This window comes from Myotis nattereri, assembly GCF_964212035.1.
Source record: "Myotis nattereri genome assembly, chromosome: 14".
NCBI classification, from domain to species: Eukaryota; Metazoa; Chordata; class Mammalia; order Chiroptera; family Vespertilionidae; genus Myotis; species Myotis nattereri.
Window position 1 is genome coordinate 54,103,674 of NC_138089.1, and position 142,206 is coordinate 54,245,879.

At 46.4% G+C, this 142,206-nt stretch overlaps 4 protein-coding genes across 4 annotated transcripts; all 4 read left to right on the forward strand.

Moving 5' to 3' along the window:
- Positions 1 to 993: 993 nt before the first annotated feature.
- On the forward strand, positions 994 to 67,811 carry OXSR1 (oxidative stress responsive kinase 1). Its single transcript, XM_081105740.1, has 18 exons — positions 994 to 1,420; positions 14,765 to 14,877; positions 19,943 to 20,051; positions 29,633 to 29,774; positions 35,749 to 35,804; positions 43,180 to 43,289; positions 44,362 to 44,463; positions 46,978 to 47,111; positions 49,303 to 49,351; positions 50,240 to 50,305; positions 53,501 to 53,623; positions 56,621 to 56,653; positions 58,336 to 58,482; positions 59,180 to 59,244; positions 62,074 to 62,126; positions 63,865 to 63,933; positions 64,452 to 64,516; positions 65,140 to 67,811. Exons 1-18 carry the CDS (start codon positions 1,351 to 1,353, stop codon positions 65,212 to 65,214), a joined length of 1,581 nt encoding a protein of 526 aa, XP_080961866.1. The 5' UTR covers positions 994 to 1,350; the 3' UTR covers positions 65,215 to 67,811.
- Positions 67,812 to 70,531: 2,720 nt separating this feature from the next.
- On the forward strand, positions 70,532 to 77,449 carry SLC22A13 (solute carrier family 22 member 13; the record flags this gene model as incomplete). Its single annotated transcript, XM_081106525.1, has 10 exons — positions 70,532 to 70,909; positions 73,504 to 73,607; positions 74,420 to 74,574; positions 74,793 to 74,961; positions 75,185 to 75,305; positions 75,386 to 75,480; positions 75,849 to 76,063; positions 76,247 to 76,355; positions 76,907 to 77,122; positions 77,356 to 77,449. 10 exons carry the CDS (start codon positions 70,532 to 70,534, stop codon positions 77,447 to 77,449), a joined length of 1,656 nt encoding a protein of 551 aa, XP_080962651.1.
- Positions 77,450 to 84,129: 6,680 nt separating this feature from the next.
- Positions 84,130 to 92,869, forward strand: SLC22A14 (solute carrier family 22 member 14; the record flags this gene model as incomplete). The annotated part of the gene is made up of 9 exons (XM_081105579.1): positions 84,130 to 84,576; positions 85,239 to 85,342; positions 85,547 to 85,701; positions 85,993 to 86,161; positions 86,923 to 87,043; positions 87,308 to 87,405; positions 87,679 to 87,893; positions 90,078 to 90,186; positions 92,692 to 92,869. 9 exons carry the CDS (start codon positions 84,130 to 84,132, stop codon positions 92,867 to 92,869), a joined length of 1,596 nt encoding a protein of 531 aa, XP_080961705.1.
- Positions 92,870 to 101,898: 9,029 nt separating this feature from the next.
- On the forward strand, positions 101,899 to 137,098 carry XYLB (xylulokinase). The gene is made up of 19 exons (XM_081106482.1): positions 101,899 to 101,970; positions 103,208 to 103,290; positions 106,909 to 106,978; positions 108,802 to 108,882; positions 111,155 to 111,241; positions 111,815 to 111,943; positions 112,859 to 112,924; positions 114,086 to 114,158; positions 116,077 to 116,195; positions 117,097 to 117,178; positions 119,062 to 119,102; positions 119,657 to 119,772; positions 120,732 to 120,847; positions 121,482 to 121,555; positions 122,084 to 122,180; positions 125,370 to 125,428; positions 127,527 to 127,614; positions 130,951 to 131,045; positions 135,618 to 137,098. Exons 1-19 carry the CDS (start codon positions 101,914 to 101,916, stop codon positions 135,693 to 135,695), a joined length of 1,611 nt encoding a protein of 536 aa, XP_080962608.1. The 5' UTR covers positions 101,899 to 101,913; the 3' UTR covers positions 135,696 to 137,098.
- The last annotated feature ends 5,108 nt before the right edge of the window (positions 137,099 to 142,206 follow it).

The following is a 142,206-nucleotide window of genomic DNA, read 5'->3' on the forward strand; positions in this document are numbered from 1 at the left end:
GTTCATAGGTCCACGCCAGCCTGGGGTTGATACCTTCTTTTCCATTTTACCAAGCGTGTTTAATTTTCACCTTGTGAATTTCCCCAATGGCCTAAGGCTAAGCGGTCAACCCGAGAAAACAAGTTCAGTGAGGTCACACCAAAGGCAAAACCCTGGAAAAACGGGCCAAATCTCACTTGTTTCATGGCCTAGGATGCTTAAGGGGTGGGGGTGAACCCCAACTTTCAGAAAACCCCCCTAAGTCAGATGCTCTTTTGAACTCCAGACCCAAAGTTGAGAATGGAGAGAACTCGCTCCCGGCCCAATTAGGTGGCCGAGAGAACCGCGAGGGGTTAACGCGGCGAGAACTTCCTCCTGGAAAAAAGTGTCGTCATGGGACAAGCTTCCAGTTCCACTCCGTACGTGGCCCGGGCCTTTATCCTAGTTGGCGGTCTTCCAGCGCCCGAGGCCACCCCACCCTGCTGCGCCCTCGGGCTTCTCCACACCCAGCGGAGCCGTTTGCACGTCTCGAGGGTGTGACGGTGACGCCGTGACGTCGCTCGGAGACGGGCCGCGAGCGGAGTACGTCCTAGCGATCTCGAGGGACTGGGGCCCCTGGCGCAGAGAAGCGCGCTGAGGGCACGGGGGCGGGACTAGCGTATGACTGATGTCCACACACGCCTATCGCCTTTCTGATTCCTTCTCAAACAAACCAATGAATGCGACCACGGAGACGGCAACGTGCCCCCCGCCGCCAGAAGTGGCCCCGCCCCTCCCCTTGGCCGCCTTTGGCCGCCATGCTTAGTGTGGCCACCTCGTCTGTGCTACTTGAGGGCCTTCTCTGGCTCTCCGATGTCCTCGCTGGACCCCTTCCTAAGCAACCCTGCCATTTCACTGTCAACTTGCACCTTCTCGGGCTTCTTGCTTGCTCCCTGCTAATTCAGCCGCACTTGATATGGCGGAAGGGGGCGGGGCCGAGGCGGGGCGTGACCGGCGCGGTGACGTCAGCGCGCTGCGTGTCGGCAGGTGAAGGGAAAGTTTGGCCCGTGCGTGGGGCCGGAGTGGAGGGCGGGACAGAGGGGCCGGGCCCAGGCGAAGCTCCAGTCGCTGCTGCAGCTGAGGCCCAGGACGGGACTTGGACCGGGCCGGGGAGTGCCGGACGCAGAGGAGCAGGAGGCGAGATCCGCCGGAGCTTCGAGCCCCCGCCGCTTCGCCGCGCGGTGACCCCGCACCCAGGCGCCCCGCGGACCTGGTTGTTCTCGAGGAGATTGGTGGGGTCGCGGCGGCAGCGGTTGGGGGTGGGGAGAGGCGCGGCGAGGAAAGGAGAGAGGTCAGCGAGTTGGAGGGAGGACCGAGAGCTCAGCTGCCGTCATGTCCGAGGACTCGAGTGCCCTGCCCTGGTCCATCAACAGGGACGATTACGAGCTGCAGGAGGTGATCGGTGAGAGCTGGCGCCCCTGAGTGGGGAGGCACGCTCTGGGCAGCGGGTGACACGCGGGATCGTGGAGACCCGCGGGATCCTGGGCACTAGCGGGAGCTCGGCAGCGCAGGACGCACAGATATGAATGGGCGCTCGTGGGGCCCCCGGGTTGGTGGGGCGCGTGGGTGAGGCTCCGGGTTTGTGCCGCGCGGGAGGGGATATTGAGTGACGCGCCCGTGGGGCGGGGTTGGGTGGGTTGGAGGGGCTCCGCATAGACGGACGCAGTGATAGATGTTTGAACCTGAGCGACAGGCGTCTCCTGGGGAGGAAGAAAAGTGCAGGCTTGTCAAGGCTGCGCAAAGAAATGGGGTGTTGGAGTCGAGACACAGCCACCTACCTTCGTGGGGGATTGTGGGATCGGGTGCTTTACAGTTCATTCCCGCCTCGGGGGAAATGCCCCCGAAATGCCGGGCGCCGCTGGGGTGGAGCTGGGTGGGGATCCCCTCGAGAGGAAGCTGCAGGTACCGTTCTGAGCAACGTGGACACAACTTCCTACCGCTGGGGACCGACTCTCTGTCCGGGGAGACAGACGTGAAATGAGTAGACAAATGAAAACAATTACAGGCTTTTGGCAAGTGCTGGGAAATAAGATGTTCTGGATAAGGAGTGACCTGGAGACCTCCTGAGGGCGATTTCAAGGAAAAAAAGCCTTTTTCTGCGGCGTTGGAGCTGAGCAGGGAAGGATGAGGAGGAGGCTGAAGAGCCTAGGGAAGATGGTCCCTGCCGAGGGAGGAGGAACGGCAAAGGCTCCGAGGAGGAGGCCAGCTTGATGTGTGTCAGGAGCCGAGGGGCAGCAAGAAAGGAAAGGGAGAGGCGGGACCTCAGGGACCTTCGCCGCCCTGGTAAGGATTCTGGAATTTGAAGTGTTACCCGAGAGCTTCGGGCGGGGACATGCCATCGAGTGGGCCTGGCCGCGTGCTGTGTGTGGAGTGGATCTGAAAGGGGTCCAGGAATACCAGTTGGCAGGGCACAGAACTTGCGCGGAGACTGTCATTCTCCGAGAGGCACGTGTGATGGGGGACGATGAGGGAGGTGTTTGTTGGAAAACAATACTCCAGTGACTTTAGAAATGAAAAAAGGGGTGGGTGTCCTTAAACAGAAACCCCGTCCAGCGGACACGAGCAGACAGACCCCTGTTGATTGAAGGAAGGAGGTTGTCTCCTTTGCTACATCAGCGTCCTGTCCTAAAATTAGTTCCATCGCAGAGACGGGCTGGACGCTCACTGGCTGTCATGGGGGTGTGAGTGTTTATTGTACGGTGTCTGCGTTTTAGAGAAACTTGGTCATGTTTCTCTTTTCCACTTGCCTCGTGTTTCAGGACAAACCTGGGCTATGTTTTGTCTGAAAGACATCGCATCTTTTCCCTGAAGCCGCTTCATGGGCCTGCGTGCTCCTGACGTGCTGTGTCTTGACGTGTGCGGGTTGGTTCGCAGGACAGCTGCTAGCTAGGGCCCTGCCTGCAGAGATGGCTCCGCGCCCCTGAGAGTTTCATGCTGACGGAAGGGACTAAGGGGGAGATCCCAAAGCAGTGTCTGAAACTAAGAAAAGCGTCCCTGTGGTGGTTTTAGAAGAGGAGTTTTTGCTTTCCTTTGGGTGGACATCTTTTTAGGGGGAAGAGGATGCTTGTGGTCATTCTTAATGCCTTGCTATTAAGGTGGCATCAGAGTAGAAATTTGGGGACCAGTAGGGTGTCCGGGAGTGGAGGCAGGGGAGTCTCAGTCCTCTGGGGTAGAGTTAGTCTTGTTCTCATTCAGAGTGGTCCATGGATAAAAGGTTGAGAATGCCAATGTTAAGATTTGACCCCTTATTTTTTAAAATAACTTTACTGAGGTATAATTTAATACCATAAAATTCACCCATTTTTAAGCATAAAGTTCAGTGATTTTTAGTAAATTTACTGTGTTGTGTACCAATCAGCATAATCCAGTTTTAGAACATTTTCATCACCTCATTGAGATCCCTTGTGCCTGTTACAGTTCATCCCTGTTCCCACTCCCAGCCCCAGGCAACCACAAATCTACTTTCTGTCTCTATAGATTTGCCTTTTTTGGACGTTTCATGTAAATGGGATCATATAACATGCGGTCTTTTGTGTTTGGCTTCTTTCATTTAGCATAGTACTTTAATTGTTGAAAATAATTGTATGGAGGTATAAGTTATATACCATAAAATCCACCTGTTTTAACTGTATTGTTCTATAGGTTTTTAGTAAATTTACAGAGTTGTTCAATCATCACTACAATCCAATTTTAGAACATTTTCATCATTCCAAAGAGATGCCTCATGTCCATTTGTAGTCACTCCCTGTCCCTACCCCCTACTTCAGGCAACCACAAATCTACTTTCTGTCTCTCCATATTTGCCTTTTCTGGATTTCCATATAAAAATAATCATATAATATGTGATTCTTTGTGTTTGGTTTCTTTTATTTGACATAATTTATTTTTGAGGTTCATTCATGTTATAGCTTGCCTTATAGTATATATTATGCCTCTCCTCTCCCCCTTTTTTTTTGGCTACCACTTGCTGGACATTGGGCTTCTGTTTTTTGGCTGTGAGCACTTCATGTGAACATATTTCATTTTTCTTGAGTGGAATTGCTGCATCAGAAGGTAAAGTGACTGTACCATTTTACATTCCCATTAGTGATGTATGAAGGTTCCTATTTCTCTGTACCCTTGCCAGCATTTGTTGTCTGTCATTTTGGTTGTAGCCATTCTAATGGGTCTGAAGTAGAATCTCATTGTGGTTTTTTTGCATTTCCCTGATGACTGATGATGTTGAGCATCTTTTCATGTGCTTGTTTATTAGCTTTCCATATATCTTCTTTGCTGAAATATCTATTCAGATCTTTTGTCTTTTCGGGTTGTGCTTTGGGTTGTGTTTTTTTTGAGCTATAGGGGTTTGTCTGTGTATTCATTCTGGATTTGAGGACTTCGTAAACTGACACATGATTTCAAATATTTTCTCCCAGTCTGTAGCTTATCTTTTCAGTTTCTTTCTTTCTTTTTTTTAAGAGTACTTGATATTTGATTTTTATTTATTTTAAATTTTTTAAGTTTTATTGTTTAAAGCATTACATATGTGTCTTTTCAGTTTCTTTTTTTTAAAATAGTTGATGTTTTTTAAAAATATATTTTATTGATTTTTTTACAAAGAGGAAGGGAGAGAGATAGAGAGTTAGAAACATCGATGAGAGAGAAACATTGATCAGTTGCCTTCTGCACACCTCCTACTGGGGATGTGCCCGCAACCAAGGTACATGCCCTTGACCAGAATCGAACCTGGGACCTTTCCGTCTGCAGGCCGATGCGCTATCCACTGAGCCAAACTGGTTAGGGCTCTTTTCAGTTTCTTAATGGTGTCTTTTAAAATATAAAAGTTGCCCAGCCAGTATTGTTCAGTGGATGAGAGGACCTATGAACCAGGAGGTCACAGTTCATTCCTGGTTAGGTCACATGCCTGAGTTAGAGGTTCGGTACCCAGTCAGGGTATGTGTGGGAGGCAACCAATTGCTGTTTCTCTCTTACATCGATATTTATCTCTCTCTCTCTCTCCAATCAATAAAAACATTTATTTTTTTTATTTTTATTTTTTAAATATATTTTATTGATTTCTTTCACAGAGAGGAAGGGAGAGAGATAGAGAGTTAGAAACATCGATGAGAGAGAAACATCGATCAGCTGCCCCCTGCACACCCCCTACTGGGGATGTGCCCGCAACCCAGGTACATACCCTTGACCGGAATCGAACCCGGGACCTTTCAGTCCGCAGGCCGACGCTCCATCCACTGAGCCAAACCGGTTTCGGCAATAAAAACATTTAAAAAATACAAAAGTTTTGCATTTTGATACAAGTTTAATTTATCACTTTTTTCTTTTATCGATCGTGCTTTTTTGGTGTTGTAGCTAAGAAATCTTTACTTATCCAACATCAAAACATAAAAAACAGCCCTAACCGGTTTGGCTCAGTGGATAGAGCGTTGGCTGGCGGACTCAAGGGTCCCAGGTTCGATTCCGGTCAAGGGCATGTACCTTGGTTGCAGGCACATCCCCAATTGGGGATGTGCAGGAGGCAGCTGATCGACGTTTCTCTCTCATCCATGTTTCTAACTCTCTATCCTTCTCCTTTCCTCTCTGTAAAAAATCAATAAAATATATTTAAAAAAAACAAACAAAAAACCCCATAAAAAACAACAACAAAAAGCAGAATCCCGATGTTCATCAAGTGGTGTCTGAAAAAAAGGGAATATAATATATGCAACAGGATACAACATGAATGAACCTCAAAAAAACATGCCAAATAAACCAAACACAAAGAATCACATATGATATGATTTAGGACTCTGATACGTTTGAGTTAATTTTTCTGTGTGGTGTGAGGTAAGGTGAACCATTTTGTTTTACAGATGAAAACACTGAGACATAGAAAGGCAAAGTGACTTGTGTGGAGTCATAGAGCTAATTAATGGCAAAGGCAGTACTGGTGTCCAGCTCTCCTTTTCCTGTTTCAGGGTCCTTGTTCCTGCATCTGTATTTGATTCGTTTTTGGGTATAAACTGGAAGGTGATGGTCAGAGTCTGACAGATTAAAGGAATAGCCTTACAATGAAAACATCTGGCAGGAGCAGATATTTTGTTGATAACCCTTTCTGATGTAGTATATACTATTCTGATGTTGTATATACTATTCTGATGTTGTATATACTATTCTTATAATGTTCTCCCTCTCATTAGTAAGTCCCTGCCACTCCACTCCTCACACACTCTCACCTATCTTCCCAACAGAGAGGAAAAAAAAGATTTTCCTCCAACTACAGCCTAGTACTGGTACAAGTAGCAAGGCTCAATAAAGCAGTGTATTCTTATTCTAATGTTTCTTCTGTACTGAAATGTTTGGAATACAGGATTTTGTAATAAGCTGTGGTCTTCAAAATAAATTCTTTGTTGTTTTCAGATTGCACTCAGTTATTTTCGGGAAACAAATGCTTGGAGTCCAAAAAAGATAAAGCCCGGGGAGGGAGAGGTTAATTTGAATTTTTTATTTTCTTTTTTAATATATTTTATTGATTTTTTTACAGAGGAAGGGAGAGGGATAGAGAGTTAGAAACATCGATGAGAGAGAAACATCGATCAGCTGCCACCTGCACACCTCCTACTGGGGATGTGCCCGCAACCAAGGTACATGCCCTTGACCAGAATCGAACCTGGGACCTTTCAGTCTGCAGGCCGATGTTCTATCCACTGAGCCAAACCAGTTAGGGCTGAATTTTTTATTTTCAAGGGATTGTATTATAAGGACACTAGAGGCCCGGTGCATGAAATTTGTGTGCAGATAGGCTCTCTAGGCCTGGCCATGGGGCCTTCTGGCTGCCGGCCGGGGCCTCCCTTCATTCCGCACCTCCTCCTGGTGATCAGCACACATCATAGCGAGCGATGGAACTCCTGGTCCCCCAGTTGAACTCCTGTGAAGACACTTTACATATTAGCCTTTTATAGTTATAAATGGTACAATGATGTCTTTCTGACCAAAGCACATTATATTTATTTGAACTGTAATTTTTTTTCATGTATGCTGCTTAGTACTGTATTTGTGGGGTTAATATTTCTTAATATTTCTGTTTTGTTCTCTCCTTTTCTGGCAAAATCCTATAGAGAAAAGAAAATTTCTTAATTCAAACAAAATAAAAACATACAGATTCAGAATTCAAAGGACTTCCTTTTAAAGAATTTTATTATCTTAAACATTTTTTATAAGATTTGAATTTCTTTAAGTATATTTACTTGTAACAAATGTTAGTATTGGTCTCTCTATAAATCATCCATCTTTTCAGTGTTTTTGAGCTCCTTTCTAACCCCTATTATTGCGTTAGGATTCTGACCAGGTGTTCAGTAGCCACACATTTTGATGTCTAACATAGCGATTTCCAAATGCAGGTTTCAGGATCCCACTCTAGCCCCCTGCATAAGTGCGAAAGACATTTGCTCTCTCAACAGTGATGCTTAAGCAATGGCTAGTGTATTTTTTCCCATGATTGGGAGACTTAATTATGGCAACATTTTTAATAAGGCCAGCTTTGTGCCAACAGCCTCATAGGCTGGTATCAAACAGGGATTGCATTTGGCTACATGTAATGGAAAATAAATAATAGTAGCTTAATAAAATACTGTCCCCCCATTACACATAACAAGAAAACTGGAGTGGCAGCTAGGTGCCATCCGACACCCAGGCTCCTCGTTTTCACTCCACTCCACTTAGCACATGACTCTCATTCCCGAGATAATTGTTCCACCTATGTAGCCTGGAGCCTGTGTTCGGGCTGGAAGAGTATGGCAAAAGGACAAAGGCACGTGACAACTCGGTTGGCACCCTTTCATAGGACTTACTTTCCTGGAAGCTTTACTCGGAGGCTTCCATTTCTTTTATTGGCCAAAACTGTGTAATTGGGCCATTTGCAAGGGGGGCTGTGAAATGAAGCTTTTTAGCTGGGCACATTATTACTTCAAACAAATTTAGGTGAAAGTTTTGTTGTTGAAAAATAAGGGGAAATTGTTGGATAGGCAACTAAAAACGTGGGCCTCGGTTTTTTGAAAAAATTAAAACAGTTAAATAAGACATTTCAAGTAAATAATTTAACCTGACACATAGTATTCAGTTAATAAATGTTAGCTTTAACCTAAAGGGGCAGCTGCCTACCAGTTAAGAGCATGGTGTTGAGACATCATGTAGTTCTGGTTTCTAGGTCCTACCCTGCCTCTTACTAATTTATGACCTAAGTCTTACACTTGCTTACATTGCTGTTCTTACACTGCTTTGTAAGATCAATAATACCTAACTCATGAGATTATTCTGAGGATTAGATGAAAAACAGCAGCACAAGTGAAGAAAGGGCTCAGGATAGCACTCGGCACACTGAGCAAGTGTTCAATAATGTTAGTTCACGGTCATCGTGAGGAAAGGCCCGTCACACTGGGCTGCTTCTGTGTTTGTTCTGTCCCAAGCAGGTCATTATTTTTTTCTTGAAAACATATGCCACTACTTGATTGATTAATTTGTTCAACAGATAATGAACTCCTTATGGGTCAGGCACTGTTCTGGATGCTAGAGATAAGCAGTAAAACAGAGAGAAATCCCTGCGTTTTGGAGTTTATAATCTAGTGGTGAAGGACAGATAAAGCCGGGAAAGGGGTGGGGGCTGCCAGGGATAGAGGCAAATTTTAAATAGATCAGGACAACTTGGGCTGCTAGGTGGAGAATGGTTTTGTAAGGGTTCAAGGTGGAAGGAGAGGTTACCCAGGGGAGAGACGCAGTCGTAGCGGGGGTGAGAAGCAGTCAGATATGACATATTTCAAAATTGGAGATGTGTGGTTGGATGGGATGTGAGAAGATGTGAAGGTTTTTGGCTGGAGCATCTGGAAGAATGAGTTACCATCTATTGAGATAGGAGATCACAGGAGTGAACAGGAGAGAAAGGGATGATTCATTGCAAAACCATCCGGCTGATTGAGTACTTACTCAAAGCATATGGCAGTGTGTCTTTATTTCCATCACTGTATGGAGAGAATAGCATGCCTTTTATGATGACTGTTCTCACAGCTGTTTCTCCAGTTCTAGGAGCTTTAATTTTCAACATGACTCTGACAAGAGGCCTTTTTTAGAAAAGGGTTTACAAAATTGTAAATTCCTGTATTTTCCATGGTTCAGGTGACAGTGCTTTCGTCATCTTTCATAATGAACAGTCTAAGCTAGCTCTTTAGTAAATGTAAAACCTTACTAAAAAAATACTTAAAAACGAATCTTTAGAATGTGTATCTGATACAGTGATGGCTGGTTAACATTTTGGGAGAAAATATCTTCAAATGATTTTGGTTCATTTGATAGGAATAATATCCTTTTTTTTTTAACTTTCTCTTTTATTTTTTTAAAAATATATTTTTATTGATTCCAGAGAGGAAGGAAGAGAGAGAGATAGAAACATCAATGATGAGAATCATTGATCCGCTGCCTTCCTCACGCCTCCTACTGGTGATCGAGGCCCCAACCCCGGGCATGTGCCTTTGACCGGAATCGAACCCAGGACCCTTCAGTCCACAGGCTGGCGCTCCATCCACTGAGCCAAACCGGCTAGGGCTTTACTTTCTCTTTAAATACCTGGGTGTACTAAAGTGGAGGGAGACGCAAAGGTTTTTAGTCCCCATCATGCTTTTGGTCATCTCCTTTTCTGTCTCAAGAGATGAAGTTACCCAATTTGAAGGATTTCAGGAGAAAGTTCATTCATATTTTTGTGCATTAATCCACTCTGTTGTATAATGTACGCTAATCCTGCAGTTAACTAACTATCGAGGACAGAAGAGCGTAAGAAGTGGGGATGAAGGGAAATGGTGCATTGAGATGCACAACAGTGTAAAATGGTGAAAGTTTGAATAGGATGTTTATTAGAATTGTTTTATTTATACTTGCCATTATATAATCTTCACATCACACTGATACTTATTAGAAGGCATTGGCGCAGTAGCTTTCACACCTTGACTAAACCACTTTTAGGAGATACATTTTCTTTTACTGTGTTCAGTGCATACTGATGTGTTCTATTTGGTTCTATTTACTCTAAGAAAAATGATGGTTGAAACTAGTAAGTTGACTTGTAGTTTGAAAAATTCCACACAAAGGGACCTGCTTTAAAGAAGAGATGAAATATTTTGAAAATTCCTATCTCTAATCCTGTTCGGTGCAGCCACTGTGGAAAGCAGTGTGGAGTTATTAAAAAAATTAAAAATGGAACTGCCCATGACCCAGCGATTCCACTTCTGGGAATATATCCGAAGAAACCTGAAACATTAATTCGAAAGAATATATGCATCCCTATGTTCATTGCAATGTTATTTACAATAGCCAAGATCTGAAAGTAGCCCAAGCGCCCATCAGCAGATGAGTAGATAAAAAAGCTGTGGTACATTTACCTAATTGACTACTACTTGTCTGTAAATAAGAAGGAAATGTAGCCCTTGCGACAGCATGGATGGACTGGAGGGTAGTATGCTAACTGAAATAAGATAGTCAGGGAAAGACAAGTACCATATGATTTCACTTATATATGGAATCTAATGAACAAAATAACAAAAACAAAATAGAAATGGACTCATAGATAGAGAACAGAGTGACGGATGTCAGAGGGGAAAGGGGCTGTGGGACTGAGTGAAAAAGGTGAAGGTATTAAGTCAAAAACACAAACAAACGCATAGTAACCGACACCAGTAGATTCACATAGTTGTGCAATCATCACCGCTCTAATTCCAGAACATGTTCTTAGCTCCAGAAAGAAACTCCATACCCATTAGCAGCACTCCTCATTCCCCTTTTCCTCTGACCCTGGCAACCACTAACCTATTCTCCATGTCTGTTAGGTTTACTGTTTCAACAGTGTTATGTAAATGGCGTAATAAAATATGTAACTTTTGAGATTGGCTTTTTTTTTTTCACTCAACATAATGCCCTTGACATTCATTCAAGTAATTGTGCATTTCAGTGGTTTATTTTTATTGCTGAGTAGTATTCCTCTGTATGGATTAACCTGCATTTGTTTAACCATTCATCTGTTGAAGGTTTTTGGGTAGTTTACAGCTTTTGGTTATAAATAAAGCTGCTATGAACATTCATAAATAAGTTTCTGTGTAAACATACGTTTTTATTTCTCTGGGATAAATACCCAACATACAAATGCTGAGTTATATACAAGGCCATTTTTAGTTTTAAAAGAAATGGTGGAACAGTTTACCAGAGTGGCTGTACCAGTTTTTCTATTTCACCAATTAGTGTATGAGTGATCCAGTTTCACCATATCCTCACCAGCATTTGGTGTTCTCATTAAATTTCCCCCCCCCAGCCATTCTGATAGGTTATCTCATCTCCATTGAATTGCTTTTGCATCTTTGGCAAAATCAGTGGGACACATTGGTGTGAATGGGTTTTCTATTCTGCTGTGTGTGTGTGTGTGTGTGTGTGTGTGTGTTTAGTCTTCTGCCAATACTGCACGGTCTTGATTACTGTTAAATATGAGTCTTAAAATTGGGAAGTATAAATCCCTTTGTTCACATTTTTCACTATTGTGTTGGCTATTCTAGAGTCTTCCATTTATATATACACTAGAGGCCCGGTGCACGAAATTCGTGCACTGAGGCAGGGTGTGTGTGTTTCTCAGCCCGGCCTGTGCCCTCTTGCATTCCGGGAGCCCTCACTCTTTACCACCCACCTGCTCGCTGCTCCTTAGCACTGCTGCGGAGGCAGGAGAGGATCCTGCCACCACCGCTGCACTCGCCAGCTGTGAGCCCGGCTTCTGGCTGAGCAGCGCTCCCCCAGTGGGAGTGCACTGACCACCAGGAGGTAGTTCCTGCATTGAGCATCTGCCCCTTGGTGGTCAGTGTGCATCATAGCGACAGGTCATTCTGGTCATTCTGCCGTAATGGTCACTTAGGCTTTTATTATATAGATTTTAGAATAAGCTTTTCTATGTGTACAAAATACATTGCCAGGATTTTGATAGAATAGCATTAAACCTATATGTAGTTAATTTGGGAGTATTGACATCTTTATTGTGGTTGAGTTTTTTAAATTATTTAGTCCTTCTTTACTCTGTTTAATTGGAATTTTGTAATATCAAGCATATTTTTTCTGTTCAGATTTTTTTGAATTTGTACCTAAAGACTCATTTTTTTGGGATTACTTGTTAATGTCATTGTGTTTTAAAATTTTGGTTTTCACTTGTTTGTTGTTAGTTTATAGAAGTGGAATTGGTTTTTGTGTGTTAATCTTATGTCTTGCAACCTTACTAAACTCTCTTTTTAGTTCTGGATACTTTTCTTGTAGATTCCCTGGAATTTTCTTTTTTTTTTAAATATATTTTATTGATTTTTTTACAGAGAGGAAGGGAGAGAGAGAGTTAGAAACATCGATGAGAGAGAAACATCGACCAGCTGCCTCCTGCACATCCCCCACTGGGGATATGCCCGCAACCCAGGTACATGCCCCCGACCGGAATCGAACCCGGGACCCTTCAGTCCGCAGGCCGACGCTCTATCCACTGAGCCAAACCGGTCTCGGCTGGAATTTTCTTTATAAATAATCATGTCATGTACAAATAGGGATAGTTTTATTTTTTCTTTTCTGGCTGTCTTTTATTTATTTCTTGATTTATTGTGGTGGCTAGGACTTCCATTACTATGATAAATAAGAGTGATGAGAATGGACATCCTTGCCTTTCCCCTAGTCTTTTAGGGAGAGCATTTAATTTTTCATCATTAAGTATGTTGTTAGCTGTAAGGTTTTTTTGTTGTTGTTTGGTAAATGTTCTTTATGAAGTTGAAGAAGTTTTCCTCTATTCTTAGTTTGCTGAGAATTTTTTATCATGGCTAATGTTGGATTTTTTTTTTTAAAAATGTTTTTTTGTGTGTGTCAATTTATATGATCATATGATTTTCTTCCTGAACCTGTTGGTATAGTGTATTACATTGATTTTGATTTAAAAAAATATTGTACCAGCCTTGCATATCTGGAATACGTACCACTTGGTTGTGGTGTATTATCTATTGCTGAATTTGATTTGCTAATATTTTTTAAGAATTTTGCAGCTAAGTACACGAGAGATACTGGTTTGTGTATTCTTGTGATGTCTTTGTCTGGTTTTGGTCTTGGTAATGCTGGCTTCATAAAATAAATTGGGAAGTATCTTTGTTCCATTTCTGGGAAACATTGTGTAAAATGGCTATTAATTCTTCTTTCAGCGTTTGGTAAGATTCTCCATTGAAACCATCTGTTAAGATGTTTAATATCAGAATATTTTATCTTTTTTGTTTGTTTTAATTTATCTTTATTGTTGAAAGTATTACAGATGCCCCCCTTTATCCCCCATTGACCCCTTCTAGGCGGCACCTGCCCCTCGCCCCAATGTTGAAGCATTTTTATAACAGCTGCTCTAAAATTCTCCAACATGTGATTCATTTTGGTGTTGGCATCAGTGTGAATATCTTTTCTCATATAAGTGTGGGTTTTTTCCCCTTGGTATGACATGTTATTTTTTTTTTAAATATATTTTATTGATTTTTTACAGAGAGGAAGGGAGAGAGAGATAGAGAGTTAGAAACATCGATGGGAGAGAAACATCGATCAGCCGCCTCCCGCACATCTCCCACTGGGGATGTGCCCGCAACCCAGGTACACGCCCCTGACCGGAATCGAACCCGGGACCCTTCAGTCCGCAGGCCGACGCTCTATCCACTGAGCCAAACTGGTTTCGGCTGACATGTTATTTTTATGTTTTAATTGTATTCCGTACGTTCAGGATACTGTTAGGAGACTCTTGGTTCTCTTTAATCTTCTGTTTTAGTAGGCAGTACTCTATTTAGGTTTTGTGGTAGGCCCTGGCCTACTTTTGTGAGTTGTGTAATTCCTGTGATAATTAAGTTTTCAGAGCTCTTGTAATGCTAGTCTCTTCTGCTGTATGCTCGGGCACCTCAGGGACTCCTGTTTGATCTCTACACGTGTTACGTGGGCTGACTGGCGGGCGTGGGTCCCCAGTTCTGCTGCTGCTAAGGGCAGATTGGCTGGATGTTGCCCCAGGTGTGGGTCTGGGACCTAGCACCCCTGTGGTGGGTCTGGCTTACTGCTGTCTGGGTCCAGGTGGCCCCTGCTGCTGTGATGCTGTGGCCGGTTGGCTGCCTCACTGTCCTGGGGAGGGATGGGGATCTGTCTCCTCTGGGTCTCTGCCTAGCTTCCCTTTTCACAGCCTGTGGCCAGAAAGCAGGATTTTCTCGTTCGTCTGTCTGTCTGTCTGTCCCTATTGGTGGTTTCAGGTTGCAGGCTGTCCTGGAGCCCATTCATGGATATTTGGGCGATAAATGGAAAACCCAGTGAACTCACAGTGGTGCTTTTCCTCACACTCTGAGGTCCTTAGCCAGTTCACCTTCTTTCTACATTTCATAGGCACTTTTTGATTGTGGAGTTATTTCCAGGGCACTGAGTTGTATTTAGAGGCAAGGATCAGAGAAATGTGGGCCTATACCATCAAATTCTAGAACTGGAACCCTAGCAATTTTTTATTTTTATTTTTGGTACTGGTATTTACTGGCAATTCTATGAAATAGTTGAGGCTTTTGCTTTTATAGACACCTAGCTTTATAGAATGTTTCTTTGCATCTATTGAGTGTAGGAACAAGATAAGGGTTAACTTCTCATTTAAATTGTGTGGGAATTTGAAATGTCATGTTTTTATCTACCCATCTATTCATTTACTCTTTTATGTATTTATCTTTAGGAAGTGGAGCAACGGCTGTGGTCCAAGCAGCATATTGTGCCCCTAAAAAGGAGAAAGTGGCAATCAAACGGATAAACCTTGAGAAATGTCAAACTAGCATGGATGAGCTCCTGGTATGCACATTTCATATTTCTTCAGTGGAGAGGTGTACTCTTGTATATTCATGTTGGAATGGGAAATAACTTGAAGATTTTTATTCCTTTTTTAAAAGTATGTGATTTTTTTCATTAATAGTAATATTTATTATAAAACATATAAAAATTCAGGTAAGTAGAGAGAGAATATATAGTTACTAGAGGCCCGGTTGCACAAATTTATGCACCAGTGGGGTCCCTTGGCCTGGCCTGCGGGATCGGGCTGAAACCAGCTCTCCAATATCCCCCGAGGGGTCCCAAATTGTGAGAGGCGCAGGCCAGACTGAGGGACTGGGGAGGGATATGGGAGGTTGGCCAGCCGGGGAGGGACCGTGGAAGGGCTCCAGGGCATGCCTGGCACGTCTTGCTCAGTCCCGATAGGCCGGACCCCAGCAGCAAGCTAACCTACCGGTTGGAGCGTCTGCCCCCTGTTGGTCAGTGCATGTCATAGCAACTGGTCAACCAATCAACTGTCTGCCCCCTGGTGGTCAGTGCACATTATAGTGAGCATTTGAGTGGCCTTAGCATATCATTAGCATATTACGCTTTGATTGGTTTAATGGATGGCCGGACACAGCATATTAGGCTTTTTATTAATAGGATAATCCTCTCATTCTGAAATTAACACTGCTATATAATCTTTCAGACTGCACATTTAAACATCTCTTTATATTTATGATAATGTGAATCATATACTTGTTCTTTTTTATTGAAAAATTTATCACAATTTTTTGTGTCTAAATATGAATTAATATAATTTTCAATATGTGTAGTATCCCATTGAGTAAGTAGACCACACTTTACCCTATCCTCTGGTATTGGACCATTACCTTGCTTCTTCTTTTTTATTGTTATAAAGGATACTTGCTTATTTCTCTCTTTCCTAAAAATAGTATCTTGCAATTGTGATTCCTGGGTCAAATGGAATATCCATTGATGGGAGATGAGAGATAGAATGACCCAGGCAACACTGGCTTCCGTAAAGGCTAGGGAAAGGGAGAAGAAAGAGAGTCCCAAGGATCCATAGCCTTAAGAGATGTTCTCTGGCATTGAAAGCTAGCCACACAGGGATTGTTTTGTACTTTTATGCACCGTGACACCCAGAGTAGTTTTAAGTATGTAGTAAATGTAGTAGTTTTAAGTATTTCAGCAAGGGAAATAAGATAGCTTTTCAAATCATTCCTTTTTAAATTTTTGATTTCTTTGGCTTAAAATGGACTTTATGGGGTTTCTCCTGAAGATCAAGTGACATAGTACTTGAAAACTTTATAAACTGCCATACAATTATGAATTAATATTGTTATTTTATTAAGTAATTTCTCTGAGATCATATACAGCTAGTGATAGAGCAGGATTAGGACTAGGATGATCTGACAGAAGTTTTTTTCCAGTGTCTCAGATTAGATTTAACTTCTGGGGGAGTCAGTACAGAGTATTAGGGAATAATTGAAATAAAAGGAAGAGAGGGAATAGAATTCTATGTTGAACTTTTAGAAGATGAGACAAATGTGTTCCTTCAGGTGTTGGTAATGCATGACAGAAGCTCAGGAACTCGGTTGCTGGCATGATCTAGAGCTGTCTTTGGTGGGAGAACCCACACTTGGATGGAGATGCTGATTGAAACCCTATTTGATGAACTTGGGTTTACAGATGCCAGCAATACCTTAGAGCATCATTTGGACATTTGAACAACAGTGATCATAAAAGAAGTCTAAATTGTAAACTAATTCTGTTAAAGAAAAACAATATTTTTAATTTATATATTAAGCCTGGAATTTGAGAAGCCCAAAATGAATTTCTACCATTTGCCAGTTAATTTACATAATACATAATGTAAAGATGAATGAGAGTTTTATTCATTACTTCATGATTACAGAAACTGAGGCTCAAAGTTTGAATAACTTGACTAAGTTCATATGAAAGTAATAGCAAACATCTTTTCAGTGCAGGCACTGACGTGTACTTTAACCTCACAGACACCTCTGTGAGATAGGTAGTTGCTGCATTTTATTGCAAGGCAATAAATCATATGATAATGGCAGTCTGGATTAAAGTCTATTTTCTACTTCATATAATACAAAATGATTATAATCTTAGTTCAAAATTAGAAAGAGCATCTCTTTTCAAATATAATTTGACATTCTTAAAAGTAATATTTGTATTATTACAATAGGGCCTTACTTTTAGAAGAAAGGAAATTTGATATAACTTAATTAAAGGAAAAAACATCAGTTAGATCTCCATAAATTTTGGCCACAAATTCCAGTAAGCTTTATGTTACAAATGTAGTATTTATGTATGTGGCAAATAAGTAAAGGTTGGGGGAAGTGACTGTTAGTAAAGCAATTTTAAGATAATTGGCTTTTGTGGGGGAGGGGCACAAAGGTAAGCTCCCACTAAGCCCTGCAGACACATGAGAAGTATCAATAATGCCGGATTTATTTGTGGCGTTCATGGTGTCAGAGCCAGAGGTCTGAGTGCCAAGGCTCCATCTCTGAGGGAGATGAAGCCCTTCAGTTTACCTTATAAAAACCTAGTAGGTCAACACAGTAAACCTAAGATGTGGTGATTTTACAGTAACTTCATTATAATGCAGAAGGCGCTCTGGGCTCTCCAGCGAGTGCTGACTGCAGGGGTGCAGCGTATGTGACAGTTATTACTGAGGAGGCAATATGCTGCTCCTTTCTCTTGTCAAAATGTTTTCTTGTCTGACAACCTTTGCTAAGTGTGATGGGAAAATCAGCTACCAGATCTTACATTTATTTTCTCCAGACATTTTATCACAGGCTTTTCTCTAACTTTCTATTTTGAGATCATTTTAAATTTACAAAAGAGTTGCAAAAGTGGTACAGAAGTTTCCATATGTTATTCACTCAACATCTCCTAATAGTAGAATAACCACAGTACAATTATAAAAACTGAGGAATTAGCTTTTTATCGTATTTCAGACCACCACCGTCTCACCCAGATCATGGCAACAGCCTTAAACAGAGGCTATTCCTCTGGTTCTGCTTTTTCTCATTTATTTTTCACACGGTAGCCAGAGTGAGTGTTATGAAAAAAGAAATATAGTTAAACCTTTGGTTCCTTTACATTGCCCTAAGGATGAAATTTAAAATCTTGAATATAGTTATAAGATCCTTTTTTATATGATCCCAGGTAATTAAACAATCAAAACTGGTAAAAACCTACTTATCTTTCTTATTTCAGTGTCAGTGAAGTCAGACTTGTTATAGGAAGCCTTCCCTGATGATCACTCCTATTTTTTGATAATTTGCCTCTCGGATAAAGTCATGTAGTATCTTGTACCTCCCCTATCAAACTGTTCTTCGGTCTGTGCTGTAAATTAGTATTTGTCTTACTTCTTTACCAGACTGTACGTTTCCTGAGGGCTCACCATAGTGACCAGGCACCTAATATGCCTGACATACAGTTGGCACTTGGTAAATATCCGTTGAAAGCATGAAGTATTTACCCCAGACAAGTTTACTCATTGCGTCCTATAATCTTCGTTGCATATTTCATCTTTTTTAAAATAATTATATGTGCATTTCACCTGTACCGCTGTAAAATCTCAGCACATATATGTGCTGTCCTATGTATTCCCTCTCATATGTACTTATCGTTTCGAATCCTGTATAACTATGTTAGTGGGCAGGTGCTTAGTTTAGTTCCTTCTTCCTTGCCTTCATGTTTACTTAGCTTTTAGTACAGAAGATTGTGCTGGTGACTTGGGGGTTGCAGCAATACATGCTGCAGGTCCTTGCCACAAAGCAATTTCCATTCAAGTAGAGAAGATGAGGAAAGAAAAACTGGCAGTTATTGAGCACTTCTTATCAATCAGGGATTATGGGCAACTTTTACACAATTGATTTTACTAAACAAATACCAAGGTCACAGGGCAAATACATGAATCAGTAAAAAACTGTATGAAGTGCTGTAGGATTCATTCATTCAACAAATATTTATTGAAGGTGTGCCAGGCACAGTGATAAGTGCCAGAAATACAGAGTCTTAGCTCTCCTTGAGTTTCCAGTTTTATGAGGGACACAGAAACATAACTAGGGCAATTAGATATAGTGTGCCAAGTTCCACGATGCTTAGGAATCCACTTTTAAGTACTTGCCTTCTAGGAGCTCTCTGTCTCGCAAGGAGGGACAGACAACGAAGGCCCCGGGTACTATGATGTAAGGATACATACAGGGAGTGTAGAAGCCAAGAGAAGGGATACCTAACTCAGCCTGGGGATCTGGGAGTTCAGAAGGAAGCGTTGGCGGGTTTAGCTAGGCAGAAATAATGAGGGGACGGTATTTGAGGCAGAGGGAGCAATGGGGTTAAATGTCCACGGTTAGGAGAAGCATGGCTCACTTGAAGTGACTTGGCTGGATCTTGGGACGGGGCTATGTTGGGGTGTAAGGATGAGGGAGTAGGAATGAGACTAGAGAGGTAAGCAGGGCCCTGATCACACAGGGCTTTAGCAGGCATTTATCATACAAAACCTAATCTAAATTCACTAATGGAAATTGTGTAAGCTTAGACGTTTGGCTCAGACTTCTACTTTGGATTTAGCTTATGACCTTGCCCTGTTTCAGTATATTTCTCTTTAGAGTGAGAGTTGTTAATCATTTCACAAAAATGGGATGAAACAATATTTTGAAAGAAAACAGCAACCCACAAACAAACATAGTAATTATCCTTTCTGGCTGTAAAGCCAGATTTCCCAAGATGGTTCTCCAAGGGCACCTTGCAGTAAAAATATGTGCCCCCGGGGAGGCCTCTGTGGTCCTGTGCCAGGCCAGGGCGTGGTGCATAGTCCACGTTTCCGGTTTCACAGATTACTGATGCAGTGAGTCAAGGAGAAGAGTCAGAATGGACTGAGGGTAACTAAGTGGTTCTGGTTGTAACTGTTCACGAAGAGGTCAGGGCCATGGAGATCCCAGGAAGGTTGTGGCATAGACTTGGGATTCCCAGGCTGTATTCACTAACTTGTAGTGTTGTTTCAGGCCTGCATATAATGAGTTACCATATTTTCTCTTCTTTGTAGAAAGAAATTCAAGCCATGAGTCAGTGCCACCATCCTAATATTGTGTCTTACTACACGTCTTTTGTAGTAAAAGATGAGCTGTGGCTAGTCATGAAGCTGCTAAGTGGAGGTGAGTAAAATGCAATGAGGTGTTAATTTCCATAGGTTGGGAAGTTAATAAAAATGTTCTTCTTTTCTATTCTGGTTTGGTTTTCATGGCTATTTGCACGTGAGGAGATACTGAGCATATAGTGTCTGTTAACAGTGCTAGTGTATGAGCTGAGACAGGCCTCACGGATTGCATGCAGTTGTCATGCCTCTTTGTCTTAATCTAGGATGGTTCCCTCCTGCTTCCTCTCTTCCATGATATGAACTTATTGAAGGATCTGATCTAAAAGGTCTAATGGTAACTATTTGTAGAATGTTCCACATTCTGGATTTATCAAGTTGTTTCTGTATGGTGATGTTTAACTTGATTTATATTCCTCTAATCTGTGCAAATCGAAAGTTAGATCTAAAGCCTTGATTAGATTTAAGTTGAATATTTTTGACAGGTGTTTTGTAGGTGATGCGGTGTACTTCATAGTGCATCACGTCAGGAAGGATTTGTTATCTAGTGTATCTTTTTAAAAAAAACATTTTTATTGATTTCAAAGAAGAAGGTAGAGGGAGCAAGAGAGAGAGATGGAAACATCAGTGATGAGAGAGAATCATTTGATTGGCTGCCTCCTGCACACCCCCTACTAGGGATTGAGCCCACAACCTGGGCATGTGCCCTGACTGAGAATCAAACCATGACTTCCTGGTTCATAGGTCGACCCTCAAACCACTGAGCCACCCTGGCCGGGCACCTGGTGTATCTTTAATGGTGATGTTAATTTTGATTGCTTAAGATTATGATAACCAGGCTGCTCCATGGAAAGGTTAACTTTTTTTCCCTTTGTAGCTAGTAGGTAATTTGTGAGATAATACTTTGACACTCTGAGTATTTATTTCCCTGTAAGTCTTTTGTCTAATGATTTTAGCATTCAGTAACAGCCCTGTTTGAATCAGTTCATTTATCAGGGACAGCAGAATGGTGGTTTTTCCTTTATTGCATCCTTTCTTTTACATTTATAAACTGGCATTCTTCTGTGTAAAAGAACCTCACCTTATTAACTGGGGTTCTTTGATTAATTTGTATTGTAATCTCTATATTAAAGAGTTAATTTAATAATCAACACCAGTGGTGCCAGATGAGAGGATCCTCCCACCCCCCATTGGTTAAGGCTGTCATTTAAAAAAATATTAATAGGTCCATAGGCTCAAGGATTTTTGTATCGTCCGTGTATTTCAGTAAATGATGATCTATTCTTCTGATGCTCAGGTTGCCCAAAATTTTGTCAGTGGGAGTCCCCTCAGTCTTTCTCTTGTGTCCTTTTGACATGAATCCATCAGTTTTTGATAACTTCCTTGTTTTATGGTTCAAGATTTCCCAGGCTCAGGTTTCTATTGCTTTTCTCAGACCCAGAGCCAGCCAACATTCTAAGGATCTCCGATCTTTTCTATAGGGGAAGGTATTTAGAAAGCCACTGCATGCTTGGGATGCTCTTTGCTGCTACTTAGTCATTTCTTCTGGTTGAAAGACCTTGGAAATGTATAAATAAGTCATGATTTGACATTCATGCTTCCAATTCCATTTTAATATTATAGACCAGCAGTTCTCAACCTGTGGGTCTCGACCCCTTTGGGGGTCGAACAACCCTTTCACAGGGGTCGCCTAAGACCATCGGAAAACACATATATAATTACATATTGTTTTTGTGATGAATCACTATGCTTTAATTATGTTCAGTTTGTAACAATGAAATTGGGGGTCACCACAACATGAGGAACTGTATTAAAGGGTCGGGGCACTAGGAAGGTTGAGAACCACTGTTATAGACCTTCAAAACTTTCAAATTACACTTGAATCTCATTTCTATTATACAAAAAATCTTGGTCCCCAGCATTAATATGATTAATTATGTGCTTTATCCTGCAGTAAATATGCAGTCATTTCTGCTTTAGTCCTTAGAATATAATGTAAGTATTGTGATTATAAACAGTGGGCCCTTGGCATGTATAGATTGGACATTTTGTTACAGTTACCTGAAGGCCCATGCCATGTAGTAAAGCAGACATTTTGCTAAGGCATGGATTTGAATCCTATGGCGGGAGTGGGATGGAGCACCTGACTTTCCCATCACTAGCCTTCTTGGTTTTGTTTGCATATGTATTTTGTATGGGAGCATGATTTTCCATTTTAGAATGCACAGTTATAGCGGAGAGAGTCCATATTTGTTTGCAGTCTTAATATGTCACCTCATTAATCACTTTACTTCCCCAGAGACGTTATAAAGGAAAGGGCATAGGCTTTAGAATTAACTTTTAACTTTCCTACTAGCAGTCATATGTCATTGGGCAAACTATTTCAACTCTTTGAACCTATTTACTTGTTTAGGTTAACTGTCTGCATTTCAGGGTATTGGGGAAGAGTGAATGAGATGGTAAAGCCTCCATCACCATGCTGACATGTAGTAAGGCGCACAAGAATTAGTCATTAAGAAGAATAGTCCCTGCTACTTGATGCTTTTCAGTGTAGCCAGAATCACCTTTTTGTTTCAATCCCATTAGTGACACTCTGGAGGAACTGGATTGCTTTGTTAAGGGCCTTGTTCATACGATGGTTGGAAGCCTTGCTAACAGCAACCACCTTTCAAGATGGTGGTCAAGCATGGTTCTTTCAGTATGGACAGATATGGGAATATTAGGTAATTCTGTATCTTTTGTTATTGCTCACTTATTGCATTATTAATTTACAAAATTGTATTACACAAAGTTTTTAATGTTTGCTAAAAAGTCCTCTGATGAATAGGAATAAATTGTCTGCTTAATTTTTTCATCCCACACTTGTATGCCAGCCTGTTCTTTCTGCTAAACTCCTAAGCAGAATTATATATATAACTCCATGTTCTCTTAGTGAGTAAATGTCCTGAACACAGAAAGGGCAGGACATGTTTCTGGGTGGTACCTTTTATTATTTTTTAATTTTTATTGATTTCAGAGAGGGAGTGGGAGAGAGAGATAGAAACATCAATGATGAGAGAGAATCATCGATCGGCTGCCTCCTGCATGCCCCCTATTGGGGGTCAAATCTGCAACCCAGGCATGTGCACTGACCTGAATCGACCCCTGACCCCCTGGTTAATAGGTTGACACTCAACCTGAGCCACACTGACCATGTTGGGTGGTGTCTTTTAAATGTATGATCCTGTCCTTCCTGGTCCTAGTACAGTGCCCATTTTTTTAGCCTAGCACTTAGTAGATTTCCTGAAGGATAATTTTCAAACATTAACTCTTTTTTTTAAGGCATTAATTATTTTTTTTATAACTACTTATAGTTTTATGAGTCAGTGTAATCTTACATCTAAACATTTTAAAATAGTAATAATTTTGCATTTTTTTTTAAAGAAAATGAAATCTTGCTTTTGTAGTTATACAGTGAATACACATTTAACCTTTAGAGATACATTGTGCAATATTAGAATATAGTAGGTAGAACTAAGCACTACTTTAATTTTTTTTTAATAGGAAGAAACTGTATCAAGATAGCTCAATTAAAATTCCATTCATCAAATACTTATTGATCACCAATACGTTGGTGAATCAAACCATTGGTCCTTGCTCTTATGGATCTCATAGCTAGTAAGGAAAAATTACAGTTAAATAATTGTAAGTGTGTAGAGTGCCATGAAGAAGTATTCGGTGCGATGGGAATAAGTCAGGAGAACTTAACCTTATTGAGGGAGAATGGATGTGGTGGGGTTAACAAAGACTTCCCTCGGGAGGTGATATTCAGCTGAAACCAGTGGAGATGGTATCAGAGGAAGGATGGAGAAGGAATCCGGATAGAGGGAACACTGTACAGAGAATTGTCTGGAGGCAGGATGGAAGGGTGTGGTGTGTCTTGGGAACTGATGAGGGAATCACAGCTGCAGCAGGGAGAGTAACAGGAGACCTTTTGAAAATTAAAAAATATATATAACCAGAATTGACAGAAAAGTATATAGGCTACCTTCTTTCACATCAACCTTTTCAGCCAAAATATTAAAAACAAATGCATATTTTTGATTTGGCAATATTGTACTGTTGTAGAATTTAATAAGCTAATTAAATTGTAAAATGAATTGCAACTGTCACTCTCAAACCCATCAACCATGTGAACATCATAGTTAGAATAAGTTTCAGTGTGTCAGTATTATTATTTCATAATGTTTCCTTGTAACTGTAATATCCTTATCTTTTGCTAATTAAAACTCTGATATTGAATAATGAGATTTATTAGTATAGGACGTTATATTTAGAAATTAGGAGCACTTTTGATCCACATAGCTATTTCTACAATTTATTAGCACCAAACTGCAATGTAAGATTTTTAGAAATCAAAGCAATTAAGAAAGCTTGAGAAAGGAAAGAGAAAAGGTGCCTGTAGGCTTAGATGCTGCAACCTGCTGAGACCAAGAAGGGGAGACCTTTCAGGACCAAAATTTTTCAGTCAAGGGTGATGATCTTAGAGTGACATCAGAGGAATGGCGGTATGAGGACACATCTTTTTCTCTCCCCCTGACATTTCAACAAGTTAACCATCTATAATTCAACAAAGTCCCTGCTCAACACAGATGCACACCTGAGGGACCCGCACACTGATGCCTAAAGGAGGGCATCCGGGAATAAACGAGAGATGGGAAAGGAGGAAAGCACAGGCTCAGCCATGCAGCTGGGAGCTTGTGGCTCAGCTGGGAGCTCGCAGGCCAGCCAGGAGAGGGGAGAAAGCCTATGGTAGTAGGCACTTCCTTCTGCCAGGAGGAATAGAGAGTGTGTGTGTGCTTGCATGTGGGCGGGCAGCCCAGTAGGGCGAGCTGCTGTGAGTAGAGCAGCAGGGGTGAACAGTGACTAAGTCTGCAGATGCCTGACAGAGCATGGGGTTCTGCTGTGCTCCCCACTGCTGGGTCCGGCAGTGGTGTTTCAGACAAAGAAAGGAAACCACAGAGCCCTGCCACTGCTTAAACTTGCCCCCCCCCCCCCTCGTGCCCTTGGAGTTGGCTCCAGGAGCATATTATCTATAAACCAAGAGCTGTTGCAATAGAATCACTGCTTCCCCCTGTGACTGATCTCCAGGAGAGGTGCTTGGGTTGGGACCTTACGGAGGTCAGGGGTCGCCATCAATACCCACCCCCAAACAGTACTGCAGTACTGTCCTAAGGAAGCCAAGGAGGCTCAAATCTGGGAGACTTCAGAGGTAAAAATCTTGCGATTCAGCACCATCTACTGGAACATAGTAGAAGGACCTCTTCAGAGATAAATGCAAAAGCAAAGGAGGGCAGTAGATTGAGTGAATTGTTGAGCATAGGAAACAGAACAAACCAGTTAGAGGAAAGAACTAGTGATATTAAAGATAGGAATCAAGAAATGATGCAGAGGGAAGAAGAGAGACCCGAGAATAAAGAAAAATGAAAGAGCACTACAAGACTCTGTGACTCCATCAGAACCAGGCGTTGTGGAGGAGGAAGAGAGGGAGCATGCAATGGAGAGTCTATTAAACAAATGGTGGCTGAGAACGTTCCAAATCTATGGAAAGAACTAGATCCTGAATCCAAGAAGCAAACAGAACATTTAGTTACCTCAATCCAAAGAGGCCTTCTCCAAGGCACTTGGTAATGAAGCTGCCAAAAATTAATGAGAAAGAAAACAATCTCAAAGTAGCCAGGGAAAAGAAGGATGTGACTTACAAAGGCAAACCCATCAGAATTTCATCTGACTTCTCAGCAGAAACTACAAGCCAGAAGAAAGTGGACCAAATATTCAAATGTCTGAAAGAGAGAAATTACCAGCCATGAATGATACATCTGCAAAATTATCCTTTAAATATGAAGGAGAAAAAAATTACATTCCCAGGCATACAGAAACTGAAGGATTTTATCACCATAAAACTTTCATTGTAGGAAATATTCAAGGGAATTATTCTACCTGAAACAAAGAACATTAAGGTCACAACACTACAAGTAAGATCATCAAAAAGCATATAGCATAAACAGGAATAATTTGTGACAACAAAAACATACAAGGGAAAGGGGGAAGGTCCAAACTGGCAAAGAAATATGAAGATCAGATGTGCTCAAAAGGAAACTCAACACCAAACAAACAATCCAATCAAAAAGTGTGCAGAGGACCTGAAAATACACCTCTCCCAAGAAGACATACAAACAGCCAATTGATATAGGAAAAGATGTTCAACCGCCCTGGCAATCAGGGGCAGTGCAAATAAAAACTACAATGAGATCCCACCTAATGCTTGTAAAGAGTGGCCATTAACAACACGACAGACAATAACAAGTGTTGGAGAGGTCGTGGAAAAACGAACCCTCATTCACAGCTGGTGGGAATGTCAACTGGAATCATCACTATGGAAAGCAGTCTGGTGATTCCTCAAAAAATTAAGAATAGAGCTACCATATGACCCAGCAATCCCACTCCTGGGTATATACCTAGAAAACCCGAAATTGTGTATTTGGAAAGATATGTTTTGTATACCCCTATGTTCATTGTAGCATTATTCTCGTTGGCCAAGACATGGAAACAACCAAAGTCCCACAATAGAGGACTGGATAAAGAAGATGTGGTACACAATGGAATAATAGTCAGCCACAAGAAAGGATGAAATAGCTCCATTTGCAACAACATGGATGGACCTTGAGGACATTATGCTAAGTGAAATAAGTAAGAAAAAGCTAAAAACCATATGATTTCACTCATGTGGGATATAAAACTGAAATTTATGAACACAAACAGCAGAATGGTGGTTGGCAGAGGCAAGAGGGTCCTAATATAAGGTGACAGGAGAAGATTTGACTTTGGATGGTGGGCACATGGTGCAATATACAGATCTTACAACACAGAAACCTACACATGAAACCTATAGGTTCACATGTTGACCAATGTCACTCCAATCAATTTAATTAAAAAAAATAGATGATGATCTTAGTGGATTGATCATCCCTCCACTTATAAAAATTATATTGCTGGAGACTGAACTGGAAAAGACATTGTTATCCCAGGGGCTTCATATGAAGCCTTGTTCAGAGTATCTGTTCTGGATGTAGCCTGGGGATGTGCATTGCTTTAACCTCCCCATTGATCATTAGATGATGTGCAATTAATAAAAATCTAAGATTCTGAAAAGGAGTTCCTATTTCAAACTTCTTAAACTTTTTATGTGCCCTAGGGTTTCTGTTGATCTATTTCCCTGACCCATCAGCCTGAAATTCTAGAAAGTCAGCAGTCGTGCCATATATATCTCGGCATTTTCTGTGGCACCCAGTTCTAGATACTGCATGTAATATGTTTTAATTGTTGAATGAATAAATTGTGTTAACTTTTAATTCCTAGTAGAAATTTCTTCCTTTGTATTTCTAATTTAGATATTCCTTACGTTACAAATATGTAACTCAGTTGGCATTTATACAGCTATCTTCTTACTAAGCATTTCTTATGTGGTCTGGATTTCTCAGAATAATGAAGTATGTGGCCTGTTAGTGTAGTCACTTTGTTTTGGGGATTAATGTGTGCTTGCTTAAACTTAGCAGAACTAAAATTATCCCTTAGTCCTCCCCCTTTGCGGAGGTCTGGTGAAACCCAGCATTAAAGAGAGGACGTGAGGTAATGTATGGAGAAGTCACCGAGTATCTGGAGCCTCCCTGTTCTTTTTCTACAGAGAGTAAACTGCTTGCCTCCTGCTGGTGATGCAGACAGTGGCTGGCTTCCAGAGGCGGAAGGGCGGGTCTGGGGATCTTATTCTCCCTTAGATGAACTTTCAACCAGTTTTCCCGTTTTCAACCCTTTCCTTCAGTTCCCCCTCTCTTCCCCTTTTGTGGTCCTTCTACTCTGAGCCTTTCTGAAGCTCTAGGTGGACATCACTTTCTCCTAAGTGGCACACCTCCAGTGGGCACTGATGTCTCAGATCTCTCCCTCTGCCAGAGCAGCAGTCAGTTAGCTTTTCTTTTCCTGCTTCCTTCTTCCAAAAAAATTATTGTCTCTCTCCTGTTATCATTCTTCTTCTATTCTTTGTTCTGGGTTTATGCCTTTTTTATTTTTTTAAACATGAAAACTGTTTGTTTGTTTTTAAAATATATTTTTATTGATTTCAGAGAGGAAGGGAGAGGGAGAGAGAGATAGAAACATCAGTGATGAGAATCATTGACTGGCTGCCTCCTGCACGCCCCCAACTGGGGATCAAGCCCGCAACCCAGGCATGTGCCCTTGACCGGAATCGAACCCAGGACTCTTCAGTCCACAGGCTGGCACTCTATCCACGGAGCCAAACCAGCCAGGGCTTTATGCCCTTTTAAAAAAAATCAACTTTAGCCCTGCTAGTGTGGCTCAGGGGTTGAGTGTCAGCCCATGAATTGAGAGGTCACAGGTTCAGTTCCTGCTCAGAGCAGAGCCTGGGTTGTGGGCTCAGTCCCTGGGTGGCGGTGTACAGGAGACAGCCGATCGCTGTTTCTATCTCTCCCTCCCGCTCTCTTACTCTACGTAAAGTCAATAGAAACATTTTTTAAAAAATCAAGTTTATCAAGTTACTGGAAATTCAAGTGGGAGCTAAAGTGAACATGGGTTCACCCTCCCATGTTTTCATCTAGACTGCTTCTTTTCACCTATTTGGAAGGACATTTTTTCCTTTTAAGTGAAATGTAAATACCCACCAGGGCAAGTTGTCAACAAAAGTGACATTTGTTTTCATTTTAGTTTTGGTCATGAAGGTCTTATGCCAAGAAATGGGCATCCAGTCTTTTCAGTGCCGTTCGTGTTGTGTTTCAGAGTCTTGGTACAATTTCTAATATTGGAGATGGTTTTATTTGGTTCTGTGATCTTCCTGAGCCATGTGCTGCCAGAAGTCTTACAAATCTCTAGCAGACTGTTACAAATTATAATAGTTATGGTTGTCAGCATTCTATGATTTAATTACGATATGGACACCTTTCCCCTCCCCCTGAATTTTAGTAGGAGCATTATTCCCCACCTTGGGAAGAATGGGATTGATAATACATTAAAGAATGGGCTATTATTTAAAGAGAACTACCATTTTAACTTTTCTTTGCCTTTCCTATTGTATTTCTTTTTAAAAAAATTTATTTCTATTATTTATTAATCTGAAACATAATTTTAGCTCTTAAGTCAGTTTGAATACACATACGATTTTTTCTTTCCAAGTATTTATTCTGTAATTTGACTTGCATTTCAATTTTTTTTCTCTAGTCACATAATATTGTATATGCTAATCTGGTATTGGAACTTAAATTGGTTTGTGGTACCTTATGTTAAAGTGTTAATTGATGGGCGTGGTTAACCTAAGTATTCTTCAGAGGTGGTTAAAAGTTCTCTACTAATTCTCATAAGTCTGAAGATGATGCTTGTTTAACACTACTGTTTGGATATTAGCAGGCTACTTTGTGTTTTAGATTAGAATTGAGAATAAGTTATTAATCTTAAACTTTTGTATTTCTTTATATTTGCTGTTTTTTTCCTTTATTTCCCAGACAGTTTATCAAAAGGTTTACATATAATTTGATTTCAAAATGTCTCTGAATCATTGAATTAGTTAAAATTTTATGGAAAACTGTCTTTTGTTTTCAGGTTCTGTTCTGGACATTATTAAGCACATTGTGGCGAAGGGGGAACACAAAAGTGGAGTCCTAGACGAACCTGCCATTGCTACAATACTCAAAGAAGTGTTGGAAGGGCTGGAATACCTGCATAAAAACGGACAGATTCACAGGTACGTAAAAGGCAGTTCCCTTATCTTTTGGATAAGTGCAGTGGTAGTTGTGCTATATCATTTCATTGAGGCCACTTCCTATTCTTTTGTAGAATGAATCATAATCTGAGTGTTAACATGGTTCTTTGCATTACTAGTTTTAATACATTGTGGTTAGGGTTTTAATCACACAGCTAGTATTTTAAAATACAAAAACAGGAAAAATTCCCAATTTCTTATCAGGAGGCAGTCACTGCAATCACTGATAACATTTTTGACTATTCCTTTTTAGTCTCTTTCATGTGCTAAAAAATATTTAAAATAAACCTGTATATGTAATTTTGTTTCTTTTACATCTTGAATATTTTCTCAAATTATTAAAAGCTCTTTGTAAAATAATATTTTAATTAAAACTTTAAAATAACACTTAAATAGCTGTGTAACACAGTTATACAATAATAGTAGGGGATTTTAATATGCCACTCAGGTTAGTGGCTAGATCATCCAGACCACAGAAAATTAACATGGAAATAATGACCTTAAACGTCACATTAGACCAGATGGACTTGATAGATATTTATGTAACATTTCACCCAACAAACACAGAATACACATTTTACAAGTGCATACAGAACATCCTCCAAAATGGGTCATATATTAGGCAGAAAAACAAGCCTTCATACATTCAAGAAAATTGACATCATATCAAGCATCTTTTCCAACCACTATGGCATAAAACTAGAAATCAACTACAGGAAGAAAACTGGAAAAAACACACAAATACATGGAGACTAAATAGCATGCTATTAAACCAATGGATCAAACAGGAAATTAAAACAGGAAATAAACTATCTTGAAACAAATGAAAACACCAACTTTTCAAAACTTGCAGCAAAAACAGTTTAAGAGGGAAATTCATAGCTATCCAGGCTTACCCCAAGAAACAAGAAAAACTCCAAATAGCTCTAACTCTACACCTAAATGAACTAGAAAAAGAACAAATAAACTCAAAGTAAACAGAAGGGAAAAGAAATAGAAATAGTTATGATCAGAGCGGAAATAAATAAAATAGAAATATGTAAAAAAAAAAAAATCAATAAAACTAAAGTTTGTTTATTGGAAAGATAGATAAAATTGGCATATCTTTAACCAAACTCATCAAGAAAAAAAGAGTAAGAGCCCAAATAAGTAAAATTACAAATGAAAGGAACGTTACAACTGACATCTCTGAAATACAAAGAATCATTAGAGAGTAGTACAAACAATTATATGCCAACACATTTTTGACAGTGTAGAAGAAAGGGTAAATTTGTAGAAGTATATAACCTCAGATTCAATTATGAAGAAATAGAAAATCAGAACAGACAAGTTACTAGTAAGGAGACTTAATCAGTCAAAACCTCTCAGCAAAGAAAAGTCCAGGATCAGATGTCTTCCCTCGAGAAGTCTACCCAAATTTTTAAAAAACTAACAACAATCCTTCTCAAACTCTTCCAAAAAAAAGAAGAAGAGGGAACACTTCCAAACTCATTTTAAGGGCTGGCATTTCACTGATACCAAAGCTAGACAGGACACTACAAGAAAAAATTTACAGACCAATATCCCTGATGAATGTAGATGCAAAAATCCTCAACAGAATATTAGTAAACTGAATTGAACAATGCATTAGGATCATACCATGATCAACTGAGATTTATTTCAGGGATGCCAGGATGGTCCAACATTTGCAAATCAATCAATATGATATACCACATTAACAAAATGAATAATAAAAATCTTATGATTATCTCAATAGATTAAAAAAAAGCATTTGACAAAATTCAACATCCTTACGTGATAAAAACTCTCAACAAACTGGCTATAGTGGTAATGTACCTAACATAATAAAGACCATATATGACAAACCCACAGCTTATGTCATACCCAACAGTGAAAAGCTGAAAGCTTTTTCTCTAAGATCAGGAACAAGACAATAATGCCTACTCTCACCATTTTTACTTACTTATTTTTATTATTTTATAAACAGGTGTTAAATTCCTATAGCATCTCATCAACATTATAATGAAATGATGTTGAATGAAAGACATTAATACAGGACCTGCTGTAGTTGATAACAATACTAGTATATTGTATTATTGCAATTTGCTAAGAGAATAGAATTTAAATGTTCTCACCAAAAAAATGTAAATATGTAAGGTGATAGATGTGTTAAGTTACTCGATGGGGGTGGAATCCTTTCTCTGTATATACCTATATCAAACCATCACATTCTTATACTCTTAAAATATCTTACAGTTTTGTCAGTTATATCTGAATTTTTAAAAATCACCTACTAAATCCTAATCCCTCAACAAACAGACAAGCAAAAGCCCAGAAAACTAACTGATTGAAGATCATCTACCAAGTTGTAAAACTGAGGTTTTAAGGAGTAATTAGAATATGGCGGGAAAAAGCAAGTTTTTTTGTAGATAAGCAAGAAAGGTGCTAAGAGTTCCGAATTTCCAAAACCAATCTCAGAATTCTCCTTGTTTAGTAACATTGATTTAAAGTAGTTTTAATAATTAAATAAATATGTCAAAGTGAACTCCCCCCCCCCAGAAAAAAAGAAATGTTAAATATTTAGTTTAAGATGCCTAACTGTAGTGCGTTTGCCAGCTTCTGTTTTGATTTGTTTCTTCTCTTGCCCTTTTTCAAATTTTCCATAAACTATGCTGATTGATGAGTCATAAAAATGTCATGGGGAGAAACTTGTGTTGGGTATTAATGAGAAAGTCAAGCATGTCTATGATATTCCTTTTAATTTTAAAAGGAATTTGTAACTTTGGTGCAATAGTGACATGTGAGGAATGGCATGAAGCCGAGAAAAACAGAGCTCACCTTTCTTGCTATTTAAGGGTGGATGGAGGATTTCACTATCCGGGCTGCTGGGTTGCTCGCTATTCTTTGTGGCGAGTAACAACAGTCCTTTCATCAAGGACCATATTGACGCCAGATATTTAGTTACAAATCTTCTTCTTGAAAGGTCAGTTGTCCTGCTGTGTGTGAGTTGTCCAGGGAGCCCTTTCACTGCGTGGCATTCCTCTGCTTTCACTCCTGGAAGCTGTTCTACAGATTGCATTTGTGGTTTCAAAAGGGAACAGGAATTGATTATCTGGTGAATCACTCCGGAAAGGCGAAGGTTCTTCTGAAAATGCATGACTGTCTCTTCATTTATGAAAGACAAAAACTTAGAAAACATCATTTAAATAGGCAAAAGTTCACACTGCACAAAATGTATATGGTAAAAAACAAGTCTTCTCAATATCAACTGTGACTGAATTATGTTGATACCATGTACTCTTGACATGATGTGATGAAAATGGCACTTTGCTTCTGTGGTTTTTCTTCCAAGAACTTATAACACCAGTCTAATCACGAAGGAAACAAACAAATCCATGAGATGATCATCCTATGGAAAACTAGACCCTTATTCCTCAAAATTGTGAAGGCCATCAAAAACAAGGAAAGTCTTGCCGGGTTGGCGTGGCTCAGTGGTTGAATGTTGACCTATGAACCCGGAGGTCACAGTTCGATTCCCAGTCAGGGCACATGCCCGGGTTGTGGGCTCGATCCCTATGTGAGGCATGCAGGAGGCAGCCGATCAATGATTCTCTCTCATTATTGATGTTTCTATCTCTCTCTCCCTCTCCCTTCCCCTCTAAGATCAATAATAACAATATATTAATAAAAAAATAAAAAAAAAGGAAAGTCAAACTGTCACAGACAAGGGGAGCCTAAGGACAAATGGCAACTAAATGTAATATAGTATACTGGATGGGATCATGGGACAGAAAAAGGGTATTAGGTAAAAACTAAAAAAATCTGAATAAATGGTAGACTTTAGTTAATAGTAACACATCAATACTGGTTCATTAATGGTGGCAAAAATGTCATACTAATGTAACATGCTAATAATAAAGGAAATTGAGTATAAGATGTATGAGAACTCCTCTGTACTATCTTTTCTTCTCAGTTTCTATGTAAATTTAAAACTGTTCTGAAAAAAGTAAAATAGTCTTCTTCCTTCCCTGAACCTCTAGACCAGCGGTTCTCAACCTTGGGTCGTGACCCCTTTGGGGGTCGAACAACCCTTTCGCAGGGGTCGCCTAAGACCATCGGAAATCACATATATAATTACATATTGTTTTTGTGATTAATCACTATGCTTTAATTATGTTCAATTTGTAACAATGAAATTGGGGGTCACCACAACATGAAGAACTGTATTAAAGGGTCGCAGCATTAGGAAGGTTGAGAACCACTGCTCTAGACCAAGCATGTCCAACTCAAAGGCTAACACGGGCCAAATAAATGAGATTTAAGTTTATGTGGGCCACAAAAAAACAAAAGCCTCAATTTTCATAGAAATGTAAGTTTATTTCAATAGAGACATGCTGAATACAAAGGGCTGAAATAATTGAGTAATCGTTAACATAAGATAATAGAACATTTTAATAAAAATTAATTTTTTTCTTGGAAATTATCAGACAATGAATAACTGCACAAATTAATAAGCGCAATGCAAATCTATTTTTCTTGCTCTCGGAAAGCGAAATATTTTCTGTTGCGCACACCAAACAAGTCAGTACAAGACTAATGATGTGGCAATAGGCTGCTAAAATACTCGCTGCTAGTATTAGTGGAGAGAAATGGTACACCTGCGTGTAAAGCACATAAGGGAAATGAATGCAACACGATTATAGTAATCAGTCATTAGCGAATGTTGTAGTTTGTTATTAATAATTATGTATAACAGGATATTGTAAAAATTAAGTTGTGAAATTTTTATTAAAATGTTTCTTATATACTGTTATATTGGCTGGGCCGCAAAAATATTCGTTGTGGGGCGCATGCGGCCTGCAGGCTGTGAGTTTGACATGCATGCTCTAGACCAGCGGTTCTCAACCTGTGGGTCGAGACCCCTTTGGGGTTCAAACGACCCTTTCACAGGGGTCACCTAAGACCATCGGAAATCACATATATAATTACATATTGTTTTTGTGATTAATCACTATGCTTTAATTATGTTCAATTTGTAACAATGAAATTGGGGGTCACCACAACATGAGGAACTGTATTAAAGGGTCGCAGCATTAGGAAGGTTGAGAACCACTGTTCTAGCCCCTGGTCTTGCCATTTTCTTGCGACTCCTTTGAGAGAGATTTTAGGCCAATATAACATAATTTATATATCCTTCTTTCTGCTTAAAAAGCAAAAACAAACCCAGGCAAATGGCAACATACTACATATAATATTCTTCACTTAAGAATGTATTTGGAGCCTGGCTGGTGTAGTTCAGTGGTTGAGTCAACCTGTGAATCAGGAGGTCATGTTTTGATTCCTGGTCAAAGCACATGCCTGGGTTGCGGGCTCGATTCCTGGGGGCATTCAGGAGATAGCCAATCAATGATTATCTCTAATCATTGATGTTTCTATCTCTGTCTGAAATCAATCCTACATAATAAAAGCCTAATATACAAATTGACCAAACAGCAGAATGACTGGAGGAACAACTGGTTGCTATGACGCTCACTGACCACCAGGGGGGCAGAGGCTCAATATCTTTATGCTATAATCATAGAATAATCCCTATTTTCGACCACATACTGACCATTTAAAAATTTTGATCACATGTTAGGTTTTAGAAAAAAATCAATATATTTCACAAAGTAGAATTAGGTGAGGATCACATTCTTTGGTCACTATTATTACCCAATCAAACATTTAATCACCTCAGGCTTTAAAACTCTATGTAATTCTAGCTTTCTGTTTATAATGGTTGGATTCTAGTACAAGTGACTAAAATTTTTAAAAATTTACTATTGGCCTTAATACCCTTTAATGCAAAATAGAGCACTTCAGTGGCTATGCTGTATGAATATAGTGAACAGTTTCTTAAATTATGTGACTCCAAAGAATACATGTTATTTTAATATGTAATTTTTGTTTTTCTTAGAGATGTGAAAGCTGGAAATATTCTTCTTGGAGAAGATGGTTCAGTACAGATTGCAGGTAATGATTAATATTTTTTACTTTGACTTAATGCTCAGTAGAACCACATGACCCATCTTTACATTTTCCGGATCATTTCTCATCAAGCACCCTATATTGGCACATCCCTGCTGACTCTCAAGATATTCTTCACTTCTCAATATTCATTTTCAATCTTAGACGTTTTTCTGACTATTACTCATCACCTTCTAGTTATCGACTCCTTATCCCACATTAGGGTCTTTTTCTATGGTTTCTCATAGCATTCTGTACAGTTTTTTAAAGGAGAGGTAGTCAAGAAACTGCCTATGTTTAAGAATAAATATGCTATAGAGAGGTGATCTAGAGCTGCTTCTGTACTGGGGGACATGGGGTATTTGCCAATTAGGAAGAGTCAATTGAGAGGTGGAAGTGCGCTTTTGGGAGATTCAGAGCTGAAGAGTTGGAGTCCAGGGTCTGCCAAAGGTGGCTATCCTGGTGAAGTAACCCTTGCTTCAGGCCGAGACTCCAGAATGGTGGAACCACAGGCTTGTTGAGCAAGCAGATGATCTGAGAAAACCTCAGTGTAGTCCCATGTACACTGTTGCAACAGTCTGGTGTTTGGCAGGAGGAAGATAATCACTCAAAACTTAATTCTTTCTTCAGCATTAAAAGATAACTTAGGTACACATTTTCATGTCGTAAGGTAAGGGAATATTTTAACCAAGCCACATGATGTTCTAATATAAAGGAAAATATTGATAAATTTGATTCTTAAAATTAGCAACCTTTATTCATCAAAAGAGGAACCAACAGTGTATCACCTTGAATAAGTAAAAAGCAAACCACAGGGTGTAGAGAAGATATTTGCAGCATGAATACTGATAAAGGGCTCAAATTTAGAATAAATAAAGGACTCATTAAGAAAAAAATCTGATTAGGAAATAGACATAAGGCTTCTCAAATGAAGACATTAAAACATAAGTATAGCCCTAACCAGTTTGGCTCAGTGGATAGAGCGTCAGCCTGCGGACTGAAAGGTCCCAGGTTCGATTCCAGTCAAGGGCATGTACCTTGGTTGCAGTCACATCCCCAGTAGGGGGTGTGCAGGAGGCAGCTGATTGATGTTTCTCTCTCATCGATGTTTCTAACTCTCTATTCCTCTCCCTTCCTCTCAGTAAAAAATCAATAAAATATATTTTAAAAAAACAAAAAACATAAGTATAAAAGGTGTTCAGCCTCACTAGTAATCAGTTAAAAATGAAGTAGAGTGTCATTGGGATACCATGTCATACTGACTCAGTTGGCTTACAAATCTAATAATACCAGTTGTTAGTTTGGATGTAAAGCAAGGAAATAATCTCATACTCTGATCATGAGAGTGTAAATTAAGTTAAAGATATGCATACCCTAAAACTTTGGCTTTTAGATGGCATGGCCTAGAGAAACTCATGCTTACGTGTGCATGGTGCTCATAAGCATTGAGAAAGTTTAAAACATCCCCCAGCCCTTCATTAGTATACTGGATAAATAACTTGTGGTTAATTTATACATTAGAATACTATCTAGTTGAAATTGGGTAGAATTATAACTACATACAACAACATTAATAAATTATAAAGACATAGGATGAAATAAACCAGTCAAATTATATTACAGGGGTCCGCAAAAGTAGAGTTACAGTTTGTATATAGAATGTGACTCCATTATATAAGTTTAACATCAGGGACAATTGTCTATATTGCTTAGGGAAGCAAAACGAGGTGGAAGAAAAAAATAAAGGAGAGGACTGTGATAAAATAGTGAACAGAATTATTACCAGGAATCTGTCTTCCCACCTGGACAGCAATTGAACTGGCAGAATCTGATGCACAGTGGGGTTCTCGAAAACATTTTGTCCGTCATTTCATTATAATACTAGAGGCCCGATGCATGAAATTCATGCAAGGGGCTCGGCCCTCGCATCCCCAGCTTCGTCCAGAAGGTTGTTCGGCTGTCTGGTCTAATTAGCATATTACGCTTTTATTATTATAGATAGATAGATGAGATGCTGTAGGAACTTAACTCTTTCTATATCAATTAGCTTATGGTAAAATTGGCTTCGTTATACATTGTTTTACTTAAAGTCACAGAACCTGTTGATGTTAAGTGAGGACTTACTGTAACTGTTTTGGAATTCTGTGGACCATTAAAGGCTTGAAAATTCTAGGGAAGGTCTTAGATTGCAAATTGTGCTTAATTTGGTCAATTTCAGAGCCAAATTTCTCACCCATCAGCCACTGTATGCAGCTGTGCATTTTTTGGAATGGTTTGCACACAACTTGTGGGAATCATAGTGGGCAAAAATGATCTGTTCTCCAGATATCATGCATCTGTGTTCTGATCAGTGATTGCTGCTTCAGATCTCAAAGGTGCAGGCAAAGAGGCAAACAGCCATTATGGTTGTTATACACCCCCTCTCCCTCCCCACAGTGATTTCCAGGCAACTTAATAGGCCAGCACCCATTTTCCTTCCCTTCATTTTTCTCGTCTTTCCCCTTTTGGAGCCAGACATTAAAGACTAGGACATTAAAAAACACCTACATTTACAGGGAAAATTGGAAAATGACTGCACATGCAGAAAAGATCTGAGAAGACCTTTAAGTTTACATCTCAGGCTGATGCTTGACATAGACACAGTCTCCAACAAACAAAAACATTTACAAAAAAAACAGCAAACCCTGGAAATGGGGTAGAATCTGATCTCCACAGTTGCCATATTATCAGATTTAAATCTCCAGTTTTCAACAACAACAAACTTACAAGGCATTTAATGAAACTGCAAAGTATGATCTATTCAAAGGGAATACATAAGTCAACAGAAACTGTCAGTGAAAAAGACCTGAAGGCAGATCTGCTATACAAAGATTTTAAAAGAGCCGTCTTAAAGGTGCTCAGAGAAGTAATGGATGCTGTACAGAAACCAAAAAAACAATGTCTGAACAAAATGGAGCTATTAATAAAGAGAGAACACCTAAAAGAAACAAAAAAGAAATTATGGAGCAAAAAGTACAATAACTATACTGTGACATGAAAAATTCACTGGAAGACTCACTTGCAGATTTGAGTTGGCAGAAGAAAGAATTGGTGATCTTGGAGGTAGGGAAATGAAAATTAGCAATATGATGAATAGAAAGGAAAAGGGCTGAAGAAAAGTGAACAGAGCTGAGGGAGTAGTTAGACACCAGTAAGTGGACCAACATACACTTTGTGGGAAGTCCAGAAAGAGAAGAGAGAAAGGGGCAGAGAGAGTATTTGATGAAATAATGTCTGAAAACTCCCCAAATTGGATGAATATAAACATCAAAGAAGCTCATTGACCACCAAATATGAAAAACCCTAAAAGACACATTATAATCAAATTTATGAAAGCCAGGGACAAGAATCTTGAGAGCAGCAAGAAAGAAATGACTTGTCACAAGGGATACTGAATAATATGGTCAGCAGATTTCTTATGAGAAACTATGGAGGCCAGAAAGCAGTGGGCCGATATATTCAAGTGCTAAAAGAAAAGAATTCTCAACCAAGAATCCATTAGCTGATAAAACTTCATCAAAAGTGAGGGATAAATAAGACATTCTCAGATAAATAAAAGCTGAGGATTATGTTTCCACTTGGCCCTCCCTGCAAGAAATGCCCAAGGGAGACCTGCAAAGCGAAATGAGAAGATGCTAGACAATAACTCCAAGCAGGATGAGGAAATAAAGACCTCAATAAAGGTAAATACATGGGCAAGTATGAGAGCTGTTATTATAAGTATTACTGCAACAATGGTTTGTAGCTCTACTTTTTGTGTTTTCTACATGATTTAAGAAACTAATACACTATTGAAAACAGTAATTGGTCTAAAAGTTAGTATTACAGTAACATTAGTTTATAACTCCATCTTGTCTACATAATTTAAGAAACTAGTGCTTTTAAAAGAATTGTTCATTTATGGTTTTGAACACACAATGTATTAAGATGTGCTTTTGTAACATCAGTAATCAAAAAGGGTGGGAACAGGGCTATAAAGGAGAAGCGTTTTTCTGTCTTGAAGGTAAGTTGGTATAAATTCAAATTAGAGTGTTATAATTTTAGAATGGCAAGTCTAACCCCTGTGGTAGCCACAAAGAAAATAACTGTAGAATATAGACAAAAACCAACTAAACACAAAACACAAAAGTAACGTAGGAAATGAGGGACAAAACTATTAGATATCAGGAAAATAAATAGTACAATGACAGAAGTTTCTTCATATCAGTAATTGCTTTCAATGTAAATGGTTAGCTCTCCAGTCAAAAGACGGAGATTGACAGAGTGGATAAAAAAACACATGATCAAAAAACAAACAAACAAACAAAACACATGATCCAGTTATATACTGTTTATACAGGTTTTCCCACTACCTGATGTAGAGCACTTTTATGAAATCTTTCGTAAGCCAAAATGGCTTAAAGCAAAGAGAATCTCCTGCTTTCAGAATGTTAACTTTAGCCACTTGATCTCACAAAAAACCTACATTGGTATAGTAATGGCTTTTTTTTGGTAAACGTGAGAACCTTCTTCAGGTTTCTTTTAGTTAGTGAAAACAGGTACTCATGTAGTCTTTCGTATTATGCAAACTAGAAAGTGGGGATACCTTTATTGTTAAAATGTCAGTACTACTCAAAGTGATCTACAGATTTAGTACAATCACTATAAAAATCCCAATGATTTCTTTTTTTTTTTTTGTAGAAATAGAAAAACCTATCCTAAAATTCATATGGGATCTCAAGTAACCTCAAATAGGCAAAACAATCTTGAAAAAGAATGAACAAAGCTGGAAGAATGACATTCCCTGTTTTTAAGACTTATTGCAAAGCAACAGTAATAAAAGTAGTATGTTACGTATGCCCTGGCTGGTATGGCTCAGTGTTTGAGCCTTGACCTATGAATTAGGAGGTCACAGTTTGAATCCTGGTTAGGGCACGTGCCCAGGTTGCTGGCTTAATCTCCAGTAGGGGGAGTATAGGAGGCAACCGATCAAAGATTCTCTCTCATTATTGATGTTTCTATCACTTTCTCCCTTTTCCTTCCTTTATGAAATCATTTAAGATATATATATATTTTAAAAAATAGTACGTTATGGGCATAAAGATAGTCAGAGACAGATGAAATAGGAAAGAGAGCTCAGAAATAAACCCTCACATACAGAGTGTGGCAAGAAGAGGTTTATGGTTGTTTGTATGGAAAAATACAATGATCTATAATAATAAAAGGGTAATATGCTAATTAGACCAGACATCATTCCAGGCATCCTTCCAGACAAAACCAGGGCTGGAGCAACGCCTGGGTCCTGGGTGCCTGCTGGCGGCCGGAGGGAAGCCCCGGTTCCGGGTGCCAGAGGGAAGCCGGTGCTGGCAGCTGGGGGATGAGAGGCCTACTCTTGCACAGATTTTGTGCATCGGGCCTCTAGTTAATAAATAATAGTGCAAGAATAAATTGTAGTTCTCATACTCACAACTGTAAATCTACTTTTGCCCACCCTGTATATGGTTAAATTGTTTTGACAAAGATACCAAGTCTATTCAAGGACAAATGGTGATGAGAAAACTGCATACTTTCATGAAAAAAAATTAAGTTGGACCCTTATCTAACACCATATACAAAAATTAACTCAAAATGGATCTAAGATTGAAACATAAGACCTAAACAATAAAATTCTAAGAAGAAAACATAGAAAAATAGTTTTATGACATTGGATTTGGCAATGATTTCTTAGAAATGATGCCAAAGGCATAGCTTAACAGAAGAAAAAGTAGACAAATTGGCCTTTATGAAAATTAAAAATTTTGTGCGTAGATACTACCAAAAGAGTAAAAGGCAACCCATTTAATGGGAGAAAATATTTGCAAGTCATATACCTGATAAGAGGCTAATAATATCCAGAATTTACGGAGAACTCCTAAAACTTAACATCAAAAAGAGCAAGGTTTTAAAAAATGGATTTGAATAGACATTTCTCCAAAGAAGATAAACAAGGGGCCAGTAAGTACTTGAAAAGCTGCTCAACATCACTAATCATCAGGGAAATGCAAATCAAAACTACGAGGAAATTTCACCTCACATCCACCAGGATTGACTATCAAAAGAAAACCCCCAAACCCAGAAAATAACAAGGATATGGAGAAATTTGAATCCTTGTTCACTGTTGTTGGAAATGTAAAATGGTACAGCTGCTGTGGAAAACAGTATGGCAGTTCCTGAAACATTTAAAAATACTATATGATCCAGCAGTCCACTGAAAGCAGGGACTCAAACGGATATTTGTACACTCATTTTTATAGCAGCATATTCATAGTGGCTAAATCATGGAAGCAAACCAAGTGTTCCATCAATGAAATAATCAGTACCCAAAATGGTATATACATACAATGGAATATTATTTAATTTATAAAGGAAGAATATTCTGATATCCTACAATATGGATGAATCTTGAGGACATTATGCTAAGTGAAATAAGTCAGTTATAAACAGAGAAATGCTGTATTATTCCACCATATGAGGTACTTATAGTCGGAATCATAGAGACAGAAAGTAGAATGCTGATTGCCAGGGCTGTATGGAGAGGGCAGTGAGGAATTATTGTTTAACTAGAGGCCCAATGCATGAAATTCGTGCACGAGTAGGCCTTTCTTCCCCCCGCTGCCAGCACCGGCTTCCCTCTGGCACCTGGGACCCGGGCTTCCCTCCAGCCCTGACTTTGTCTGGAAGGACGTCTGGCATGACGTCCAGTATGACTCCAGTCTAATTAGCATATTGCCCTTTTATTATTATAGATAGACTAGGGGCCCGATGCATGAAATTCATGCAAGGGGCTCTGCCCTCACAGCCGTGGCGGCTTGCCTCAGCCCTCGCAGCCCAGCTTCGCCCGGAAGGAAGTCCAGGAGATGGTTTGGCTGTCCGGTCTAATTAGCATATTATGCTTTTATTATTGTAGATGAGTATGCAGTTTCAGTTTGTGAAGATAAAGTGAAGGGAATGGAGTGGAGCAAGGAGGAAAACCTAAGACTACGATGATGTGTCGGGTGGAGAGGAGTGGAATGAAGGACCTGTTCAGCTGTGTTTTAATTCGGTCCAGAAGCTCCGCGGAGGCTCAGCTTCTGCTCTAGGTGCCCAGGTCTGCGGGGACGTGTCCGTTTTGCTCCTGTGTGGCCGTGCCCGTGCCCCTGGCCTTTGTGTTTCTCTCCTTGAGTCGAATTTGCTTTGTTCTCACACGCACAGAAAAGTTTAGCGAGAAGAGCAGGAGAGGTCATGCTGTTTGCATGTAGAACTATAACTACATTATATTATTTTCCTATTTATTTATGTTATTTACTGTACTTTTAATGCCTTGCTGTTATTTTCTCTGTTTCAGACTTTGGTGTTAGTGCTTTTTTAGCAACTGGTGGTGATATTACCCGAAATAAAGTGAGAAAGACCTTTGTTGGAACCCCTTGCTGGATGGCACCTGAAGTGATGGAACAGGTACTGTGTGTTTTACTTGTTATTTATTTATTTATTTTAAAAATATATTTTACTGATTTTTTTACAGAGAAGAAGGGAGAGGGATAGAGAGTTAGAAACGTCAATGAGAGAGAAACATCGATCAGCTGCCTCCTGCACATCCCCTACTGGGGTTGTTCCTGCAACCAAGGTACATGCCCTTGACTGGAATCGAACCTGGGACCCTTCAGTCTGCAGGCCAACGCTCCATCCACTGTACCGAACCGACCAGGGTGGTACTGTGTGTTTTAAAATGGTTTAGGGTTTTGTTATGAAATTGAAAAACACTGAGTAATGTTTGCTTCTGTTGGTATACTAGGTTAGGTTTGGGAAATACACAAATTTGATCTTTGGTTAAGACTTTTGTCCTCCTTTAAAAGAGAACTAAAAAAAAACAAACACAAAAACTAGAACTTTACAAAGAACATATGCAACTAGGATTTATACTAAAGACAACCTAAGGAATCATATAATGAAGACTGGTTTAGTAATATTTTTCTTAGTACAAATTATATGATCTAATCTTTTTTAAAAAATATATTGATCTCAGAGAGGGAAAGAGAGATAGAAACATCAGTGATGAGAATCATCAATTGGCTGCCTCCTGCATGCCCCCTACTGAGAATAGAGGTCGCAACCTGGGCATGTGCCCTAACCAGGAATTGAACCCTGAATTGAATCCTGGTTCATAGATCAACACTCAACCACTGAGCCACACCGGCCAGGCAGTATGACCAATTTTGTATTTTTATCACAGGTATTTTTCATATTTTCATATGGAATTCATTAACCTTGCTTTTGTTTACCTATATAATATTTCTTTAAGTGAATGTACCATATTTAACGATTTCCCATTGTTGGTGAACATTCATTCAGTTTGGTTCCTTTTTTTTTTCTGTTCCCAGGTATATTTAGCTTTTGCCTACTTTAGGTTATATGATTGGTTTAAAACCTATGAACACTTCCATGGTTCTTGACACATATTGGAAGTTACTTTTTAAAAGTGCTTTTAGGGTGGTAAGGGTAATCCTGTTCATCTCTCTGTTTTCTACAGGTCCGAGGGTATGATTTCAAAGCTGATATCTGGAGTTTCGGGATCACGGCAATTGAATTGGCCACGGGGGCTGCTCCTTATCATAAGTATCCGCCAATGAAGGTGAGGCTTATACCCCAAGTACTACCCCAGCTCCTGTCCCAGTTCCATTTCAGAGCCTTTCTTCATTTGACATTTTTACTCATGGAATTCTGCCCTGCATTCCTTCTAACTCCTGGAGCAGTTAAAATCTGTAGTTGATATTTGGTATTTAGTATTGAATGACTGTACATTGTAGCGGCCCTCTTTATATGATGATGTCCATCTCCTGATACTAACTGGTTTGATATTAAGGTCTGATGCCTCTCATTTTAGTGTGTGTTCCTTACAGTCACCTTTAATAGGGATGAACAGCCTTACTGGGGATGGTGATCGTTTCTACTTGATAAGGTTGTTGGAAGGGTTATGAATTAATAGTAATTATAGCTGACATTCATTAAGCACTTATTTTTCCAGGTACTGCTTTAAGTGCTTTTTATATCTTAAATAAGATAACCCATGCAAAATGTTCATGTGCCATACATATGTATTATTTTTAATATTGGATAAAAGTTTGCTTAGGACACTAAGCAGCTTTTATTAAAAGCCTATTATTATTTCCTAATGTATAGTTACCCGAAATGTAGTCATTAATCCTGTCCCTAACATTAGTAACAGAATGAGTATTTTGTGTTTAAGATGGTGCTGCCAGTACTATTGGTAACCATTTTTATCTATGTGACCCTTTAGTTGTAATATGCACATGAATTCTGTTTTGTTTGCAGTTATTGTTTATAGTTCTTCTTGCCACTTTATAAGATATTCTATGACTGTTTGAAATGGCAGACCACCATTGTGAATTGTTATATTGATATTATTCACACCTGTATGATTTTGGTGTACTGTAGAACCTCTAAAACAGTGGTTCTCAACCTCCTGGCCCTTTAAATACAGTTCCTCATGTTGTGACCCAACCATAAAATTATTTTCATTGCTACTTCATAACTGTAATGTTGCTACTGTTATGAATCGTAATGTAAATATCTGATATGCAGGATGGTCTTAGGCGACCCCTGTGAAAGGGTCGTTCGACCACCCAAAGGGGTTGCGACCCACAGGTTGAGAACCGCTGCTCTAAAAAGATGTTATTTTGTTCCCTTTAAGGATCTAACAATGTGGAGAGTCAAAACCAGTAAAAGATTATTATGAAAAAACCTCTCTCTCTCTCCATATTCAAAACATATCCTATATAACAAAAGGGTAATATGCAAATTGACCAAATGTCGGAATGACCAATTGCTATGATGTGCACTGACTACCAGGGGGCAGATGCTCAATGCAGGAGCTGCCCCCTGGTGGTTGGTGTGCTCCCATGGGGAGCGCCGCTCAGCCAGAAGCCGGCTCACGGCTGGCGAATGCAGGGAGAGGCTCCCGCCTCCACTGGGGCTCCTGGACTGTGAGAGGGTGCAGGCCAGCCTGAGGGCCCCCCCCCCCCGAGTGCACGAATTTCGTGCGCTGGGCCTCTAGTACATATATATTGACCTACATGTTTGGTGGGTGCAATTTTGATTCTGTGAAAGGTAAGTGATGTTTAAGGTCATTTTATTCACAAAACTTTAAGAATATTTTTTTTTAATATATAACTGTAAGGTGGTAGGCTGATTTTAAGCAAAAATATATATATATATATATCTTATTTTTATTTATTTTTAAACTAGAGGCCCAGTTCACAAATTCATGCACAGGTAAGGGTCCCTAAGGCCTGGCCAGCGATAGGAGTGGATTGAGGCCTTCATTTTGTGCTGCCCCCTGGTGGTCAGCGCACTTCATAGCAAGCGATCGATCTCCTGGTCTCCTAGTGAACTCCCAAGGGGACACTTTGCATATTAGCCTTTTATTTTTTAGTGCTGACTTTATGTGTAGAAAAATGGCTTATGCTTTTATAAAAATAGTCAAACAGTATAGTAAAAGAACCACCCAAAGTCCCATCACATAAAAATGACTTTCATTACTTGCATCTCTGTGCATTAAGCTAGTATGTTGCCATGAAAGTCCAGGAAGGAGCAGATGGACAGGATAGTCAAGATTGTCAGTTGCTGTGGGAAAGGCAGGAAGAATAAGAACTAAATAAAGCTCCAGCTTTGTTATCTAGGACATCATTAGTGATTTTAATGATAGAACTATCTGAGGAGTTCTGGGAAGAGAAGGCCAGATAACAAGGCATCAAGTTGAAAGAAAGCCATGAATAGGTAAAGTCAGCAAGTTCACACTCTGAATTTTGCTATGGTTTTAATTTTTTTAAAGGTAGTTTGGCAGTAGAGGAGTAGGGACAGAAGACATGAAGAAAGGAGTCTAATTAAAGGATATATAGTATGGATACAGTTGAGCTCTAGTAGGCATAGCATCTGGGAACTTCCTGTAGGATATTGTTTATGTGGATAACTCTGGATTCTGAACAACTGGTCTAAATGTGAACTTTTGGAAAATAAAATCTGCTCATATGTTGGGGGTTGTCCATATTAAAATGTCTTGGCCACAGCATTTAATTTTACTTTACTGAGTCTTTAGAAGTTTTTATTATATTGAAAACTCTTACAGGTTTTGATGTTGACACTGCAAAATGATCCTCCTTGTTTGGAAACTGGTGTTCAAGATAAAGAAATGCTGAAAAAATATGGAAAATCATTTAGAAAAATGATTTCATTGTGCCTTCAAAAGGATCCAGAAAAAAGGTAAATATCAGATAAGGCTTACTTTTCTCTTCATCTAATATGTTACTAGGAATCACATACATACATGCACAGAGAATTATTTGTGCATATGAAAGAGATATGAACATATAGAGCAGCGGTTCTCAACCTGTGGGTTGCGACCCCTTTGGGGGTCGAACGACCCTTTCATAGGGGTCACCTAAGACCATCGGAAAACACATATATAATTACATATTGTTTTTGTGATTAATCACTATGCTTTAATTATGTTCAATTTGTAACAATGAAATTGGGGGTCATCACAACATGAGGAACTGTATTAAAGTGTCGCGGCATTAGGAAGGTTGAGAACCACTGATATAGAGGATAGAATGAGAAGGTTCAGAGTGTGTGTATGTAACAGACACACACATACACATATGTATACAAATCTACATATATGTACCTATGGACTTTATAGGAAGGATTAGAAAGAATGTGGGCCAAAACCGGTTTGGCTCAGTGGATAGAGCGTCGGCCTGTGGACTGAAAGGTCCCAGGTTCGATTCCGGTCAAGGGCATGTACCTGGGTTGCGGGCATATCCCCAGTAGGAGATGTGCAGGAGGCAGCTGATCGATGTTTTTCTCTCATCGATGTTTCTAACTATCTCTCTCCCTTCCTCCCTGTAAAAAATCAATTATATATATATATATATATATATAAAAAGAATGTGGAAGATAAAATATTCAAGAAAATAATAGCTGAGAATTTTCTAGAATTGATATACCTATATCCTCCGGTTAAAGACCATCTCCCAAAATTCCAAGCAGCATTCCCCTTTTCCACTTGGACACATGGTCATGAACTACAGGACAATGAGGCAAATAGAAACTCTTAAATGCACCCTGAGGGAACAGATTACCTCCTGAGGAATGGCAAGTAGACCATTAGCCACTTCCCCAGTAATAACAGTTGATGCCAGAATATACTGGCATAATGTTGAGAGAAAATAATTTAACCCAGAATTCTCCAACTAATCAAATTAACATTCAAGAATTAAGCATAGAATTAAGATATTTTTCAGACAAAGATTAAGTTTTTCAGTCATGTTTTAGCACTTAAAGAACTCTTATAAATTGTATTTAGAAAGAAGGAAACAATCCTAGGAGAAGGAATAAATTATAAGAAGCAATGTTGTGCAAACAAACTATCGAACCTATTGAAAACTTGACTGAATGAAAAAATAGGAATGGTAATGACTGTTGTCAGTGTGCATTTATTCTGTCTATTACCCTTTATAGAAATCCTAGTTCTCAAGCTTGAGTGCACATGGGAATCACCTGGAGAATTTGGTCAGCTAATGATCCCTGGTTCCACTCTAATTGGTGTGGGTGCAGCCTAGGCATCAGGATTTTTTTCAGCTCGCAGATATAATGCACGGCAACATTTAAGAACCACTGTTTTTAGGGAATTGACCAGGTGATCCTGAAGCTTAGAGAAGTGGTTTGCTTAGAATTGCATGGTAGGTGTGTGGTGTAATCAGGACCAGCCTCTTAAGTATAGAATTGCTTGTTCTTTATTCTCAGCCACACTCAGTTAAAAATTTGTAAAGTTGGTATGATGCCTTTACTAAAGGAAATAAGACTCTGCACAGTTGAGTAAAATTGAATTTAGATTAAATTTGGGGAATATCTATTAAGTATAGAGTATTTTTTAAGTGAAATCTATTTTTAATATGTTAATAAGTTGAAGGGTAGCAAGCAGCCACATAGCAAGAAGCAAAGGACTTTGTGAATTTAGATGTTTTTTTTTTCTTTTAAAAATATTAGTTTGATTGTTGACACTATTATAGATGTCACCATTTCTTCCTACTTTGCCTAGCTCCACCCAGCACCACCCGGCCCCCCAACCCCCTGGCTGTCACCACACTGCTGTTGGTGTCTAGATGTATTTTTATGCCTTGTTAAAGTAAACATTTTCTAGCCTACTGCTTGGGAAATAATATTAAATAGCAAATGTATTGGAAGCCACTGAGAAATCATGCTTCCAAAAAGAAATTTCACCTAATGACTTTGTCAAAGAACCTACAATAATTATTATCAGGACATTTCTACATGAGTTTTTATTCTACTTAATGTCTTATGCCAAGTTTATCATAGTTTTCTCAGCTTTGAAGATAAAAACCCATATTACATTTGAATTAATTATAAAAGCTTTTTTTTCTGGTTTTAGACCAACGGCAGCAGAATTGTTGAGGAACAAATTTTTCCAAAAAGCAAAGGTAGGAATTTCTAGCTTTTGATTTTTGTGTTCATTTTCTCTTCCTCAGCTACCTAAAGTAGGTTCACTGCTCAGAAGCTGTACTATGTTAATATGGTTGTGTTTAGAAGAATGGTAGTAGTAGATCAAATAATTGCAAAGGCTGCCATTTATACAGTCTTTGGTAATTTAGATACATGATTTAGAATAAGTAAATTTATTTTTCATATAAGTTAATTTAAATGTCAATAGATTAAACTTATAACAGGAACAATGAATGTTAAATTTTGCCATTATAAATATAATCTATGAAAAATACTGAACTCTCATTTCAGGGTTTACTACTAAATTACTAAACATCTCATTTCCTAAAGATTCCTGATATGTGGGAATTTACTATATTTGGAAGTATCGGACCATGATCCCAAAGGACGTATGGTATAAAGCAAACTTTTCATAGATAATGGTTCCTAACAGTACACTAACGCTCTGTGGCACCTTTTAAACCCGTGTTAGCAGTATCCGAAGGGAGCTTCAGAGTGAAAAAATGGAAGCGTTTCTTGAACTTCTTTATAAAACATTTAATTTGTCACATTTTAATTTGTGTCAATAAAAACTTCTTTGTCAATAAAAACTTGTTAGAAGAGCTGAAACCGGTTTGGCTCAGTGGATAGAGCGTCGGCCTGCGGACTGAAGCGTCCCAGGTTCGATTCCGGTCAAGGGCATGTACCTGGGTTGCGGGCACATCCCCAGTAGGAGATGTGCAGGAGGCAGCTGATTGATGTTTCTCTCTCATCGATGTTTCTAACTCTCTATCCCTCTCCCTTCCTCTCTGTAAAAAATCAATAAAATATATTTAAAAAAAAAAAAAAACTTGTTATAAGAAAAAATACTTATTTTTCCTCTCCAGAATAAAGAATTTCTTCAAGAAAAATTATTGCAGAGAGCACCAACCATTTCTGAAAGAGCTAAAAAGGTGGGTATTTAACTCGGTTTTCCTGGGAAATTGCTTTGAGTCGATTTACTTTTGCATTTTGAAGGTAATACTTTGTTGCCCTGGCTGGTGTGGCTCAGTTGGTTGAGCGTGGTCCCATGAACCAAAAGGTCACTGGTTCGTTTCCTGGTCAGGGCACTTGCCCAGGTTGCAGGTTCGGTTCCTGGTTAGGGTGCATATAAGAGGCAACCAATTGGTTTCTCTCCGTCTCTCTCTAAAGAAAAAAAAAATCAATAAAAAGTAATACTTTGTTAACAGTCTGAGTATTACTCATTTTCTTTCAGCCCTTTCTTTAGCATTCTTTGATACATTCATTCAGTAAATATCATTTATCTACTGAATGCCTACACATTACTCTGCTATCTGCTGTTGATGAATGAATTCTACACTGTGTTAAATCACTATTTGCAAACTAGAGTGAGTTGTGAGGTTGGGCTCTTTTCCTCACACCATACAAAAGTATTGAAGATACCACTTCATATCCACTAGGAGGACTAATAAAAAAGACAGGCAATAACAAATATTGATAAAGATGTGGAGAAATTGGAACCTCACACTTTAATGGAAGTGTAAAATGGTGCAGCTCCTTTAGAAAGTAGTTTGGCAGTTCTCCCAAAGGCTAAACAAAGCTGCCATATGACTCAACAGTTCCACTTCTTGGCATGTCTAAGAGAATTGAAAACATGTACACACAAAAATATGTACACAAATGTTCATAGCAGCATTATTCATAATAACTAAAAAGTGTAAAAAACCTGAATGTCCATCTACTGATGAATGGATATGTAACATGTCATGTATCTGTTTAATGCCATAAGAAAGAATGATGTATTGATACATGCCATAACAAGCATGAGCCTTTAAAAAATTATGCTAATTGAAAGAAATCAGTTACAGAAGGCCACATATTGTGAGATCCCACTTATGTGAAATGCCCAGACTGGCAAATTTATAGAGACAAAGTAAATTAGTGGTTGCTAGGACTGGAGGGATTTTAGAGAAATAGGCAGTGACTGATAATGAGTATGGGTTTTGGAGGGTGGGGTGGGAGGAAGTGTTGAAAATAATCTAAATTTCATTGTGGAGATGGGTTCACAACTCTGAATAAAATGATTAAATTATATGCCTTAAATGGGTTAACTGTATGGTATATGAATTATCTATAATAATAAAAGCATAATATGCTAATTAGACCAGATGTCCTTTCAGACGACCTTCCACATGAAGCTGGGGCTGTGAGTCGGGTCCTAGGTGCCAGAGGGAAGTTGGTGCCGGCAGCCGGGGGAAGGAAAGCCTACTCTTGCACAAATTTCGTGCATTGGGCCTCTAGTATCTCAATAAAGCTGTTACTGAAAAAAAGCATTTAGAGAATTGCAGCACCACCAACATAAAGCTCTTAGAAATTGGAAACATTATAGAATAAATGAAAAAATTCAGTACAAAAGCTGTAGAGTCAAGTTTAGGATGTTTCCCAGAAAACAGAGCTAAAAGGCCAAGAAATAGATAACAAGAGAGAAAAGACAAGAACAGTAAAAGGATCATTTAAAAAGATTCAACAGATGAGTAAAATGAATTCCAGAAAAAGAGAACTAAAAAGAAAAAAAAAAAACAAAAAAAAAAACAGCCGAAACTGGTTTGGCTCAGTGGATAGAGCGTCGGCCTGCAGACTGAAAGGTCCCAGGTTCGATTCCGGTCAAGGGCATGTACCTGGGTTGCGGGCACATCCCCAGTAGGAGATGTGCAGGAGGCAGCTGATCGATGTTCCTCTCTCATTGATGTTTCTAACTATCTCTCTCCCTTCCTCTCTGTAAAAAATCAATAAAATATATTGGAAAAAAAAAAAACAGAAGAAAGGAAATTATTGAATAAATAATTCTGGAAAAATTCTAAAACTAGTGGTCATGAATTTCCAGATTGAAAGAGCCCAAGTATCGGCACAATGAATGAAAATAGGCCACCACTGAGGCCCACCGCCATGGCCACTCAGAATACTGGAAGCAAAACGCTTGTCGGAGAAGGAGGAATGATCACAGACAGGAGCAGGAGTCAGAATCAGGGTCAGGAGTCAGACGACCTCAGGAGCGCTTCTGGCAACCGGATCACAGTGGAGCAGTTACGCTCAACATGTTCAAAGGAAATAATTTCTGATCCAGACTTTTTCTTAACAGGCAAACTGTCAGTGAGATGCAGAGATGGAATAAAGATATGTTTTAGAAATGCATGGCCTTAGTAAGTGAGCCAGGCTAATGGTGGGGAAAGTGCCTAAACTAAGAAGAGGGAAGTCACGTGATCCAGAAAGCATGGTCCTCTGGATGATGGTAGAGGGAGATCAGAAGTACTAGACCTGGTGTGAAACCTTCCTGGGGGAGCAGATGAGGAGGCTCTGGTGGGAGTCTTCCTGAAGAAGATGACGCTGATGCAGAATACCTACTGTGCATGAATGTGCTGGGAGGAGACGTACATAGCTGGGAGAGAATCGGGGGATAAATTTGACAAGTACACAGAGATAAGCAAATATTAACTCCAGGGAAAACAAAAATGTTATGCAGGAAAGAAAAGTAATTATAATGCACAGTAAGGCTCAGCCATATCAATTATGTAATCAGGTTATGTAAACACTGAATATAGATTTAACCAAAATAATATATCTTGAGAAAAGAGTAGAGGGGTGGTAATAGGGTTAAATTCTCAACTTCCAAAGTAGGAAGTCCAATAGATAATTCCTAAAATAAGAAAATGGGTAATAATGAAACCATGTTACATAGAGAGATGAAAATACAATCCAAAAGAATAAGCTAACATGAGTTGAAAATGGTTGCTTATGATAAATAGGATGAAAGATAGGAGATTGTTGTTTTTCTTAACAAAATTTACACAGCTATAGGGCTCTTAAAATTGTACAGGTATAATTGTGATTTTTAAATAAAATTATGACTTCACATAAGGACTTGGATGATGTTCGAGTTCAGAGCATAGAAGTATAGGGAAAGTAGTGGTTGTGAATAAAGAAAGAGTGGAGATTACGAGCAGAGCGGAGCCGGCGAGGGCTGGAGGATACTTACAGGAGAATGATTATCTCCTGGGTTGAAGTAGTATAAGGAGAGGAGACTATGATTGACTTTTCTATATAATCAATGTCAACATTAGCATAACTTAGGTCTCTCTTCCAATGAGCAGGTTCGGAGAGTACCAGGTTCCAGTGGCCGTCTCCATAAGACAGAAGACGGAGGCTGGGAGTGGAGTGACGATGAGTTTGATGAAGAAAGTGAGGAAGGGAAAGCAGCAATTTCACAACTCAGGGTAAGTTTTACGAAACTGTATGCTTCAGCCAGAGCTCTAGCTTTCTGTCTGAAGCCTTTGAGATAATACTGCATTCTATAATTCTGGTCACCCTACCCACCTAAAACATAAAAAATCCAAGTGACAGAATGTTCTTGAACAACTTATCAATATCAGGAGCCCAATTGATTTTACATGGAGAAGTGAACTGGCAGGTCTGTTTGAATATGATAATATTTAGGGCACATACAAATGACCCAGTCCAGAGATGAAAACTACAATGTCCAAGATGAACGTACACTGGGTGGGATTAATGGCTAATTAGGCATTGCAAAGAAAAGATTAGTGAACTTGAAAGACGAATAGTAATAGAAACTTTGACCCTGAGGTCTGCTAACCTCCTGTCTGAAGAGTAATAGTGCATCTCATCTCTTCTTATAACTATTTGATATAACCTTGTTGATGGTGATGATGTGTGTATGCTAGTTTTTGCTAGAAGCAGTGAAAATAGTCTTGTTTTCATTTGTTTTATCACTGTTGCCTAAATTTAATGCCTGAAATGATTTTAGGGCTCACCCCCAAGAATAGGAAACAAACACAAAATTAAATGTATAGACTATTGTGATGTCTGAGATGGAAAATAGATCGGATGGGAATAGCAGCAGATTAGACACTGTACAAGAAAAGATTAATGAACTTGAAGGCTAGCAATAGAAACTGCTAAATGAAACTGAGGAAAGAATTTATAAAAAATGAAGAGAATCAGTGAGCTAATACAAACATTAAGCAGCATAATATACATGTTATTGGAATCTCCAATGTGTGTAGAAAATATTAATGTTTGAGGTCATTACAGCCTTGACTGGTCAGAACCTTTTGTGGGATGAGCAGTGGCTAGTGGCATATCTTTGCCTGCTTTTAAGAACGAAGGTTTCTTGGGGAAACGGCTGATTACAGGGCTTTCACAGATAATATACAAGATGAATCTGGAATACCTTCTTTTGTCAGAAAGTAAATATTTTTTATTAAAACAAAAAAATCATAATAATAGATGAGCCTGGTTCACGGATCTCCCAGTGGCCAAATCAGCGAGAATTTAATCATTAAAACCATTAAGTGCAGTAATAAATTATAAATAATTTATTAAGTCCACAACAATAAATGGGGGAAAGGAATGGTTTTTTTCATTGTAGTGAACTGCCATGCCAGTGCTGACTGGTAAATGTTGAGGAGTGTTGTACAGGGAGAATTATCATTTTACAGCCACCATAAAGCAGTCATAAAGATTAGATCAGGCAAGGATCATCAACAGATGCTAAGTATAGGAGAATATTTTGATGAGCAAGATATTTACATGGTTTTAAAGTGTCTCTTCACAGAGTACCTTTTAGTTGCAAAATACAAAATAGTTCCTGCATACTGGAGAAATCAAAAATTGCCCTGAGTAGATGATTAACATCACTAATGAGGGGCAGACGAGCACGTGCTTCCCTAAGATATGAAACCCTAGGAAGGACACAACACTGTAGAATTCCAGCTGTGAGTTCATATAATTAGTCTAGATGAGGAGGAACCATCAGACAAACACAGATCAGGAGCATTCTATTCAAATAAAGTGTGTGGGGGGTATTCTTCAAAAATATTTATGTGTCAGATAGAAGCAACCTAAAGAGACATGACCGCTAACTGCAATACACGACCCTAGAGTTTATCCTGTACTGGAAGAAAAACAGGCTATAAAATGAGGTCTGTTGAAAAAAGTTGGATTATGGACTATAAATAAAAGTACTATTGTTAAAGTTACTGAAGTTGGTAACTTCAGTAGTGTTATGTAAGAGAATATCTCTATTGCCCTGACCGGTTTGGCTCAGTGGATGGAGCGTCGGCCTGCGGACTCAAGGGTCCCGGGTTCGATTCCAGTCGGGGGCATGTGCCTTGGTTTCGGGCACATCCCCAGTAGGGAGTGTGCAGGAGGCAGCTGATTGATGTTTCTCTCTCATCGATGTTTCTGGCTCTCTGTCCCTCTCCCTTCCTCTCTGTAAAAATCAATAAAATATTTTTAAAAAAAGAGAGAATATCCCTATTAAGAAATACAATAACTATTCAGTGGTAAACAGCTATTTATTAATAACTATTATTATCTATTAAAGAGAAAATGAGCATTGAAACAATAAAGCAGATGAGGAATAAATACTATTAATAGGTGAATCTGGGTAAAGGGTACACTGGTGTTCTTTGTATTGTTCTTTATGTAAGTTTGACATTTTTTCCAAATAATAAAGTTTTTTGTTTTTTTTAACAAGGTTTGAGGTTGGCCATATACTTGCTGTGATACATTAGCTATTTGCTAAACCTTGATTCTCCTTAATAAAATGGTGGTGAGAATTTTAAAACAAACCCAAACTTACGTTTTAATTAGTCTAAATCCATATTTGGTAATTTTCCATAAATTGGTATTTGTTTAGAGATAAAGTTTTTGGGTTTTTTTGTTCCCCAGTAGTATCCAGAATTACTACTAACTGTTTTGATTTATTAAATAACTTTAGCTTAGATTTTCATATGGTAGATTATAATTGGTTTTTCAATTTTGGCTCTAGAGTTTTCTTCATTAAAGCCCATAATCATAATTACCCTGTGTTGAGAATTATTAAATATTAGCTTGAAGATTGACATTTGGTCTGGTATATTACACACATAATATGTTCATAATTAGTAGAAAGTTGTGCTTTGAAAAATGTGACCTTCCTGCTGTCTGAGAACTCAGTCTCATTATGTTTGTTTATAAACTTCAAGTTGTGAGCTCTTCAGATACCATCAGTACAGGCCACCTGGACAAAGATTGTAATAGTCACAATAGTTTTCTTTTTCCTGAAAACTTTCGTGAGAGTTGCCGGTGAGTGAATGTGTGGATCAGAAGAAATGGAGTTCACTTGCGGTTCAGCTTTCTGTGCAGTTTGGAACTGACCAAGGAACCCGAGTTTTGAGTTAACAAGGCTTCTTTTTTTGTATTTCTTTTAGTCTCCCCGAGTGAAAGAATTATCAAATTCTGAGGTAAGTAGTTGTGATTATTGAATTGTTAAAGAATATGGGCTTTTGTTTGGGTTTGGTTTTAATGTTAAGCACATCCTATATAATAAAGAGCTAACATGCTAATGAGACCAAACAGCAGAACAACCGGGGCTGTGAGGGCCAAGGCAGCCAGCGCTGAGTGTTCATATATTAACATGTATCAGAATTTACTTCCTTCCTTTTAAAGGCTGAATAATATTCCATTGTATGTATATACCACATTTGTTTATCCATTCATCTGTTGGTGACACTTGGATTGCTTCCATCTTTTGACTGTCCTGTATAATAAAAGCCTAATATGCTAAGTGTCTGGTCATCCGGTCAGCCATTCAACCAATCAAAGTGTAATATGCTAATGATATGATAAGGCCGCTCAACTGCTCGCTATGACGTGCACTGACCACCAGGGGGCAGACAGTCAACTGGGTCACTAGGATGTGCCACCAGGGAGCAGATGCTCCAACCGGTAGGTTAACCTGCTGCTGGGGTCTGGCCTATCGGGATTGAGCGAGATGGGCCGGACACGCCCCAGAGCCCTCCCCAACTGGCCAACCTCCTGTGTCCCTCCTTGGCCCCAATCGGGCACTGGTGGGGTCCCTCGGCCTGGCCTGTGCCCTCTTGCAATCTGGGCTGAGGAGCTCCCTCCCCACCTCACCCCGAGTTCTTGGATTTCGTGCACCGGACTACTAGTTGTTAATAAAATTCCTATGAAAATGGCTGCACAAATACCTGTTGAAGTCCCTGCTTTCAATTCTTTCAGTTCTGTACCCAGAAGGGAATTGCTGAATCCTACGATAATTCTGTTATTAAGTTTTTGAGGAACCACCATACTGTTTTGCAATGCACAAACTTCCAGTTTCTCCACATCCTCTCATTACTCTGTTCCTGTGTTTATTTTTGGCAAACATATATGTGCATGCTTCATTTTAAAAAGTGTTAATAATTATATTAAGATTTTGAAAACTAATCTTAAAGTTCTGTTTTTCTATCAAAATCCAGAACCAGTGAGTAACGTTTGATTTCCTCTATATGAAACTAAATGAACACAAAATTTTACTTCCTGATCTCCTTGATTTTGCTTATATATTATGAGCTGTTAGACCTCTCTTCTTGTCCTTCTAATTTTTTCTCTTTTAACTCTAAATTTGATTTCTTTTCACTAACTTTTCTTCTCCAAGTTACATAATTAAAATGTAGAAATATTTCAAACATGCAAAATAACATATATAATGTCTATGTTAGTCATGAAGTTTCATATCCATTTTGAAAAGCATTTCAGCTATATTAAGGAATTACTGGCTGATTGTCTTTCTTTATAAGTAATGGAAAGTCTCTAGACATAGAAAAAGGTAGCTTGTATAATTTTGTATTGCATACTTAAATTTGTATTTTTTTTTTAATTTTTTTTTTTTTAAATTTGTATTTTGAACGTGCTATTTTGCTGGGCAAAGGGTGCAGAATAGATGTGGTTAAAAGTAAGTATGATACAATGAACTGCTATATTGAAGAAGAAAAAAGTGAACCACTAATATATGCTGCAGCATCACTGAACAAACTATGCTAAGAAGCCAGACACAAAAGAATGCATTGTTTTTTGAGGTCCAGCCAACCTTGCTCAATGGCAATGAATGAAACATTATTCAAGGATATTCATTCTGTTACAGCTGTTTCCAACAACGGATCCCGTGGGTACTTTACTTCAAGTTCCAGAAGAGATTTCTGCTCATCTACCTCAGCCAGCTGGGCAGACGCCTGCACAGCCAACTCAAGTCTCTCTCCCACCCCCCGCAGAGCCAGCAAAAACAGCTCAGGTAAAGCAGGGGCATGCGTTAGTGGTTAGCCTCTGGGAAGATGTAAAAAGCAGACAGGAATGTGCTCATATAATAAGGTGACCTTAGTATATTAGGTGGTAGATTTTGAAACAAGTTTGAATTCTTTTCCCCCATTTTTAAATGTATGCAGAGAAGAGAGTTTTATAAGGATCACAGAGATTTTTAAGCAAAAAAAAAAAAAAAAAATGTTAACAATGGAAACATTTCAAACATCAAAACTTGGGGGTTAATGTTGTCAGCCATTTATTAGATCCTTATTATGTTTAACTTCAGAATGCAGCTGACAGTTATCTTGACACTAGGAAAATTGTCGACTGTTCTCTTTTTGTTCACTTTTGTTTGTGTTATTTATTAATACTGTCTACAATCCTTGATTTTCCAGTATTCCTCTTTTTAAGCTACTTGTCAGTTGTATGGGGGTTGACTTTATTAAAATGAGGGAATGCCATCTGTAAATGCACACACTCCGGAGCACACAGACTTATGAAAGCAGCGGGGGAAGTTGCTGCCTTGGAGTGCGTGTCCTCCCACAGCAGGGAACGTCCTCGGGACCAGGGTGGCCTCACCTGGCGACGGAGAAGCTTGCTGCCAAGTGGACGGTTCCTCTGCAGATGAGCAGCAGTCCCCTCCATGCGTAGCAGTCCTGGCAGTGACTCTACCTTTCAATGCTTTTTAGGCTCTGTCTCCAGGAGCAGGTTCACAAGAAACCAAGATCCCCATCAGCCTAGTACTAAGATTAAGGTCAGTCGACGTTTTTGTTTTGTTTTGTCTTCTGAATACTCTGAACACGCTCTTTTCTCTTCGAAAGTTACTCCTTGTTCCAATGGTCTGTGCCCAAGAGTAAACAGATAGGCTTGCGTGTCCTCCTGGCATCGGGTGCATTTGCTTGCAGGTGTATTATTTCACTCTGAAATAATAGGAGCAGCGTGAGGCCTTGGATGTTGACAGTCAACTGGTACATACTCTTCATTGTTTCTCCACTAATTGTGCATTGCAATGTAGGTCGTTCAGATTAGGAATATGGCCTTTAACCGAGGAACAGTTTTTAGGGGAGTAGCACTAAGTGGGCTTCTCTGAAAATTAGTCTTGTAATTGTGACCGTATAAATAGCATGGACTCTGCGGTCAACTAACCCAAGAGTGGAGTGCTTTCTGATTGTGAGAGAGCAAATAACGGCCTTCTCCTTAAAAGTGGAGGGAAAACTCCTACGTGTGTAGTTTTGTCTGTTTCTCTATTTTACAGCAAGTGCTCTAATTGATGCTTCTTGGTGGGGCTGCAACAGATTGCTCGCAGGAAGTGCCATGGTGGCGATCTGTTCATTTTAACCCTCTCCCTTTGCAGGTAGTTGGATTAGGATTCCAGAGCATTCTTATCAGAATAGCTGTGAATGTTGTATTGCTATAAAGTCTCATTCTACTCATAAATGAACTTTAAATATTTATGCCCTAACTGGTTTGGCTCAGTGAATAGAGTGTCAGCCTATGGACTAAAGGGTCCCAGGTTAGATTCCGGTCAAGGGCATGTACCTTGGTTGAGGGCACATGCCCAGTGGGGAGTGTGCAGGAGGCAGCTGATCGATGATTCTCTCTCATCGATGTTTCTAACTCTCTATCCCTCTCCCTTCCTCTCTGTAAAAAAATCAATAAAATATATATTTTTTAAAAAATCAATAAAATATATTTTAAAAAAAATAAAAATTTATTTACTGATTTGGGGAGGGAGGGGAGAGAAGAGAAAGAGAGAGGTTTTTTGTTCCACTTATTTATGCATTCATTAGTTGATTCCTGTATGTACCCTGACTGGAGATTGAACCTGCAACCTGGTTTATCAGGATGACACTCTAACCCAGTGATGGCGAACCTATGACACACGTGTCAGAGGTGACACGCGAGTTCATTTTTTGGTTGATTTTTCTTTGTTAAATGGCATTTAAATATATAAAATAAATATCAAAAATATAAGTCTTTGTTTTACTATGGTTGCAAATATCAAAAAATTTCTATATGTGACACGGCACCAGAGTTAAGTTGGGGTTTTTCAAAATGCTGACACGCCAAGCTCAAAAGGTTCGCCATCACTGCTCTAACCAACTGAGCTACCTGGCCAGGGCAGAAAACAATTTAGTTTTAGAAGCATCACATGAGATTGTTCAGGCCTTCTTAAACTGTACTAACACTTTTAAAAGACTTTCACTAAATTATATTGACTCATTTCTCCTTCCACATATGAATTCCTAGTCATCCTCTTGATATGACCATAATTAGAGATAGAGGTAGCAAGAGCTGTTTGGAGAATGTTTTGATTTTACCACTAGGAGCAATGAAATTATGCCATAAATGTGAGGAAAGCAGATCTGGTTACCTTTTCTTTACAAAAGCCTCCTCAGTGTACCCTATCTCATCTCAAATAGTTCTGAATTAATAGAGTGTCTTAGTAATCTCATCCTATTTTAATTGTACTTAGAGAATACCACTTGTCTCTTTTTGAAAATTTGTTATGCTGCCTTCTAGCAGTCAGTAGACAGTACAAAACTTCTACTTGACGTGTGCTCCAGGAAGGTGGAGAAGGTACTTGGAAGGGATGCAGTTAGCTTTCTAGAGGGTGGTTTCTTAATGGACTGTGTTGCAATCCTGTTTATGGAGGAGGGGGCTAGATTCTTCTCGCTGATGAAAACTTTGAGGTTAAATGATGAGGTTAAAGACAATATTATTGTCTTTAAAGGTGTTGGTGCTTGACATGTCAGTTAAATCACTAGTGATGCTAAATGTTGGACCTACTTTTAATCAGCTTTCAGAAAGAATAGATTGAACAGTTATACAGTCAACAGATTATATATGTGTGTGTGTGTGTGTGTGTGTGTGTATATATATATATATCTCACTCTTAGCTACTAAGGAAGAATATGGAAAAAAGAGAAAATGAAATGCCTCACTTGATAATCAAGTCTGGGTTGGAAGTTGATTTGGATTATGTACTAATAGCTAAAATCAAATTTCAGGCAGTATACATGCAGAAGTACAAGTCTGGATGCAGGGCGCAGAGAAGGCGGTGCAAGGGTTGAATCATGTGGGGGCAGGTTGTGTTGGAGATGGGTAGCTGTATTTTAAGCACAATAACAGGAACCTCCTCAAGTATTTGCCAGTAGTCCTAAGCCCTCTGCATTGTTTAGATAAAATGGATTTGGGTTCTAAGTGATCAGACATATCTGCCGTTAGACATAATGTTCTAATTTCTCCACCTTTAACCGGAACCTCCAGGGAGCCTGGTTAATTTCAGTACGGTCTCTGTGGTATGTGTAACTTTTCCTTGCCCGTCACGTATGAGGACCTGTGGAGTCACATGTTAACTCTTTGCCGATATGGGCCCAGTTGTTTTCCCATCTCCTTGGACTGCCCAAGTCCTACCCATCCATTAAAACTTACTTCTGAGTTTTTTTCTCATCTCATTAGGACTAATGATATGATCTTTGGGAACAAGACAGTCTTGAGGCACAGCTTTCCTAATATATGTTGGCAGAGTCTGTGTGGGTAAATTCAGAAATTGATTTTATACATCCTCTTTTTTTCATAGGAATTCCAAAAAAGAACTAAATGATATTCGATTCGAATTTACTCCTGGGAGAGGTAAGTCATCAAAAAAACTGGAGCTAAAGTAACTGCTGCTTTGTTTAGTGAGAGGTGTTGTGAAGGTTTGTCCTTGAAATATGTTACGTAAAGGATGATAAAAATGTTCCAGATTGGGGGCATATGAATAAAATAATGCACTTTGTTACTACTAACCTCATTCAGAAAATCTAGTGCCGGTGACCTTGAATAGCATGGGTTTGAACTGCGTGGGTGCTTAGACACAGATTTCCCAATGAATACTGTAGATGTATTTTGTCTTCCTTGTAATGTTCTTAATAACATTTTCCTTTCTCTATTATTAGACTGCAGCATATAATACATGTAACATACAAAATATAGATTACTTCTCTGTTTATGTTATTGGTAAGGCTTCCAGTCAACAGTAGGCTATTAGTAGTTAAGTTGTGGGTATAGTCCAGAATTTCCCAATGCACTGCTGGTCAGAGCCCCTGCCTGCCCCTCATGTTGTTCAGTGGTCATCTGTATAATACAAACAGTAATTAATACAGTTCTAATTCACTGTTACTGTTGGCCAGGCTTGTGCTCTGATAATGTACATTATCTCATTAAATTCTCAAAACAACCCACTACGTAAAGATTACCCGCATTGTATGGATGATGAAATCAAGGGACAGGTGAAGTAACTTGGCTGGGAAGAGGCGTAGCTGGAATTCAAACCCATATCTGTCAGAGGCAAAGTTCTTGCTCTTATCACTGGACATGGTTACCCTCATGACAATAAAGAAGAAAAAAACGAGGCTTCCAGACTCGTCTCTCCCAAGGCTAAAACTGAGCCTGTCGTGCAGTTTCTGGCCATGCACTTCTCCCTGGAACATGGCTTATTGCCTTCGTACTCAGTGTTCAGATCTGGGGCGTGGCCAGCAGCAAACAGATACCTGTCCTCTGTGCCAAGCGTAATCTTCTTGCTGCCTTATATCATCAGCCACTGACTATGGAAGAGAGCAGGTGCAGATGTACAGAGGGGTAGTCGCTCTACTTTTTAAAAACCAGGCAGGGTCACATACTTAAGAACTAATTCAAATTGCTGGTTGTCTGCACAAGTGTGTGCATGTCCCCTCTGAGGGGCTCAGGGTTCAGCCCTTGTGGGGGAGCATCGCTGACTCAGCTGGGGGTGAGGGTAACTGGGGATACTCTGTCTTCATCTTTTTCGTTTCTCATTACAATTGCTCAGATTATAGCACCCAACATAATTAGCTATGAAGAAACGCCCATCATCACCATCATAAAAGATTTCAGCAAAAAGTTGGGAGTGTGATCCCAAAAACAATAGATTGCATTTTATTTTTTCAAGATTTAATTGAGAGAGAAAATAAATCACTGTTTTATTAGCCCTGGGGATGTGGCAGGTTTGCCATCATGTCTCAGAGCTCCTGAGGCACAGGCCAGGGCTGCCCTTGGACCAGGCGTCTCCTCACCAGCATCCCTGGCAGGTGCTCTCCCACTGAAATGACACCGTTATTGAGACAATTATCTTTACCTTGAGCTCACATTTGCTGTCTGGTTGTATTGCTTTTGCCCTCCAGCTAGACCTGTGAGAATTCCTCAGTTGAGATAATCCCAGTGCTTAAACCTACGTGTGTGGGAGGAAGACCTCCCCCTGCCTCCTTGGTTCTGTAGATTTAGTAGCTGAAGCCTGGCAGTGCCAACGCCTGCTCGGAGGGTTAGCAGTGACGTGCCGCACAAGAAATGAAACACCTCTGCTTTGTCCTTGCAGATACCGCAGAGGGCGTCTCTCAGGAACTCATCTCTGCCGGCCTGGTGGATGGAAGGGATTTAGTCATAGGTAACTCCACTCTGCTCTACCCTTCCCCCCGTCTCTGTCTGTGTACTTAGGACCAAGAAAACCAGGCTTTGATTCCACTGAGCGCATATCAGTGGTTCTTGGAATGGTCCTTGGCTTGGCTGAAATAACAAGTATTGGGCACAGTTCCTTACAAAAAAAGAAAATGTCACTCCTGAGTTTGCTTTGTGACCTTTGGTGATAGTGAAAAGCCCACCCAGATCGCTGGGAGACGGGTAGAAGTGATGACAAAAATTACAAGTTAAAGTAAGCGTGGCCATGTCCAATCCATTTTGGAGGATGAGCGCTACCCTTGTGGAGCTAAGAGGTAAACAGAAATCTTTAGAGTTAGTCCTAGAAAAAGCAGGCAGTGAGATAATGCACAGTCAGCTTTGGGGAGTGATGAAACTTTCTGCTTCCATTTTAATTGTACATAGAAGATTAAAAACTACCATTTAAATTCTTAAAATATGGCTGAAAATGGATCGACTAAGCTCATTACTTTTTCTGTTTGATTGCAGTGGCAGCTAATTTGCAGAAAATTGTAGAAGAACCTCAGTCGAATCGATCTGTCACTTTCAAACTGGTATTCGTCTCCTCCTCCTTATTAAACCATCTTCCTTTTTACACACCAGTAGCCCCTGCAGACCAGCTTCCATATTCTCTGGGTGATGAGAATTTTACTTTTATTTATTTATTTAAATATGTTTTTATTGATTTTAGAGAGAGGAAGGAGAGAGAGAGGAGAGAGAAACATCAATCAGCTGCCTCCTGCACACACCCTGACCGGGGATGGTGCCCTCAACCTGGGCATGTGCCCTGACTGGGAATTGAACCTGCGACCTTTCAATGCCCAGGATTCAATGCGACCTTTCTGAGCCACACTGTCCAGGGCTAGGTGATGGAAATTTAAAATATCGTGGATTGGGTTCACGTAGCCGCTCCCCAAGGTCCTGGGCTGAAGTCTCCCTTTGAGTGGCCCTCGCTTTCTCTGCCCTCCCAGGAAACCTCCTCCCCCAGGCCCTTGACTGTGCTCAGGAGAGATTGTGAGCTAATTTGACTCCAGCCCCATCCCTTCTGGAAGAGATCCCTTCATCTGCCTTCTGTTTCCCCTACTGCCTGCATTCCCACAATCCCCATATCAGTTTTAATTGCGACCTGTGATTTGTTTATAAATAGCCACAGCTTCTCATTTTGTTTGGTTCTTAGGCATCTGGTGTCGAAGGCTCAGATATTCCGGATGATGGTAAACTAATAGGATTTGCCCAGCTCAGCATCAGCTAAATCACAGCCCTGGACGAGGAGGCCTCAGAAGATTCCACACATGCGTATCTCTGTTACTTCTGTGGCCTAAACCCACTACTGCCAAAGAACCCAGCAACAAACTTCCCAGCTAGGAGTTTTAGAGGTCTTTCCTCATGTTCGTCTTGCCATCATCCCCCCGTTTCCCACAGTTGGATCACCAGTGGCCAGCATCCCCTTACAGAGTTCCGTTAGTCAACTTCCATGTCTCTATCTTCCTCCATCTGCGAAGTGGCCCGCGTGCCTCAGCCCAGGAGGAGATCTTTCAGCTCATCTTGCCTTACTCCACTGATGGCGCTGGGTGGAAAGTAGCAGCTGTGTCGGGCTTCCTCGTGCCGCCTCTTCTCCCACACCTGACAGGATGTGGGCACCTTGGGATGTCTCTTCACCCCACAGGAGTAGCAATTAAAAGTTGATTATCCAGCTGGAGCCCAGAGAATTTAATTTAGGGATTTTTTTTTAAATCTGATGTGAATTCTAGCAACCTTTGTTAGGAAAAAGCACAGCCTCAGATGGAGGCAGCCTAAACCGTCTTCGAGTTTTGTTCATGATGTTTCTAAGCGTTTTGCTGAAGCTGCTCTCAGGCACCCTCTTCATTATTCCCTCCAGAAAGGGTTGCTAGCCTTAACTTCAGCTGGTGCAAAACATCTGACTGTAGTCGAACTTCAGCCATCGGATCCTTCAAAGTGGAACTTGGAACTGTTTTTAGAGAAAATACCAAGTATCGGCTTGTTAAAGTGAATTTTCCCAGCAGTGGTTTTTGGACAGGAAAAAAAAAAAAATCATAACTCATATCATTGTGGAAGTTATTTATTTTCAGAATTTAAAAAATTAAATTGAAAAACTGCTCCTCAATCCTCCCCTGAAAATCAGTTTGCCTGGCCTCCAAGTCACGAGGAAATGCAAGGCTGAGATTTCTGCAGCAATAACGGAGACGCCACTGCGCTGGAGGGGCCTGCCTCCGCCCCTCGCCTGCACTGACCTTCGGAGGGGCCATCCTGCGGTGCACTGACCCTGGCCCGAGGCAGAGAGTGAAACCACATGTGCCGTGACTTAGGGTTTCTGACAGACAGTATTCATTTGATTTTCTACAGAAATAATGTAAATTATTCTTTAGGTTTTAAAAAAGAGCACTCATAATGCAATTTGTGAATAATCAATGGGGTTGATTTTTTTTTCCCTACTGTTTCACAGTCAGCCTTTGTCTAATTGCAAAGAGCCCTCACGCGTTTTGTATATGTAAGGGATCCTCAATCTGGCCTTACACCACACACAGAGGGGCTCTGGCCCCAGGAAGCGGGGAGAGCTGAGCTGCCTCTTAGGGAGTGGCTCCAGCACATCCAGCGTTGTTGGCCTGTGAATAGCAAGATTGCTTTACCTGGTTTTCTCGGAGTGTCTCAAGGCTCTCCCTACAGGTGACATGTCACAGCTCTTGTTCCATCCGGAGCTTGTAGTTTTAGTCACGGGCGTTCTTAGCCCACCCTGGATGCAAAGGCATGTTGGGAAAGGGGTGGATGTTGGGGAGTAGGAGAGAGGATGGGTTTGAGACGGAGGTTGGAAAGAAAGTAGATTACGGATCAGACACCAAAGCCCATGGTCCAAGCAGGATTGTTAATGGGAGAGAGCTTGCTGAGCCTAGGAAGAGGAAAGAAGGTTGATCAGCTTGCTGGGAAAATATTTACCTTTTCCTTTCTTTTTAAAAAAAATGTATTTATTTTTTTTAGAGGCAGGTAGAGGGAATAAAGATAGGGAGGTAGGAATAAGTTTGAAAAAGAGATAGTGTCCTCTTTGGCGCAAGACTAGTAGCTTACCTAGAGTCTGTGTTTTGGTGTCCAATAAACCCATCATCATCTACTTGTTTATGAGTCCAAAGGGTGTGGCATCACTGTTGTGGCTTTCTGTTTGTAGGCGATTAAAGCCCAGGCCGGGGGGAAGCAGCAGCCCATCCTCCTGCTCAGTGTCTCCAGCCAGCCATTACCTTTGGACGGCAGTGGGACAGGCACGGCAATGGAAGTGGCTGGGGCTTTCTCTTTGCTCCCAGTTCATTGTTTGCCTGCTGGGAACGAGGAGTCACCAGGCTGCAGGCCAGCGTTCGTTCTCGTGCATGCGGTATGGCGGGCTCCCGTTGCCGCCTCGCGCAGTGATGCTGAGAAAATAAGTGAACAGACACTTCCAGGTGGGACAGCACGGGACCTAGTGAGACCTCGCTCCTTTCCAGGAGTGGTGGGTGGTTCCGGGTGCACCCTTTTCCCACGGTCCCCAGGACCCCTGTGGCAGGGACTGACTTCAGCACAAGGTAACCTGTGCCAATGCTGTTTGTGAAATGTATGGTGTTTCTAAATGACTATTGGATTTGTTTGGTTTTTTTGCTTACGTTTTGAACCAAATCCTAGAGCCAGCTGATACTATTTAATAATCTGGAGGATAGAATAATAGTGTATCAATAAACGGAGGTTCCTCCTTACGACGTGTGCTAGATTATGGAAGATGTAAAATATTTGACTCACCCCCACCCCTTTTTTGACTTTGTATTTTGCTGCATGTTTCCTTCATTTTTAATCAATAAAGAGTAAATTGTCTGTGGTGGTGTAAGGAATCTTTACTTTAGTAGCGGTGAGTGGGGAGGAATGGGGAGTGGGTCAGAGAGTCTCTACTATAATTTTTCTTAAAAATGCGGAAAAGCGAAAGTGCACATAAACTTTAAACAATGTATATGACCTACAGAATCTTTGTACACATGGGAAAGCTGGAAGCCCAAAGGGGAAAGAGAGAGGATCCACCCAAAGAAGTTTGGCAGAATGGGATAGAGAACGCCGTACATTGATCTTTTCTGACTTGATCCTACTTGTGGATGTGGGCAGGGGAGGGATGCTTGAGTCAAGCTCGTGAGAGTTCCTTTAGGAAAGTTCAGAGCAGGGCTGAACTTGTCTCCATTTGGCTTTGAGATTGCAATGGTGGGGTTTCATAGAAGATTCTAGGCCCCTCTATTCCTCCACCTCCTGGAGAAGTAATCTCCCTGAGCATAATCCCTTCCAGGAAGGTGGCCTTTGACCAATGATAGGACTGCTTGTGGGTCTTGGTCATCCAGAGCTCAAGTCCTGGAATTGGCAGTATCAGAGCTGATTGAGTTTGCTTTTAAGATAAGCAGGTCATAAAAGTGGACTCTGACTATTGTGGGGAACAGAGAGGGGGTGCTGGTTATTCAAAAGTGACCCTGGTGTCTTGGGGACGGGCACAGCAGGAGCAGCACCCCTCCACTTGGCCATTCTCTCGAACACGGTCAGATCTTGTCGAGAGAGAGTGGTGATGCTCAGTGCAGCAGTTTACAGGTCCTTTCTTCGGGCCACCTCATCTACCCCTTTATTTTATAGAGAAGTTTTAGTTTCATAGCAAAATGGAACAGAAAGTATAGAGTTTCCATCTACTCCCTGAATCCATACGTGCACAAACTTCCCCGCTATCAACATCCTGCACCAGAGTAGTACATTTATTGCAGTCGATTAACCTACATTAATCAGTTACTATCACTCAAAGTCCAGATTCACTCTTTCTGTTGTGCATTCAATGGATTTGGACAAATATATAATGACATGTATCATCGTTACAGTATCGTACAGAATAGTTTCACTGCCCTGAAATCCTCTGTATTCTGCCTGTTCATTCTTCTCTCCCCTCTAGTTCCTGGCAACTGGTGATCTCTTTACTGTTTCCATACTTTTGCCTTTTCCAGAATGTCATATAGTTAAGATCATACAGTATTTAGCCTTTTCTGAATGACTTCCTTCACCTCGTCATATGCATTTAAGGTTTCTCCATGTCTTTTCATGGCTTGTTAGCCCATTTCTTTTTAGCACTAAATAATGTTCCCTGTCTGGATGTATCACAGTTTATTAATCCATTCACCTGCTGGTTGCTTCTAAGTCTGGGCAGTTATGGGTAAAACTGCAATGAACATTCATTTTGTGTGGATATAAATTTTCAACTCTTTTGGGTAAATATCAAGGAACCCAGTTGTGGACTGTATAATAAGAAAGAGTATGTCTAGTTTTATGAGAAGTCACCAGCTGTCTTCCCAAGTGGCTATACCATTTTATATTCTCACCAGTGAATATAGATTTGTCTGTACTCATATGTATGTGTAATGGTATCACTTTTTAATTTGCAATTCCCTAATGACAATCTTGAACATCTTTTCATTTGCTTATTTGCTATTTGGCAATATATATATATATATATTTGATTTCAGAGAGGGAAAGAGAGAGAAATGTCAATGATGAGAGAGAATCATCGATCGGCTGCCTCCTGCACGCCCCCTACTGGGGATCGGGCCCATGACTGAACTAGACTCCTTCCAAGACCTGGGTCTTTCATCTGGTAAGACTTCTCCCCGGGGTAAAAGATGGGAGGATGGACGCCTTTATCTTTGGAAGAGTCCTCTTTGAAGTCCTGCCTTTGTTCGTCTCACAGCTGAGGCCTGTGATAGAGAGACTTGGTCCTGTGCTCTTTGGTTGTCACTGAGCTTGCCTAGGGTCGCTGGGGCTACTCTGGGCAGCTGCATTTGTTTTTCATCTTGGCTTGTGTTTGTGATTGATTCCTTGATTAGAGATCAAAATATAGCTCTTGGCTCCTCTGTAATTGCTTTGTATTCTTGAATTGTCTTCATTGCTGAAAATGAAAAGCTTTTATGCCCTTGATGGGTCTCCTGTCCTCCGTGCTGCCTTGGGATTGACTGGTGTTACACACCACCAGTACCAGGACCCACAGGAGAAAGATGAGATGATCATGAGTCAAGAGGCTAGGTTGGTCCATGGACAGATGTAATAAATCTGCAGGCTGGGTCCTTGCAGCTCTCCTCCTGACTTACCCTGCTCTGCTAGCGTGGGCTGGTTGCTAGAGGGACTTCTGTGTCCCTTTGGGTATCGCAACTACTCTCAGAATGTGGATTCTATTGTGATGAGGGGTTTGAACTGGGTATGGGTTGTTTAGGATGTGGCTGTTGGCGGGGGTGTAGGGGGGCGCTGTATACTATATAATGTTTGGGTAAAGCTCTGTCCTGCGTGCTGGGCCTGGGAGGTTTCCAGTGTCTAATAAAACATCGTCTGATTCTGCAAGCCCGAGTGGACTAGTTTTTTCATCATCCTCCATCCTTGACAGGGAGCTGAGGTGTGAAGGTGCAGCTGAGTGCGGCTGGGTTAAACATTAATGCCGCCGTTATCACAGCCAAGAGGAGCAGGGAACCCTGGGCCAAGGTGCACAGCTCTCTGCCGGCCTCAGGCTGAGGACGTGGTGGCCAGTAGACATGGCTCAGTTTTCCGAGGTCTTGGCTGAAATAGGCGACTTCGGTCGCTTTCAGGTGCAGCTGCTGCTGCTGCTGAGTGTGCCCAACTTCCTGACCGCCTTCTATATGTTCGGCCAGGTCTTCATGGCCCTGGAGGAGCCCCACCACTGCTCAGTGGCCTGGGTCAAGAACCTCACCTTGAACCTGAGTGCTGCCGAGCAGCTGAACCTGAGCGTGCCCCTGGATGCTGCGGGCAATCCCGAGCCCTGCCGCATGTTCCGGCCGCCCCCCGACGGTGCCAGCCTGGAGGACATCCTCAGCCACCGTTTCAATGAGACACAGCCTTGCGAGGCGGGCTGGGAGTATCCCGAAGACAGGCCCCTGTCCCTAAAGAATGAGGTAGGCTGCCTTTGGGGCTGGCTGGCCACTTGTTTGGGGTCTGTCACTTCCTCTGCCATACGCCTTGCCCTTGCCCTCAGTCACTGGCGTTGCTGCCTTTGTCTTGCCCCTATGCCTGAATGGTTAACCACTGATATGCCTGTTTGTCTTTTTGCCAATTACCCTGTTTTTCTCTCTGTCCTCTGCCTCTAGGCCTGTCTACCTCTCCATCTGTTTCCTCTGTCTGGTCTCTTTGCCCATCCGTCTGTCCCTTTTTGCCTGTTCTTTTGTCTGTCCTGCCTGTCTGCCCAATCGCCTGCCTTTCTTCCTGTTCCCTCCTGCTTTTCTGTCTTTATCCCTTTCCCTCCCGTGTCCTCAGTCCGCGCCTGCGTGTACACCTGCGTGCCCATCTTCCTGTGTTTTCCCAGTGCTAATCTCTTTCCCTGTCCGCTCATCTGCCTTTCTGCTCACTTGCCTTGGCTTCCTACCTGTTAGCTTCTCTCTCCCGGTCTCCTCCTGCCGACCCCTTGGATGCTGGAGGACCCCTGTGACTCTAGGACTTGTCCTGTTGAGTACAGGTCATTGTTCTTGCTCAGTTCATTCTCCCGGAGGGACCCAGGCAGAAAACAGAAAGATCCCCACTCCATCCGCCTCCGATTAAGAGGACCCCTCGGCAAGCATCCTGGCCCACGCCGTTTCTTCCTAGATGGCGGGGTGGGTCTCAGAGCGGGGGTGGGACTTTGCCAGGGTGGCATCATGGACTGGCCATGGAGCTGGGACCCACGCGGCTCCTGCCATCCAGTGCCCTGCAGGAGTGGGACCGGGGGCGGAGGGGGCGGGCACGCCTGAGAGGATCAGCGCAGCTCTCACCTTCAGGTGGAGGACGCAATCTGGAATCCAGAGATTCAACATTTATTTTCCTCCAATGGGTAAAAAAGATTTCTTTCTTAGAAGCTCTCAGAGGCGAGTGTTTTACCCAAACTTCCCTTTAATATATGACCCTAAACCTGCCCAGAGCCCTGGCGCCCGAGGATGTGTTTTTCGGTCTTCGTTGGCCACCCCCTCACCCCGCCCAGAGGGAGAAGACAGCCCAGGCGCTCCCCCGCCTCTGGATCGCGTCCAGCTGGCTCTGTCCACCCCTCACTGGCCTCCCGTCTCCCCAGCATCACCCATCCCAGGTTCCGCCTTCACCGCCTCAGATGCTGGGGGGTGTGCCTGCCTCTCCACGTGCCCATGAACTCTGCCGGGCGGCCAAACAGCGCCATCCTAAATGCCCAGGCAAATATCCAGGTGGCTGGAAGCCCTGCTCGCCCTTGTCCACAGGCCGTGCAGGACTGTGCTTGGAGTTTTATTCAACCAAAGACCCCTGAGTATGCACCGTGGGGAACAGTCAGCCGGGGAGGCACCCTGCTCCCTTCTGCGGTTGCCCCGATGCTCAGGGGAAGACCTGGCTCCTCACTCAGAGAGAAAGGGCGCTGGGCCGGAGGCTAGAAGTTGCTTCCTCCGAATGAGGAAATGGGAGCTTCCGGAAGAGCTGCTGTGTGAGCTGGGCCCCCAGGCACCAGGAGGGTGAAGTGGAGTCAAGCTGTGTGCAGGGGGCACAGAACTCCCCGAGGGGCCCACACATCACTGGGATGAGGGGTGATCACATGGACTTCCTGGGTGGGCACGTGCAATAGACATGTGTTCAGAGTTACATGGACATGCATGTTATTCCTGGGGGTTCCAGTCTGTCTGTCTGTCTGTCTGTCGGGTTCCCTCTGTGTGTCTCCGGTGCATTGCCTCCACCTCCTCCCCCACCATGTCTGCGTGGACGGGCTCCCCTCCACCCTAACCTCCCCCCACTTAGTATTCTGACTGCCTGTGAGTGAGGACAGCTTCGGGGGGGGGGGGGGAGGGAGGGGGATTTTGCTTCTGGATGAGAGGACTTGGGAAGCCCGGGCAGGTCACAGGGGTTTCCTGGCTGTGAGGAAGAGGCCCGCTTTGTGGGGGAGCACCAATTAGTGCTTCTGTCAGAGGTCCCCAAACGCTGCATCCTTAGCGTGTTGGTAATTTTTCTTGGCATCTCTAGATACCAAGAAATACATAACTCTGCAAACAACTCAAGCATTTGTGTTCTAACAATTTAATAACTGTTCTTAAAAATTAAGACACAGATTAAAAGGACATATTTTTATTTCATTCTTAAAGAAACGCAATTACTTACTAATAGGATGTTTGGGCCTATTGGGAATGGCACACCTTCTCAATCCTTGAACGCTGCCACCCTCATTTTCGGATCCACATAGATTTTCTCACGGTGATTGCTTTTTCTCATAGCAATGGCCAAAAACACAACTTCCCATAGATATGAGCCACTGAGAGGAAAGTAGCGTGATCCCGTGTTGAAACAACCATCCTGAGCTAGTAGTTTATGTGATATCGGACAGATGTTACATATTGCTGTATTTTCCTTCACTAGTTTAAATATGCTACACTCATGTTCCCGGGGGTACCCTGACACATAGTTTGGGAACCGAGGGCACCTGCCGTGAGCCTCCGTAGTGGGTGGCCTAGATGATAAAGGACTTGTCCCCAGCTGCCCCTGGACTCATATCTGCCTGTGTCTGCCTCAGTTCAACTTGGTTTGTGATCAGAAGCACCTGAAGGAGACCTCGCAGTCAGTGTACATGGCCGGCCTCCTCATTGGCACTCTCATCTTTGGGCCCCTCTGTGACTGGTAAGAAACTTGATGAACCCATCCCTTCCCAAGCCTATCCCTTCCCTCGCTCACCCTTCCCTAGCCCACCCCTTCCCTAGCCCACCCCTTCCTTAGCTCATCTCTTCCCTAGCCCATCCCTTCCCTAGCTCACCCCTTCCCTAGCCCATTTCTTCCCTAGCTCACCCCTTCCCTAGCTCACCCCTTCCCTAGCCCACCCCCTTCCTAGCTCACCCCTTCCGTAGCTCACCCCTTCCCTAGCCCACCCCCTCCCTAGCTCACCCCTTCCCTAGCTCACCCCTTCCCTAGCTCACCCCTTCCCTAGCCCACCCCCTTCCTAGCTCACCCCTTCCCTAGCTCACCCCTTCCCTAGCCCATCCCTTCCCTAGCCCGTCCCTTCCCTAGCTCACCCCTTCCCTAGCTCACCCCTTCCCTAGCCCATCCCTTCCCTAGCCCATCCCTTCCCTAGCCCGTCCCTTCCCTAGCCCATCCCTTCCCTAGCCCGTCCCTTCCCTAGCTCACCCCTTCCCTAGCTCACCCCTTCCCTAGCCCACCCCTTCCCTAGCTCACCCCTTCCCTAGCTCACCCCTTCCCTAGCTCACCCCTTCCCTAGCTCACCCCTTCCCTAACCCACCCCTTCCTTAGCCCATCCCTTTCCTCACTCACCCCTTCCCTAGCTCACCCCTTCCCTAGAGAACCTTTGGCACCAGCACAAGGGCCTCAGGGTGGGACCGTGTACCCTCCACACACAGAGAGCCCAGGGCAGGGCTGAGTCTCCCTCTCTCCCCTCCCCTCCGAGATTCCCTCCCGGACCTGTCCCCTCTGTACCGCAGGATTGGTCGCAAAGCCTGCATCCTGATCCAGCTGCTGCTCTTCGCCATCATTGGCCTGGCCACGGCATTTGTGCCCACCTTTGAACTCTACATGGTCCTGCGCTTTGCTGTGGCTACAGCCGTCTCTGGCTACACCTTGACAAATGTCACCCTGCGTGAGTATCTGGCCTGCAGCCTGGGCCACAGGCGGAGTCCCTGGGGACAGGCCTCATCCCCACACTGCCTCAGGGGGCCTTGCCAGGGACTACACCTACAGGGTCACACCTGTGCTTCCTGGGCTGGGACTGAGGCCGCTATGCTGACAGGGTGGCTTCTGGGGAGATGGGGGGTGTGAGGGCAGGGCCTGGCCCAGTCTCCGCGTCTCCGTTCACAGTTGCAGAGTGGGTGGGGCCCTCGTGGAGGACCCAGGCCGTGGTCCTGGCCCAGTGCAGCTTCTCCGTGGGGCAGATGGCCCTGGCCGGGCTTGCCTATGGCGTCCGTAACTGGCGGCTCTTTCAGATCGCAGGCGCCGCGCCCGTCCTGCTGCTCTTCTTCTACTTCTGGTGAGGAGGTGCTTCCCAGAGCAAGCACCCTCAGTCAGCCGTGCTCCGCGGGCTTAGAGTGTAGACTCGCGTTCCTCCCATGGGCCGCTCAGGGACACGTCTGGGAGAGGGGCCTGCCCAGGGCATGGGGCTCAGTGTGCACTGGAACGGCCAGGGAGGCTCTCGGGTACTGGGGGGCTCTAGGACTTCGTGCCCCATACTCACACCTGTTCTTGACCTGCAGGGCTCTGCCAGAATCTGCCCGCTGGCTCCTGGCCCGGGGGAGGGTTGAGGAGGCTAAACAAGCCATCCAGAAGGCGGCCTCAGCCAACCGGCGGAAACTCTCCCCAGAGCTGCTGAACCAGGTACTCACGGCAGGGCGCTGCCTGCCCCTGATCTGACCCACAGACCGTTCTGCCTGCCTCACTCGGCGTCTTCCCCCCAGCTGGCCCCAGAGAAGACAGGCCCCTCGGGGAACGCCCTGGATCTGTTCAGACACCCCCAGCTCCGGAAGGTGACCCTGATTCTCTTTGCCGTCTGGTGAGGGCACTGGGGCCATGCCCCTCCCTGGTGTGTGACAGAGGGTGTGGGACAGTGGCTCTCTGGCTGGGATGGGCTGCTCGGGAATGACTGGGCCTCTCCCTGTCTGTCTAGCCCAGCGGTTCTCAACCTGTGGGTCGCGACCCCTTTGGCAGTCGAACGACCCTTTCACAGGGGTCGCCTAACACCGTCCTGCATATCAGATATTTACATTACAATTCATAACAGTAGCAACATCCCTGTCCAAGGCATAGCCGGCGACGGCAGAAGTCTACCTGACGGGGACTTCTGACCAAGTCAGGCCCCCTCTCTGAGTGTGATGGTGTCTCGTCACTGAGAAGTGAGAGGGACCCTTGGATACTTTGCAGGTTTGTGGACAGTCTGGGGTACTTCGGCCTGAGCCTCCAGGTGGGGGACTTTGGCCTGGACATCTACCTGACGCAGCTGATCTTCGGAGCCGTGGAGGTGCCCGCCCGCTACTCCAGCATCTTCATGATGCAGTACTTCGGCCGCAGGTGGAGCCAGATGGGGACTCTGGTTCTGGGGGGCCTCATGTGTATCAGCATCATCTTCGTCCCGGCAGGTACCTGCACTGGCTCTCCCCTGGCCCCACCCGCCCTCCCTCACCTGTGGCCAGAGGCCCATGGCTTCTCTTTCTGGAGCGAGGGCTTCCTTGGGGTTAAGTGTCTGGGTGCGTGGGGCAGGGAGCAGGGCCCAGGGGATGGGCTGTCTGCCCTCCGTGTGGCTGACCAGCCTCCTTCACCAGACCTGCCCGTAGTGGGCACCGTGCTGGCCATCGTGGGGAAGTTCGCCACAGCTGCTGGATTTACCATCTCCTACGTCTACTCCGCTGAGCTCTTCCCCACCATCATCAGGTAAGGCTGCTGGCACCGTTCCCCTCCTCCGCTCCCGAGACCCTGATGTTGGCCATCCCTCCTCCGCCCTCGCCGCCACCCACATATAGCTTTCTGGGTGGCTCTGGGCAGCCGTGCTGGGTGGGGGCCAGGGCATCTACAAATGTTGTCCAAATCCAAGTTGTCCCAGGCTGGTAGCAAAGTAAGCCACGCCCCGGCCACGTCAGGACTGTGCCATGGGATACATCTAAGAATGAATGGCTCCAAAGAAGGAACCGTCATGTGGGGGGAGGGGTACTCAGGAGGGGCAGCCTTCTCCCTGAAACTGGACAGCTGGGCAGGAGCGCAGTGGCTGACAGAGAGGCCTGGAGGTGGCAGCAGCCTTGGACTCTCAGTAGAGGAAGACGGGGGGTGGGGGAAGGGGGGGCGGAGGTGGGGGCCGGGTGCGCCTGGAGGCCCTGCAGGCCTGGGGGGCCATACAGAGATCTGGGCCCTCCCAAGGAAGTACGCTGAGCTGGAGCTGCAGCCTGGCGTTGAGGCCAGGTCCCCAGCTGGCACGGGCTTCCCCACAGGCAGACGGGCATGGGGCTGGTGGCCATCTTCTCGAGGATCGCGGGCATCCTCACGCCCCTGGTGATACTGCTGGGCGACTACCACGAGGCCCTCCCGATGGTCATCTACGGCAGCCTCCCCATCGGGGCGGGCTTGCTCTGTGCGCTGCTGCCCGAGACACGCGGCCAGACCATGAAGGACACCATCCAGGACCTGGACCAGGGCCCCCAGCCGCGGTGAGCAGCCCGCTTTCTCTGCAGCCCGGGACCCTGGCTTCCCATCAGTGCCCTACCTCAGCAGCCCACGCCTCTGCCTCACCACCCGTCCGTGGCCACTTACAGATCAATGAGGGGGTTTAGGAACCACAGACATCTGACTGGCCTTGGGGTTAGATCCCCCTACTTCGGGGAGGGACACTGCTATGGAGTCCCTTCCGGGTCAGCCAGTGACGGCTTTTCGCTCCCTCTAGGACTAAGAAGTTAGCGCCCGCAGAAAATGAAACGGGGGCCTCAGGAAGAACTCCCAGCCCAGGGGAGGCCTCTGTGAACAGCACGTCCTTCTGACCTCATTCCCTGGACACCGCAAGACCTGAGAGCAAGGCCGGCTTTGCTGATGGAGGCAACACACCAGGACCCGACTCCAGCACCAGCACCCACTGCCACGCCCACTCCCAGAAGCACCTGGGACGGGGCCTCTCCCCTTCTTATCCCTTGAGCCCCACCCCAACACCCTCTTCTGGGTCAGGGTCTTGGTTGTAACTTGCCCTCTGATAGTCTTGTGGGGGGCACAGCTCCCCTGACCCCTCCATCTCTATGGCGCCTAGAGGTGGTGGTAGGTGCTGGGCCCGTTGTCCTCTGTGTAAACCCAGCGTGGACGCGTCCAGCAATCCTCTCGGATACCTGGACAGTTGTCACTCGCGGTTCTCAGCTATGAAGCGACGGACAGTTCTGTTTTGCTTCCTACTTGGTTACCCTCATGGAGTCAGTCCCAAGCCAAAGCCTTCTCTTGGGGACACTGCACCGTCTTTCTTGGCACAGTGTGGCACCCGGGCTGAAACTGCCCTGGTGAGAAATAAACACCCGAGCAGAGCCGGGAAAGGGCCAGTTCAAAGCGGAAGGCGGTTTTCAGCTCTAAGATGCGGACCCTTGCATCCCTTTGAGGCGCACTGATCTTTCCTGAAAGAGACATAAATGGACCCTCTATTGGCACAAGCAAGATGCAAAATTCACCTGTTGCCTCCGGACAGGTCTTCGGAGACTCATTTCTGTAGGGACTGGGGGCCCCTGGGGAGAAAGGTTTTTTCCCTGGGAGTATTACAGCGTGCCCTGTGGCTTCCTCTGGCCCACGGGTAGATGCTCGTCTTTGGGCGCTTGCTGGTGTGAGATCAGCAGCTGAGACCCCCGAGAAGACATGCAGCCTGATGTGGACTCGACCCCAAGGAGCTGTGGGCGGCCTGGGCTGGGCTGGGCTGTTCTGCCTTGGTTGGGGAGCCCCAAACAGCCCAGATTCGGGGTGGTGCTAGCAGTGGGCCCACTGCTCATGCTATAGCCAGCTTTGTGGAAGATAGCGCAGAGCTCCCATCTCGGGCTTGGGTGCAGGAGCCCTCCTATGCTGGGCCTGGGGCTTCCCATTTTCAAATGGATGATTTTATAGGTCCCTTAACACTAGTCAGCAAGGACTCATCTTGGCGGCCCTGCCTGGCAGTGTCCTGGGTGTGAAAGGCAGAGGGCTTCACAGTCTGCCCCCAGGGTCCAAGGAGATAGGAAAGGAGGGCCACCCTCCACCCCCAGGACACTGCCAGGCACTGGGCTGGACTGAGTCCTCAAGTGTGGCCCTGACTCAGCCACCCTGGACATTGCCTCACTCGCTGCCCACTCACCCACTCCTCTGTCAGGGAGGGGTTAGCGTCTCGGTTTCCTTGGCTTCTGCCCAGGAGGAGCCCCCTGGCCACCAGGCTTAGTGCCCGCCCTCCTCAGAGAGACCCCTGAGATTGAGCCCTGTGCTGTGCATCTTGTGTTTCCTATGTCACTGTCAAAGGCTAAGGCACCCGCACTTCCCCTGCCACCTCCTCTACTTTGACACTGTCCTCACCAAGTCCAACCCACCGACCTGGCCTTAAGTTCACCCAGTGCCATAGGTGGGTGGCTTTCAACAGTAATTTATTTTCTCACAGTCCTGGAGGCTGGAAGTCCAAGATCAGGGTGCCAGCAGCGGCAGGTTCTGATGAGGGCCCTCTTCTTGGCTTGCAGGCAGCCACCTTCTTGTGCTGCCTTCACATGGTCTGTCCTCTGTGTGTGGATGGAGGGTGCGAGATCTCTCTCCTTCCTAGAAAGCCACTAATCTCATCAGGAAGGTCCGCCTTCATGACCTCATCTAACCCAAATTACCTCCCCAAGGCCCATCTTTTTTTTTTTTTTTTTAATATATTTTATTGATTTTTTTACAGAGAGGAAGGGAGAGGGATAGAGAGAAACATCAATGAGAGAGAAACACCGATCAGCTGCCTCCTGCACACTCCCTACTGGGGATGTGCCCGCAACCAAGGTACACGCCCTTGACCGGAATCGAACCTGGGACCCTTGAATCTGCAAGCCGATGCTCTGTCCACTGAGCCAAACCTGTTAGGGCCCCAAGGCCCATCTTTACCTATCACTGGGGGTTAGGGCTTCAACATGGAAACGTGGGGGACTGGGGGAGGACACATTGTCTGTAACACCGTCCACTGGGCCCTGTGGTCGGTAGACCTTGTTCTGCGTCCCCGCCTCTGTCCTCAGACTTGAGGATGTAAGCCATCGTTTTCATTTCTATGGAGAAATAGACATCATTTCTCTCTTGCCAGCATCCCGTACGTTATCCTTTTCACCCTTTAGTTGTGCCCCAATTTGCAAAACCACAGCAGCTAAAGAGCCCAAACATCTGCCTTTTCTCTCCCTGCACCCCAGACTGCTGGGCACTGCAGGGCACTGCCGCCACGTCTTTTCGGTGAATGAGCTGCTAGTCATCAGCCTCAACTGGGCCTTTTACTGCGCCCAGCTTTCCCACCAGCTTTTTCTAGTCAGCTTGTTTTCCAACTCTCACCAGTGGCTTTTTCTTTTCATATATATATATATATATATTTATATATATATATATATATATATACACACACACACACACACACACACTAGAGGCCCAATGCACGAAATTCGTCCCCCGGCTTCTGGCACCGGCTTCCCTCTGGCACCCAGGACCTGGGCTTCCCTCACAGAGGGAGACCCTACCCACCTGCCACAGCCCACTGGTCAGTGACCTGGGCCTCCCTCTTTGGGGCGATCATGGAGCCCCCCAATTGATTGCCCTGCCAGCCTGTGGCCTGGGCCTCTCTCTGTGGGGCGATGGCCGGACCCCCGACCAATCGCATCGCGCCCGCCTTGGCTGGCCTGGCACCAGTGGGTGTCATAGCATGGTCCCGGATGGTTGTCCAGATAGCCGTTCCACTGTTTGGCCATTTGGTCAATTTGCATATTACACTTTTATTTTATATATATATACTAGAGGCCTGTTGCATGAAGAGATTTGTGCAATAGGCCTTCCTTCCCCTGGCTGCCAGCACCTGTTTTCCTCTGGCACCCGGGACCCAGGCCTTTGCTCCAGCCGCAGTGGAGAAGCCACGACTCTTCAGTCTTCAGTTGTCTTCAGTCTTCGCTCCGTGCCTGCATATGCAAATTAACCGCCATCTTTGTTGGGTTAATTTGCATACTCATCTTGATTGGCGGGTGGGCATAGCGGAGTGACACCAATTTGCATGTTTCTCTTTTATTAGTGTAGATACTAGAGGCCTGATGCATGAAATTTGTGCATGGGTAGGGTCCCTAGTCCTGACCAGCAGATCAGGGCTGATCTGTGGAGCAATCTGTGTGGCAATCGGGGGGGGGGGAGCCCCACTGGCACCTGCCTTGGCTAGCCTGGCGCCACCTGCTTGCCAGCCAGCCCCGGCCCCACAATCTCCCTGCTGCCACCGCCTGTCACCTCCTTCTGCCAGGGCAACCAGAGGGGCAATTGGGGGCCCCACTGGCACCTGCCTTGGCTGGCCTGGGGCCAGCAGGCTGGGGGCAGCTCCTGCATTGAGCGCCTGCCCCCTCGTGGTCAGTGCGCCTCATTGCGACCAGTAGTTTCGCAGTTTGGTCAATTTGCATATTAAGCTTTTATTATTTATTGATTTTAGAGAGGAAAGAAAAGGGAGAGATAGAAACATCAATGATGAGAAACATTGATCAGCTGTCTCCTGCACACCCCCTACTGGGGATTGAGCCTGCAACCGGGGCATGTGCCCTGACCCGGAATTGAACCGTGACCTACTGGTTCATAGGTCAACGCTCAACCACTGAGCCGTGCCAGCCGGGCTCACCAATTGCTTTTTCTAACCTCCCATCTGCATCCCTTCATTCTGTCTCCTAACAGCCTCTCCTCCTTCCAGAGAAGGAGAAGCCATCCTATGGCAGCTCCCAGACTTCTCACCACCAGTCTTCCACTCCGCGCTCTCCCCTCCCTCCTGCGGCAGTGGAAGAACTGCCCTGCACAGAGCTGCTAGGGGGCCGGGCCCGAGGCTCGGCGCTCACCGCTGCCCCCAGATCTAGGAGCAGCTGAAGGGGGTCCTATCCCCCCTCTGCCTCTCCTCCCCCCCCCCATAGGCCTGGGGACTGAGGACAGGTGAGTTGTATCTGGACAGATGGAAGATCTTCCCTGAGTGGAGGTGGGGCCTTTAAGGGGAGGGCAGGGGCTCCAGGAGCCAGGAACAGTCTGCACAAAGGCCTGGAGCTGGCTCGTGTGGAGACTTTCCCACCTGCCTTGCCCCAGTCTCTCCCTGGAGTCTGTGGCCAGCTATGCCCCTGGAGTAGAATGCCGCTCCTCACCATGCCTACCCCGCCCCCTGCCCCATTGTGACACTACTTCCTGGCCACCATTGGAACCCAAAGGTTCTGCTGCCAACCACCTGGCTAGGCCTGGAGTATGCTGAGGTGGGTCCTGGCTTTGGTTTGTGGTTCCGTCTCCAGGGAGGCGGGACGGGGAGGGTGGCCGTTTTGATGACACCTGGCAAGTGTGGGGCCGTATTCTCAGCACAGATGTGGACAGGAGCCTGCCAGGACCGCTCCACTGTGTGGAGTCCGTGAAAGGAGCAGGCTGCCCTCACGGGAAGTGTGGGTTTGGGGTGGCATCTGGCCATTTCCTGCCTCAGACGGAGCATTGCTTCTGGCTATATGTTTATTTCCCAGGCCTCATTTCCTTTTTCTGTTGTTACTCCTCACCCAAGGATATTTTTTCTATTGATTTTTTTGTGTGTGTGTGTTTTTTTAGAGAGAGTGGGAGGGAAGGAGGGGAGAGGGCGGGGAAAGAGAGAGAGAGAGCATTGATGTGAGAGAGAGTCATAGATTGGTTGCTTCCTGCATGCACCCTGAATGGGACTGGGGATCAAACCTGCAACCCAAGTAGGTGCCCTTGACCGGGAATCGAACCTGAGACCCTTCGGTGTTTGGGCCGATCCTCTAACCACTGAGAACACTGGCCAGGGCTCACTTTCCTCTTTTTGTACATTGAGAACCAATTACCTTGGGCCTGTCCACCTGGCAGGAGACCTGTGGGGTCAGTAGAGGGAGCAAGTGCTCCAGGGCCTTGCTGACTGTCAAGAGCCCCATGGGCATTCAGGTGATGCTGGGAGACACTGAAGGGAACCCCGAGGGCAAGGTGGGGACAGCTGGCTCCTCAAAGCCAGAGATCTGTGGGCAAAGCAAAGTGCCCTCCCTGGGAAGCCTCCTCCATCCACCTCTGCCCCCCTCCAACCTTACACATGTATGCACCGTATTAGTTTCCTTATGCTGCTGTAACAAATGACCACAAATTTAGTGGCTCAAAACAACACACATTTATTACATCGCAGCTCTGGAAGGCGGAAGTCCAAAATGGGCCTCACTGGGCATGGGTCATGGCGTCAGTCGGCAGGACTGCGCTCTTTCCTGGAGGCTCCTGGGGAGCATTCGTTCTCCTGCCCTTTCCAGCTGCTAGAGCTGACTGCATTCCTTGGCTGCCCTTTTACATTCCCAGTGGCACTGTACAAGGGTTCCAATTTCTCCACTTCCTCAATAACACTTGCTGTTTTCTGGGTGTTTTTTTTTAAAGTATTAGCCACCCTAATGGGTATCTTTGCACATATTAAAATATATTTTTATTGATTTCAGAGAGGAAGGGAGAGGGAGATAGAAACATCCTATATAGTAAAAGGCTAATATGCAAATTGACCAAACAGGAGAACAACCAGTGGCTATGATATGCACTGACCACCAGGGGGCAGACACGCAATGCAGGAGCTGCCCCCTGGTGGTCAGTGCGCTCCCACAGGGGCAGCGCCGCTCAGTCAGAAGCTGGGCTCATGGCTGGCGAGCACAGCAGCGGTGGCTGCAGCGCTAAGGACCCCTCAGGGGATGTCTGACTGCTGGCTTAGGCCCACTCCCTGGGGTCCCAGACTGCTAGAGGGTGCAGGCTGGGCTGAGGGACACCCCCCAACCCCAGTACCCAAATGTTGTGCACTGGGCCTCTAGTTAATGATGAGAAAGAATCATTCATTGGCTGCCTTCTACACTCCTCGAACCCACAACCCAGGCATGTGCCCTGACTGGGAATTGAACCGTGACCTCCTGGTTCATAGGTCGACTCTCAACCACTGAGTCACGCTGGCTGGGCTCGCCCTGCTATTTTGGTGCCTCACGGCATCAGCTCCATCTCTGTGGCCTTAGTTCCTGGCCACTCCTGATCCAGATTTGGGGGGTGTTTTTGGTGCTGTTTTCTTGAAACAATGTTCCCTGGAGAACTCTACTTTTGCAAAACTGGTAGTGCCTTGGTGTGTGTGTGTGTGTGTGTGTGTGTGTGTGTGTGTGTGTGTGTAAACTAAGTTTCAGCAGCAAGGAAATTGTCGGAGAACTCAGCACTTAGCAGGACATTGTCTAAAACATTCAAGAAATAGGAATGGGCGGGCCAATGGGGGACAAATTAACTAAGAAACTTCAGAAGCAAAGTGGTGAGCTACAGAGAACATCAAGGTTGGAATCCAAATTGTCCTAAGACAGGCCAATTTCAAGTCAGTGGCTCCACGCCAGCCCCTGACTTCTGGTTGGTAGACACTGAGCTGCATCCTTTCTCTGAACAGATGACACATGAAGACAATTCAGTGGAGCTCCAACCCCGGTCCTCTTACAGGGACTTACCCCAGCATATGGCGGCAGAACAACCCCGTTCCTGGTCTCTGGACTTGTTGTTACGCAGGTTGAGGTCCATAGAGAGCAACCAGGGTGACAAGTTTGCCAGTATCATGGAAGCGATGGGGAAGTTCGGCCCCTTCCAGCGAAGGCTGGTGGCCCTGTCCTTCATCCCCAACCTCCTGGCGGTCGTGTTCATGTACGCTGACCTCCTCGTGGCCGCAGAGCAGAAGGCCTATTGCAACACCAGCTGGATTCTGGCCGTGGGCCCTAACCTGACAGAGGCTGAGCAGCTGAATCTGACCCTGCCCCGGGACATAAATGGCAGCTTCCTGACCTGCCGCATGTTCCTGCCTGTGAACTGGGATTTGGATTCCATCATCAAGTATGGCCTCAACTACACACAGTCGTGCAGCCAGGGGTGGGTCTATCCTGAGAGCAAGACGCGATCAGTGATCAATGAGGTGCGACTTGTCCTGAGTTGCCGGTAGCATGGGCCCAGAGATGTGCCCCACCCCTCCCCAAACAAGTGGAGAAACTGAGTCTCAGGGAGGGGAAGCAGTTGGCCCAAGGTCACCATGCAGAGGAAGGGCCGAGGCAGAAACTTTGAATTCTTGCTGCCCAGCTCTAGCCTCGCCCATCTTAGCCAGAAAGCTAGAGTGGATTTGGGGGTAGGGACGGAGGCAGGGTTTGCCATCTGTCCAAGGAGCTGCTTCTGCAGTTGTGGTTCTGCCCTCTGAACTCACAGAAGGTAGGGAACTGGAGAAAAAAGCAGTCTCAGATGCAACCTGGGCCCTTCAGAGCACAGACCTGCCAATCTGAACCTCTGGGCTGGAGCCCAGCCTCTGCCTTTGGGGAAGGGTCTGTAGTGATGTTGGCCTTTAAACAGGGACCTCTCCATCTACCCCCTATCTTGGCTCTGCCCCTGGTCCCTCTCTTCAGGCCTAACTCCCAGAGTGTGCCAGATGCAGGATGGACGGCAGGGGTGACAGCTGAGGCCCGCTGCCTGTCCCTGTCCCAGGCCCCTTCTGCCTAAACGCCCACCCTGGGAGGAGACTCTGTCTCGGGAACCAGACGGCTGGCCCTAGGCGGAGGCCTGTGGCCAACCCCTGCGTGTAATCCCCAGTTTGATCTGGTGTGTGGTGAGGAATTTTCCCCGGAAGCCGTGCAGTCCATGTTCCTGACAGGCCTCCTGACGGGGGCGCTCATCTTCGGGTTCATAAGCGACAAGTGAGTCTCCCAGAGTTTCTTCCGGTCGCTGGGGCGCCCCTGCCTCCTCCTCATGGGCACGCAGAGCTGAGTCTCAGACTGAGGGAGGCAAGGGGGGGGACACTCTGGAGGCCCATGGATGGTTCAGGACCTGGCCCGAGTGTTGGGCTGGGGCCAGACTCGGAGGTTCATGCGCTTGACACAGCCTTCCTTCGATGCCCGCAGGCTTGGCCGCTACCCCTCCATCCTGCTGTCGAACGTGGGGATCATCGTCTTTGGCTTTGGGACAGCTTTCGTCAACAGCTTTCACCAGTACCTGTTCTTCCGCTTCGGGGTGTCCCAGGCCCTGGTGGGCCACAGCATCACCAGCATGGCTTTAAGTGAGGCCAGGCTGCACGGACGGGGTGCATGGAGGGGAGTGTGCACCGGGAGGGCGGGATTTGAGACGATGTGGGGGCGGGGGGGGCCACGAGCCTGCAGGACCGAGTTGCCATCCAATGGCGCATGGAGCGCAGAAAGCAGCCTCCGCCTCAGGCTGCCTAGAGGGACAGAGAATGTGTGCTCAGTCTGAACTGTCCCACGTGGGGCTGGGCGTCTCAGAAGGCTGGCTGCAGGAGCCGCCCCAGGGGCCCCGAGCTAAGCCGGGTTTTGTCCTCTTGGCTTCTGCACAGCTGTCGAGTGGCTAGTGGGCGAACACCGGGCCCACGCCATCATCCTGAGCCAGTGCTTCTATTCTCTGGGGCTCATTTTCCTGAGTGCGTTTGCCTACAGCTTTTCCAACTGGCGGTTGCTGTTCCTGTTGGGCACGGCCCCCGTGTTATTCCTCGTCTCCTTTATCTGGTAAGCCGAAGGGCCCGGGGCATGCCCAGGGCTGGGTCCGACGGACTTGGAGATTGAGGGTTGGGAAGGATCCTCGAAGGGACGGAGTGAGTGGATGAGATGAGAGAGAGCCAGGGGCAGAGCCTCTGGAACCCCAGCATTAACCCTCCTCAGAAGAGACCCTTAAAGGGATGCCAGAGCCGGTCAGAAAACCAAAAGGCAAGATTCAAGGACAAGGAATGGTCAGGGTTGAGGGCAAACAAAAAAGAGTCTCGTCAAGTTGGTCTTGATAACCTTGAGCTGACTTCCCTGGAGCGGCAGGGAGTTGAGGAATGAGGAGGGACTGAAAAATGGAGCCACTCAGGGGACAACTTTTTCACAGTGTTGGGCTGAACTCCCAGCGATGTGGATGGGCTCTAATAAAGGGTGTGGGCATGGAAGACAGTGCCCTCCGTGTGCCTGGGCAGGTGAGGATGACCCTGGAGATAGAAAGTAGTTGAGCTCTTCAAGGTGGCTGAGAGGAAAGACACTGCCAGGCAGGAGAAATAATGGCCAGGGTGACGCCGAGCAGCTGCGGGACCTGTGTGTGGCTTAGGAAGGGGAAGGGACGAACGTCCAAGGAGGGACGGAGGGCATCTTGAGGTTGACGGTCACCTTCAAGGCCTCCGTTATCTGAATGGCCTCATGCTGGGACAGGATGGCCACCCCTGAGGCAGAGATGGGGCCCACTCAGGTGTCTGGGGCATCTTGGAGTGATGAATAAAGGAGGGTGTGCCATGCAGGATTCTCCCAGAGTCCCCTCGGTGGCTGTTGGTGAAGGGGAAGGTGGAGGAAGCCAAGCACGTACTGCGCTATGCAGCGGACATGAACAAGAGGACCATTCCTTTAAGTCTGTTGGACAAGGTAAGAGGCCTCGGGCCCAGTGTAGGGCAGGGCTGGGGGTTGTGGAAGGGCCTCTTCCCGCCTCATCCTTTCAGGTGGGGCCTTGGCCCAGAGGGTGTCTCTAGCCCACTGCTTGAAGGAAACAGTGACAGCAAAATCAAATCCCGTCAGGGGAAGACCAGAGACCAGGCTGGCACTGTGGGGGCAGGGCCTTGTGGGTCTTGTAGGGGTGGGAGCAAGCTGGGGTCCCCGCCCTGCCTCTGGCTGGTCCTGTTTGTCCTGTAGCTCCAGGTGCCTGGAAAGAATGTGACCAATGCCTCCATCCTGGACTTCTATAACAATAGTCAACTGCGCAAGGTGACCTTGGTGATGGGCTGTGTGTGGTGAGTCCCCAAGGCTGGCCAGCAGGGACTGCAAACAGAAGTGCATGCCAGGAGCTCTGGTGAAGGAATGGGCATGGCCTGGCTGCAAGGGAGCAAGGCCTAAGGACCGGGCGTGGCCGGTAGATTCCAGATCTGTGTGTATTTCTCCCTTCCATTCCCACTCTGCTCCCCCTCCTTCGCTTCTGTCTTCATTTTGCCCCGTCTGCATGAGGGTATCTGTGCGTGTGCTCTCTCTCGTTCTCTCTGAGTAGTTATCTTCCGGTCTCATTCCAGGTTTAGTGTTGGTCACAGCTATTCTACACTGACCTTGAAGATGAGGGATTTTGGTGTGAAGTACCAGATGAGCGCGATAATTCCTGGCATGATGGGGATGCCTGCCCGGCTGTGCAGCCTCTTTCTCTTTGAGCATTTTGGGAGGAAGTGGACTATGGCTGGGTCTCTCTTCCAAGGCAGCTTCCTGAACTTGCTCATTCTTTTCATCCCCTCAGGTACACCCCCTTCCCCCTCCCCATGCCTTCTGTCAAATCCCTCCCTCGTGCCTCTTGCCCTGTCTCTCCAACAAGACACCCTGGGAGTCAGCATCCTATACCTACAACCTACCTTCTCTGCAGGGGCCCAGGTACCTCCAGAGCAGGCACTAATCGCTAGAGCACTGCCCTCCCTGGGCAGTGGGGTCCCCAACACCAGGCACTCACAGCTCTCAGAGGCCTGGGAGAGGGTGAGCTGTCTGGAGTAATCGTCCCTGTGTGGGCAGGAGAGTGGACAGCCTTCTTCCACTTGATTTCAATCCACATTAGATCAGGTGATGCATCCCTGGGTGTGCACAGATGCATCAGTGCACCGGAAGGTTGCTGGTTCGATTCCTGGTCAGAATATGTGGGATCAATCCCCCATAGAGGGTGTGCAGGAAGCAGTTGATTGATGTTTTGTTCTCATATCATTGTTTCTCTCTCTCTCTCTCTCTCTCTCTCTCTCAAAAAATCTATTTTTTAAAAATCTTAAAAAAAACCCATGTGAACAGTTCTGGCCTGTTTGGCTCAGTGGATAGACTAAGTGTCAGCCCATAGGCTGGAGGGTCATGGGTTCATTTCTGGTCAAGGGCACATACCTTGGTTGCAGGCTCAATCCCCAGCCCCAATGGAGGCAACCAATCGATGTGTCTCTCACCTCGATATTTCTCTCTCTGTGTCTCTCCCCATCCCTTCCACTCTCTCTAAGAATCAGTGGGAAAATATCCTCAGGTGAGGATTAACAAGCAAACAAAGAAAAAAAAATGTGAACAGATGCAGCAAAAAAATCTTTCCACTGCTACCCAAGGCGTGGCCTCTCATCTGTAGCCTCTGATTGGAAAATGCCTGTTAGCTGTAAGTTTACCAGGAAAGCAGAACCTGCCCGCTGAACCCAGGGGCACAGCATCCTGGTGTCTCATAGGCTCAGAACTAAAGAAGGAAAGCCAAGGGTTTGGGAAGCTGGCAATATTTTCAAAATTTCAAAGAGCCCTACATCAGATGATTAACCCCCCCCCCCCCTCCACCACCACCTCCAGGTCAGCTCACAGGGCTAGAGAGTGACAGGGCTGAGGATGTGGACATTGAGATGTCAGTTTTCGCCCAATCAGAATTGCTGCCCACAAGGACCCCCTCAGCTGCTGGGGCCTGGACTAGGGCCACTGTGTCCAGGGTCTGCCTCAAGGGGGCTCCCTCTCTTTCTCTGAGGGTTGGAATTGTGAGCCTCTTGACTGGGTGGGACCTTCGTTCTCTGAGACGTTGGTAGTGTAGACTGGCTAAAACAAAATGGTGAGACAAATTACTTTTTCAGTTTCTATTGCTTGGTGTTGTTTTTGTTTTTGTTTTTTTAAGTGAGTCTATAATGCGTCCAGCAGAAATGTTTAAAATTCTCCAACCAGTGAGAGAAACCAGGACTAGAATCCCCGCTAGATATGTCTGCTCTCATCCCAGGGCCAAGAAAAGCTGAGCTCAGAGTGGGGAGTGGGGCCGACAGGACCAGGATCCAGCCGAGGCTGACGAGGAGGGGTAGTGAGCCCTCACCTCCAAGTGGCTTCCCCTGCCTGAGGCATGGCGTTTCCTGGTTCCTTTCTCCCTCCGCAAATGCACCTGTGGATGGGGGTGCTCTGGGGGAGGATGTGGAAGACAGGAGACTCCCTGGAGGCACAGGTGTGAGGGCTGAGCCCAGCAAAGTAGATGGTGTGACCTCCCATCCTACCGGCAACTCCCCCACTGCTGGCTTTGCCTCAGCAGACGGACCCTCTCCTCTGACCACACGCCTGAGTGGGCTGGCCAGGCGGCGGGGATGGACTGTTGAGATGCCTTCTTTTTTTTTTTTTTTTTTCAAATATATTTTTATTGATTTTTTACAGAGAGGAAGGGAGAGAGATAGAGAGTCAGAAACATCGATGAGAGAGAAACATCGACCAGCCGCCTCCTGCACATCCCCCACCGGGGATGTGCCCGCAACCCAGGTACATGCCCTTGACCGGAATCGAACCTGGGACCTTTCAGTCCGCAGGCCGACGCTCTATCCACTGAGCCAAACCGGTTTCGGCTGAGATGCCTTCTGAGAGGGGTTCAGGGAGAGCTGATGGGCAGGCCTCCCCTACCTGGCCTGATGGGAAGATTGCCCCAAACTCAGGTGGTCACATTATCTGGCTACAGAGTTGAAAACCACGCTGATGTTGTTGATCCTGGTGGGACAAATCAGCCTGAGCGCCTTGATCACCTTGTTCTTCGCCTACGGTGCCGAGCTCCTGCCGACCATCCTCAGGTACGGGCCTGGTGGGAGCAGGCCATGCGGGTGAGAAGGCGGGATGACGACAAGATGAACAGCAGTGGCTAAGCTTGGGCATTCACCCGGTGACAGGTAGCTTACATGGATTATTCCATCAAGCCCTCACAAAAACAGCTCCCAAACACCATCCTTAGCCTACGTAAGACAACAGAATCCAAGAGGTAAAGGCACTGGCTCAAGGTCAGACAGAGCGAGTGGCAGAACTAGCACTGGCCCCAGGCAGTCTGTCCCGGTGTCTGCCTCGCACGGACCGGCTGGGCTGTGGCTGAGTCTCAGGCCCTTCACCGCGGGAGAGCTCGCTGATGGCCCAGTGTCCTCCTACCCACGCTCTCCCCGCACACCCCCTCAGGGTTGCGTGGGTCTTACTTCTCCCACTCCTGACCCCACAAGGTAGGCCCAGAGGAATGACTACCTGCTTTGACCAGCAGAGAACTACACTCTCCCAGGTCACGCTGGGTGTGGGGACAGGGTGGAGACTGGAGGTTGTGGATTGGGGGGAGATGATTCTTCCAGCCTTTGGCCCTCCGAGGCCCCTTAGACAAGCTCTGATCTTTCCTTCCAGGACGACGGGTCTGGGACTGGTGACTCTGGCCTGGGCATCTGGATCCTTTGTGTCCCTGGCATTCATCACCTGGAGTCCCCCCAGCATCACCAATTATATTGGCTGCATCTCAGCCATTTTGTCCTTGTCCCTCTTCTATATGCTTCCAGAGACGCAAAATCTGCCCCATTCCGATACTCTGGATCACTTTCCCTTGTACAGAAGGAGGTAGGTGTGTGTGAGGGCTTTGGTCAACACAGGGCCTGGTTCTCAAGCTCTGAAAGTACGTCAAGTGCTGTCCATTCCTGCCCCTTTGCCCAAAGGGCCTGTGACGTAAGAGCCACCGTGTCCATAGCTTCTTCCCGCTCTTCTGATGCTGCCACCCAACTCTACCCATCCCAGCCCCTGCTCTCCCGTCCAGCCTCAGCCAGGTCCTTTCCTCTCTGTACCTCCTGGGAGCCTGCCTGGCCTTGAGCGCTACCTTATAGATGCCCTGGGCTCCCTGCCCTCCCAGGGCGAAGGGCACTGGCTGAGATCAGCTCTCTCGGCCTCAGCAGCTCAGGTCCCTGTTTAAGAACTAGGCTCTACTCCATCCCCTTCGTGGGCACCCTGGTCTCCTAAATGCCCGCTGGAGAAGACTTGTGATTGGCAGAACCATCATTTCTGGGATTTGGGCCAACAGAGTGCATCACTCTCTGCGAGCAATAGTGCGGGGTCCCCCACTCATACCACAGGGGTCACTGCCTCTCTCGTTCTCCTGTCTTCCTCCCCACCATTCTCCTCAGACGCTCATTGGCACCACCAGGGTTGGGCTGTCAGTGGTAAGAGCAAGAGATAGTTTATGGCAGTGGTCGGCAAACTCATGAGTCAACAGAGCCAAATATCAACAGTACAACGATTGAAATTTCTTTTGAGAGCCAAATGTTTTAAACTTAAACTATATAGGTAGGTACATTGTTATTAACTTAATTAGGGTACTCCTAAGGCTTAGGAAGAGCCACACTCAAGGGGCCAAAGAGCCGCATGTGGCTCGCGAGCTGCAGTTTGCCGACCACGGGTTTATGGGGAGATAGACATGCAAAGAGTTATCACGAATGGTCTCTGACAGAGGGATGTCAGGACCTCTAGGAGCCCCAGGAGAGAGGAACGTTCATGTGGGGAGTTGAGGCAGGCTCCCCAAGGAGGTGACATGTGAGTTGGGCTTTGAAGGATGAATAGGAGTTTGCCCCATTAGACAAGGGGAGTGCAGGGCAGCAGAGCGACGGCACAGTCGCTAAGAACACAGGCTTTGGAGCCAAGGGCCTGGATTGCTGTCTCTGCTACCACCTCCTGGATGTACCTAAGACCGCTGAGATTCTTCCTGTACCTTGAGCTTCTTCGTTTGCAAAATGCAATGATAACATAGTAATCACAATAGCTAACAGGCATTGAACATGTATCACGTGTCAGGTCCTGTCCTACACATGCCTTTGCACACTTTGTCCTAACCACCACTGCATGTACGGTAGGTCCTGTCACTATCCCCCGTTTTACAGGTGAGGAAACTGAGGCACAGACAGGTTAAAAACATATGTAGCCCAGCCTTCCTCTCTCTCAGGGTTTTAGGGAGGCTGAAACCCACATAGAGCTTGGCACTGTGTCTAGCATGCGGCAAGTGCTCAGCAAATGGTGGTGGTGAAGATGGTGGGTAGGACCCCAAAGGCACAGGAGAGGGAAGGGTCCGGCTAGAGTCAGGAGATGGAAGTGGCCCGATGCTAGAGGCTAGAGGCCAGGGTCCAGCACAGGCTCACGACCTGCAGGTGTGGGAAAGCCCCACCTCTCAGGAAGGCAGAGCCAGTCATCCCACTGCTGTGGGGAGGGGGGCCACCCCCGAGTTGCTGCTTTTTTTTTTTAGCTCCAAAGCGTATGACTCATGACTTGTTCTCCAATGGCTTGTTCAGGGGCATGAGCAGCAATTTGAACAAAGATGACTTGTTGGCTGAGGCTAAATTATATGGTGGAGTGAGTGAGGAAGTGGCAAAGAACACCCTTCTCAATGCCATGATGGACCCGGACCCAGCCTTGTTCAGCACACCTTCGAGAAGCAGAGAAGCGAGCACAAGCAGACAGGATGCCTGAGGGCCAGGCCCTCGGACGATCTCGGATGGAGTTGAGTGGCTGAGTGTGGGGCCGTGAATTTCAGGCCACAAATTCTGGGCCAAGTTCAGCCCGGGGACAGGGTCAGCCCTGCTCTGAGGTTAGCCCTCGAGACCCAAAAATAGCTCCTCTGGGGGGAGCAAAGGCGTGATTACTTCTAATAAAGGTACCATGTTAGACTTGAGATGGCTCGGCCCAGTTGGTGTTGGAGAACCTGGAGACCCAGGCCCAGAGGATGGCTCATCCAGAGTCCCTGTTGTCTTTAGTTACTCCTTGGGGACAGCAAGGAGCTCCATGGATGGAGGGTGCGGTGGGCTGAGTCTGTGCGGGCCAGGAGTAGGCAAGGGCAAGGCTGCACCTCCACATTGCCATGTCCTCTAGCCCAGGCATCTGCTGGTGTGGGTGCACTTGCCGCTCCAGTGCAGGCCGAGGACACATTTCAGTCCCACTGGTTGCACCTGTCAAGGCGGGGCCGGGAGGTGAAGGAATGAGAACTCCCATCTGTACTATTGCATTGGGCTTTCCCTCACTCACTCCCTTCATCCTTTCCTCCCTTCCTCCCTTCCTTCCTTCCTTCCTTCCTTCCTTCCTTCCTTCCTTCCTTCCTTCCTTCCTTCCTTTTTTGTAGAGCCAGATCCAAAGTCAGTCTGACTCCAGAGGCTGCTCTTTTTTTTATATATATTTTTACAAGAGGCCCGGTGCATGACATTCGTGCACTGGGGGGCGGGGGGGGGGGTCCCTCAGCCAGGCCTGCGCCCTCTCGCAGTCTGGGACCCCCAAGGGGTCCTTAGCGCTGCCGCGGAGGCGGGAGAGGCCCCTGCCCCTGGGCTCACCAGTCGTGAGGCCGGCTTCTGGCTGAGTGGTGCTCCCCCTGTGGGAGCACACTGACCACCAGGGGGCAGCTCCTGCATTGAGTGTGGGCCCCCTGGTGGTCAGTGTGCATCATAGCGATCAGTCTTTCTGTTGTTCGCATATTAGGGTTTTATTATATAGGATTGATTTCAGAGAGAAATATAGAAACATCAATGATGAGAAAGAATCATGGATCGGCTGCCTCCTGCATGCCCCCCACTGGGGTTTGAGCCCACTACCTAGGCATGTGCCCTGAACAGGAATGGAACTGTGACCTCCTGGTTCATAGGACAACACTCAATCACTGAGCCACACTGTCAATTTTTTTGTGTGTATTGATTTTTTACAGAGAGGAAGGGAGAGGGATAGAGAGTTAGAAACATCGATGAGAGAGAAACATCAATCAGCTGCCTTCTGCACACTCCCTACTGGGGATGTGCCGCAACCAAGGTACATGCCCTTGACTGGAATCGAACCTGGGACCTTTCAGTCCGCAGGCCGATGCTCTATGCACTGAGCCAAACTGGTTACGGCCAATTTTTCGTTTGATTTTCCCAAATAAGCATGGCCTTGGGGATTACCCATCTCAGCCTCCTTTAGGGGGTACCTTTCCTGATGGCACCAGCTTGGCTGACCTCTGACCTCCATCACCCTAGGAATAAATCCCAGACCCTAGCTCACAGTCCCCACTGCCCTGAGGGTGAGTCTGCCCTTCCCAGCGTGGGGACCCCCTAGGCAAAGCCCAGGAATCCTTACCATTAGCCAGATGGAAACCTTTGGGTCAGGTCCTAGGCTTTACCTCCTGTCTCCCTAGAAGGGGTGAGAGGGGTGGTTCCTGAGGACAAGGCCTGGCTCTCCCCCTCCTCTCTCTGCCAGTTTATTGGCAGATCAACTTGCAAGGGAGGAGCTAACTCCCAGGAGCTTCTGAGAGCACAGAGAAGGGAGTGGGCAGGGAGGCCTCGGGTCTCCTGGGTGGCTTCTGGCACCCAGTCCTAAGCTTGCTGCTTTGAGCCTGTGCTCCCAGACGTTGGAACAGCGAGAAGCGGTGCCCTTGCCTTCTCTTTCAGTGTCATTTTCTGGTCTCTCCATTGTTTCCCAAGTTTCCCAGGATTACCCAGACAAAGGGTCTCGTAAAGTGTCTGTTCAGAGGACGACAGGATGTTTTCAAGGCCCCTCCTTTCTTTTTCTGGGGGACTTCTCTGTGAGCTGTGAGGGCAAAAGATTAGCCACGTTAAGCACCTCACTTCAAATTACTTTGCTGGAAGGATTCAGCCAGCGCTGCAGGGAACAGGAGCAGGAGGTGGGCTAGGACGGAAAACTGACGGGCTGGGTTGGGGGCTGCAGGACGAGGCTGCTGGCCAGACCTCGCACCCCTGTGTGACTCAGATTTTCCGTATGAGCCAGGGTTGTCAATCATTTCCAGACAGGACCTACCTAGTTTATCCAATCCACAGCTAATAGGACCTGGAGTTTGACATTATAGATATTTTTTAATTAATTAAAATTTTGGTTTACAAACAACAGAAATTTATTTCTCATGGTTCTGGAGGCTAGTAGTCCAAGACCAGGGTGCCAATACAGTGGGTGGGAGCCCTCTTCCCGATTCACAGCCAGCGCCTTCTTGCTGTGTCCTCACATTACAGAAGGTGCAACATCATATATTTTAACAGGTTAGACCAGTGATGGCGAACCTTTTGAGCTCGGCGTGCCAGCATTTTGAAAAACCCCAACTTAACTCTGGTGCCGTGTCACATATAGAAATTTTTTGATCTTTGCAACCATAGTAAAACAAAGACTTATATTTTTGATATTTATTTTAGATATTTAAATGCCATTTAACAAAGAAAAATCAACCAAGAAAATGAGTTCGCGTGTCACCTCTGACACGCATGTCATAGGTTCGCCATCACTGCGCTAGACCCATGCTGTCCCATACAATAGCTCCTAGCGCAGTGGTTCTCAACCTTCCTAATGCCGCGACCCTTTAATACAGTTCCTCATGTTGTGGTGACCCCCAACCATAAAATTATTTTCGTTGCTACTTCGTAACTGTAATTTTGCTACTGTTATGAATCGTCATGTAAATATCTAATATGCAGGATGTATTTTCATTGTTACACATTGAGCATCATTAAAGCATAGTGATTAATCACAAAAACAATATGTAATTATATATGTGTTTTCCGATGGTCTTAAGCCACCCCTGTGAAAAGGTCGTTCGACCCCCAAAGGGATCACGACCCACAGGTTGAGAACCGCTGTCCTAGTCAGCTACAGCTACCGGGGCTTGAAAGGTGGAGAGTTGGAATTGTGTTGTACTATAAGTACAGAAAACACTGGGTTTCAGTGACAGTACAAAAACAAAACAGGAAATATAAGTATTTTTTTTTTATTGCTTATCCTATATAATAAAGAGCTAATATGCTAATTAGACCAGATGGCAGAATAACCTTCTGGAACGACCTTCCGGAATGACCAGTGGGTAGGGGGTGGGTGGGGCCACCCGGCCGCAAGGCAGTCCAGGCTGGGAAGGCCAGCTCTTGCATGAATTTCGTGCATTGGGCCTCTAGTCTCTATATATAAAAGGCTAATATTCAAAGTGTCCCTTTGGGAGTTTGATCAGGAGACTGGGAGTTTGATCGCTCGCTATGATGTGTGCTGTCCATGAGGGGGCAGTGCAGAACATGGTGGGCCACCGGTGTGGTGGGGCATTGAGGGAATGAGGGAAGGAGGGGGTGGGAAGGGAAGGAGGTGGGGAACCTGATCAGCCCTGATCACTGGCCAGGCCTAGGGGACCCTATCCATGCAAACATTTCAGGCACCGGGCCTCTAGTATGTAAGAATGATAACCTTTGGGATATATTGAGTTAATAAGATATTAACATTGATTGCACCTATAAAAAAAAAACTTTTAAAAATGGGACTGGCAGAAAATTTAAAACTACCCACATGATTTGCATTTTGGCCCACGTTCTATTTCTACTAGATAGTACTAGCCTAGAACCTTCCTTTTATTGGTCTCACACATCGTTCAAATCACACTGGTTTGTAGGTGTAATACTGAAAGGGAAATGTCAAAATTGCATGAAGTTTCACTGGTTGATAAAGTGTCCCACAGGCCCTGGCCGGGTAGCTCAGTTGGTTAGAGTATCATCCCCCAAACACCAGTGTTGAGGGTTCGAGCTCCAGTCAGGGCCCATACAAGATGCAACCAATGAATCCATAAATAAGTGGGACAACAAATCGATGCTTCCTTCTCTTTCCCTTCCTCTCTCTCTTTAGAGTCAAAAAGAATTTCTTTCAGTCTCTAATAAAAACATGTGAGAATGTGCACTTACCTCTGAGTACATCCCAAAGATTGTGATAAGGATGTTCTCATCCTCCTGCTTCCTATATAGTGTGTTGTTTTTGATTTCCCCTTGGACCCCTGATTCCTTAAGAGACTGGTTTAAAAGTCCTAAGCACCTTGTGATCCCCCCATTATTACTGCTTGGTTGGCTGGTTTTCTTTTTCTTTTAGCAGAAAAGTTAAAAGTTCATCAGTACAGAGTTAATTAAAATGCAGAAGTCCCCTCCTAACCACCAATTTCTAAACCCCTCCCACAGATAGTTGTTAATAACTTAGAGTACGACTTTCCAGAACTTTCTTTTGTGTATACAGGGCTACTGGATTTAATTATCTGCCTCACACACTCAAGTACTGGGGGAAAGACAGGTGCCAAGGGAGGAATGCTATAAAACCATAAAAATGGCCCTGGCTGGTATGGCTCAGTTGATTGGAGCATCATACCATACTCCAGAAGGTAGTGGGTTCGATTCCTGATCAGGCCACATGCCCAAGTTGTGGGTTTGATCTCCAATCTCTAGTCAGAGGCAACTGTCCACTCAATGTTTCTCTCACATCTATGTTTCTCTCTCTCCCTGTCTCTCTCCTCCCCCATTCCTCTCTCCCAGATTAATGAAAATAATAAATAAAATCAGAAAAATGGAAGATATCTACAACAATATTTAATTTTCCTAAAGTCAAATTAGCTTCTGAGGTGAGTACAAAGACATATACAACAGAAGTATTCACACTTGTTAGAAATAAGCACTCCCCACCCCACACACACAGAACTCTTTGGAATCTGTTTTCCTTAAACATCAAAGTCCATCAAATTTGTCTTCAGGTTTAAAAACAAATTCAGCTTTAAAAAAATCTTAACCTCAGTTGCATGAGTGATTTATTTAACTGGAGACAGGACCCAGCCCTCACCCTCCAACTTGGACAAACAACTCTGTGTGATGTTGGCCCTGGGGCTATAGTTCAAACATCTATTTTCAACTCATAACAGCTTCCCACTGTCCTGACGAAGATAGAATGGAAAGAAGATTTACTTATTTCTGACATATTCCAAGATGAAATCTTTTATAAAATTTCAGACAGATATGTATAATAAGTTAGTGGGCCTAAATTATAATTGTCTACTTTATTTCCTAATTTCTGATTATTTTTGACTTAGTGATTTCTATCTTAGAAGTGTAAGGGATAGAGATTAAAGCTACCAATATACTTCTAACTTTTCTCTCTTTAAAAAAAAAATACGTTTTTATTTATTTTAGAGAGAGGAAGGGAGAAGGATAGAGAGACAGAGACATCATGGATCCGCTGTCCCCTACCCCCTCTGTGGTTCCCCTACTGGGGATCAAGTTCACAACCTGGGCATGTGCCCTGACTGGGAATCGAACCCACAGCTTCTTGGTTCATGGGTTGACACTCAACCATTGAGCCACACTAGCTGGATGTAACTTTTCTCCCTTAAAACTACTCATTTAGAAAACTATATATAAGTCTGATGTCCACCCAAGTGTCACTCACAGAGAGCCTGCATAGTAAAATGTGGGGTGAACACACCATTGACTATGACAGAGCACTTAGATACATCCAACTAGATCCGGTTTCCCAAATGGCTGGACTTCATGACACTCTTAGAATCTCAACAATTATTTCACGTACTCCTAGGACAACAGAAATGCGAACGGTTGGTTCTGTTTATTAAGTAGTTAGGTGCAAACAGGTTAATATATCTAAATGCCCTAACAAGTTGGTAGCTGCTTGAAGAAAATAATACACGTAAGTTGGAGGAGAAAATATTTCATTTTTAATCAAAATCACTTCCCAAGGGGACGTGTGAGCCTGTGGGGCGCTATGCAGCGTCTCAGATATTGGGATCAGATGGGATACCCATCCTTGTTTTCTGTTTCACCTTGATTTCCCTGCAGTACTCGCGACCGCGGAAAGCGCAGTGTGGCCAAGACAGGGTGGGACAGCCCAGAGAGGCGTGCAGCGCAGTCTAATGCTGGGCTGGGAGCTGCCCCCCGTTAGCAGTGCCCGGGTGCCTGCCAGACGCTGAGTATCATTGTGTCTGCTTAGAAGAGTAAAAATATCCCGCAGCACCCTTATGGGTTCCCTGCAGCTTCTCAGGCACGCGGTTTGGGAACCACAGGATTAGATATACATATAACAACAGAAAGAAAGCCTAAAAACAGTGCTGCATAAAAAAGATCTTACAGCTGAAACCGGTTTGGCTCAGTGGATAGAGCGTCGGCCTGCGGACTTGAGGGTCCCAGGTTCGGTTCCGGTCAAGGGCATGTACCTGGGTTGCGGGCACATCCCCGGTGGGAGATGTGCAGGAGGCGGCCGATCGATGTTTCTCATCGATGTTTCTAACTATCTCTCTCCCTTCCTCTCTGTAAAAAATCAATAAAATATTTAAAAAAAAGAAAAAAAAGATCTTACAAACCATGGCCTCGGGGGCACCCCGAGTCTGCTCTTGCAAGGTTTCCATGGCCCACCTCCTCACTGCTGAACGGGGGACAGGCTTCCATGCAGCGCCTGACCCTGTTGCGTGTCAGCTCCCAGGAAGGCCCTTCCATGGGCTTCCGTCGGCCCCTTCCTCATGGTCTCTGCTTGCGCCTTGACGTGTCCTTTGCAGGTGCCTCTGGGGTCTCCAGCTGTCCCACCCTGCATCCTTTCTACACAGTCTAGGTCACTCCCTTCGGGACCTGCTGCTCATTTCCAACCCATTGTCTTCAGCCACACATCCAACGGCTTGTTCACCATCTCTACTCAGACATCCACAGGCATCACCAACCTTCCGGGTCCTGACTAAACTCACCTTCTTCCCTCCGGCCTGCTTCTACATCCATGTCTCCTAACTCCGAGAATAGAGCCACCCTCATCTGGGCGTGGCCTGTGGTTGATGGCATTGGTGGCCATGGTTCTCCCTCCTCCCCGTGTCCCACCTTTGCCAGGTCTCATTCCCACCACTTGCCCGTGGGGGTCAGAGAGGCAGAAGTGCGGATGCCATTTCCAAGCCTAGACCTGCAGAGGCCTCACATGCTTGCCCTCGCCCTCTTACGCTCTGCTGCTTTAGGAGAGGGGCATGCTGGGAGTACTCTGCTGGTCCCAGGAAGAGAAAGATGAGAGACACGCGCAGCAGAGCCACCCCAACTGGCCCTAGTCTAGGTCAGCTCACCCTCTGCTGACCCGCTGACGTGTGAGGAACAACAAAAGATTGTTGTTCTAGCCACCAAGTTTGAGGGTGTTTTTCTGCATCAACAGTTAACCAACCAGGTCACCTAGACCAGAAAATTGGGCGTTGTCCTTGACTTCTCTCCCTCTCTCAGTCCACAGAGTCCCGGAGCTCCCTAAATATCTCTTGAGTCCATCTACTTCTCTCCACCCATTAGCACCTCTGGCCTGGGTCAGGCCTCCTGCAACCACTTTGGAACCAACTTTCCCTTCCTTCCCTTGGCCCCCATTCTCCGAGTAGTATCTTCAGTGCTCTCCCTAGTATGCAAATGGATCACGTGACTCCTCTTCTGTGGCTGGGCTTTGCCCATTTAGAGCCTGGGTAAGGGACAGAGCCCTGCTGGAGACGAAGAAACGGTGATATAAGAAACGGACAAGCCAACGGCTTCCCAGAATCCCTCTACCACTGGCTGCCCCTTTTCAGGACATCAACAAAGAAGACAATAGGAGAGGCACTGACGATTTGGAATGAAGATATCTGTCTTCATTCCTTGCCAATGATCAGACCTTACGTAAGTAAATGGGCTTTCAGACCCCCAGTCTTCTCTGTGGCCACAGAGAAAGGGCTATTATATCAGGAGAAAGGACGAGTCACCAGAAAGGCAGAGGTGCCACAGCCCAAGAGGAAGGCACCCTGAGCAAGACAATGCCTCCCTGTGAGGCCTTGAGAAAGGAGCCTGAGAAAGCCTTCCTGAGACGTTTGTGTACTGCCACTGGCCTTCTCGCAAGGCTGCCCAGCAAACTGTCCTGTTGGTGGTTAAATGTGGATTCTGGAGTCCAACTCACTGGCTCTGGGCCCAGCTTTGCTGTGATCTTGGGACTTTGGGTCAAGAGGAGGATCTGGGCTCCAGGCAGTTCAGAAAGAGAGAGCTAGGTAACTATACCATTGCATCTGGGGGCTGGGAAGCTCCCGCGAGGACCGCCTCTTCTAGGTGGGTGTTGGCAGGACTTGGGAAGAAGGCAGTCCTAGGGACAGAAGGACATGGCCCCGTGGAATGAGGGGGAGGGAAGGTGTCCCAGCTCCAGGAGCAAAGGGAGTGCCTCTACTGTAATCTCGGCTCTCTCTCCCCCTTCACCCTGCTCTGGCGCCTCAGGAGTTCTGGTTTTGGATACAGAGGTGGAATGTGGCACATGGGGAGACACTCAGATTGGCTGGGTCAGGACAGGGCCTGCTGGAGCCCACTGCCTCCAGCCCAGGGCACCTTTCCCTGTGACCCCAGAGTCACCCCCGCGAGTGGGTATCTGTTCCAGTACCCAAGGTCTCCAGGCCGAGGGCCACCAGACATAGGCAGGGGCAAGCTGGCTTAAAGCTGGATGGGGAGGAGGGACAGGGTGGGGGCTTGGTGCGAGCGGATTGCGCAGAGCGCAGAGCGCGCCTGTCCCGTGCCCTGGTTCAAAGTCCCAGCGTCCCAGCCCGGGGCCGAGCGCGTCCGCGCCCCCGTCGCCCGGCAGGTGGAGCCAGAGCACAGCCGGCGGGTGACTCGGTCCAGGAGTCCGGCCGGGCGGGGCGAGGGGCGGCCCCTGCGTCTCTGGGCGTCGGAGCGCGGCGACAGTCACGCCGCGGGAAGGACGGACGGGCGCGCGCCGGAGCCTCCGTGGCCATGGCCGAGCCCGCCGCTCGCCTCTGCTGCCTGGGCTGGGACTTCAGCACGCAGCAGGTACTGTCGCGGGGCCGGGGCCGGGCCGGCGGGGCTGGGCCGCCGCCTCCGCTTTGGTGGGGACCCCGGTGCGGGGACACCCAGGCCAAGCCGTGGGCGCACCTCCCTCTCGGACTTCTCGGGGACCCGGCGCCCCTGCGCGACGACGCCTTGCCCGTGATACTCCTCCCACCCCCACTCCCGCTCGCAAGACGCGGCAGCGATCCGGCCCGTACCCCGCCCCTCCCGGAAACGGCGGCCCCCTCCTCCCCCCGCGGCGGGATCCTGGGGGCGCGCGGTGGGGAAGTGCCCAGGGGGGCCGGGAGGCGCGGCCACCGAGTGATGGGACCCCCGAAGCTACTCAGCCAGTGTAAGAGGGGGGGGGGGGGGGGACAGGCGGACGGGTAGGTGAGCACACAGGCATAACCGGTGGCCTGGAACCAGATTACCGCTTGAATTTTTTTTTGGTGAAATGGAACAACGTATCCTGAACTTTGTTCCATCCTGGGTTGGCACCAGCCCGCCCGGGTCAGCATGCCCAGCAGTGGTGACAGAGGACGGGCTGTGCAGTCCCCAGGACGCCATGGACAGGCAAGCAGTTAAAATTGGCCAAAGGCGCCCCTTCTTAACTTGGGGAATCAGCGCAGTTGTATTCAAACCTCTCTTCTCAGATGGGCTAGGGAGGCAGACCGGTCAGAGAGCAGAAAGTCTTATGGGACCCTGGGTACGGCTGGTTGCATTAAGACCTCAGTTTCCCCATATGTCTGGGAAAGGAATTGTACCCCTGGGTTTGGAGGTCTGCTGCTTTGTGACACAGTCTGTCTCCGGACCACGGCCATGCCCTGTGGGAACAGCCCAGGGGCCTTGCCTGGCTCTCAGATCCCTGCAGACATGGTCCCCCAGAGGCATCTCCAAACCCTAGCCTGCCATTCCTTCGCCTCTAGGGCGTTCTCAGGCCTCCTGGCCAGGAATCAGCTCATCTGTGAACATTTTTCTCTAAGAGGGTCTTGGCTTTGGGTGTTTGGTGGACAGAGATTCCTTGAGCTACAAAGGTGTTTCAATGCAGTCTCAGCTTCATTGTACTAAATCTTGGGGCATGTCCCCAGGTGAGGCTCGGTTGCCACGGTTACGACAATGCACCCCAGCCTTCCAGAAGGTCTCCAGGTTGAACCCCTCACTTCACCTGATGAAGTTTGTCCCTGGCCCTGCGTAGCAGCTGAGGGAAATTCTCTGCCCCATCTTCTCGAATGCTTTGCAGGTGAAAGTGGTTGCTGTTGATGCAGCGATGAATGTCTTCTATGAGGACAGCGTGCATTTTGACAGAGACCTTCCAGAATTTGGGTATGTACCTCGTGTGCATGTTTCTCTGTGTGTGGGGTATTGGTTTGTGGGGGCCCTCACTCAACCTTTAACATCCATAAACATACTGTTTTGGCTTCACCCAACTGCAGGAGTTGTGGTCTTCAGCACCCCTTTTTCTATGCCTGGAATGCTCCCTCCTCCATTCCTTTGCAGTTCCATTCATTCATGCATATAAGCAGTAGGTACCAATCAAGACTTTGCATCAGGTACTGTGCTGGGTCTGAGAATTTTATATAAAGGGAGTTATATACTCTTTTTTTTAATCTGACATTTTAATCTACACTAATGAAAGAGAAAGATGCAAATTGACCGTACCTTTGTGATGCCCACCAGCCAATCAGTCGTGAGTATGCAAATTAACCCAAACAAATATGGCGGGTTAATTTGCATACATAGGCCTGAGCGGCCGGGGTGGGAGGGGATGCAGGCATTCCACACCGTCCTAGCCGCTCCGGGCCTCTGGGCAGTGTGGGAAGGCGGAAAGGTGGCTCTGGGCCGGACCGAAGGCAGTGCCGGCAGCAAGGGGAAGGAAGGCCCAGTCTTGCATGAATCTTCATGCATCAGGCCTCTAGTTCAATACAATCATTTTGAGATTCATCCATGTTTATCAGTAGTTTGTTCTTTTTATTGCTCAGTAGTATTCATTGTATGAATGGATCACAACTAGTTTATCCATTCACCTGATGAGAGACATTTGGGTTGTTTCCAGTTTTTTATTATTATAAATAAGGAGGCTGTGAAATTCACATACAAGTCTTGGTGTTGACATAAGCTTTCATTTCTCTTGGAAATGAAATACCCAGAAACGGCTAAGTTGTATGGTAGGTATATGTCTAACTTTTTAAGAAATTGCCAGTTCTCTTCCAAAGCGGTTGTTTTAATAACAATGTTTTGTTAATAGGCATTGCATGTAGTTAGTACATCATTCAAAAGAAACAAAAGGCCTACATTGAAAAGTTTTAATCCCTCTATGATCTCATCTCTTCCCTCCTGGCCTCTTCTACTTCTTTCGTTAGTTTTTGGTGTATGCTTCCAGAGTTTCATATGGAAATATTAGCAGATAAGAATATTCTTATTTTCTTCCTTTCTTACACAGAAAAAAGCATACCATATATAGCATTTTGTACTTTGCTTTATTCATTTCACAGTCACTTGCCTGTGTTTTCCATGTCAGCACATAGAACTGCTTTGTTCTTTTTATAGATGCATTAGAGGCCCAGTGCAAGAAATTGTGCAAGACCCTACGCGAGCCGCGGGCCCCGCCTCTGCCATGCAAGCCGCGGGCCCCGCCTCCACCGCCCCAGCCCCACCAGCCCTGTGCGAGCCCGGCCCGCGAGAGGTGCTCCATGCACCTCCTGATGACCAGTTGTTTGCTTGTTCCGCGGTTACAGCGTGACGACCACAGGCATTTTATGATATAGATAATATTCCATTGGGTAAATTTACCATCTCCTATGTAAGGATATTGGGTTGTTAGCAATGAAAAATGATGTAGTGAATTACCTACAGATGCTATTACAGCTATGTACTAGTGTATCTGTAAGACAAAATTTCGGAAATAGGATTGCTGGATCAAAGAGCAAATAGATTTATACTTTCGGAAGATGTAGCCAAATTGCTTCCCGTAGGGATTGTATTGATTTGCAACCCATCAGCCAATACGTGAGAGTGTTTCCCACAGCACTGCCAATTCAAGGTGGTCGTGAAAGAGATTGTGAATGAAGCTGAACATCTTTTCATATGTTGAAGACCTACTTGAATTTCTTTTCTCCATGAAGTTATTTGTCATGTCCTTTGCCCATTTTTCTGTTGGATTGGTTATCTATTATCAATTTCTAGGAGCTCTTCACATATTAGAGGAATTATCTCTCTTGTTACATGAATCACAAATATGTTTCTCAGATTTTTGTTTGTTTTGACTTGTGTATGGGTTGTTGCTGTTGTTGCCATACATGGGTCTTTGTTTTCTATGCCATTGAATTTCTCCATCTCTTCCTATTCTAGATTTTGAGTCATACTTTAAAAAGCCTCCCTTACTCAAGATTATGAAGGAATTCACTTATGTTTGCATCTAGTTCTTATAAGATTTCAGTTTTCCAATATAAAAGTATTTGGGAGTTTCTTTAGGTACATGGCATGACATTTATACATACACTTAATTTTTCCCCAGATGACTCTTCAGTGGTTTAACATAATTTTTTTAGAAGCCCATCATTACCTTGCTGATTTGAGATACCAGCCTTATCATATGCTAAATTTCTCTGTGTGTTTAGGTCTATTTCTGGGCATTTTCTTTTCCTTGATTGGTTAGTGTGTCTGCTCATGAGCCAGTAACACATCGTTTTAATTATTCCAGCTTTAGAATAGGATTTAATATCTGGAATTGTTGGTCCTCTCTGATTGTTCTTCTTTTTCAGTTTCCATGGCTACTCTTTCTCGTCCTTAATTGATGCTTACTTTAGAATCAGCATTTAATGTTCCAGAAAGCAAAGTTATTAATATTTTTATTGAGATCACATTACATTTATAAATTAACTTGGAATTGACAAGAGGTCAAGTCTTCCTGCCTAAGCTCAGACTGTGTTTTCCCATTTGCTCAATTCTTCTTTTGAGCACTTCATGTATATCTTAATATGCTTAACATAGGGATTTTGCACATTGCAGTATATTGCAGAAATGACCATAATCCTCCATGCCTCCCTGTACCGTGCCCTTTGCTATGTGACTTTGCAGCTCCTTTCATTAAGAGATGGAGTCCTTTCTCCACCTGTTGATTTTAATCAGTAGAACATGGGGGAGGTAACATTGGGCCAATTCTAACCCCAGCCCTCGATTGGCTTTGCATGCATCTACTCTCATTCTTGGAATCCTGTACAGCCACCACATGAACAAGCTCAGGCTAGACTGCTGGAGATTGAGGGACCTGTGGCCTCATTGCCCCCATATCCCCAGCTAAGAGAAGCAGAATTCAGCCCCCAGAAGCAGAGCCCTCTAGCTACAGTTAACTGATGACAGATGCATGAGTGAGACCAGAAGAACCAACCAGCTGAGCTCAGCCCAGTGACTGACCAACAGAAGTGCAAAAAGTACCCAGTGCACATAGTTATTTTAAATCTTATTTCTAATTAGATTGTCATTTTGGATGAGGGTCTTGCAGGGGTGAGGAGGAGCGGGAGAGGGTTCCAGGTAACCTTCCACAGACTGTAATCCAAGGACTCGGTCTGATAGCCAAGAACTTTTCTCACAGGTGCAGCTCCTCCTGTAGCCACACCTTCCCCTCTCCAAATGCAATGGATTTGGGAGGGCTTCTCCTCCAACCCTGTGCTCCCCCAGTCCCTTCTTGATCATTGCACCAAGTGACACCAGTGCCTGCCTTCCAAGGCTTGCTTTTGCTGGTGCTTTCTGAGAATTGCCACTCTGGGCAATTTCCATGGTTTCTCTTTCCATCTCACTCAGCATTCATGCCTGTTCAATCTAGCGTCCCCTCTTAAGGTTGGAGGAAGGGGAGTTTCTGCCTCCACTGGAGTTACCCAGGATCTGCTGCCGCTGGGCCCCTGCCCCAGCTCTGTCCCTCATCCTCTCTTGTTCTCCTTGTAGGACTCAGGGTGGAGTTCATGTTCACCAGGATGGTCTGACAGTGACTTCTCCAGTCCTGATGTGGGTCCAGGTGAGCACAGGGATCCCTGTCCCTCTCCTGTCCCCCGCCTGCCTTACCAGCAGACCTGGTGACTTGCTAGGAAGCCCAAAGGTGAGAGCATCTGTTGAGGCCAAGCCCTCATGGGGAACTAGAGGCTGTGTGGTTCCTAGGGCCAGGCCCGGCCTCAGCTGGTGTCAGTACTGAGCTCCTGGGATCGGGAGCCATAGCAGCTGGAAAGTCTGGCCAGTCTCCACCTTCCAGATACCACAGAGCAGACCTTTCCCAAATACTCAGGCCTGTGACCACCCTAATGCCCTGAGATCACACACAGCCTTGGGTTCTTAATGCTCGGTCCCCAGACCCGTCTTCTTCCAGAATGGTGGTTGGTGACCTGCCCCATCAGGTTCAAGCAGGCCTGCCCACTCAAGACCAATGAGAAAGGAAGATGCCTGTTGCCAGATCCAGGTGACCCATGGGGCCATAGGACTGAGGGTGTGGACCGCACGGACAGGCAGGTCCGGGCTGGGAGCTGCCTGATATGCCCTATGGGACGCAAAGCCCTGAAACTGGAGGCCAGCCAAAGGCAGCACTGAATGTGTCTGCCCAAAGCTTTTTCAATCCTCCAATACCTGTCTAACCAAATTCCTGTAGGAAATTCTTTCTGTTGAGATAACTAGTCTGATTTCTTATTTATCAGCCTGACCCTGACTCACACTGGAGGACGGGGGTCAAGGATGACTTTCCACCAGGCAGGCTGGCCAGAATGTGCTTCAGAGGGCTGAGCCAGACCGAGGGGCAGTGGTGGAGGGGTTGGAGGTGACAGGCAAGAGTTGGTGTCTAAGAGGTCCCAGTGATGAGGTCCAGACCTTGATTTGGGGGTGAGCAGTGGGTAGAGAGCCAGGCTTGGGGTTGGGGATGGTTTGGGGGTGGTTTGTAATTACGAGCAGCCTCTAGGATTGGACAAGCTCTAGTTTTGCCCATCCTTGCCCCAGCTGCAGCACACTCCCTGCAGGGGGTTGGCAGGCAGAGTTAGAGTTGACAGCCGCAGCCAGGATTGTGAAAGGAGCCCTCCCTGCCCTGGGTGGGATGGCGGGGTCAGCTAGGAGCTCAGGTGGCTTCTCTGCCCACAAGGAAACCCCTGCCTGTGGTGACTCTCTGTGATTCTTGCTAGGAAATCTTAGGGGAAGTGTCGAGCTCTGCTGGGCACTGCCATCTGTGCCCCCCGGGGAGTTTTGCGAGGAAGAAAATGCCAACTGGATGGAGGATGGTGGAGGGGTTGGGATAAACTGCCACCCCCTGCCTACTGTCCCTCCCGCCTGGACATGGGGACTGTGGGCCTGGAGCCCCCTTCTGGTGGGAGCCCTCTGCTTTGCTTTTCACTTCTCCATGGCAGTGAAGTGACATCATCAGTATGGTGGGTCGAAAACACAAATCAACGAAACCAACATTTGAGCCGCCGTGCCTTCTCTCTTCCCGAGTGCTTGGACGTCACACATTGCAGAAGCAGAAGTTAAGGATTAGTGGTTAGCGCTTCCATTTTTTCAAAATAGCTTTGGCATAGCCCTGGCCAGATGGCTCAGTGGGTTGGAACATCATGCTGTACATCAGAAGGTTGCGGGTTTGATTCCAGGTCAAGGCACACACCTACCGAGGTTACAGGTTTGATCTCCGGTCGGGGTGCTTACCGGTCCCTGTGTCTCTCACATCCATGGTTCTCTCTCATTCATTGTGTCCGTTCCTTCTTCGTCACCTCCGCTGTCCTGGCAAGCCCTTCTGTGTCAGTTTTGAGGCTTGTGTGGTTGTCTGGTTCCATGGATCGCTACAGTCACGGTGAATTGTGTTTTTCTTCCCAGGCTTTGGATATCCTCTTGGAGAAGATGAGGGCTTCGGGCTTCGACTTCTCTCGAGTCCTCGCCTTGTCTGGGGCAGGCCAGGTCTGTCTGCAGCAGCCCACATGGACCACGCAGGGGCAGCTGTCTTGGGCAGGGGAGCCGGTGCCGAGGTGCTCGCTCCCCGAGAGGGAGGGTGCTCGTCCTTGAGACCCACTGACATTTCATTGCTGTAAAAGCCCCTATAGACCTTGGAGGGTATATGGCTTGGCTCCTTGCAGAAGGATCTGAGACAGTTCTTACGATTGCGCATGAAGTAGGACAGTGGGTGAGGAGGAACGAGGGGATGGAGGGATTGGCATGAATTTGTGATGACTGGGGCACTAACATGGCTTTTCTATTTCCTGGAGGTAAAACCAAAGGCAGAAATTATACTAACAGTGGTAGCAGGTTCAGTAGTAGAGGTGCTACTACTAACAATGAATGTGTGCTGGCCGCAGTGCTGAGCCTTTGATATAAGTTATCTGAGTCCTCATACCACTTCTACGAGGTGGGATCCCGGAGTGGTCAGCACACGGGTTCTGGTTTGGTCCCCAGCTCTGCCATTTCCGGCGGTGACCTGGGACACACCACCCAGCTCTCTGCTGCCTCCTCACCCTCACCTGTCATAGGCTCAATGTGAGTGTTAAATGCGTAAAATTTAACAGTGCCAAAGTATGTAAAATCCTAAGCTTTAGCTACTACTTTGATTGTCATTGCCATTGACATGGGGAGGAGTGGGGGAGTGGGCCACAGAGAGGCGACGTCACTTGTCTAAGGTCACTTCGCCCCCTGCTGGATTAGCCCTCGTTAGGGAGTGCTCACTAATTTTTCAGAAGACGCCTCTTCCCCCTGACGGGACAGGAATTGATTGCTCTTGTCCTTGTTAAACTAAGCAGATTCCCTGGGTGCTCTTGTCTGCTCCTCACCTGATCCCGGGCCTAGACACCCTCTCCCTGCTGGGCATCCCCTTCACCCCCATGGCCGGTGCCCTATGACCACCGCAGACGTACCACGACCCAGACTGAGCACCCATCTGTCCCCATACGTCTTCCTCGGGCTCCCTGCTTCAGGTGTCATCTTCCCACCCCCACATCCAAGGGTCCCCACGTTGCTTTGTACACGACTCCTGAATCTACCACCTCTTCTCCAACTCTGCTTCTGTTGCCCAGGCCTAGTGCCATCATTTTCCTCTGGGCTTCGGCTCCAGCCTCCCTACCTGCAGCCAACCTTCTCCAAGGTTCCCACAGGCCCGTTCATACATTCGGCCCTGCCACATCCCGCTAAGCCAGAGGCCCCACACCTCCAGGGCGAACCCCAACCTTTTGAGCATGGGCATCGAGGCCCTGATGCTGCCGCCTTCCCCTCCAGCCCCATCACCCACCTCCTGCCCCAGCTTCAGGCCCACTGCTTAGAATGCCACCCTTCCCTCCACCTGGCCCTCCTGTCTGTTCCCATAGCCCTGCCTGCACCACCAGGGTTTTCTGATTATACATGTGTATCTTCTTTCCTGACTCAACCTCAGTGTCCTGCAGAATAGGGACAGTACTGTCTGATGCATCTGTCCTATGCCTGGCATGATCTAGGTCAGCCGTGGGCAAACTACGGCCCGCGGGCCAGATCCGGCCCATTCGAAATGAATAAAACTAAAAAAAAAAAAAGACCCCTTTTATGTAATGATGTTTACTTTGAATTTATATTAGTTCACACAAACACTCCATCCATGCTTTTGTTCCGGCCCTCCGGTCCAGTTTAAGAACCCATTGTGGCCCTCGAGTCAAAAAGTTTGCCCACCCCTGATCTAGGTGCTCAGTGTTTGTGGAATGAATGGATGGGTAAGGAGGGGTGGGGAACGTCTGGCCCGCAGACCGTAGAAGGCCTGCAAAATCATTGGGTCGGGCCCTGCCAAGGCATTAGGGGCGAGCTAATTAAATGTTCGACCAAATAGAGCAGGCTCATTTTTAAGTTGATAATTTTTGTGTGTCCCGTGTTATAAATATCCAAGTGGCCCTTGGTGGGAAAAGGGTTCCCCACCCCTGGAAATGAATGGATGAGTGAATTTCAGGTAATACTATGAGCATATACTTAAATCCAGTTTTACAAAAGCACCAATATCCAGACTGACCGTTCCTTCTTGGAGTCTTCCTACAAGTTGTGAGGTGGACGGGGCAGAGTTCCTCCCCATTGTATAGACAGGAAACCCGCGGCTCCTGAAGGGGATGAGCTCTGTGGAGCCCAGTTCTTGCGTGTGGTCTGGGGTCTTTCTGTGCTTTCTGTGTCTCCTGAAGGCTGTGACACGTGTGGCCTAATGAGCGTGTACTTGGCTTTCCCTGGACAGCAACATGGAAGTATATACTGGAAAGCTGGGGCCAGTCGGGTGCTGACAAGCCTGTCACCAGACCTCCCGTTACACGAGCAGCTGCAGGTAACTGGCCAGGATCGGGGAGTCCAAGAAACTTCTCTAGAGGGGAAAGGAAGGCCCTGAGGTGTGAGGCTTTGAGCATTGTCGGGGTGTAGGAAGGTGGCTTGGCTGGTAGTCCTGTGAGTCGGGTCTGCCCTGCCCCCCTGCAGTGGGCATACCTGGTGTCTGGACAAAGGGTCAGGTGCTAGCAGCCCTCATCACACGGCCCCTCCTGCCCAGCCTGACTCCGGCTCATGGCCCCTTGGGAATCTCCTCATGGGGCCGGATGCCTCCTGATGCTGGAAGGCCGGCTCAGCCTTCTCCTCTCCTCCCAGGCTCCAGGTGCCCCGGCAGAGTGGCACGAATCCTTTCCCGCCCACATCTAGCATCGCCTGGGGCACTCGGGCATCCTCCCCAGAACCTTCCACCTTGAGCTGTCTGGGAGAGATCCCAGTGGGCCAGGCTGAGGTGTGGGCGTGGTGGGCTTGCCCTTGGGTCTCCCAAGGTCACATCCAGGGAAGAGGCTCCCACACCTGCTCAGAGGTGCCCACACCAGTGGGCAGAGCACAAGCCTGAGCCCTGGCCCCTTCTCTCCAGGCCTGTTTCTCCATCCACGACTGCCCGGTGTGGATGGACTCCAGCACCACAGCCCAGTGCCGCCAGCTGGAGGCCGCCGTGGGCGGGGCCCAGGCTCTCAGCTGCCTCACCGGCTCCCGTGCCTACGAGGTGAGCAGGGCTCGCCTTGGGCTGGGCTGGGCTGGGCTGGGGCTGGGCTGGGCTGGGCTGGGCTGGGCTGGGCTGGGCTGGGCTGGGGCTGGGCTGGGCTGGGCTGGGCTGGGCTGGGGCTGGGGCTGGGCTGGGCTGGGCTGGGCTGGGCTGGGCTGGGCTGGGGCTGGGACCGGGAGGAAGGTCTGGTAGTTGGCTCCAGTCCCTTTTCTCTGGGTGTCTGGGAGGACACAGCTGGTGGCCGGTCCCTGTGGGGATCACATGAGGCCGGGTGGGGTCCCAGAGGAGCCAGGACTAGGCGCTCTGGCCCCGGGTTCCGATCAAGGCCGTCCTGCCTCCTTGTGCTGCCCGACGAGCAAGGGCAGGCCTCCCCGTGTGTGCCCAGGTGTGAACACGGCTGTGCTTCTCGCGTCCGCCGGGGTGATGATGGCGCCTTGCTTTCAGCCTCTCTTACTCAGGTTTTGGGTAGTTTTGAAGCTGAAAGGACTCAGTGCTTGTAAGACAATACAGTTCCTGGCAAAGTGAAAAAATAAAAAGAGTGCCTGTTTCCTCCTGGCCTCGGCGAAGGCCCCACCCCACCCACGGGTGGCTGTCACCGGCCCAGCCCCAGTGGGGTCATGCGACCCTTGCTGGAGCACAGGTTTTGGGGACAGGGCCAACCCCACCGGGGCCACCTGAGGTCAGAAGGATGTGGGTGGGGAAGGGACCCCCGAGTCCCCTGCACGGGTGCCGTGATCAGAGCAGGCCTCCCTGCGCGTCAGTCCCGAGCGAGGCTTGGTCACTCAGGTGGCCAGCCGGTGCCAAGCACTGCTGAGGCCTTTTGAAAGTCTTCACGTACTAACGGATTTCCAGAGCATGGAGCTGCTCATTCCACGCAGGATTTGGGTTTTTAAGAGTTTGCCGTCTTTTTTTCAGCGATTTACAGGAAACCAAATTGCAAAGATTTACCAGCAGAACCCGGAGGCCTACTCACACACCGAGGTTGGTTAAACGTTCCCACTTGATTGAAAGTCACAGTTGAATTCCTTTTCTAATACTTATCTTTACCAGAAATGCATCTCCTGTGCATTGATGGGAAAAAACACAGACATTGATTAGCTGACATTAAAAATGATACATTCACTTTGCTTCTTTTTCTCATTTGGAAAACAATTTGCTTGTTTCTGTGGCTGGGCCCAATGGGCCTTTTTAATCTTGGAAGTTAACATCCAATTTACATTATAATGATTCAGGATTACTTTGCAGCATTAGCCATGTGGGCTGTGGGCAGGGGTGGAAAGCCCGCTCTGAATTCTGTGGGAAACACAGGACCGAGGTGGCTGATGGGGGCAGGAGGTGTCGGCGTTCTCTGCCCTGGTCCAGGGGCCCGTGATTCCCTTGTGGAAGCAAAGACCCCCCAGCTGACATCTAAAATCTGTTATCCGTTCCTGCAGCTCCTGTCTGGGCCAATCGAAAGCTTCCTAGGGGCCGGCTTTCACTGATTCTTGCTCTGAACCCTCAAGCGTCTTTTTTGGGTCTGAGTCCTGCGGTCACACATCCCATTTCCCTTGTGACTAGATACAGCAGTGGTTCTCAACCTCCTGGCCCTTTAAATACAGTTCCTCATGTTGTGGCCCAACCATAAAATTATTGTCGTTGCTACTTCATCACTGTCATGTTGCTACTGTTATGAATTGTCGTGTAAATATCTGAAATGCAGGATGGTCTTAGGCGACCCCTGTGAAAGGGTCGTTCGACCGCCAAAGGGGTCGCGACCCACAGGTTGAGAACCGCTGAGATATAGAGACCACAGAAGAGGAGGCAGGAAGTCGGCACCACACTCCCTGGATGCCGGGTGGGAAACCCGCTCCCCTGAGTGTGCCTTTCTCTGTTCAACTTGACAGTTGTATGGACTGTCAGAACCTGCGGGGTGAGATGCCACAGCCGTTACTGGGGCATCTTGCTCACAATATAAAGCTCTTCGTGTGTGTGTGTGTGTGTGTGTGTGTGTGTGTGTGTGTGTGAAGTATTCAGTTGCTTAGAGCAGTGGTCGCCAGCCGGTGGTCCGCAGATCCACTGGCGGTCTGTGAGGTCCGAAAGGTTGGCGACCGCTAGCTTAGAATATATGGAAGTGAGTCATCTCTCAGTGTCCTTCTCTTACAGAGAATTTCCTTGGTCAGCAGTTTCGCCGCTTCCCTGTTCCTGGGGTCCTACTGCCCTATTGACTACAGTGACGGTGAGTGGGCCTGCGGAGTCCTGGGCGTGTGCCCGTGCAGGGGGCGCGCAGGCAGCGGGAGCCTCGTCCACCTGGCCGATGCCAGTCTTTCAGGCCTCTTATCTGCTGCCAGGCAGGGAGGGTGTTAGTTACCTTGCTGTTGGCAGACGACCTGAGCACTTTGCAGGTCACAAATGTTTCTTTGCCCAGGGTCTCTGAAGGTCAGGAATGTGGGAGCAGCTTAGCCGGGTGGTTCTGGCTCAGGAGCTCTCGTGAGGGGGCGTCCAGCTGGCGTGATGGGCTGGAGGATCCAGGTTCACACACAGGCCTGTTGGTCAGAGGCCTCGGTTCCTGGGGGGCTGTTAATGACAACACGGCTGGATTCCCCCAGGAAGGACTGACACCCTAATCTGGGAATTGAGGTGCCAACACTTCTGCCCCAGCCTACGGTCGCACAGACCCACCCAGGGGTGGGGAGGCCAGGACCTCCCAGGCGTGAACACCAGGACTCGGGGGTGAGCCGGGGCCAATCTTGACGTTTTTGTTCACATTTGGGAAACTCCTGGGAGTTGTGAGCTTCTGGAATGAAAACCTGAACAAAACCCAGACAGCATGGCTCAGGTGGTTGAGAGTCATCCCGTGCACCAGGAGGTCGCTGGTTCAATTCCCAGTCAGGGCACATGCCCAGGTTGCAGGCTCGACCCTCAGTGGGGGGTGTGCAGGAGGTAGCGGATCTACGTTTCTCTTTCATCGATGTTTCTATCCCTCTTTCCCTCTCCCTTCCTCTCTCTGAAATCAGTAAAAGCATATTTTAGAAAAAGAAAATAAAAAGCCTGAACAAAAATAAATGGAAATGGTAGCGGGGAGGGAGGGAGTCTGGGAGGAGATGCGGAAGGAACTCTTGGGTGGGCCTAGGCTGCAGGAGTGACCAGAGCAGGAGGAGGATGTAGAGCAGGAGCCCAGACCTGGGAAAGTGGCTTCAGAACAGAGTGAGTGCTCTCAGCCCCCGGGAATCCAGCTGAAGTTTTCGAGTGCTGTCGTGTTCCAGACGTTATTCGAGTTTTCAGGGGGGGAAAAATGGGGCGGCTAAGGAGTGCCCCCCACCCCCCAGCTTCACTCACAGTCCGGAGAAGTAAAGGTCCCTGCAGCTAATGGCGTAGAACTCAGATCAGCAGAACTTACACGTGGAGGAGCGGGGTGTGCACTGTGCTCCCCACCTCTCCCTGAGGCAGAGTGCCTCTGGGGCAGGTCACAGGCTGCTCCCTGCTCCCGTAGGCACGTAGGCACACCGGAGGGCCGCGATCTTCAGCCTCCGCTGGGCCTTCCGCTCCCTCACCCGAGGAGTCACCGCCTAACTCACCAGCTGCCTCTCATGGGCAGGTGACTCCATCCCTGCCCCAGCCCCCTGTCTGCCTCCACCTGTGCTCCCGGTTCCATCCCCTTCCCCATCCCGAGGAAAGCCTTGGGAGAAATAGATCGTGGTAGCCAAGACGAGGTGAGCTCAGTGAGGAGCAGGAGGAAGGGGAGGGGCGTCTGAGCGCTCTCCCCGAAGTTCGATGTGGTTGGGAAGTCCCTGAGGGCTGGCCCACATCAGCAATGGGCTACCTCTGAGGAGACAGCTTGAACTTCAGGGGACACAGAGCAGTTCCTTGTCAACATATTCCCCTCCCCTGGCCAGGCCGCAGCCAGGTCTGGGAGCAGCAGCTTTCCAGGTAGCCGTGGTGTCTGCGCTGTTGGGGAAGTATTTGGAAGAAGCAGTGGTGGGGCGGGGCCTGTGTTTCCCGGGGCCCTGCTGGCGGCTGGCTGGCTGGGTCCAGCGTGACCCAGGCACATGGTACACCTCCCGCTGGTCCAAGTTTGCTGTGAGAGCATGATCCGCCCTCCCAGATCTGTGCATTTTTGCAAGATGTTTCTAATTCTTGTTTCCTGCCGTCCGTAGGTTCTGGAATGAACTTGTTGCAGATCCAGGACAAAGTCTGGGCCCAGGCGTGCCTTGGTGCCTGTGCACCCCATTTAGAGGAGAAGCTGGGCCCCCCGGTACCGTCGTGCTCAGTTGTGGTAGGTCCTCTTTCCAGGGACGTGGCTCCTTTAAGAGCTGGAGGGAACAAACCTTTCTTCCCAGACACCAGGAAGTCTTACCATGTATTTTAAACTTTCAGGACTAAAGTAAAGTCAGGGGAAGGGGGAAAAACGCTTTCTTTTCCTGACTGTGCTTTCTAAGGATTACACATCTGTCTAGAGGGGTCCCTGCCCTCTGGTCCCACAGCAGCTCGTGGAGGCGCCTGAGGGCCCTGGTTCCTGGGGGACCCCCTCCCTGCACTGCCTTTTGGGTTTATTTTCTTTGGACTGTTGACATCTGCGTTCATGTGTCCAGTTCTTCTTTTTTAAAAAAATGTTTATTAATTTTAAAGAGAGGCAGGGAGGGAGAAACATCTATTTGCTGCTGCTCTTACGAATGCATTCATTGGTGGTTATTGTATGTGCCCTGACCGGGGATGGAACCCCCAACCTTGGCATAGGGGGACGATGCTCGAACCAACAGAGCTCCCCGGCCAGGGCTGCCCAGTGGTTCTTAATCCGATGGCTGGGCTGATGGGGGGAGCGTGTCAGGGTTTGTCTACTCCCCCGAGTTGGCTTACGGGTGCCCCCCGGTGATTCATTTGCTTAGTTTCCATGCTACATCCAGAATTTGAAGCTCTCGTGACATGTCCAAGTTGCAGATGGGCTTGCTCTGGTGACCTTGACTCTCAACATCAAGTGGTCTTCGAGGTGGTGGGATGACCTGTCCGGGGCTCCTCTGGCCTTTTGTGAACAGGAGGGACATCCCGGTTTGCCACAGGGAGTGATGCGGCTCCGGGCTGTGACCTGGAGCCGGTCCTAGTCCCGTGGCCTGCGGGTGGACGCTGTGCTGGGAAGGCGGGCTTGGCCTCAGCAGAGGGTCCCGGCTTTTCCTCCTCAGGGGCTCGTTTCTTCCTACTACGTCCAGCGCTACGGATTTCCTCCGGGATGCAAAGTGGTGGCCTTCACTGGGGACAACCCAGGTGAGTCCCTGACGGGTATCGCTCCCCAGGGATCCTGCCTTGGTCCATAGCCTGGCCTCTGTGAAGCACCCCTGGGGTGGAGCCCCACCCTCCCTGGCTGTAGGCTCCACTCCTGAAAGCTGGCCCCCTGGACTTGCCCCACCGTGGCCCTGCCTGTCCTCAGGAGCCACAAGGCCGCCTCCCCTCCCAGGAGAACACTGACCGTGATCAAGGAAGGCAGTCCTGCCCACCGCTCCTAGACCTGCCATTTCTGGTCCAAGCTAAACCTCCCACTCCTTCTAACCCTTCCTCTGGGACCCGGTTTTGAGTCCCTAACCTGTCATTTGATCTACGGGCTTGTTCCTCATGCACACACCTTGTTTTCCTTTCAAAGTGAAAATAAGTTCATTGAGTCTCTTTAGGACAGTGATGGCGAACCTTTTGAGCTCGGCGTGTCAGCATTTTGAAAAACCCCACTTAACTCTGGTACTGTGTCACATATAGAAATTTTTTGATATTTGCAACCATAGTAAAACAAAGACTTATATTTTTGATATTTATTTTATATATTTAAATGCCATTTAACAAAGAAAAATAAACCAAAAAAGTGAGTTCACGTGTCACCCCTGACACGTGTGCCATAGGTTCGCTGTCACTGCCTTAGGAGCATGTGTTAGTTCTTACTCCTCTCCCAACGAGAAGAACGCCCGCCCGGGAGGATACTGGGCTTGCTTCTAACCCCTGGAGTGTCCGCTTCTGGGCACGTGTGAGCTGAAATGGCAAAGAAGCAGCTTTCTATCCTTTTCTTGGACTTTGGTTTCAGGCCAGTCCCTCCCTGAGTCTCATCTTCAGGCTGCTGTTGCTTTAAATAATACATTTTTTGCACCTTCATTAAAACAACAATAACAGGCAGATGAACAAAAGCTTATGCTGTTGTTTTATTCACAAGGGATGCCTCTTCATTGCAGAAAAAAAATGAAATACTGACAAATCAAAGGAAGGATGTAAAAATCATCCATAAACAGTTAAAATTGGGCTGGGACCAGCCACTTCCCTAAAGCAGTCCAAACTCCCCACCCACTGAAGGCCTGACAGTAGAAGTGATGGCTGTCCTTCCGACCTTCTTTTTATGTCCAACCCACCAGGACAGGCTTGTGTCCAACATTATCATGGTTATCTCGGTACGGTTGTCCCAGCATTGATTTCCCCAGTCCGCTGTGGTGGAGATTGGCGTGGCTTCCGGTGCAAATGCTGAGGTGCACATCCTGTGTTGCATCTTGTCCCTGGACTCTGGGGCCTAGAGGATACGCTCTCGGGGGGATTCCTGGACCCAAGGCTCTGACACACACTGCTGATTGCACCTCATCCGCAATATCTGAGTCCACCTCTTCCCACACTTCTCCTTTCACTCACTCATTCATTCTCCCGATGTTTAGTGAGCATCTACTACGTGACAGGCCTTCTTTCAGTTATCAGTGAACAAGGCAGATCGAGATTGCTGTGTGGGCCACGTAACCCGGCCCTTTCCCTACCCCTGGGCCAGGGAAAGCCCCTCACTCCCGCCTCACGTCTGTCTTTTTCTGCCGTATGTGTCCTGGTGTCTTGATCTGGCCCCCTCAGTTCTCGGCGCTCCTGGGAGCCCCTGATGGTGGGTGGGGAGTGTGGACTGCCTTAGGGAAGAGGTCCCAGCCCAAATCAAAGGCCCTGATCACAGAGCCTCCACTCTCTCCCCCTGGGACGTCCTTTGGGGACCTCCTGAGCCCTCAGCTCACCCTGTTCCTGCCTCTACCCTTAGCATGTGGGTTCAGGGAGGGGGGTGGCGGCTGTGCTCCCATCTGGGGGGCGATTGCCGTTTGCTCCCTGGCTCCGAAGTGTCTAACCAGAGGCTCCCCTCCCATCCTCAGCGTCGCTGGCCGGCATGAGGCTGGAGGAAGGTGACATTGCGGTAAGGTGACTGCTCACGCCCACAGGTGGAGCCAGCTCTGTCTGCCCTGGGGTTCATCGTAGTTGCCTATCAGAGGGCCTGCTGGTTCCAAAAGGCAGCGGAGGGAGGGGACAGGGAGGCCCAGGGCCTGCCCACATCTTCTCTCTTAGAAGGCCATTTGCCTTGGCTGAGTCCTCTGCCCACCTTGATAGTGGCCAGTCCTGGCGGGCACAGTGGCAGAAGGTGTGAGGATGTGAGCTCCCCAGTGAGAAAGGCAGACGCCACCCATGCCCTCCTGGGTGTAGTGGGCAGTCGCTTGGGGAACCAGTCATCCATCACCCACACCATTAGTTAGACGCAGTTGTGGTGAGTTCTTGAAGGTCACCCCATAGGATCCGGGACAGCCTGTATCTGGGGAGCTGACCTTGGGCTCCTGTGGTGTGGGAGGGTCAGAAGAGGTTTCTCCCCGGAAGTGGCCTTTACTCCGCAGTCTGCAGCACAAGGAGGGAAGCGATGGGTCAGGGCGGTGGAGCTGGGCAAGGACAGGGTACCTCACCCTGCCCATCTCTCCTCAGATCAGCCTGGGCACCAGCGACACCCTGTTCCTCTGGCTCCAGGAGCCCACGCCCGCCCTGGAAGGCCACATCTTCTGCAGCCCAGTCGACCCCCGGCACTACATGGCGCTGCTGTGGTAGGTTGGGTGGGGAGGAAGGCCGTCTGCCCCCATCGGGAGCACCCCAAGTTGTCCTCCTGAGCAGGCTCCTGTGGGCAGCTGAGACCCCGGGACGCACTGGGTCCTGCTGACACAGAGCTGGGTGGGAGCAACCCAGGACCTGGAGTCCCCCAAACCCAGGTCCCAATTCCAGCCCTAGCACCCACACCCTGGGTGCTCAGCCTGTGTGTGGCCTGGGGCAGACGCCCTAGCACAGTGGTTGGCAAACTCATTAGTCAACAGAGCCAAATATCAACAGTACTTCTTCAAAATAGACTCGCCCAGGCCGAAAACCGACTTCTGCGCATGGGCCACGAAGTTTCAATCGCACTGTACGCGCGCCCGCATGTGGTATTTGGTGGAAGAGCCACACTCAAGGGGCCAAAGAGCCGCATGTGGCTCGCGAGCCGCCGTTTGCCGACCACGGCCCTAGCATGTCTGGGCCACGCTTTGTTCGTAACCTGAGGAGAAGGGGAGTGTTTACTTTGTACTGTGATGACGTGTTTGGCACATGGTCGATTCCGTTCCTACAGGAAGGGGGTGCGCTGAGCACAGGCCTTCAGACACTTGCTGAAAACTACTGAGGGAGGTTTCTGAGCCTCTGCGCCCCAGGAACTGCTGGGGAATATGTGGGTCTAGCAGATCTAGCCAGCCCCTCCCCGTTGTGCAGGTGGTACCGCGTGCAGAACCCCAGCTCCCTGCCCCTCTTGGGGCTCCTCTGTGGCAGCCTCCTCTGTAAACGGCCCGAGACAAGTGCGTTTCCAGGTGATTCCTGGGACCTGAGCTGGGCCTGGTACTTGAGGGAGAGCCACAGATCCCTGCCATGCAGTGGCTGGGGGTTGTGGTCCAGCCTGACCTGCAGCTCCTCTTCTTGGCAACACGTGTGTCCAGTCAGCGAGCACTGGGGCGCTCCCTCAGGGTTGTGTGCACTTCTGCAGCTTTAAGAATGGCTCGCTCATGAGAGAGAAGATCCGGGACGAGTCGGCTTCCGGTTCCTGGAGCGAGTTCTCGAAGGCGCTGCGGTCCACGGAGATGGGGAATGGCGGAAGCTTGGGTAGGCTGTTGGGTGCTGCGTAGGCCCGGGGAGGGGCAGCAGCTGCCTGTGGAAGGGGCAGGGCCTGGCGCCCCCCGTGAGTAGGGGGAGAGAAGGGCCAGGGAGAGACCCAGGAGAGCCCTGTGTGTCTACACTTGTGCTCCATGGGCCTGACAGCTGGTCTGAGACCCTGTGTTCTGAGTGGAAGATGGGGCCATCGCTGCATCTCCTGCCCCCTCAGAGCGCCTCAGCAGTGGCAGCCACAGTGCCTGCTCCCTTCTGGTGCATCCTGTGCACAGCTTTCTGCTGCAGGCACCCGGTCCTGTTAGGAAAAGTGCCCAGCGTCTGGAACAGGCCTCTGAGCAGGGAGGGGGCGTGGGCAGGTATTTCAGGGCTAGTGGGGCAGCTGCCCATGCCTGGCTGCCAGGTGAGCGTAGGGAGAGCTGTCTAAGGAAACTTGCCGAGGCCTTTCCGGACGTCCTCTGTCCTGCCGGAGGGCAAGGGACTGAGAGTATTCGTGGATGTCCTCCCGTGGGCGAGTGGGGCCCAGCGACAGAGATGTGGGGTCGCTGTACCCCGCCCTTTTTCTAAGTCTTGAGACACCCACCTTTTGTTTTTGATCGCTGATGGCTAATCTCTTCCTGGTCTGTTTCAGGTTTTTATTTTGACGTCAAGGAGATCACCCCTGAAATGATCGGGCGTCATAGGTTTAGCCCAGAAAACCGTGAGGTACGCGCTCCGTGTATTGGAGCTGCGTCGGCTCCAATTCTGAGTGTTACATTTAACAGTTGCCTGTGGAATGATGCTCCTTTGAGGGGCTCCATTCATTCACTCATCCATTGATAAAACAAACGTTTTTGAGCCTCTGGCCGGGTAGCTCAGTTGGTTAGAGAGTCGTCCCAATACGCCAAGGTTTCGGGTTTGATCCCTGGTCGGGGCACATACAAGAACCAACCAATGAATGCATGGATAACTGAAACGACAAATCGAGGTCTCTCTCTCTCTCTCCTCTTCCTCCCCTCCCCCCCTTGCTCTTTCCCCCTCTCCCTCCCTTACTCTCTCTCTCAAATCAATTAAAATAATTTATTTTGATGTGCCAGGGTGCATGCTTGATATGGGGAGTCAGCAGCTATGCCTGAGAGCCACTGGAGGCCTGAGTCATGCATTCTGAGTCTGGGTCATTGGTTAACATGCTAACACACACATGAGTGGACAGTGAGAGCTCCTCACTCCGTGCTCGCTGTCTCCTGGACGCAGGTCCCAGCGTTCCCTGCGGATGTGGAGATCCGAGCACTGATCGAAGGACAGTTCATGGCCAAGAGGATTCATGCCGAGGGCCTGGGCTATCGAGTCCGTGAGTGAGCGGTGGCGGGCTGTGTTCTGGGGCGGGAGCCGGGGTCTCGCTCGCACCGCGGGGCTTGAGGTCCTGTTCGGCCGTCAGACGTGGCCTGGCGGGGTCTGTCTGTTAAGGCTCCATCGCAGGGGCCTCAGGCAGGAGAGAAGAGGAGCCTGACCCTGGTGGGGCCTGAAAATGAGGTGACTGGCTCTTGTGGGCAACCCACACGAGGGGACAGGTGTTCCTGTTTGCCCGCTCTGTCCCCTGTAGCCTCATCTCCAGGCCAGGAGCTATAGGACTTGACGATCTTTCTTTCTTTTTTTTTTTTTTTAATATATTTTTTTCTTTCTTTTTTAAATATATTTTTATTGATTTCAGAGAGGAAGGGAGGGGAGGAGAGAGATAGAAACATTAATGATGAGAGAGAATCATTATTGGCTGCCTCCTGCACGACGCCCACTGGCGATTGGGCCCACAACCAGGGTAGTGACCTGACCGGGAATTGAACCGTGACTTCCTGGTTCATAGATAGACGCTCAGTCACTGAGCCACACCGGCCGGGCTCGGCAATCTTTCTGTAACCCTAAGCTCCAACCTGCAAACTGAATGTCTCAAGACCTGGGCCCTGAGGACATGGGCCCTGAGGTGGGATAGGTCTGGGCTGAGGCCATGGCTGGACCTTGACCTCCATCTCGCCTGCCAGGTCCCACCTCCCTGGGGGCACAGTTCTGGGCATTTCAGTTCGGATAGGGAGGAGTGGGGATGTGGAGCCACTGTCCACACTGAGAGGTCTGGAACGGAGCGGCAGAACCAGGGCTCGGGGAGCCCATGGGGGAGAAGGGGGTTTCTAAGAACTCGAGCTATGGAATGGGCAGCTTTAGGAGGTGAGTGAGTCCCCCGTACTGATGGCGTTGGTATGGTCTGGGGGTTTTGCAAGGAAACCAGGTTTCTAACATGTATTTGTCCCTCTGGGCAGCAGCGGTTGTCACTAGAGAAGCTAGAAAACTGAAGCCCCTTCGCTTGATGGCCTCCTCCGGGTACTTTCATGGGCAGTCTAAGTTCTAGGCAGCACGTGTTATGCTTTTGAACCCACCAAGTAAGCGGATATTAAAAAATAAGCATCAGGGAGACCTTTTGAAGATCTGTTAGGCAGCACTTACTAAGCTGCATGCACAGCCCTCGGCGGACGTGTGTCAGAAGTATGTAAGCGTGTTCTCCAAAGGCGTGCCGGAGACCATGCATCAGGGCTCTGTGCTTGACGCCCCACATGGGGAACAACCCAATACCCGTTGATGACAGCCAGGATCCGTGCCTTGTGGGCGTTCACACAACGTGATAGTACACAGAAGTGAAAAGGGCCCGGCCTCAACCGCATGGGACAGAATCGATCTCACCAATGGAAGTCTGAGCAAAAGAAGCCAAACCCAAATACATGTGGCAGGGTTCCATGTACACCAAATTCGAGAGTAGACACAGCTGTTTGCTGTGGTTGGAAGGGTTCTCTAGCTGTCAGGAGGGGCAGCTGGGTGTGCAGGGAGAGGCAGCGAGGGCAGGGAGGTCCTCCTGGGCTCAGGAAGGTAATGCGATCAAGCCATCATTCCCAGCCTCTAAAGCATTTCCTGTGCAAAACAGCATAAAGTTACTTATCCTCTTAGCGAGCCTAAAAACACAATCAAACCTGTTCGCCAGCTCTGCTGGGTTCCTCTCCAACAGGATCATGTAAATGAATGAGCTTGCTCCCCCTATACACACACCTACACTCCCCCCCCCCCCACACCCTCCCAACTCCCCCCACAGCACTACCAGCTGCTATGTGAATGGACCCGCTTGGGTTCCTTCTTGATCAGCTCTAATCTTGTTAAATAGTGTTTAAAGAGAATAAAGAGGCACTTGATGTAGGGCTGGTTAATAGCTCCTAACATTTATTAAGCACCTACTGTGTGCCCAGCCTGGTTCTAAGCACTCATTCCTTATTAACAGCAGCGCTCCGAGGTGGGTGCTGGTATTACTCCCACTTCCCAAAGTAGGAAATGGGTTAAGTCGCTTGCTTAGCACGTTGAGGCTGGCAGAGCTTCTGAACCAAGCTTCTGGCTCCAGACTCTTGGTTCTTTTTTTAAAATTTTTATTGATTTCAGAGAGGAAGGGAGAGGGAGAGAGAGAGAAAAACATCAATGATGAGGGAGAGTCATTGATCGCTGCTTCCTGCATGCCCCCTACTGGGGATTGAGCCCACAACCCGGTCATGTGCCCTTGACTGGAATCGAACCTGGGACCCTTCAGTTCGTAGGCCGATGCTCTATCCACTGAGCCAAACCAGCTAGGGCCAGACTCTGAGTTTTTAACTACTGGCTACAGATGCTTTATTTAAAGAACCATCGCTCTCTTGATGTTTAGACACTGACAGACATGCACTCATCTGCACTGGGCTAACACCATGGTCCCTTTCAGCTTATGTTTCTGTGTATATATTCATTTTGTTGAGGTTGGTTTGTAAAAGCAATAAAACCTTATCTTAGCAAGTTTGGAAAGTAAAGAAAACTAGTTAGAATCTCCTCTTCCAGCCCCTTGCACCAGCTGGAAGTTCTTCCAGTCTTCTTTACAGGCTTATTTCTATCTTGCTATAGTCCTGCTAGTGTTTCCTTTGTGCATGCAATCCCTGAAGTTTATCAAAAGCCTTCTTCATGGTGCTTTCCCTGCAGTCAGGCAGAGAGGCTATTTTTGTTTCATTTTTAATATATTTCTGTTGATTTCAGAGCGGGAGAGAGAGAGAGAGAGAAACACCAATGATGAGGGAGAATCCATCAAGTCAGCATGAGCCCTGACCAGGAATCAAACCGTTCATGGTTCATGGGTCGATGCTCAATCACTGAGCCACACCGGCCGGGCAGCACACAAGTCTTAAAGAGAATGCTTCTAGATGTTTCTGTTAAGAATGATGTGTGTTGTACATTTTGGACATATGGCCTTCATCCATTTAATTAAGGTCCCATCTTCCCTGTTTTGTTGAGAGATTTTTAATAATTAAAAGAAAAAGATGATGTTAAGAGGTGGGTGGACAGCAGCCGCACAAGCCGATTATAGGGGACAGAACTAGCTTAGGGTCTCTCCCCCCATCCTCTGTGATAAGCAAGAACAATGGCCGACACAAGCCCTTTGTGGCTGAAGAACTCTGGGAACCGCCAGTCATTTTTTTCTTTCTCCTTGCAGTGCCCAAGACAAAGATTTTGGCCACTGGAGGGGCATCTCACAACAGAGACATACTACAAGTAAGTGTTGAAAGGATCTCTCCCATATCTGTTTATTCTTTTTAAAAAATTGTTTTTTTAAATTGATTTCAGATAAGAAGGGAGAGAGAGAGAGAAACATCAATGATAAGAGAGAATCATTGATTGGCTGCCTCTTGCCGCAACCCAGGCATGTGCCCTGACTGGGAATCGAACCGTGACCTCCTGGTTCATAGGTTGACGCTCAACCATCCAGCCACACCGGCCAGGTCCATGTCTGCTACTTCTAAGAGCCAGGCATTCAGCAGGAGGAATGCCTGTTCCCACTCCTTCCCTCCCAGGAAGCCAGATCCGCTGCCTTGCAGCTTACACTGTGAGCAGGTTGTCTTAGACTCGGGAAATCCGCTCCCTGTCTAACTCCACTCTCTGATCCCAGCACCTCTGCAGTCACATGGAAAGTGCCTGTCCCACACGTCAAACCTGACATCGCATGCCAGTGTTCTTGCCTTCCTAAAAGCTTCTGCCTTCCAGTGTAAAGATCTCTGATTTCTCAACCATTCCTCTTGTAATACAGTTGCCGGACTTGGTCACAGTCTTTCTGATCCTCCACGATGCTAGAAATATGTGACCAAAATTGGATCAACCTGCAGATGTCTGACAATCAGGCTGTTACATCTTGGGGCTGAGTATTTTGGGATGTAGCCTGAGGCTGCCTTAGCTGTTTGAATAACTGCATTGACTCTTGACTTGTAATATACCTGCCTTAGGTAAGATTCTCTAGAAGCAGAGTCTGAAATGGGCATTTCCTATAAAGTGATGCGTTGAGAGAGTTCTCCTGGGAGAGGGGGTGGGAGATGCAGGCAGGGCAGAAGGGCAAGCAAGGATGTGCTTTTGGCTGGCGTCGGCTTCAGCTCCATCCCGTGAGGAGATCTGGAACAGGAACTCTACCACAGACTTGTTTTTGTTTTGGGGTAGGGGGGCCTACTGGCCATCCTGGGAAGGTGGAAATAACCTCCTGTGAGAGGCAGCCTCTGTTCAGCAGGGAGTAGTTCTTTTTTTTTCTTTTAAATATATTTTATTGATTTTTTACAGAGAGGAAGGGAGAGGAATAGAGAGTTAGAAACATCGATGAGAGAGAAACATCCATCAGCTGCCTCCTGCACACCCCCTACTGGGGATGTGCCCGCAACCAAGGTACATGCCTTGACTGGAATCGAACCTGGGACCCTTCAGTCCCCAGGTCGATGCTCTATCCACTGAGCCAAACTGGTTAGGGCAAGGGAGTAGTTCTTTTAAGGAGGGACAGTTGTGAGCCATTAGTAGCCAGTATTCATAGCATCTGGAGAGGGGTGCACAGTAGTCCAGTCAGGGGATACATGTGGGGTATCAGTGGCATCTACTACAATATCTCTTTTCAATTAAGACCCTCAAGTCTTGCCCTAGCCAGTTTGGCTCAGTGGATTAAGCGTCGGCCCACAGACTGAAGGGTCCTGGGCTCAATTCTGGTCAAGGGCACGTACGTCAATCGCAGGCTCGATCCCAGGGTGCCTGTGGGAGGCAACCAATCGATATGACTCTCTCACATCGATGTTTCTCTCTCTGTCGCTCCCCCTCCCTTCCACTCTCTCTATAAATCAATGGAAAAATGTCCTCTGTTGAGGATTAACAACAAAAAAGACCCCCACGTCTTTTCCATGTGAGCTCCTCTTAGCACATGCCCCCCATTCTGTGTGTATGCAATTTATTAGGAGGATCTGAATGGAAAACTTTGTATTTATTCCTATAAAACATGCCCTTGTTCGTTGGGTTTGGGCTTGTGAATATTAGAGTGATACCCAGCCATCTCCACCTTGACCATTTGCTAAGCATACTTCCTAAATCTTCCTCCTTGTCTTTGATGCCATGGTTAGACAGTGCGGGGACAACCTGGAGAACTGTGGTCCTCCACTCGAGGCTTCCTGTAGGTCATCCGGACCCTTTTGTCACGGGCACATGGCCAAGTGCACTTCCTCTAAGGCAGTAGAGGTGTCCTGGGAGGCATCAGAAGATGGATGAGGGAAGAGCCGGAAAATGTGGGCCAGGCTCCCCATGTTCCCTCTGAGGAGTGACTCGCCACAGTCAGAGCCTCTGTCCTCTCCAGGTGCTTGCGGATGTGTTTGGCGCCCCGGTATATGTCATAGACACCGCCAACTCAGCCTGCGTGGGCTCCGCTTACCGAGCTTTCCACGGTAGGTCGATGGATGGGGCAGAGTGGGTGGGCACTCACTGGGCTGAGGAGGGTGGAAAGGGGAGACTGGGATGTCCCCAGTCTTTTGGGACATTGGAGTCTTGTCGGCTGTACCTTCATTTTTCTCCCTCCCAGAAGGCGAGAGCCAACCCCAATTTTCAGTCCCTTTATCCTCTACGTAAAGTGCGGAAGGAGTGGCAGGGTCCTGAGTGAGGCCTGGTCAGGATCAGGCTCAGCACAGGCTCATTGGGAATGGACGTAGGCATACTGAGGGCACGAGTGTCTGGGTGTGGACAGCTGGTGGGCAGGAGAGGTGGATGAAGCCCAGAGTCTTTTCAGCAAGAGAGGGGCGTTGAGTCAACCGCGAAGGCTTAGGAGCCAGGCACTTCAGGACCTTGGACAGCGCTCCGTGCGTCTTGGCTCTCATGGAGGCCTCTCTCACACCCCTGGTAGTAAAGGAGTCCCCCCACCTGGGGGCGTTGTGGCAGGAGCAGCACGTGCCCACAAGAGCGTTCTTCCTTCCGTTTGGTCAGTTTTCTCTGCCCCCTGATGTCTCAGGCTGCTCCTCTGGCTGCCCACGTACCTTAAGGGCTTTGTCTTTTCCCTCTAGAGCAGCGGTTCTCAACCTGTGGGTCGCCAACCTGTGAGTCGCCAACCTGTGGGTCGCGACCCCTTTGGAGGTCGAACGACCCTTTCACAGGGGTCGCCTAAGACCATCGGAAAACACGTATATAATTACATATTGTTTTTGTGATGAATCACTGTACTTTAATTATGTTCAATTTGTAACAATGAAAATACATCCTGCATATCAGATATTTACATGACGATTCATAACAGTAGCAACATTACAGTTATGAAGTAGCAACGAAAATAATTTTATGGTTGGGGGTCACCACAACATGAGGAACTGTATTAAAGGGCCGCGGCATTAGGAAGGTTGAGAACCACTGCTCTAGAGGTTCCGTTCTTCACACGTTTACTTTTAACTTTTTAACACACCTTTAAAATATATACTATATAATACATTTATTTTTTTAGAGAGTGGAAGGGAGAGAGAAATAGAAAAACATCAATGATGACAATCATTGACCAGCTGCCTCCTGCACACCCCCTACCAGGGATCAAGCCCGCAACCCAGCTGTGTGCCCTGACCAGGAACTGAACCATGACCTCTTGGTTCATGGGTTGACGCTCACCCACTGAGCCACTCCGGCCAGGCTTAACACACCTTTTAAAACACATATTTCCTACTGACATTGAGGATTAATTCGGGACCATGTCCTCCTCTTAATAATTACCTCTTTTATTCCCTTCCCTCCAGACCCCATCCACCTCACAGCACTTTACACCAGCTCCTGCATCATGATCAGTGGACACTTTATTTCCAGATAGTTATGTTTTCAGTTAAAATTTACATCGTATTGGGTTTTACTTGCACTTACCTATGAGTTTTTTTTCTTTTTTAACTCACTGCAGTTTCTCCTTCCAGTCTATGCTAGTTTTTTGTTGAAATATACAACCTAAATACGTTTTTAAGAGGGAATTCAGTAGGTGATAATTTTCTGAGGCCTCACATGGCCAGCAAGAGCTTTGCTTTGTCCTCCCAAAGAATGTGACCTTGGCTGGGCAGAGGACTGTAAGTTCAAAATACTTCACTTCAGGACTTTGAAAACATGTCCACAATCGTCCAGCCTTCAGTGTTGCCCACAAGAAGCCTGGGTCTGCCTCCCCCTCCCCCTCCTCCTCCTCTTCCTTCTCCTCCTCCTGCCAAAGCAGGGAAAGAACTCCTTTTTGGGGAGGACTCTGCCGCTCTGCTGCATGTGTTTCTCTCCCATCTTTCCTTTTCTGTCCCTACTTAGTTGCCAAAGGTTATCTGGGGCATTGCCCTACTCTGCCCCCCAAAACCAAAACCTGAGCTAAGACCTAGCACAGGGGTGGGGAATGTCCGCCCCGCGGGCCACATGAGGCCTGTGAAATCATTCGGTCTGGCCTGGCCAAGGCATTAGGGATGAGTTAATTAAATGTTAGACCAAATATAGCAGGCTAATTTTTAAGTGGATAATTCTGCATGGCCCGCAAGTGATGTTATCAATATCCAAATGGCCCTTGGCAGAGAAAGGGTCCCCACCCCTGTCCTAGCATATCAGTTCCCACCCCGAGGTGCCTCAGCCACTTCATCTAGAGACCTCTTCTCCCCGGCTGGGTCCGGGGATGAGTTTCACACGCAGCAGTCCGTGAAGGGGTGGAAAGGGAGCTAGATCTTTTGATGAGTCTCACCGCTGGCCACCGCACCACTCATCCTCTTCGCTCATCCACACAGCTCCGAGCGGGCGTCCTCCAGCCCTCGGATAGAAAACCGCCTCACCTCTTCCGTGGGCTCCTTCACTCCTGGTGGGGTTGTTTCCCTGTCAATCGATGCTACTCCTTAAATTGCCTGCAGACCCCTCACTGTCTCTTGCCCACCTGCGGCAACCTTCCCTCTTTTCCAGCACTGCCACGCGTTTGCATGGTGAGTATTTATGGAGTGCCTCCTGTATACAGGTAGTGTGCGAGGCCCCAGGCACCAGTGGAGACCCAGGCCCTGGCCTCACAGAGCAAGGCAGGGACCATCATCACACCTGTGGCTGGAAACTGTGAGAAGTGCCCTGAGGGAAGCCGATGGTGCTGAGAGGTGGAGGGGCCGGGGAGGGAGCCTCCCAAGCCAGTGCGGTTCTTGGCCGCTGCTTATCCGAGGAGAAAAGAATAAGTACATGGAGAGAGAAGAACATTCCACCCAGTGAAAAGGCTCCAAGGCAGGAAGGATTGAAAGCCATGGGCTGGCTCGAATGTAGTGAGTGATGGAGGCGATGGGAGGGATGAGTAATGTGAGGAGGAGAGGCAGGCGGCCCTCCCCTCTGTTAGATGCCAGGGCTCAGCCGAGGACGGACAGGTCTGTCAGTGAGCAAGACAAACCAGGCCCTGCTGAGGAGGCCTGCACTTGAGATTTTTCTCTTCTCTTCTCTTCTCTTCTCTTCTCTTCTCTTCTCTTCTCTCTCTCTCTCTCTCTCTCTCTCTCTCTCTCTCTCTCTCTCTATTTCTCTCTCTCTCTCTCTCTCTCTCTCTCTCTCTCTCTCTCTCTCTCTGTGTTAATGGTTTTATCAGGGCACGATATGACATAAGAATGACCCAGTTGTAAGTATACAACTCAGTGATTTCTAATAAATTTACTGAGGGGTGCAGCCATCGCCCTAATCCCGTTTTAGAGCATTTTGTCGCCCCAGAGAGAAAATGCTATTTCCGGTTAGTGTCCTGGTTTGCAACATACACTGACGTGAACTGAGCTTTCCTTTTCTAGGCCTTGCAGCTGGGACAGGCGTGCCCTTCTCGGAGGTTGTGAAGTTCGCCCCAAGCCCCAGATTAGCTGCTACCCCGAGCCCAGGAGCTGCTCAGGTGAGAGGCCATCAGAACTTGCTTATAGCATTTGCACTGTGAAAACCAACCGGGCTCTCCCCTTGCCCTCTCAAAAGGTAAGTTTTTCTTTGTCACCTACGTTCAAGTGGATGTGCTCAACGAAAGGGGAAATGCTTTTTTTTTTTTTTTTAATTGTCAAGGAACCAGAGCAAAAGAAGCCGGGTTGTCAACTGAGATTCACAGATACCAGTGACTGCTGATTTTACAGCCTCAGGGGTCAGATAGATTGCTGGGCACATCTTCATGGTTCTGTGTGCCTCAGGGCAGGCCCTTTCGTTTCACCAGTCACAGAAGCCACAGAAAGACTGTCGCTGAAGCACAAGGCATGCCAGGTGTCTAGCACTCAGATCTGAAGTCTGGATCCTAGACAGCCTGCAGTCCCTCAGGCCAGGAAATCCCTGTGTGTTGGCCCCCATGGTTACAGGTTAGGTTCCCGGGAAAGCAAACTGTCAGATGTTGATTAAGGATGCAGGGGACTTAGGAGGGGCTACTCTTTGGACTCTTGTCTGTGGAAGGGAAAGGAGGAGGTGAGCTGCAGGGCAGTCCCAGTGGAGCCCTCAGCCATCCCTACAGGAACTTCTGAAGCTGGGATGACCCTTTAGAGTTTTACCCAGTTGGCGTCTGCCAGGCCTTTATACTCCATGTCAGCCAGTCATTGCATGCAGGCTGCAGGCCATCCCAGGAGGGGGTAAGGCAGCCCTCCGTGGCTGAAGCCACCCCAAAGGGGGCTGTCTGCTGAGGGCTGGGGAGTAAGCTCTCCGTTCCTGAAGGGCAGTCTGGGTGGTCTGCCACAGCATGGGCCCCACCGCTGTCCTGTTTGCAGAAGGTCCTTGCAGCCGAGGGGCAGGGCGGTGCAGGCAGAGGGCTTTATTATTCATGGGGGTCCAGCGGGCAGCGTGAGCGTCATGTTTCCTTCATCCTGAAGTGTCCTGGGGTGATGCGGAGTGGGCCCAGGTGGATACTGTGCCCGCACTGTGTCTGTGTCACAACGGAGGGACCCTGAGCTTAGAAACCTGTAACCTTATAAAGGAGTGGCAAGCAAGGCTATCCAACCTTTGCCCCCAAAGGAGACACTATCTTTGTTATCCCAGACAGCAAAAAAATGTTCCCTCTGCCCCCAGAGGGTGACACTCTCTGTGTCTTCAAGGCTGCTGTATAAACGTCCTTGAAAAGATGGTGGGGAACAAAAGCTGTGACATGTAGAATCACCACTGAGAATTGTTCCCAGCATAGTTTGGAAGCAGAAGCTCATACTTTCCAGGTGACAGGGTAACCCACACACATAGGTGTACCCAAGATTTTATTTACTACTAGAGGCCCGGTGCATGAAATTCATGCGGGGGGGTGGGGGTGTCCATCAGCCCGGCCTGTACCCTCTCCAATCCAGGACCGCTGGCTCCTAACTGCTCGCCTGCCTGCCTGCCTGCCTGCCTGATCGCCCCTAACCACTCTGCCTGCCTGCCTGCCTCATTGTCCCTAACTGCTCGCCTGCCTGCCTGATCACCCCTAACTGCCTCTACCTCAGCCTCTGCCAAGGCAACTTCATCCAGAAGGACGTCCGGAATGATGTCTGGAAGGTCGTTCAGCATATTATGCTTTTGTTATTATAGATTGTATGCCCTTGTGTTTAAGAGACAGCTCAGTGCAGAAGAAAGATCCTACATTGAGATAAAGGAGCTTTGGGTTCTGAACTTATTCTGCCTCTCCCCACCATCTGACCTTCATGTGACCTTGAGCAGCACTCCTCCTCTCTGAACCTCTGTTTCTTCATCTGTGAATCGGGGACGACATCTGTTCTACCTACTTTTAAGCTGCCAATTGTGAGGCTTAACGAGCAGCCTTGACAATCGTGGCTTTATTATATATATAACAGGAGGTCTGAAGGTCATTGCCAGTGTTGGTTCAATGGTTCAGCAGTGTCAGGGCTCCGCGCCATGATCCCTGAAGTTCTCCAGATCAGCAGTGGACAATGGGAACCTCATGAGAGCCACCTAGGTCATCTAAAAATTTCCAGTAGTCTCATTTTTTAAAAAGGTATAAAGAAAGAAATGACAACTTTTAATAATATTTTATTTAATCCAATAAGTCCAAAATATTGTCATTTCAACATGTAATCATTAAGAAGAAGTGCTAATGTGATATTTTGCTCCTTTTTTTGTCTGGAGCTTCTGAAATCTGGTGTGTGCTTAGAGCACTAGCTGCATCTCAAGTGCGCACAGGCCCAGATGGCTGGTGGCTCCCGTATGGGATCCTGCAGCTCTAGACGTGTCCCAGATGGTGGCGGGGTGTCTGCAGCTGCTCCAAGCACGTGTCCCCCACCACCGCACCCACTGGGCAGAGTCTCTTCCTCACACACTTCTCAAGACATCCTGGTCTGTTCCCCTCAGCTCCCCAGCAGCCTACGACTTGGTCACATGGCCAGCCGTGGTTGTAAGAAAGGCTGTTGCAGGGTCTGGCTCTTTCATCCTCTCTAGGATGCCAGGAAGCAGGTAGTTGGGGAGAGCTAAGGAAGCAGGTAGTAAATACTTGTGTGCACCCACGCCCCCTGGCTTGCGCTTGGCCCGTCACTAATAGCTCGTGGAACTCTTTACCCCTAAAGCCAAGGGCAACCTCAGAGTCCTTCTCAACACCAGGCTGCAAGCAGTGACAGGTCTCTGACTGTTGGCAGAAGTGACGTATTTGCGGGCTGGATTGTAAGTTCCTGGAGAACAGGGTGGCAGCCCGTTTTCTCTCTGCGCCTCAGGAGGGCTGTGCTGTAGTGGAAATTCAAAACAGTAACAGTGTTGAGTGTTTTCTCTCTGTGCTTAGCTGAATGTTGCAATTTCTTTCCTGGAGAGGAAATCGGGGAGTCCTCACGTCCTCTTGTGTTCGCAGACAGAGCTGCTCTAGCTGCACCAAGAGTAGGTCCTTATTGCACAGTCAGTTACCAAAGTGCTTGACTTGGAGCTGATGAAGCCAAATGAAGCAGGACTGGGGCTGGCTGGAACTGGTGGGGTGTGTGAGTCCCAAGGAAACCGGTCCTTTGGTTTTAAGCGTTGCTTGTCTGTAAGGTCGCGTGCGCTCATATGGAGCGCGCCGTTTCTCAGACCGGGCTTGTGGAGCCACAGGAGAAAACAGCTTTAAAAAAACGAATAAAGGGTAAGAATTTGGAGTTTATTTCTTTGCGGTCCTTTTTCCCTGGTTGGTTTTTAGGTTTGGGTTTATTATACAGCATACTGTACACATAATTTTGTATATATATTATAATTATATATAAGACATATGTATATGCAATATAATAATTACATAAGACATGTATATGTCACATAGTAATCATATATATATGATTTTATATATATATATATATATATATATATATATATACACACACACACACACACACACACACACACACACATAAAATTCTGCATCACCACATAGGTATTTACATTCTTAAAAATGCACATACATGTTATCTTTAACAACTGCATAATATTATCTCTGGCTAATGAGCCATAATTTACTTGAGCATTTTTCATGTCTTAGAGCAGTTGCTTCTGATTTTTCAAACATTATCATCAACTCTATGTGGGTAAAGGGTTAACGAAACCTTTTTTCTATTCTGTTAGCTTTCTAGCTCTGTTTCCTTTGAGGCTCACTAAACTGGAATGAATACAGTGTGGTGACTTCTCCTGGGCATGTCTCTTGCCTAGGGAGTTGTTGCAAGAGATGCCTCTGTGGGACGTGAAGCTTGAAAGCCCAGGTGGTACTTGCACCGGCTCAGTGTGCATTCCATCTCTTTGCCCCTGAGCTATAACCTGGAGGGAAAGGAAGGGAGAAGGCAGGGAGGCTGAGAGACCCTTGTCTGGGCACCTGTGCGAACTGCATGCCCCCTATATGGCCTCCCACTATATGCCCACACAAATTTTATATATGTGTGTGTATTACATACATATAATTATTATATTACATATACATATGTCTTCAATGTGCCATACATGTGGCCTCACTGTGCCAGCAGCTGTGTTTCCCCAGTGTATCCTCTTGAGAGCCAACTTGTGGCCCATGCTAGTCGTATGAGTCTGAATGTTCCGTGGTGTCTAAGGAGACCTTTGGTGGGCCTGTCACCCTACATTTAGGATTATTGCCTTAGGAGAGCTTTGCAGAAGTAGAATCGCTGGGTCAAAGGCTTACGGGCATTTTCAAGCTCCTTGAAACAAGCATCAAGTCAAGTTGACTCCCAAAAGGGTTGCACCAGCAGCTTCCACCAGGTGTGCAAGGAGACAGCCATGTCCCGATCTCTTCACCCGAATTTGTTTTTTAATTTTGTAGATTTGATAACAGAAATCGGCTTCTTGTCATAGTTTGCATTTAAAAAACATTTTAAACTCCAGGTTTGAGAAGCAGTAGCATGTCCTTTTTTTTTTTATGGTTTGACGCTTCCTTTCTTTTGCCCGGCAAGAAAATTAAATGGCAAGTAAATGGGATGTAAAGATTTTAAATTTCGAGATGCAAAGAGATGGAAGAGGCCCCTCCCCTTTCTCTTCTAAACTGCTCTTTCTGCCCCTGCAGGTCTATGCTGCCCTCCTGCCAAGGTACGCCCAGCTCGAGCAGAGAATCCTGTCCCAACCCCAGGGGCTCCTGGAGTGAGTCCTGCAGGCCCAGGCGCCTGTGGACCCTGCCGGCTCCCACTCGCTGACCCCACTGGGAGACGTGGCTCTGGATAGCAGGGACCCTCTTCCCTGTTCTGGGTGCCTGGCCCCTGGCCCCTGGCCCCTGATGTGCTCCAGCCCTGTCCGGGGCCACCTGGAAGCCTGTCTCGCACATCTTCCTGACATCAGCGGGCTGCTTGTGTCCCTGTGTGCTCTGCTCAGGGCAGGAGAGCATCCCTTTCCTGTCTTCATTTTAGGAGGCAGGATAACACAGAGCCTGGGATATCTCCAATAAAGACTGAATTTTCCTTTCCTTTTTTTTTAAACTATATTTTTATTGATTTCAGAGAAGAAGGGAGAGGGAGAGAGAGATAGAAACACGAACGATGAGAGAGAATCATTGATCGGCTGCTTCCTGCATGCCCCCCACTGGGGATCGAGCCCACAGTCGCAACCTGGGCACATGCCCTGACTGGGAATAGATCTGTGACCTCCTGGTTCATAGGTCGACGCTCAACCACTGAGCCACAGTCAGGTGGGCTGACAATTTCCTTTTCAAAGGCAGAAGTAAATCTAATCCAAGGAACTAAATCAGCAAAATAGGGAAGAGAATGCCATCCCACAAACCCTGACCCCAGCCCATCTCTTTCTCCAGTCCTGGCTCTCTGGCCACTTGGAAAATTGTCTCAGAACGACCAACTACAAAGTATCCTAGCTAACTATTACACGTTAAAGGTGAGGGGGGTCGGGTATCTCTAAGCCAAAAGACCTAGTTTTTTTTACAAGAAAAGATCAGGTTGGTATCAGACTTCTCAAAGAGTAAGTAGCAGTGGAGCAACATTTTTAAGAAACTCAAACTAAAAATATGAAATAAGTGTGTAATACCAGCTAAGCTGCCCAAGTATCAAGGATAATTTTTAAGGAGTTTTATTCATGCAAGAGCTCAGAAAGTAACCCCTTGGGATTCTACTAACTGACAAGCTTCATCCAACGAGGAGATGATTGGTGAAACTAAAGCACAAAGACTGGCAATGATCATTGAATATCTTTAATTTGGGATAAAAGACCAAAATGAAAGTGGGGATAAGGGTGGAAGAATAGCATTAAATGGTATATGGTTTGACAAGGTAGAAGTAACACAACTAAGTGAATGAAAAAGGAGAGAGGGAGAGGACCGTACGAAGAGCTCTTCGTTGCAAAGGCAATATGTGTGAGTCAGTATCAGTTAAAGTTGACAGGCCAAATAGTTATATATAGTTATATATAGTGAGCATTATGTAAAGACAATGTGTATGGTATTAAAGGTAATCAGTAGGATGAAAATAGGCATCTCCTTCAATGACCACACACACAATAATACAGGGGACAGAGCACATAGTGAGTCATAAAGGTCACACATTAACCAGCAAAGAAAACAGAAAAAAAAAAAAACAGAATAAATGAACAGTATTTTGAGTATTTGAAAAAAATCAAAATAGGTAAACTACTAGGTAATAAAAGGGGGAGAAAGCAGTAACACAAAATAAAAATAGTGAAAAATTAACGTTGAAACAAAATTTTTAATTTTAAGGACTACTTTGCACAATTCCACAAATACATTTGAAAACCTAGAAAAAATGGTAAACACCGAGGAAAATAGGTAATTTACTAAAATGACTCCAGTAGTGACAAAAAGTTTAAGCAGGCTAATTTTCATAAAAGAAATAGGAAAGATTATAAAAGAACTATCCTATAAAAAAAAGGCACTAGATTAGACGGGGTCACGGGAATTTTACTTCATAGACCAGTTAATCCCTATGCGACAGGATGTATCCCAGAACCCTGGAAAAGAAAAAACTCTTCCAGATCATTTTTATGAAGCGAATATAACATTGACCTCTATACTAAGTTGCAAATGCCCCAGTTCTTCACTTCTCTCTATAGCCATGTATTTTGCTATGGAATTTTGTTACGCTCTCTTCTCTGAGCTCAGCTCTGCGAGTTTGGACAAGGGGATTTTCACAAGCATGATGTAAGCCAGGGCTTGGAAAGCCCTTATGCAATTGGGATTGCTCTCGCTCTGCTCTCTGCCTTTTTCATGAAAGTCTCGTGCCTAAGCTAGCCTGACCAAACCCCTCCTGAATCAGCCAGGGGGTGACTGACTGTCCAGACATGTGAGTCCAGATGAGACCTGAAGAAATGCCCAGTAAGCGCAATGTACATCACCAGCCTACAGATTCGTGAGCTAAATAAATACGATCTTAAAGCGTGGAGATTACAGTGATTTATTACACAGCAATAGATAACTGATATAAAAATTGGTGCCAACACAAAAAGGAAATAAATGTGACCTTGAAACTGGGCTGTGGTGGAGAGAGGAAAAATGGTGAAAAAATCCTTACAGGAGTCTGAAAAAAATGCAAGGTAACTGAGTACCCAGGTAACGTGGAAGATAGAAAGTTGACCTACTGGACATTGGGCTTAAGAAATTTCTAAGCAGAATGTTGAAAGTGTCAAACTAGCCAGATTTAAAGTAGAATTTAGAGGGGATCTACAGATGCTAGAATGAAGAAAATAACTTTCTCATCTTTGCCCCTTTAAGCCAAAAGAGATTATCAAATATAAGATATGGCTTCAAAAAAAAAAAATCAAGGACTCAAAGATACTTTGCTGAGCCCTCTGAAAGACTCAAGGCACTGTCTTAGAACCTTTCCAGCTGATTAAAGCGACGTTCAGGAATCATAAGTTCTTGTCCCACAGCATTCTCTCATACCTAAAGTATCAGGGGTTAAGGAGAGAGAGAGAGAGAGAGAGAGAGAGAGAGAGAGAGAGAGAGAGAGAGAGAGATATCTCAACAATAATTCTGGGTATGGCTTTTGGTGCATAGAGCGAGTTCAAATCAGACACATAAAATCCACAGAACATAAAAGTGATGTTAGTCTAGACAAGAAGGGACCAAATGTGAAAAGATTTGGGCCCCCAACTATCTATGGGCAGGAAGCAGGCTGAGGGTGTTGCTCTAACGGCCTATGTCCCAATGCCCTCTGTAGTGATGCTCAAGGAGGGCAATGCAAAGTGAAAGCTGTGGTGGGCGAAGCCAAGAACCAGGGGGCACAGCGGATGCCACCTTCAGTGTGGCAGACAAACTCTCATGGCCTGCATGATCCCTGCCTTCTGGCAGTCACACCGTGGTGTACTTCCCTCTTGAGTGTGAGCAGGACCTGTAACTTGCTTGTAATAAATAGGATATGACAAAGGTGATGGATGGTATGTCATTTCTGTAATTCTAGCACATAAGACCATAATGTCCATCTTCCTAGCATACAGGAGTATTCTGCAGTGGCAGTGGAGATTGTGAGGGGCTCTAGGCAGAAACAACCTTAATGTATCTGAGGACAGAAAGCAGCAGTGCGTCCTGAATGATAATGGTAAGATGGGAGAGGAGAAAGGGTCAATTCTGTAGAGCTTTGTTAGCCATCATAACGGGAAGCCCTAGGAGGATTTTAAGCAAGAAGTAATGTAAGTTCCACTTTTAAAATTGGTATTATTGATTTGGGAGAGAGAAAAATAAACACATCAATTTGTTGTTCCACTTATCCATGCATTTATTGGTTAACTCTTGTATATACCCTGACCAGAGATCGAACCCTCAACCTTGGCATATCAGGATGACACTCTAACCAACTGAGTTACTGGCCAGGGCATGAGTTCCAGTTTTAACAGATCATTCCAGTTTCTGCAAGGAAAATGTCTCATAGCCAGACAAGAATGGAGACAGGTGACCAGTTATCCATTTCAGTTCACTGCTGTTGCAATGGGCCAGCTGCCAGATGTGGGGTGTTGATGGTATACACTTGTATGTGCTGGATCGTGGAAGCCAACCTGCTGATGGACAATATGAGAGGAATCAAGAATGACTCACAAAGTTTTGATTTGAGAAATTAGTTAGTTGGTTATGCCATTGAGTTAAATAGGGACAAAGGGGGAGGAGTGGACTGATGGGGAAAATGAAGACTTCTGCTTCAGCTAGGTTAAGCTTGGGATGCCCGAGAGGTTGCCAAATAGAGATGGCAAGTAGACAGTTGGATATACGAACTTGGAGTTCCCAGAGACATCAGGATGGAAGACACAGATGTGCTGTCAGCTTGGACCACTAGGAGTTCTTACTGTGATACCCTACCTGGTGTGGAATAGAAAAGAGGAACCAGCCCATCTAATTGTTGGCAAAAGGATTATAGTTGACTAGTGGCCCAGTGTACAAAATTCATGCACATTGAAAGGGAATTAATTAGAGGAAATATTTTAATATTGCTATTTGCCCTTTATAATAGAAGTGTCAGAGATGAGAGAAAATTAGTAAAATGTATATGAAAATAATATACAAATTTATTAATAAACAACAGTGTCAGATCCCCCAGCGGGCACCAGGTGGGGGACGCAGCCTCACATCCCCCAGCCTCACAGCGCACGCAGCCCCGCCCACCCGCGCCTGCTGTGTACACAGCCTCCTGCTGATCGGTCGTTATGGCGTGAGGGCATCACGACAGTTTGCATATTAGCCTTTTATTATATAGGATCGCTTCCAGTAGAGGCAGTGATTTATCTTCCTTAGAAAAGACTTCACAGCAGGTTCTTATATAACAGCATTTTGTTCAGTGTCATTTTGTTAGAATGTTGATAAGAAAAAAAAGTTCGATTCCCAGCAGGGACCACTGTGTGTGTGAAGTTTGCATGTTCTCCCCATGTTTTTGTGGATTTTCTCTGCGTACTCAGGTTTCCTCCCACACCCCAAAGATGTGCACGTTAGGATGAACGGGGGTCTCTGCATTGCCCCAGTCTGAGTGAGTGTGGAGGTACGTGTGTGGTCCTGAAATGGAAGGGTGTTTGCCCAAGGCTGGTTTCCACCTTGTGCCCTGAGCTGCTGGGATAGGCTCTGGCCATCTGTGACCCTGAACTGAAGCAAGCAGGTAGGAAAATAATCGTACTTGTTTTTTTTAAAAATATATTTTATTGATTTTTCACAGAGAGGAAGGGAGAGGGATAGAGAATTAGAAACATCCATGAGAGAGAAACATTGATCAGCCGCCTCCTGCACACTCCCCACTGGGGATGTGCCCGCAACCCAGGTACATGCCCCTGACCGAATCGAACCCGGGACACTTCAGTCTGCAGGCTGACGTTCTATCCACTGAGCCACACCGGTTGGGGCAATCGTACTTGTTTTTATTAATCTTTCTTAAATGTATGTGTAGCTCACATTATCTCAAATTCTGGTATTAGAACTGTTTTGGGGGAGTCTTTATTTAAAAGCTTTGGTGATGTTTTTGTGACCAGAAATATACCATAGGAACTGAACTCCTGTGTATATCAACTAGCCTCTGGTAAGACTGGGTCCATTATACCTTGTTTTGCTTTAAATCCTTGTTTCCAAGAACCTTTCTTTGATGGTAAGTGAGGCCTTACCGGATTCAGGAGATGGAGTTGCTGCCCTGTGTCTGTCAGCATAGCCTCCGGTGGGACCACCAACCCCCCAATACACTGCTTCTTGCTTAGCTGCAGCCCATTCAATCCTGCCTTACAAGCTGTCATTCCCACATAGAACTTTCCGGGACCGGAAGGGACCTTTAGGAACCCAGCAATCTTTCTGGGAAGTGACTCCCAAGTGTGGCCGCAGGTGCTTTGGAACCTGGAGGTGGGGGACCCTCATCCCAACTCCAATAAGGTGATGTACGTGGTGGACTCTGACATCAGATTGTGTCTGAGTAAGGTTTCAGCTGCGTAAAAACCGCCAAGCACGGAGGGAGTCTCACCGCTTCACTTTCTGCGGCAGCAAACAAGATCGGAGAAGTGAAATAACACCGGCTTCCCCGCACCGCCTCCCTCCCGGCCGCTCTTGCCCCGCTCCTGCCCGAACTGAAGGCCATGACAAGTCAGGAGAAGAGGGAGGACAATTTCTGTACCCAAGGGTCCTCACCCCTTCCCCGAGCTGTGACGGGCTTTCCCTCTTTAGCCGGGAGCCACGTCGTGACCTCTCCAGCTCCGGTGGAGTGATAAGGAGGGCGGAATCTGAGCTGGGGAACGACCGCCCTTGGGAGGAACCTGGGGGAGGTGCAGAGGGCAGCGAAGCCGGTCTCCGGAGACGAGATCTCCAACCGCGGGACCCGAGGCAACTGTGAACGGTTCCCGTGGGGCAGATTGGCGCGCGGGCGGGTGGGGGTGGGGGTGAGAGTGCCGGGGACCCTTGGAGTTCAGGGTCGGGAGGCAAGTCGCAAAGGCCCTTTTGGGTCCGCTGCTGCTCTGCGTGCGGGGCTCCGCGCCCTCCCTCACTTGCGTGGGTCCAGCTCCAGGATCCCCCAGCTGTGCCTTTGTGTGTGTGTGTGTGTGTGCGTGTGCGCGCGCGTGGGGAGGGGGTGATGGTGGTGGCGGGGGGACCTGGGGTGCAGACGTGGGTGCCCACTCATCATTTCAAAGAAGACAGCTTTATTCTGCTGATTAGTTCGCACGACTCTCCAAAGGTTCACGGTGCCTCT

Excerpts from the sequence above, each read along its gene's own strand:
- OXSR1 (XM_081105740.1), top strand. The coding sequence starts at position 1,351 with ATGTCCGAGGACTCGAGTGCCCTGCCCTGGTCCATCAACAGGGACGAT. Across the intron at positions 1,421-14,764 it reads CGAGCTGCAGGAGGTGATCG|GAAGTGGAGCAACGGCTGTG; the intron begins GTGAGAGCTGGC and ends ATTTATCTTTAG. Across the intron at positions 47,112-49,302 it reads CAAAAGGATCCAGAAAAAAG|ACCAACGGCAGCAGAATTGT; the intron begins GTAAATATCAGA and ends TTCTGGTTTTAG.
- XYLB (XM_081106482.1), top strand. The coding sequence starts at position 101,914 with ATGGCCGAGCCCGCCGCTCGCCTCTGCTGCCTGGGCTGGGACTTCAGC. Across the intron at positions 103,291-106,908 it reads AGAGACCTTCCAGAATTTGG|GACTCAGGGTGGAGTTCATG; the intron begins GTATGTACCTCG and ends TTCTCCTTGTAG. Across the intron at positions 114,159-116,076 it reads CCCTATTGACTACAGTGACG|GTTCTGGAATGAACTTGTTG; the intron begins GTGAGTGGGCCT and ends TGCCGTCCGTAG.